At 44.6% G+C, this 144,179-nt stretch overlaps 1 protein-coding gene across 1 annotated transcript; it reads left to right on the forward strand.

Moving 5' to 3' along the window:
• The first annotated feature begins 15,883 nt into the window (after positions 1–15,883).
• On the forward strand, positions 15,884–110,924 carry LOC146782725 (extracellular calcium-sensing receptor-like). Its single transcript, XM_085637209.1, has 6 exons — positions 15,884–16,200; positions 23,070–23,361; positions 38,048–38,878; positions 54,679–54,903; positions 109,815–109,938; positions 110,032–110,924. The coding sequence occupies exons 1-6, from the start codon at positions 15,884–15,886 to the stop codon at positions 110,922–110,924; spliced, it is 2,682 nt and encodes an 893-aa protein (XP_085493335.1).
• Positions 110,925–144,179: the final 33,255 nt, after the last annotated feature.

Below are 144,179 nucleotides of genomic sequence, written 5' to 3' on the forward strand. Positions count from 1 at the left end.
AGTCCCATGTGCTTCAAGATCTTCTGGATTGTCACCACTATACATGCCTTTGAAGTGCTGAACCCAGCGCTCAACAGAAATAGTACAGTCTGTTCTATAGTTGGATGCATCAGAAAAAAAGAGACTGTTGGCTACAGCCCAAAACTTTGAACTGTCAGACAGAACACTTGTTTTTCCAATGTCCACCCAGGCTTGTTCCCTGATATGCTTCTTCCTTTGATGGACTGCAGACTTGTAAGCCTTCCCACAGCTCCTAACCATGGCCTCATCCCTCGGACTTGTTTAAGTGCCGATAATGGCTTTCTATGGGCCGTGGTACAAGTACCATCGAACCACCTCTTGTCCTTCGGGCCTTTAATCCTGCTCTTTGTAGTTAGACTAGAGGCTATATGCTTAGTTAGTTTGTCAAATGCATCTGTAATGGCTCTATCATGTGTGTTGATGTCCATACAAACCAAAATCTCTGAAGAGCATGTGAAATGTTTCCGGTATCACCTTCTCCCACTTCAGCCTACGTGCTTGGTCTTTGGTACCAATGTCCTCACTTGGGAGACTCCGGCCCTCTGCTTCTTGTAGAGCAGACGAGTAGCCCAACTCGAGCGAAAGGGGATTGTGATCACTGTGGCTGCTCCAAGATACTCTCAGTTTCTTCCCAGACTGGGCTAGAGGTGCTGACAGCATTATATAATTGATCGTGCTAGTGCTACCCCTGATCGTGTAGGTGGGAACCGGCATGGTCACATCAGTTAGCTCTAAACAATACAGATTATTAGCTGCAAGGAGCCCCTCTATGTATGTGTCTGATAGTGAATGCTCAAAATCTGTAACCAAAGATGCAGGGCCCCCACAATCTGTTGAAGCGGTACAATTAAGGTGACATTGATGAGTATTAAAGTCACCCCAAATTATTATCTCATAATAAGTGTTTCCCCTCCTAATAATTTTCAAGGAGCCCCTCCAGGGCTACTAAATGCTCTGTATCCAGTCTTCTGGTAAAAGAGTTATAAAAGTTAACAACTCTTAAATGTCAACTCCACTGCTAATAGATGAGGTGATTGACACTCTACCAATCAATCTGATTTTACAGGATAGTTCAAGTGAAACCAATAAGAGAAGACCCCCCTTGCTCTACCATCTCTTGAGGAGATGGTAGAGCAAGGGGGGGTCTTATGTAGATGACATAAGCACAGGCATAGGCACTTGCAATAAAAAGTCCGGGCTACGAACAGCACCTACAATCCCACAATTCTCCACAGTGGTTATGTAATGGATGAGTTTCCCTGTCTCCAGAGAGCGCCTTCGTTCAGTTAAGGCTATCTCCTTTGAAATGACACTGGCTGGCCTAGTTAGGAAGGAGTCAATAGTCACACTATGTTGCCCCCAGTTGTTCCCCCTGTGCCCCCAGCAGCTGTTTTTCTTTTAACCATAGCAAATGGATCACAGGTCCCGTAAAAATAAAGCACCTTAGTGGGGCAAGAGGAACAAAAATATACGCTCCACATGATTAGGATGGATTGCAATAGGCTGTCAGCAAAAACTGAGGAGGACGGTTAATATGCAAATCAAGAAGAAACATTTTTAGAGAGCTGTAAACAGTACCATGACCTGGTAGGGTGCCCAGGAGTCCAGAAAGTGTCCAGAAGTCCATAGTAAAACGCCAAGGGACTTGGCCCAGCCCTGCCAGCCATGGATGGGCACAGATATGCCAGCTCTTGGCCCGGTCTTGGTCCGGGCACGTGTCCAGGTGCATCCTGCGCTGAAGGAGCCCAAAATCAATTTTCAAAGTGCCTCCGGGTGCAAGTGGTGACGGGGCATGTGGTCCTGCCTCCGGCTCTCCTCTCTGTGAGTCTGCCATGCAGCAGGGGCCCACAATCAATTTTCAAAGCACCTCTGGGAGCAAGTGGTGACGGGGCGTGTGGCCCTGCCCCTGGCTCTCCTCTCTGTGAGTCTTCAGTGCAGCGGGAGCCCGTGATCAATTTTCAAAGCACATCCGGGCGCAAGTGGTGATGTGGCGTGTGGTCCTGCCGCTGGCTCTCCTCTCTGAGATTCTCTTGTGCAGTGGGAGCCCGCAATCAACTTTCAGAGCGCCTCCAGGCACAAGTGGTGACGGGGCGTGAGGTAAGGGTGGGCGTAGTTCGCGAAGTAGCACTTCGCTAAGCTAGGGAAAGTGAAGTTCGCACTACGCGAGCTACGCGTAGCACTTCGCGAACTGCGAAGTAACATGTTCGCACTGTGCAAGATGTTGTTTTCAATGATTGCACAGTGCGGACAAGCAACCGGCACTGTGCAATCATTGAAAATGGCATCTTGCACAGTGCGAGCTGTAGTTTTCTGCTGCTCGAGTAGATTTTTACTCGAGCTGCAGCTTTCTCAACGCGAACTGGTAGTTTCTCATCGCGAGCGGTCGCGAGCATACGCGACCCCTCGCAATGAGAAACCTGACCTTCTCGCGTTGGGAATCTCGCCGGGAGGTTTATTTTCCATGCTCGCGATCGCGAACAAGGAAAAAGTCTCGCCAAGATGTCATTTTGCTTGCTCGCGGTCGCCAACTTGACGTTGAGGACCGCGAGCAAGCAAAAAATGACCGCAGCACTACGCAACACTACGCTACGCGTGTTCGCACTGTGCTACGTGCAGTTCGCGTAGCGCGAAGTAGCGCGAACTTCGCAAACTACGCGAGCGTAGCGTAGTGCTTCGCCCAGGCCTAGCGTGAGGTCCTGCCCCTGGCTCTCCTGTCTGCGAGTCACAGTACATAAACAGTAAATAAACATGAAGTCATTTAGGTCCAACAGAATGGGTAAATGACTTTAGCTACATAGAGATGATAAACAACGTGAATATAACTCCCTACTTTTGACTTAGGTCCTCATTACGATGTAGGTCGGAAAGCATTCTGACAGACTTCTTGTCGGAATCGTTTCCAACTGACTCGGATTCCGGTAGTCTGACTGACAGATTACCATGGTTGCGAACACCATTCGGTCAGACTCCCATTGACTTCAATGGGAGCCTGTGTTCCAACCGACAACAGAGGCCCCCATTGAACAAAGGAAGTTGCGGGAAACCTTGCACTCTGTGGCAGGCACCCCATGGTGCCTGCCACACTGCGCATGGTTGCAAAGGGAGACCACATGGGTACCCCCACGGGCTCCAACTGGAGGCCTCTGGCTGAAGGGGGCCTGCTACGGACCTTCTAAGTCAGTTTCCGACAGCCGTTCCTTGTCGGACAAACCGATTCGGAAAGGCTGCCCGAATCCAACATAGTAATACGTCAGTTGGAAACAAGGTCCATAGAAGCTGTACGATTTGGCTCCGACTGACTCGGAGTCTCCGAATGCCAGTCCTAACCTAGTTTGACAGACCGAACATGGGCTCCGACTTGTGTTGGGAAAATCCGTCTGCCGTTCAGAGTCTTTCTGACTGACATCATAATGAGGCCCTAAGGAGCAACCTGGAAATTACCCTCCCTTGAACACCTTAATGCAAGAAGTAAAGAGAACATTGGCGAGCATGAAAAAAAACACACAGCGCCTGGCCCGACCTTTTGCAGGTCATGCTATTCTCTTATATATGACCTGTTACGAGTATTCAGTATTAGAAAAGGGCATCTTTATATTTATTGTTTGTTGACTTGAAGTCAGCCTTTGACCTTGTTATTTGCACAAGATTATGGCAAACTCTAGTCTAGGGGACAGAATTATAACCCTGTATGACAACGTGGCGCAGCACCCAAAGTTGCGGTGCTGCGTTGCATGACAATGAAAGATAAGGACAGTGCCATACCTACAGAGATATGTCACTCTCCTCCCCATTCCCTAATGCCAGTGCCCAATCAGGCTGCTGAGTGCCACGCACACACCTATCCTTCATAGTGAAAAGGTGTCTGCGTGAGTCTAGCATAGGTTTTGTACTGAATGGACAACATTTCAGTACAAAATACTATGCCTAGACAAACTGTACACTGTACAGTGCAGCACCCACACAATGTCAGAAAAGAAAGGGAAACAAAATGTATTTCTCCTTTTAATGTCTGCTTTAAAGTGTTATTGTTTGGTGCAAAACCCTGCCAGCTATTGTTAGTAGATATGGAATTTCTTCAGAACGTTTGGGTGGTAGCACGGTAATGCCCATGTTATGCTCAACTGAGTAACGCAAAGCAGCACTTTTAGGAAACTTCCCAGCTCAAAACAAGTTTTTTGCTGGAAAGAAAATTTTAAAGAAACAATTTGCGCTAGTTTGAGTCACTTTTGTGATGCAAACACAGCACAATTTAAAAAAAAAATCTGGTCCTATGAGAATTGCAGGGGAAAGGGCTCTATTTTAAGAGTGATATTGGCACTCCATAACAGCAAAGCTGCAAGAGTTAGATATAGGCAGTGGCAGCTCTTCCACTAAGGTGGAGGAGCGTCGCCCCATTGCTTTCAAACTGTGTCACTAAAGAAAACATAAAATGATAATAACTCTAAGTTATTACCATTTTATTTTTTCCTTTTATTGCAGTAGCTTTGCGTGTGAGATCAGGCTGGGCTGCTCTGCTGACAGAGCAGGGGAGGGAAGGAGTGGTTTGCACTCCCTAAACTGAGCATTAATGTTTGGCGGGCCCTCTGGTGCCGGCCAAACATTCATGCGCACTTTGCATCTTCTCCATGCAGGCTGCATTACAGCATGCATGGAGAACATGTCCAGCCTCCCATTTCTGGCTGAGTGCCAATCCACGGCGTTCAGACCAATCCCAATGGTACAGTGCAGCACTGTGATTGGCTATTGGGACGCTGGGAGCCGGTGCATCCTAATTCCAGCCCTGGAAGCGGGGAAGAGTACCGAAAGAAGGCAGCGGCGACGGTGGGCGGCAGCAGCAGAAGACAGGTAAGAGTGTATTTTTGTATTTCCTTCCCTTCCCTCACCCTTTACCCCCCACCACCTTCAAATACCAGCCGCCAATGGATATGGGCCTGCAGGAGAATGTAGTGAAACATTCCCAATTGGAATTTGTGCGAGGCAGGGCTGTGTACTAGCTTACCTGCTTTTTAGTTTATGTTTAGGTCTCGCCTAGGCAGCGCATGTGCTGTCTAGTCGAGAGATGCTGTATACAGTATAGCGGTGGAAGCTCTGCCCACTTTTCAGCCATAAATTTGGTTTGCTGCAATGCTAACTTGCGCATTTTGATTGGTTTGTGCCTACTTAGTCCCGCCTCCTGTCTGCCATGGCGTCATGTTTCCCCTTCCGAGGCTATAAGCCCATTTACTTGTAAAAACGTTTTGTTTCCCTGTCTCTCCCTGTTCCCTCCCGCAGTCTTTAACTTATTGTACCACAACCACCCCCCCACCCCCTCCCGTTCGTGCCTTCATCAATGCCGGCACTTCCATTTAAAATGCAATAGGACTCGGGTAAATCCGAGTCATATTGCATTTTCAATGCTTGTTTGCAGTCTGATTGATGGGTGAATTTGCACTCTTTGTGTTGGATGCACGCGATGCTTGGCATCGTACGCATGTGCAACAAAACAGTGGTGTTCCTAATTCATGGCGGTAGGCATTCACTCTCACCCTTCACATACCCTCTAATACCCATGCAGTATCTCAGACATGCACACAAGCCATGATCATAAGGTTGGCAGTGTAATGAGCTTGTACACCCGTCTCGCAGCGGACACTCAACGGGTTTCAACATTTCTAGAATGGGAATTTAGTGTCGTGTTTAACCTTTGCAGTGGATTACAGAGGGCCTGCTCCCACCGGTACTGTCTTTGAGCTGCTACCACCATGCGTGGAACACATACTCCCTGTCTAAGCGCTCACTCGCTCTTTCCCAACACTGTCCTCTCAGAGACATGATCCCCTCGGATCCTCCAAACCCTCACTCCCTATGGAGAGCACTCTTCTCGAAGGGCTCACTCCCCACTCGGAGCACTCTCGGGCGGATAAGAGCACTTGCCACGAGCCTGCATAACGCCGGTCTGTCATTCAGAGCACTCTCCTCAGCAGTTTGACAGGGACATTCGCGGAACAGTCTTCCCCATGCTCACTGACTGCTATATTTGACCTCCCTTATGTTCTCACCTCGAACCCTCACTCATGGTCCAGATTACACACTTTATGGGCAGGGATGCCGTGCATGCGGGGGTGGGTGGCATTAGGTCTAATAGCGGCTTGAAAGGGTGTTGTGGATGTGCTGTGGTTGTGTACAGGCCAGGTGCTCTGATTGGCTGTGGAAATGATATGGGTATCCCAGTGACGTCGTGTCAGTATGGTGGTAAGGGGGTGCTGGCTGGGGCAGTTGAGAGGTGTTGAGGTGAGCCTTTTGTGTGGTAGGGTCAGACTATGACTTCACAGAGTCTGTCGGCACATTGGGGCTTGTCCGCGTGTGCTGGGAGGTGTGTTGGTATTAAGGTAGGTGGTATAGAGTGTGATTTATGGGCTCTAGAGTGTGAATGATCGAGGAGCACAAACGGGATTTTCTGGCCTCCAGAATCAAACTCGCCAGCAATGGCGTCAGGGAGATTTTCAATATAGTTAGATCCTTCACAGACCCCAACGCGTTGACTCAAACTCAGCCCGCCTCACAGTCGCTATGCGATAAACTCTCACAATTTTTTGAGGACAAAATCGAGACTATCTATTCCTCCTTCCCCACCCCCAACACAGAAGGATGGGAAGAGGAACCCACTATTCTCTCGCCACCGCTGTCCACCCTATTCGAATTTGCAGCCATCTCAGAAGCCGATTCCATGGCCGAACTACTTAAATGCAAATCAGGCTCTCCAAATGACCCTTGGCCAGCCAAGCAATATAAAAAACTAGCACCCCTACTTAATCCCTACCTGAACCACATTTGGAATGACTCCCTCAGAACGGGCAGTTTCCCTGCTAAATGGAAACATGCTTCTCTGGTCCCCATCCTTAAGAAGCCCAATCTGGATCCGGACCACCCCAGCAACTATAGGCCTATTTCTCTCCTGCCTGCCCCAGCTAAGATCCTTGAAAAGCTGGTACACTCTCAGTTGGCGAATTACATCGAATCCAATGGGCTTCTCCATGATTCCCAGCACGGCTTCAGGTCGGGCCACAGCACGGAGTCAGCCCTTATTGAAATGGCTGACTCGGTGAGGTGGACGCTTGACCAGGGGTCGAGGGCGGTGTTCGTGCTGCTGGATCTTTCAGCAGCATTCAACACCGTATCTCATAAGATCTTGCTGAGAAGGCTGGAGGACTTAGGTTTGGGCGGCGCTGTGTTGAAATGGTTCTCATCTTATCTTTCGGACCGCACACAGCAGGTTTTCACCCCTCCCTACACTTCCCCCGCCAGACCACTCAAATGGGGAGTCCCACAGGGTTCTTCCCTGAGCCCGCTCCTATTTAATGTTTATTTCTCCCCCTTGGCCAAGCTGATCGCCCAGACTGGGATTAAATCCACCTCCTATGCTGACGACATTCAGCTACTCTTCACCTTCGATACCCCCTCCGTTTCAGCCTTTGATCTGCTGAAATACTGCCTTAGGGACATTTCTAGTTGGATGGATGCCAACTCCCTCCAACTCAATGCAGGAAAAACGGAGATCTTGTTTTTCAACTCACCATCCCCTCTGGATTCTAGTCTGTGGTGGCCAGATGATCTGAGCCAAGTCTCCACCCCCAAAGACTCGGTGAGAAACCTAGGAGTACGTTGGGATAACCACCTCAGTTTCAACACTCAGGTACAAACAGTAGCAGCCTCCTGCTTCGCAAAGATTAGGACTATTAAACGGCTTATTAACTACTTGCCGGCGGACTGCCGTAAGACTGTGATCCAGGCATTGATAACATCCCATCTTGACTATGCCAATGCCCTTTACCTTGGTATCACAGCAGGCCTTTGTCATAAACTTCAGACGGTCCAAAACGCCGCCGCCCGGCTGGTGGAGAGAATCCCTGCTAGACATCATATTTCTCCACACCTTCGTAAACTGCACTGGCTACCCATTGCTAAAAGATGCGTTTTCAAAGCCATGACGCTGGCCTTCCGAGCGTCAAAAGGCAATGGGTCGGCCCATTTGAAAAACACCTTGCGACTTTATGTCAACTCCAGGACATTACGCTCCAATTCCCTATTTTTCCTGGAAACTCCACGATTTAAACGATCTCGTGCAGGTGGAAAAACCTTTGAGGTCTGTGCCACTCAGCGTTGGAACAAGCTCCCGCTAGCCATACGTACCTGCCAAACAGAATCAGCATTCCGTAAATCCCTGAAGACCCATCTCTTCTCTTCTTAAACAGGCTTTATGATCCTATGCTCTCTGTTTCCAGAGTTCTCAGCGCCGGGACGCCCCGTTGGGGCAGCTGTGCGCTTTACAAAATACACAAATAAAACAAATAAATAAATAAAGGTGTGATGCTGTTGGGCACAGCATATGGTGTTTAGGTGTCTAATGTGTGGTATGCAATACGGACGATGGGTGTGATATACCTGTAAATATGGAATGCCTATTTGGCAGATGCTGTGCTACGGGGTTGTGCGCTAAAGCGTTTGCAGAGGGTTATTAAACTGTGATAAGGCTGTGGTACAAAGATGTTGGGTGTGTGAGGGGATAAGGTGTGATATGTACACACAGCGGCTACTGTCTAGGCGCTCGGGGCACCCAACAATGTACTGCAACTCTCTAGGAGCTGCACCACACTGTGCACTGCCCCTCTGTGCACTGCCCCTCTGCTCTACTGTCAGGACTGTCAAACCATATTACAGAAAAGGATTAAAGATAAACACAGTAGTGCTGAGCAGCATCATCCCTAAAATGGCCGCCAAGAGTCACACGCTGAGGCAACAGGTTAGCGCTCTAGCGCTCAAGAGAAATCACAATGATCCAGGTGCAGCGCCTGTGCTGGGGCGCACTTCACCTGATTTTGTTCATGTGGAAGGTCGGTGAGTGAGAAGCGTTGCGAAGTTAGTCAGGGAAAAAGAACTTTGTCGCGCTACAAAATTTTGCCGTTGGAAGGAGTACCAGTTCGAGGGAGAATTGAGAGAAACCAGTAAGACTGTTCCGAGTTTTTGTAATTGTGGGCATGCGCATGAGGGAGGAGACAAGTACAATTTTATGCGCTTGTGGAAAATATTAGAGAGCATGCGCCATTAGTATACGCCGCTCTCGGAGGAGATTCAGAGTCAGCACAAGTCCTGTGGGAAGAAAAGAAGGGGGCGAGTTAGTTTAAATTACGCAGCTCTTCGAAATGAGTCAGCACAAGTCAGAATAATTACGGTTGTGAAAGTGGTGACGAAAGGAAGCCTACTCGTTAATGCAACTATACAGCAAGAAATGATTTTATTTAGAAGGAGCATTTATTTTTTCCTTTCAATGTTCATAGTTAGAAGGATACAAAGAATAGCAAGATAAGGTGAAGCAAGGTTATTTATAAATAAGAAAATAATTACCAAATTCCAGACCCCCAGTATAACTTCAAGCTGTAGCAGAGAATAGGTGAGGATACTATAAAAGAAAAAGAAATATAATTAGGGTAAAGTGAAAATATAGGAAAAAAGTTAATAATTAAAAATAATTGTAGTTACAGCACATTAAGCTAGAACAGCAAGAACATCCAATAGAAGAGAGACAAAGGTCACACCAAGACGGGGTAGGTGAGCAAAAGAGTAGACACATAGTGGTTAGTACTAGAGTTTATAGAAAAGTTAATGTATGTTATTTCCTTACAGTAAAGATACATTCCCGTGCTAGTTAGAAGAAGGCGAGAAGAAGAAACGTCTGAAGCTGAAGGAAGAATCAGACACGGTGCGACTGTCTCTTCTCTGTCCCATCCCATTTCCCCCCTTGGTTTTTGTAAGCATACATGCTAATAATTGCATTATACAGAGAAACCAGAGAGAAGCATAGGGAACTTGCCACATTCTGTTCCTGTGCTGTGAAGAGCATTGGGTATCTAACAGAGTGAAGATGCTCACGTTAAATTAGCACCTGAGCAGAATGGCGGATGGTTTGGATTTAAAGAAACTTGGAGAAATCTTAGAAGGAATACAAAGGGAATTAATCACAGTCAGGGAAGAGAATAGGGAGCTTAAAAAAGAAACAACCTTAAAAGTGAGTAGTTTAACATCCAGTCCTAATTTTAAATATGCGGCCACTTCTGAAGGGAATCTTAGTGATGCATCTGTTTCTCAACCTAAGATTACAACACAAGTGATTCATTCACTCTCCCCTGTTATTCCACTGGCACCACCTGAGCGTTTTAATGGAGATCCTCAGAAGGCTCAAGTGTTTTTGACACAATGTACCGTGCATTTTATGTGTCGCCCGGCTGTATTCCCCGATGCGCAATCTCGTGTGGCATTTATTCTATCATATTTAAGTGGAGACGCAGCAACTTGGTCTATGCCTTTGGTGACCAGAAATGATCCTATTTTGTATGATTTGGATGAATTCAAAAATGAATTTCTGCAAATATTTGATAGGCGGAGGGTCTCACAAGCAACTGCCCAATTGTGAGGATCTTGCATCCTTTTTCTCAACTAAGACTGAAAACTTAAAGACAGTCCTACTTAATGATCTATTATCACATACTGACCCACAAAGGAGTGGTGCACCGACCACACCTAGCATTTCGTTAACATCCCCTCCAAAGCTCGCACTAAAGAACAATGCCTCCTGGACCGACTTCAGCTTCTACAATGAAGAAATTATTTTAAAAATGATCACAGCACTGAACCCTTCCAATCACTTCACAGACCCTCTCCCAGCAACCCATTTAAAAACCTTCATTCCACTGCTATTACCCCTATGGACCAGGATTATAAACACTTCTCTTTCACAAGGAATCATCCCAGACATCCTCAAAGTTGGTTAGATATCCCCCATCCTAAAAAAACCATCGGCGGACCCATCTGACCTGAATAACTATTGCCCAATTTCCAACATCTCAACCCTCGCCAAACTGCTAGAAAAATGTGTCCACATGCAGCTTAGTAATCACATAGATCACTTCAACCTGCTCGATCAATACCAATCAGGCTTTCGATCAGGGCTCAGCACAGAATCAGCCATGACCCACATAATTGACAACGCGCTACAAATCCTGGATCAAAACAAGGGATGCTTGCTAATCCTGCTTGACTTATCCTCAGCCTTCGACACAGTCAAACATGACAATCTTCTAGACCTCCTAAAACACAGGATGGGACTATCTGGTACTGTGTTAAATTGGTTCACGTCCTTCCTCCAAAACAGAACTCAAAGATTCAAGATTAACCAATCGCTATCCAACCCCTCCCCGGTCACTCTGGGAGTACCCCAGGGTTCATCCCTCTCCCCGACACTTTTCAATATGTTTATGGAACCTGACACACAACTCTACATTAAGATCCACTCACTTGATGACATCAAGTCCCTTAATTCAACACTCCATAAAACACAGATCTGGCTGGCAGAAAATCATCTAAAACTAAACAGTCTAAAAACTGAATTTCTCCTAATCACCCCTCCCAACCAAACAACCACCATCCTTGAATGGATGAAGCACATTACAGCACTCGGTGGTCAACCGATCATCATTGACTCAGCTTAATCACTGGGAATAACCTTGGACAATAAGTTAAATATGCAGAAGCACATCAGCACTGCAACCAAAGGAGCTAATTTCCAGATTAACACCTTGAGAAAACTGAAACCCTTCATACCGACCAGCGACTTTAAACAGGCCGTTCAATCTCTAGTAATTCCCAAAGTGGATTACGGAAGTATTGCTCTCTGCGGCCTACCCAGATCAACGACCGCTCCTTTAAGAGCTACAATCAATACAGCCGCTAGGCTTATCACAGGCTCCAAAAGAAACACCCACGTCTCCCCTGACCTTCGTGCCCTCAACTGGCTTCCTTTTGAGGCCAGAATTCATCTGAAAATCGCTTGTATGACACATAAGGTCTTACACCACAAGACACCGATATACCTAGCGGAGGAACTGGTACTATCGGGTGGTAACAGATCCACTAGGAGCTCCAGCAATCTTCTACTTAAGCCACAACGGTTCTCCAAGATGAAAACATACTACCGCTCCTTCTCAGGAATGGCTCCCAGGATTTGGAAAGCCTTGCCCCAAGAAAGGAGACTTAATCCATCCTCAGCTTTTTTCAAAAAAGAAGTGAAATCTATTCTTCTAGCCAAATTTACTTGACTCTTTGATATTCCCTTGTAAATACATGCTATTCGTGTTTGCTCATCTTTCCTGTATTCACTTACTTCACGATATTTATATGTTTTTATGTTGATAGCTCTGTACTGTAAAGCGCTCTGATACCTGCAAGGGTCTTGTTCGCGCTATACAAAACTGCTAAAATAAAATAAATAAAATAAACTGATAATGAGTTACTGGAAATCAAACACGGCAGTCGTGATCTAATTTCCTATTTGGCCCAATTTACTAAATTGGTAATGGAAACGGAATGGCCGGAGAACAAACGAGCTGCAGTCTTCTATCGAGGCTTAAAAGACGAATTAAAAGATGCCTTGGCACAAGTGCCCAATAGACCCACGGAGATCTCTGCATTAATTGACCTAGTTTTAGAAATTGATTTTCGTCAAAGTGAAACAAGAGGAGACAGAAAAAGAGATTATCGTCCCAGTGTGCCAAGGTTTGATCGAGCCAGGACAGAGGGCAGTAAAGTGTTAGATTCAGCTTGTGGGGGAGAACCCATGCAAATTGGAGCAGTTCGGGGGCCCTCACAGAAGAAGAAAAAGAGAGACGAAGAGTAAACAAGCAATGCCTCTATTGTGGAGGTAGTGGACATTTTGTTCGGAATTGTCCAAAGAAACCCAAGCAAACATCGTCGGAAAACGCCTCGCACCACCAGTAAATGGAGTTGGACTGGTGGTTGCAGACTCTAAGACAGCTCCAGATACTCACACCTTGACGAATACCTTGCAATCTGCTTCTCCACATTTGGTTTTGATGATGACCTTACGGTTTAGAGAAAAGACATTGAAATTGGTAACTGTTATGATCGATTCCGGAGCTACGGGCAATTTTTGTGATCTAAAGTTTGCTGATCAGATCGGGCTGTGGGCTATCAAGAAAGAAAAAAGTGAAGCTGTTCGAGCGGCTGATGGGACCAATCTCTCATCAGGACCCATAGTGAGTCATACTGAGCCGGTGGAATTGGAATCAGATGATGGACACCTTGAAACATTGCAATTCAACTTAATTGATGCTCCACAATTACAATTGATGTTAGGATTACCATGGCTCACAGAACCCAATCCTACCATCGATTGGGCAGCTCGATCAATAACACTCGACTCAAAGTATTGTAAGGAGAATTGTCGAGGAGGATGTAAGAAGGTCCAAGTAAAAACACCAGCGTATCATTTAAGTGAAAAGGAGACTACCATTTGTGTGATAGATACTACAAAATTTCCAGAGCAGTATCTTGAATTCTAAGACGTCTTTAATGAGGCGGAGGCTGAATGGCTTCCTCCTCATAGCGAATATGATTGTAAAATAGATTTGGAACCAGGATCCAATCTTCCATGCAGTAGAAGTTATGCCCTGACCGAGCGGGAAGATGAACATTTGATGGAATACATACAAAAGTATCTAGAAAATGGATTAATTAGACTCAATCCCCTGTATCTTCACCACTCTTTTTTATTCCGAAGAAGAGTGGAGAATTGAGGGCTTGCATAGATTATAGGGCAATCAACTGAATAACCATTAAAAATCGATATCCTTTGCCCTTAATATCAGTGCTGTTAGACCAGGTGAAAGAAGCAACGGTCTACACCAAATTGGATTTGAGAGGGGCATATCATCTTGTCCGAATTCGAGAATGAGTTGAATGGAAAACAGCCTTTAGGACCAAGCATGGGCTTTTCGAATATCAAGTAATGCCATATGGGTTATGTAATGCCCCAGCCGCCTTTCAACATTTTATCAACGATGTGTTGAAGGAATTCATAGATCGAAACGCAATAGTATATATTGATGACATCTTAATTTATTCCGACTCAGTAGAAGAACATGAAAAACATGTTAAGAAGGTGTTGCAGAAATTGCGAGAAAACAATCTGTTTGTTAAATTAGAGAAATGTGCGTTTCATGTCACTACCGTGGAATTCTTGGGGTTTGTGCTTTCACCCAATGGAATAACCATGGATGAGAATAAAATCAAGGCAGTGGTTGATTGGGAGTCTCCTCGGTCTGTGAAAGAAATTCAAAGCTTCATAGGGCTTGCTAACTTCTATAGGAGATGTATTCAAAATTTCTCTAAGAAGTTGATTCCCTTAACTAGATTACTTAAGAAAGGAGTTCGATTTGAATGGTCAAAGGAAGCTGAAGAGGCATTCACTCAGCTAAAAAAGGATTTCACTACTGCGCCCATATTACTTCATCCAGATCCATCGGAACCTTTTTTGTGTGGAAACAGACGCTTCCAATCTAGCATTGGGAGGTGTGTTGTCTCAAAGACATAAGACTACAGGGCAACTGCACCCAGTGCCATTTAGTTCTAGGAAGTTAACAGCGGCAGAGGCCAACTATACAATAACTGAAAAGGGGTTATTAGCCATCAAGGATGCATTTAAAGAATGGAGACAATATTTGATGTGTGCAAGACATGTGGTCACCGTCTATACAGATCATAGAAATGTAAAATTCTTGAAGTCAGCCAGAACATTAACCCCTAGACAATTACGTTGGTCTTTGTACTTCGCAGACTATGACTTCGTAATAACTTATCGACCAGGTTCACAAAATGGTAAGGCGGATGCCTTGTCCAGATTGGGTACAGATGGAATTTTGGAAGAGGTCAAGAGTCAGATGATCATACCGACAGAAAAGGTGATAGGAGCAGTTTTGCAAGATGTGCATCAATACGTAACCACATGTGAGATCTGCGCAAAGGGAAAAGCCAGAGAGACTAGCTCCTAAAGGGTTACTGAAACCTTTACCTACCCCACCCTACCCTTGGCATTCTGTCACGTTAGATCTAATAGTCGATTTACCTTCGAGCCAAGGATATGATACCATCTTGGTATGTGTAGATGCTTTTACTAAGATGGCCCATTTTGTACCTTTAAAAGGGGTTCTAACAGCTAAAACTCTGGCATGTATTTTTAGTCAAAGTATAGTTCGAGCACATGGAATTCCCAAGATCCTAATATCAGATAGGGGTTCCCAATTCTTGTCACATTTTTGGAAGGCCTTTACTAAAAAATTGAATATAGAGACTAGGTACACAACAAGTTATTATCCCGAGTCTGATGGTTAAACAGAGCGAACTAATCAAGAATTAGAACAGTACCTTAGATTGTGTCTGTTAGATCAAGAGGGAGATTGGTCTGATTACCTGTGGGCGGCGGAGTTTGCGCATAATAATGCGAAACACGCTTCCACTGGTTATTCCCCCTTTTATTTAAACACCGGAAGGCATCCTCACCAGTCATTAAGTTTTTAAGAGGTGGGTGTACCTGCAGTTACAGACCTTGTAGAACACATGGCACGAGTACACAGATTAGCCACAGAAAATTTAAACAAGGCGAAGGATAGTTACAAACATTTTGCAGATAAGAAACGAAGAAAAGAGCCAGAGTTACATGTAGGGGATAAGGTTTGGTTGAACACAAAAAATCTTAGATTAAAAGGAATTAGTAAGTCACAGCCGAGTTTATTAGGGCCCTACCTAATTGAGAAAAAATTAAGTCCCCTAGATTTTCAGTTGAAGTTACCAAAGGCGTTACGAGTTCATCCAGTTTTTCATGTCTCCTTGTTAAAGAAGGTGTCAAAAAATTTACGAATAAGCAAGCCCCCAAAATCAATACAAACTGAGAAGGGAGAAGAGTTTGAGATACAGCAGATTTTGGATGCAAGGGTACAGAAAGGACGATTGAACTATTTATTGGTTTGGAAGGGATATGGACCTGAGGAAAGATCGTGGGAATTGTCTTCAGAAGTTCATGCTCCGAGAGTTTCATAGAAGGTTTCCGAACAAACCCAAGCAGAGAGAGAGTACTTTGAGTGAGGGTACTGTCAAGACTATCAAACTATATTACAGAAAAGGATTAAAGATAAACACAGTAGTGCTGAGCAGCATCATCCCTAAAATGGCCGCCAAGAGTCACGCGCTGAGGCAACAGGTTAGCGCTCTAGCGCTCAAGAGAAATCACAATGATCCAGGTGCAGCGCCTGTGCTGTGGCGCACTTCACCTGATTTTGTTCATGCGGAAGGTCGGTGAGTGAGAAGCGTCGCGAAGTTAGTCAGGGAAAAAGAACTTCGTCGTGCTACAAAATTTTGCCGTTGGAAGGAGTACCAGTTCGTGGGAGAATTGAGAGAAACCAGTAAGACTGTTCTGAGTTTTTGTAATTGTGGGCATGCGCATGAGGGAGGAGACAAGTAAAATTTTATGCGCTTGAGGAAAATATTAGAGAGCATGCGCCATTAGTATACGCCGCTCTCGGAGGAGATTCAGAGTCAGCACAAGTCCCGTGCGAAGAAAAGGAGGGCGAGTTAGTTTAAATTACGCAGCTCTTCGAAATGAGTCAGCACAAGTCAGAATAAGTTACGGTTGCGAAAGTGGTGACGAAAGGAAGCCTACTCGTTAATGCAACTATACAGCAAGAAATTATTTTATTTAGAAGGAGCATTTATTTTTTCCTTTCAATGTACATAGTTAGAAGGATACAAAGAATAGCAAGATAAGGTGAAGCAAGGTTATTTATAAATAAGAAAATAATTACCAAACTCCAGACCCCCAGTATAACTTCAAGCTGTAGCAGAGAATAGGTGAGGATACTATAAAAGAAAAAGAAATATAATTAGGGTAAAGTGAAAATATAGGAAAAAAGTTAATAATTAAAAATAATTGTAGTTACAGCACATTAAGCTAGAACAGCAAGAACATCCAATAGAAGAGAGACAAAGGTCACACCAAGACGGGGTAGGTGAGCAAAAGAGTAGACACATAGTGGTTAGTACTAGAGTTTATAGAAAAGTTAATGTATGTTATTTCCTTACAGTAAAGATACATTCCCGTGCTAGTTAGAAGAAGGCGAGAAGAAGAAACGTCTGAAGCTGAAGGAAGAATCAGACACGGTGCGACTGTCTCTTCTCTGTCCCATCCCATTTCCCCCATTTGTAAGCATACATGCTAATAATTGCATGATACAGAGAAACCCGAGAGAGGCATAGGGAACTTGCCACATTCTGTTCCTGTGCTGTGAAGAGCATTGGGTATCTAACAGAGTGAAGATGATCACATTAAATTAGCACCTGAGCAGAATGGCGGATGGTTTGGATTTAAAGAAACTTGGAGAAATCTTAGAAGGAATACAAAGGGAATTAATCACAGTCAGGGAAGAGAAAAGGGAGCTTAAAAAAGAAACAACCTTAAAAGTGAGTAGTTTAACATCCAGTCCTAATTTTAAATATGCGGCCACTTCTGAAGGGAATCTTAGTGATGCATCTGTTTCTCAACCTAAGATTACAACACAAGTGATTCATTCACTCTCCCCTGTTATTCCTCTGGCACCACCTGAGCGTTTTAATGGAGATCTTCAGAAGGCTCAAGTGTTTTTGACACAATGTACCGTGCATTTTATGTGTCGCCCGGCTGTATTCCCCGATGCGCAATCTCGTGTGGAATTTATTCTATCATATTTAAGTGGAGACGCAGCAACTTGGTCTATGCCTTTGGTGACCAGAAATGATCCTATTTTGTATGATTTGGATGAATTCAAAAATGAATTTCTGCAAATATTTGATAGACGGAGGGTCTCACAAGCAACTGCCCAATTGTGAGGATCTTGCATCCTTTTTCTCAACTAAGACTGAAAACTTAAAGACAGTCCTACTTAATGATCTATTATCACATACTGACCCACAAAGGAGTGGTGCACCGACCACACCTAGCATTTCGTTAACATCCCCTCCAAAGCTCGCACTCAAGAACAATGCCTCCTGGACCGACTTCAGCTTCTACAATGAAGAAATTATTTTAAAAATGATCACAGCACTGAACCCTTCCAATCACTTCACAGACCCTCTCCCAACAACCCATTTAAAAACCTTCATTCCACTGCTATTACCCCTATGGACCAGGATTATAAACACTTCTCTTTCACAAGGAATCATCCCAGACATCCTCAAAGTTGGTTAGATATCCCCCATCCTAAAAAAACCATCGCCTGTCCGTGCGCGCACATGATTTGTCTCCCTTCGCGCACCAAACCGACAACAATAGGCTCGCCAAGGCAATGTAGCGCATGCGCTGCGTTCGCAAGGCGAGATCTAAAAATTAGAAACAGAAAGCAGTAGCTGCAGCACTCTATGAGGCTGAGCTCTGGGGTTGTGGAAATTTGGGAAACAACCTTTACTCCGAAGTTTTTACTTCGTATAGCATTTACCACACATTTTTTACATTGTTAAGACTGTTGCCACGCAAGTCTTTACAATGCAAAACTTTACCACACATTTGAGCAGTAGGTTTCTCTATGTGACACGCTTTATATATTTTTTAGGCTAATTAAAAAGGGGGTTTTGGGGGGGTCTTTTAAAACAGTACCAAACCTGTAAACGACAAATGTTATATGTTAAACAATTTAAGTATAATTTTTTATCAGTAGGTGAAAGTGTTAGACTGTGACAGGATTTTTCAGTAATAGCATGGTTAAAGTATGCGTGGTGATAGATTCCGGGGGGAAGGTGTTTCATATATGAATTATTGCAAATGCGTGGTAGTAGTATGCGTTGTTAAATCTTTGATGTAAAAATGTGCGTGGTGAATGAAGGCGTGGTAAGATCATGCAACTGGTAATTTACATACACTACAAATTGCTGAAAATAATTTCTTATGGTCCATGTTATGAATGGGGCCAGATACTTCACTGCTGGCAAACTCTATGGAACTTGGCATCACACCTACTTCAGAACTGGCTGAAATAAAGGCGGCTTTATATTGGATTAGGCTATTTAGAAACCCAAAAGCAACAATATACTTGCACTCAATCAATAAGTATTTATTTGGCCAAGCAGTCCATAAAAGACACAGAGAAAAAACAACATTGCGCAACAGACTAAATCAGCATGATTAAGAAAAAAAGACCACAGTTCAGATATCAAAATATCGGTGGTGCAGCAAGATAGTTTGTCAATAGATATTGGCAAACAGAGATAAATACATGGCGTACTCATGTAAATGATTAAGGTGTGCAAGTTAAAAACACTAAAAACCACAATGAAAACATTGAGCAGATAAAAAAGAATAACACAAATCAGCCGTACCAAACATGATAAAATTATTCATCATAACCTTGAGTAATAAATCAGCCCTCCATTTTTTCTCCTGGCTCTGATAGCAGCTTTTAAAAAAGAGCACATTCTAAAACAGATGATTGAGGTTTTTAGCAATTGCAAGTGCTGCAATGCTCCATTGCACCTGCAATAACCTAGATTTTTTAACTGGATGCTTGAGAAAGTGCCTGCAAGCGTGTTTGTAATAGGCACACAAACATACAATGTAACAAGGATTGTTCAGAGAGATTATCACATGAGCAGAGTATTACAGAACTCCCCAAATTAAAAAAAGAGCCAGTAAAGCACACAAGATGACATACTGTGTTATATCTGAAAAGAAAAAGCAGAGATCACTCCCAATGAGTTAGTTCAAATCTAAGATTAAAAAAAAATTGGCTCAGTAGAGCCTTGTTGCAAGTTAAGGAGAGCTGCTAAGGCAACACAGGGATTACTGAGTCTCCAAACCAGCCCATGGCTGTCGCAAGAGTAGTTAACTGGTAAAATTACTGGTGTAGGGTGGGACCTATTTAGGGGAGGGAATCCCACAATGGAAAGTGCATTATAATCACCCAATACCGTTTCAACAACCCTGCATAAAGGGCAAAAGCTTAGAGACAGAAATATATAATTAATAATAGAGGATTGACCATGGCCTCTATAAGTGGGCTGTTGGAATCCACTCTCAAGTAATGCTTCGACTATGTTGACTTGGGTTGCTACTTGAGCATCACTGATGGAAGACCCAACACTTAAAATATGTTCACCCAGTTTAGCATTACAATCTCCACACAGCATAGACAATGGTTGCATTGTCCAGATTCAGTATTGATAGGTTTAACATCCACACATAGATCTGAACAGATCCAGACTGTAAGACCACTCACCACTCTTCTCCGAGAGGAAGCAATCGCTTGTTTCGTATAACAGGCAAGACCATCTATTTTACCTGGAGAGGTGGGCCACGTCTCCTGCATGGCTACAATATCATATTTAGTAATGGATGAACACCGAACAGGGTTATTAGCCTTTTCTCTTACCCCACAACATTCAAATTCATGTAAGTAAATTATCCTGGGTTCCAGTTAAGGAAACAGAAGCCACTATAAGTACTGGGTCTAAGAAAACATTTCAATTGTCTACACTAGTAAGTTACTCAATTGAAGAAAGGAAGTCAACTCTTTTGGACGCTGATATAGGGAAAAGGGTAGCAGGTCTGCTGCAATACCCTGGTGGGTCATTTCCAAAAGGCCTGGGATTTGAGCAAGGGCAAGGAGTACTAATGAAGTGGTAAGGCAACCTTGAGTCTGGTTGTTGCAGAGATTACGGGTTCCATTATCATGGTGCTCTGGATTATTTACTAAGGGCCAGATGTAGTTGTCCAAATAGCGAACGATAACGCTGAAATTAGCAGAATTTCAGCGTTTGCGATCGCTATTTGGCTGCAAGCAATGTAGGTGAGTTTAAACCTACTAGCAAAATAAGGAATCGCAAAATTGCGATTCCTTATTTTGCTCTTGCATTTAAGGAATCAGAAATTGCGATTCCTTAAATGCAATGTAAGTAGCACAAAAGAAAGTGCACTTTAGCCATAAGGAATCGCTAATTACCACCAACTTCAAGTTGGTGATAATTAGCAATTTCCTTTAAAAAAACACTTTTCTGCTTTTTTTAAAGTGCCATGTGGCACACATTCATGCCCTTAGGGCATTTATGTGCACCACATGTGCACACATGCACATTTCAGGGGTGCAACAGGGTGTCCTTTTGACACCCTGGCACCCTTGAAATAGCGCCCGCTATTTGCCAATCTTTAATAGTGATTGGCAAATAGTGAATATCTTCCCATTCATTCCTATGGGCCTCCTAGCCCATAGGAATGAATGGGTAGGTATTCCTTATTAGCTAATCTCAATTTGCGATTCGTTATTAAGGAATATTAAGGCACCGCTAATATTTTAGTGATTCCTACCTACATTCAGTTTTGCGAGTCCTTAATAGCGAATCGGTAAAATTCGCTATTAAGGAATCGCAAATTTGATTTTACCTACATGTAGCCCAAAGTGGCTTGCCGGTTTCGAAAAGAAGCCCATGGTACCAGGGTAATATTGCTCCTAGGGGCTAACTGCAGACTGGATCCAAACAATACTTTACATGCTAATAAAACTAATCGAAAATTTACGATAACACAGTCTCCAGTGGTTTCTGGTGTGCGTGACCCAATCCAAGCGCATCTTCTAACCAGTAGGATATCATTAGTTTGAACATAAGGGAAACATTTATGTCTCACCAACCAATTCAGGGATTTATTAAACAGTTTCTCCACGGATTCACTCTGACCCCTCGATAGGGGTGGGGCATCGGTAAGTATGGCCATGTAAGGACAAGCAGCTGGAGGAAGATTAATCACTACACGGTCGGGGACTGAGGCGAGAGTACAAGCAGAAGATACAGTTTCAAGAGGTACCGACGGACACACTTCCTTACTGATAGCAGATGCAAAATCAGAGTGTGAATTAGAATGGAAGAGGTCCACAACAGTGTGTCTGTGCAAATGTAGTGGCCATTTCAATGGAAAATGTGCTGTCTGCAATTAACAAGACTACCACACAACTCTTTAGTTACATTCAAAAAGTGATCCGACTCATGTCCATTAAAGTAATAGGTGGGTTGTGAAAGCTTGTTATTCTAATAACTGGGTGTGGTTCTAAAAAATGTAGGAGTCACTGATCTATGATATTAATTGAGTGCACATTGCTTTTTTTAATCTGTATCATTTTTCAAATTGTATTTTTTGTAATAGATAAAATGTTATGATTATGATGCACCTTCATGGTTTATTTTGCTAAACTGAATATAGATTTTGATTGATTGATATTTGTGAGTCAATGTTTCTGTAGATTACAGTGAAACACTTAATATTCTGGGAGTACCCATTAGGAACTGGTCTCTTCAGTTAATGGGTGACCATCGCTGTAAAGGCAATGTACACAATGACTACAAATTATTATCTTGTGTGTTGACTGCTTGGAATTATAACCCATGTACCAAATTGTTAAATCACATAATACAGTATTATAACTCTTATAACGGAAAGCCGATAACAAGGGAGAGAAAAATGAATGCCCAATATAGCCTGAGGTGAAAGCTGTATAATGCCTTTATAACTTCGTTTCACTGGGTATAGAGTGGTCTGAATTAAACAGGGAGAAACATAAAGGCAAACAGTTGAATGTGGGAGGAGAAGGTCCACACTAATAATTATTGGACCTGAGCCACTCCATTGTCTTCAGTGAAGGTCACAACATTCCAATATATTATATATTGCTCCGATTCATCATGAGATTAAAGGTTTGTGTTTGACCTGTGCCATGTACAGTCTCATGGTGGTAAGGACGACACTACAGAAAATTGTTTCTTGTGAACCAGTGTTCATGGGGTGATGAAGTATGAACATTTTAAAAACAATGTGATGCAAGTTATAAAGATTCTGGTTGAGATTTTTGATGGATGCACGTGACTTAATTCACCATTTGTTGAAAAAATATATAGTTCCTGTTTAGTAGGAAATCACATAATAGGATTTACCACTTTCATAGTTGTTCTGTTTACTGTCTCTTTACACCAATGTTTGCTTACTCTTCTATAATGAATGTCTTGGGCAATGAAATGTGTTTGAAAAAAGGTTTGGAAACAGAAGAAAGTTATAACTACAATAGAGACTACACCATTAATTTGAAATATGCAGTTGTACAAATGTAAAATCAAGCTCTTTCATGTTAAAATAACCTGTTTTAAAATGCAATCTATAGATTTGTCTTCCAGAATTATCAGTGGCTCCAGGCCATGATGTTTGCTATTGAGGAGATAAACAGGAACCCCAACCTCCTGCCCAACATCACCGTAGGGTATCAGATCTACGACTCTTGTGCAGATCCCCGGCATGCCCTTCAGGGCACCCTATGGATGTTGACAGGCCGGGAGAGGCACATTGTGAACTATTGTTGCAATAGTGCTGTGCCCCTGGCAGGAATAGTTGGGGATGGAGGCTCCAAGGGGTCCATCCCCATCGCACGGGTGCTGGGTCTCTACAGATACCCCCAGGTAAGTTCTTCCTCACTAACCTCCTAACATGAGCATTTGCTTGTGTTTGTTCTTCTTGTGTGTCATTAAGTGACTAAATCATGATCTTTATACTGCAGCAGAAATGCAGCAGAATGTGCTATAAAAACGTATTGTTATTATTATTTATATATATATATAAATATATATATATATATATATATATATATATATCCATAAAAGTCAGTTGCTCCTTCCGGATATGCTGGGACCCAAGAAAGGTGGCGTACACGCCGGCGGAGCGCGCCGGTGAAGACAATATCCAAATCCAGAAAAGAAATATATCGTAAGCTCTCTGTAAAAACAGGCAACCAGCCAAGTATCGAGGTCCAAGTGTTTATTACACTATATATATATATATATACATATATATGTGTATATATGTATATATATATATTATCTACTGGCGGTCGCCAATAGATAGTTATAGTTAGGACCGTGTTTCCATAGGAAATCTGAAAATTCTATTTTGAATAACTTTGGCGCCGGTTGACGAATCTTCACGAAATTTTCAAAAATAATGGGACGCTCCACTCAGCTCCTACCCTGAAAGTCTCAGGGGGATTCGTCAATCGGGGGCCGAGAAAAAAGGGGGTCCCAAAACGCGTTTTCCCCATGCATTTTCCCATAGGGACCTTTAGTCGAAGGTACAGCCCGAACGGCTGAACAGAATTACTTGAAATTTGGCAAAGAAGTAGTCCTCAGGTCAGGGATGTGCCTTTTGCATATATGGAGTCAATCTGTTCAGTAGTTCCTGAGAAAATTGCAGTTAAAAGTACATATATATCTATAGCCGCGCACGGTGCGCGCACCCTAACGTGCGCGAGCGTAATTCTGATTGGTGGTTAAATGTCAGTCAACATTCGAATCGGTCGAAATCAGGAAGTGTCGGCCGCCATTTTGTTTGTTTTGAGTGCGAGAGTGAAAAAGGAAGGTGGCGAACGTGAAAAGGGGGCAGGGTAGAGAGTTCCTGACCGCCTAGCCTTTGTCAGGGGGTCCCTGAAGGACCCCGAAGGCAGAAAAAAACATTTAATTTATTTATTTTTTTAAATCACGGAGTGCGCGCACCATGTTTAATACGTAGTTTATTGTAAAAAAAATATATAAAAAATATAATTATACATACATAACTTAGCATTTAAAAAAACGTACAAATTCACTGAAAAAACCATAGGTTTCATACACGTTATAGTTAGGAATTAGCATTTAAAAAACCTTGCAAATTCACTTAATAAAACATAGGTTTCACACATGTTATAGTTAGCTGGACATTTCACTCGTAAAAAACCATTGAAATTCCCCCGTTATAGTTAGTTCAGATAACTATAACTCGCGCGATCGCCACTCTATCACAAGGATGATGTCATCAGTGATGTCATGAGTGATGCCACTGACCATGTCATGAGTGATGTAATATGTGACGTCATGAGCAGTGGATTGCGGGTGCGCGAGTTATAGTTATCTGAACTAACTATAACGGGGGAATTTCAATGGTTTTTTACGAGTGAAATGCCCAGCTAACTATAACATGTGTGAAACCTATGGTTTTTTAAGTGAATATATATATATATATATATATATATATATATATATATATATATATATATATATATATATATATATATATATATATATATATATATATATGTATATATAAAAACAATATCCTTTCAGGCATGGAGTAACACATACAATACGTAAAAGGGAAGCAAAGAACTTTGGGTACTTCTCAAATTTAGGTGGAAAGCAGCTCACCAGCGACACTCTAGATTTGCTCACCTCAAATGTCCGCTTTTCTATCAAAGTCTTTAAGCATAGGATTAGCACAGTGCCATCCACGCCGAGATAGAAAAGGACAAAGTATTTTGCCATTTCTACAGAAAAGCCTTTAACCATAGGACTAGCACAGTGCTGTCCATGCCGAGCTGTAAAATGACAAAAGCCCTTTACAACTCCAGGCACAATATTACAGCCTTGAATTGGTAAAATACCAATCAAGCAAACCTGAAATGAGTAAAAGCAACCCCTGACAAAGTGTTTCGCTCTAATTAGAGCTCTTCAGAGAGGTATAGCTTTGTCCAGACACAAGGAAGCACCCAGTATAAGTCAAAACAATACCCTTTCAGGCATAGAGTGACGCATAACTTATGCAAAAAAGAAGCGGAGAACTCTGGGTAGTTCACAAGTTTAGGTGGAAAGCAGCTCCTGTTAGAGCACTCTCAACACCAGCGGCACTCTAGATTTGCTCACCTCAAATGTCTGCTTTTTTATCAAAGTCTCTTAGCATAGGATTAGCACAGTAGGTAGGTATAGTTAGGATCTTGTTTCTATTGAAAAAGCATTTTTTCTTTTGCCAGCATCTTTGGCGTCGTTTGACGAAACTTTGCGAAATTTTCAAAACTAATGGCCCGCTGAGGTCAGCTCCTGTCTTGAAAGTTTTGGGGTGATTCGTCAAGCGGGGCCGAGAAAAAAGGGGGGTCCCAAAACGCATTTTCCCAATGTTCATTTCCATAGGAAAAATTGGAACAGGCTACAGGCCAAACAGCTGAATGGAATTACACCAGATTTGGCAAAAAGGTAGCACTTGGGTCAGAAAGCGCCTTTTTTTTAAATGGTGTAAATCCGTTCAGTAGTTCCTGAGAAATTAAAAAAAAGAAAAATATCGATATCGGAGCACCGAGGAGGGTTCGCGAACCCTATTGAGCACGATCTTAATTCTGATTGGCTGCCAACACTCCAAACCAGGAAGTATTGGCAGTCACCTTGTGACTCGGTATAACTGAGTCACAAGAAAACAGTAAAACATATATAACAAACAAGAAAAAGAAGCAGGGTATAAACACCCTGACCCCCTAGGCCTGCTCAGGGGTCCCACAAGGACCCCTAGGGGTCCCACAAGGACCCCTAGGGCCCAAAAAAGTATTATTTTAAAATAATTTTGGTGGAATTTGTGTTGGGGTTGCGAATCCGGCCGAAATTATTAAAGAAAATGAAGCCCTGGCTCCCACGCCTCATTTAATAAGGCCCCTGGGTTGGCTAGGTCCCGGGGGCATTGTTAAAAAATAATAGCAGGGGACCGTGAGGGCCCCTGCAGCCCTGGGGACATCTGCCTCCCCAGGGCTTTTTGCTAAATGAATGCGTGGGAGGGTTCCAACCCCCCCCACACTGCCCCGGGGACCGCCACCACACCGGGGCATTGTTAATTGGATGCGGGGGGTATGCTAAATAGAAGTGTGGAGGGCAAGTACCCCCCACACGCCCCGGGAAACACCACCTCCCCGGGGCACATGCTTATTTAAATTTGGGGGTCCGTATCGGACCCCCAGCCCTGGGGACCACCACCTCCCCGGGGCTATTTTGAAAAAGGGAGGGGGGCCGCGCTGCCCCCTCCTGGAGCCCTAGATGGCCCTGGGGACCTCCACCCCCCAGGGCTGGCTCCTTCAGGGTCCCGGGGTGCCCACCCCCTGGGACACTGCTGTTTGCAATGACAAGGCGGGAGCCGTTCGGCTCCCGCCCTCTCATTGCAAACACTGCTTTGCTTCATTGAAGCGAGAGCAGGGAAACCTGCTCTCACTACAATGAAGCAAACCAGGGTTGCTTTTCCACAAGGGGAGCTGCATGTCAGCAGCTACCCTTGTGGAAAGGCAATGCTGGCTCCCACAGCAGGCGGGGAGCCTGTGGAACCATGGGGTCATTGGGGCTCCCCCCTTGGTCTCCAATGGAAAGGACTGGCCCAGGGGGATGGGGTCCCTGGGGCCAGAAGTGGCCCAGGATGGGGGCCACGTGGCCCCCCTCCCTCAATTAAAAAAACAAAATTTAAAAAAAAGAAGGAGGCAGAGCCCCAGAAGATGAGGTCCCCGGGGCTAATAGAGGCCTCAGGAGGGAGGGCACACAGACCCTCCTTAAAAATAGTTTAAAAGAAATATATGGCCATGCCATGGGGGAAAGGGTCCCCGGGGCTGAAATTGGCCTCTGGAGGGGGTGCCACGCAGCCCCCTTCCCGTTTTTTTGGGTTTTTGCTAAATAGGGGCCAGGCCCTGGGGGATGGGGTCCCCAGGGCCACAAAAAAGGGAAAAGAAGGGGGGCTTCTGAAAAACAACACAAAAAAAACTGGCCTTGCACAGGAGGACCGCCCCCTCCCTGCAGCACTCTTCAAGCTTCTGGCACACTGCTGCTCAGAGGATGAAGTCAACTTGTGTCCTGAGGTCCTCAGGACACAAGAGGACCTCATTGCCCCACCAGCAGTGTACCAGAAGCTTCTTTTGCCGAGTGGTGTAAAAAGGGGTGTGGCCTGAGACACACTGAAGTTTAATTATCATACTAGGTGTACTACTAATGAGTCATGCTACTTTTAAAATATAATATGTGAGTGGCTGTGTGTTGGTACCTGCATGGCTTTATGGGTGTATGAGGGGGTGTAGAGGTACCAAGAGCAGCTTCTATATAGATTACCTAACAACATCAGCGATACTCTGAATTTACTCACCTTAAATGTCTGCTTTTCTATCAAAGTTTTAAAGCATAGGATTTGCACATTGCATGCCACATGAGCTGTAAAATGAAAAAAGCATTTTACCACTCCAAGCACAGTATTACAGCTTTGGATTAGTAAAATACCATTAAAGCCAACCTGGAATGAATAAAAGCAGCCCCTGACAGATGTTTTGCTATCATTATAGCCCTTCAGAGAGGTTTAGCTTTGTCCAGACACAAGGAATTGCCAAGTATAAGTCAAAACTATACCTTTCAGGCATATAGCGACACATATTTTATGCAAAAAAGAAACAGATAACTCTATATAGTTCCCAAGTTTTGGTGGAGATCAGCTCCTGTTTAGAGCACCCTACAATACCAGCAACACTCTGAATTTTCTCACATAAAATATCTGCTTTTCTATCAAAGTTTTTAAGCATAGGATCCTATCAAAAACCCAATTTAACCTGTGCTCAACTTTCTGATAGCTGGGCACAGAAGCAATCAGGCTTAGCTTAGAGGCAATATGTAAAGTATTTATGCAGCATTACAAACAATAATAAAGTGAAAACACAACACAAGAAAAATCCCACACTAATTTATAAAACAGTATTGTAAAATGTTGTAAATTATTTGAGACCAAAATGATAGAAAACTCCAATCAGTAGAGCAGGAGGTAGGCAATGTTAATGATTTAAGTGAAAACAGTGCTTGGAAGTACAAAGCACCATTACAAAGGCACAAGTTCAGGCCAACCACGACCGAGTTAGGCCAGCTGAACAAAGCATTCTTATGTTGCACGATCCCGTGCTGAGGATGTGCCACCCAGCAGCAGTTCCGAGGAGCTGCAGGTGATGATGCGAAGTCCTGCCTCAGAGATACATCATGCAGAGGCCATTCTGCAGGTGTTGTAGATGGGGCTTGCACTACGAGGTCCTGCGTCGTCATCGATGATGCCGCCGATGAAGGCTTACAATGTGAAGTCCTAGGTCACAGATGCCTTGCACATTGGCAGTTCTGAGAAGCTATGGGCTGCAATGGAAGGCCCCACATCAGGGATTCATTGTGCACTGGCAGTTCTGAAGCAGGGCTGCAAAGATATGCATCACGCTGCATTTGTTCTGGACAAGAGACCACATCTGGGCTTAGAGAGCACCTTCAGGCAGAGTCCAGCTGCTGGGTTCAAAATGGATGGAGACTTTTCTGTCCCTGAGGTTCTAATCAGGAGGCCAGTCAACTAGCCCTTGGGGTCACTTTCGTGGTCCTGGGTCTGAATTGGAGGTCCAGTACTTATCACTCAGGCAGCAGGGCAGCACAGCAGCAGGGAAGCAGGGCAGCAGTCCCTCTTGCAGAGCAGTACATCAGTCCTACTGAGTCTTCCGCAGGTTCAGAGGTGTACTGAAGAGTTGGGTTTGAGGGTCCAATAAGTATACCTGATGCTACCTTTGAAACAGGAGAACGTTTTGAAGGTCTCCAACCCCAGAGGTGTTTGAATGTTCGTGCCCTGTACCCAGATTTGCTGAGGTCACAAATTACTAGTGCCAACCCCTTTTATGAATGTTCTGAGGCAGAGGCTTTGTGATGTGCAAGTGTGGTATGTGACAGCTCCTACCCCTCATTAAATCAAATATTCCCCATGATGCCAACCCCTTTGTCTCGCTGTCTGGGAGAAATGCATAAATATCAACTGCCAGCTATACCTAGTCACTTGGCCCTGAATACAGATTGAAGACACCAAATGGTTAGGACAAGAAAATGCCTACTTGCAAAAGTAGCATTTTCAGAATTGTGATTTAAAATCCAAATGTACCATTAAAGAAGGTTATAAATTATAATTCTTTAGTCACCAAACCAGACAACCCTATCTGCTCCCAATGTTATCCTATGGCCGCACAGTAGTGAAAAAAAATTGAATTTAGCAGCTTTTCACTATCAGGACTTGAAAATTTTTAAAGTACATGTCCAACTTTTTAAATACACGGCACCCTGCCCTTCGGGGTGTTAAGGGCCTAATCTTGGGTTGACTTATATATATTAAAAAGGAAGGTTTGGGCCTAGAAGGTATTTTGCCAGGTCGAAATGGCTGTTTGGAACTGCACTTATAGGCTGCACTAGCAGGCCTGTGACATGTTTCAAAGGCTACTTAAGTGGGTGGCACAATAAGTGCAGCAGGCCTGTTAGTAGCATTTAATTTACTGTCCCTGGGCTCAGTGAATTCCCCTTTACTAGGAATTAACAAGTACATTAAATATGCCAGTTGGGTGTAACCCTGCAGAAAGGGCCAAGTCCAACAGGGCTCCTTAAAGGGTTGGAGAGCCCAATGAACCACTGCGGCCTATGTTACACCCCTTTGAGTCTGAGAAGCTGAAAAGACTGCCGTGGATGCCATCGCTACGGTAAGATTATTACCATGCGCTTCTGGCCTCAGCAAGGAAGTGGGATCGGTCTCTCTCTCTCTCTCTCTCTCTCTCTCAATGGTGTCAAGCAGCACACAGCAGTGTAGTTTCCTATGCTCATTGCTTACTCGGAGGCCACCGGAGAGGAGGAAGAAGAATGAGTTTGTGGGTGTAATGGGGAGGAAAACGTTTTTATAAGCTGGAGAAACAAGAATCAATATACTGTTGCTGTAGGAGAGACGTGAGAAAGAAGGATTTAGAGAGAGAGGAAGTGAGGGTGATAGGAAATGAGAAATGGGAGAAATTGAAAGATATTGAAAGGGAAGGAAGGTCAAAGGAATGCAAGGGGTACATAAATGGAGGGTGAGAGGGATACATATTGAAAGAAGGTTAGCTGTTGAGTGAGAGGGTCAGTGGCAGAGGAGAAAACATGAGTTGGAGGGAGGGTTAGAAGCCCTCTGTGAAATATTTAATGAATGCTATTTGTCACTGTTTGTAAAACCTGTGGCATTTTTGCTAATCTTTTTTTCAAATTGTATCTAAAATGTTCTATAAGGCGCCCCATTTCTTTTTTTTTAAATACATTGCGATGACCATCACATAAATGTCTGAGTAAAATTGTGTATGCTTGCAATTCTTGCTCACTTACTGCATTTTGGTTTATCAATAAAAGCCCTGCAAGCTTTGAAAGACACCAATCATTACTGGTACATTGACACCTTTTTTCTGTCATAAACTCCTTTAAGTTCAAAAGAGATTTTTATTGAGGAATAAAGGTGTCAGTACATAAGAAAAAACCTAAAAACATAACAACAATATGAGAGGCAGAAAAGACGTGTCTGTGAAAAGAAGCATGAAATTAAGAGAGAACAAATAATTGAGGCTTTACAATAGAAATTAATGCTAATAATAATATGCAGTACAGTGGATTATAAATAAATGCAAAGGAACAAAAAGGTCAATCAAGGAGGTTTAGAAACCTCTTGCTGAAAAGGAGGCAAATGAGATGAACGCTTAGCACAAATATCAAGGTATAAAGTCACAGGAAGCCAAAGATCATGTCGTTTTTTAGCCATGCTAAGGGGATAAACAAAGACAGTATCTAGCCTGTGGTTATGACAAACATTATACCACCATGCTCTGAAAGAAATGTTAGAAAAGTTTTTCCAATTAACAGTAATTTGTTGGAATGCAACAGCTAGCAGCAAGTCAACAATTTGCACATTGAAATCAAGATCTGCCCAACAGGGAGAGAGACTCCCTAAAAAAATATTTACAAAGGAAAAGGGAAAAGCAGTATGAAAAATTGTATTAATCTGAGCCCAAACTTGCTCCCAAAAGTTGTGCACAACAGTGCAAGAAAAAAGCATATGAAAGAGAGTAGCCTTGGGTGCCAAGCAAGACCAACATAGGTCAGGGGTTGAAGGAAACCTCTTGTTTAACATCTGGGGTGAAAAAAGAAGCCTGTTGAAGATAAAAAAAAGGGTTTGTGTAAGGGAGGCAGCCCTGGATGATTTACGAATCTTAATCCGCAGTTTGTCCCATAAAGAAGTGGACCAGGAGATGCCAAGATCAGACTCCCACTGTACCTCTACCATGGATTTCGATCTGGGTGAGAAAGTCTTATGAAATGACTGGTAGATTGAGGAGGCTGTGGGGCGAGTACGCAGTAAGGAATGGAGGTGTAGAGTAGGATTGGAGGGATCGGATTGGGTGGGGGAGCTGGAAAGCTGGGCATAGGTGGACATAACTGTATCTTTAAGCATGAGGTATTTATGAGCAAAAGATTGAGGGAGATTAAAAGTTTGACGGAGAGCATAAAAGGGTAAGAAAACAGAATCAGAAAAGAGATTAGATACCCACATCAAACCTTTTTGTCTCCAAGATTTCCAATAAAAGGGTTTGCGATTAATAAGGATGCTATTATTATACCAAATGGTGGTGTTAAGAAACTCGGCTACAGAGGAAGGTGGTTTCGGGGAATTGGAAAGGAGAAGTTTGGTAGTGAATTTGTGAATGGGAGTAGAAGTAAGCTGGGGTTTACGGGAGAATAAGAGGCGCTCAGCGAAAGTGAAGGGGGATAAAGAGAGACCCTCGATAACAAGCCATAGGGGGGACGATTCAGCAGGATCTTGCAACCAGAGGGAGGCTTGTCGCAGAAGAAATGCTTTATGGTACGTGGGAAAATCCGGGAAATTAACCCCACCCTCTGATTTGGGAGATCGTAGCCTGAGCAGGGACATACGCGCTTTTTTGCCAGACCAGAGGAAAGAAGAGAGAATAGTGTTGATTTTCCTAAAAAATTTAGTTGGAATAGGGATTGGAATATTAGAGATAGTGTAAAGTACGATTGGGGATAACATCATTTTAATCGTGTCAAGGCGGCCCCACCAGGAGAGGTAGAGCGGATGCCATCTAGAAGTAAGGTCAGATAATTTCTGGGAACACTTGTTAAGGCATAGCGAAACAGTTTCGGAAAGGGAGGATGTGATGTGTAGGCCAAGATATTTAATATGCAAGGGGCTCCAAGTGAAATTGGACGAAGCAAAATCATGTTTAAAGGTAAATTTGGTAAGGGGTAAAATTTCACATTTATCATTATTCAACTTATAACCAGAAATTTGGGAATATTCACGGACTTCAGTTAAAAATGCAGGAATGGAAATGGCGGGATTGGGCATAAAGAGTAGGATGTCGTCAGCATAAGCAGCAAATTTGATATTAGTTTGAGAGATTTGGAAACCATGTAAATTAGGATTCTGGCGGAGTTTAAGGCTAGATTAAAAAGGAAGGGAGAAAGGGGGCATCCCTGACAAACTCCTCTACCCAAGTTGAAGAAGGGAGAGACCAGACCATTGGCGCAGACCGCTGCTCTGGGACTGGAATATAAGAATGAAATGAAGGAAATAAAATTAGGGCCAAACCCAAACCATCTGAGGGCAGAAAAAAGGAAAGTCCACTCCACTCTATCAAACGCTTTCTCTGCGTCCAAAGCAATTGCCGCTAAAGAATCATGAAATCGTGAGGATTTGGACAGGACATTGAACAAGAGTCTAGTATTGTCTGTGATGAAACGGCCTTTAACAAATCCAGATTGTTCCGGACCCAACAATTCTGGAAGAAAGGGGTCTAGTCTTATGGCAAGGGATTTGGCATATATCTTGTAATCGATGTTAACTAAGGAGATTGGTCTATAGTTCTTGCAGTGTTGAGTGTCTTTCCCTTCCTTGGGTATAATACATACATGTGCGTCTGAAAAAGAGCCAGAGGAGGTGCCATTAAGAATAAAAGAATCAATAAGGGAGTGTAGTCTGGGTAATAGTAAATGAGAATATTGCAAATAAAATTCAACTGTAAATCCATCTGGTCCTGGAGCTTTGTCCTTCTTAAGTGAATGAAGTGCATTGTGTAATTCGGTACTAGAAATAGGCGTTTCAAGAATGGATAGGTCAACAGGGAAATTAGGGGGAGCTTGAATGTTGGAGAAAAAGATAGCAAGGGATTGGGCAGAAGGGTAAGTTTCAGATGAGTAAAGTGTGGAGTAAAAACGGGAAAATTGCTCTAAAATATCAACATCTGTGTGTCTTAAAACAGAGTTAACATCATAAACAGATTCAATGTTCAATTTGTGTTGCCTGACTTTTAAGTAATTGGCTAAGACCTTTCCCGCTTTATTCTTACCCCCATAAAACTTTGAGCTAGATTTCAGCAAATACAACGAAGCATCTTCAGTAGACTGTTTGTTAAATTGCATCTTAGCTTCAATAAGAGTAGTCAAACTTTCCTGTGAATGGGAGGTATAAAAAGAGTGCTCCAATTTTTTAATCGTGAGGAGAAGATCACTTGTACGTTTACGAGCGGCTTTATGTTTCCTAGCCACATGATCAATGATGAAACCCCTAGCTGCAGCCTTATAAGTGTCCCAAATGGTATGCTTGGTTACATTGGGCGTATCATTGATAAGAAAAAATTCTGTAGTAAAGTCGGCAAAGGAGGTGGTGAATTTGGGATCTAGAAGAAGGGTATTATTAAAGCGCCACCTTTTTGGCCCGGTAGACTTGGGTAATACATCAATGTTAATGAGTACAGGGGCGTGATCCGAGAACAAGATGGGGCCGATATCAGCGTGAGTGAGGGACTGAGAGATATGATGGGAAATAAAAATGTAATCAATGCGGGACTGTGATTGATGGGATGGGGAGTAAAAGGTAAACTCCTTGGTAGTGGGATTGCATAAACGCCAAGCATCAATGAGTTTGTGCTGGGATATTGCTTGCACAAATAATTTATGAGACTTATTAGGGATATAGGATGCTTTGGAATGTCTATCTACAAAGGGATCGAGGGGTAAATTGCAATCTCCAGCCATAATAAAATTATCATCAACATAAGTCGAAATGCGGGAAGCCATTATGCGCCAAAAGACGGGGTCACCACCTGTAGGTGCATATATGTTGAAAAGGGAAATGGGAATACCCTTCAAGGAAAGTTTGACATACAACCATCTACCCTCAGGATCTGATTCGGAAGTCAAGAGCGAGTAAGAAAGAGATTTGCGAACTAAGACAGCCACACCATTTCTTTTACCATCCCCAGGAGCAGAGAAAACATCACCTACCCAACCCCTCTTGAGCTTAGCGGCTTCAATATCTGACAAATGAGTTTCTTGCAAAAAGGCAATATCTACATTCAACTTAGCTAAATGAGAAATAATTTTTTGCCTCTTAACAGGAGAATGAAGACCTTTAACGTTCCAAGATACAATACGTACTGACATTAAAAATAATTAAAGAAATAATGCAAAAGAAATTTAAAACAATGAGAAAGAGCCTCGTGAGAAACGGGAGCAGAGGAACGAGACAGAAAAAAAAGATAATAGAGGAGAAATGGAATGGACAAAAAACTGGAAAATAAGAGAAAACTAAGAGATGTCAGATAAATAAAGGAGAGCCAGAGTATTGTTGAAGTCAGTAAAGTGAGTAAGTAAGGACTATAAATGTTGATGAATAGGGTCCAGTGAGAGAGAAAGGAAAGCATGCACAGAAAAAGCGATAGACAAGCAAAATACGAGAAAAGGCGATCATGAGAAGAGGAACGCAAGTATAAGTCAAAGGAGAAGTGAGGTGATAGGGGAATAAAATGCATAAGGAGAAAGATACATGACCACAGGAGCCAATAAGCAATGAGAAGAAAGAATGAGAGAAAAAAAGAAGAAGAAAAAGGTCGCAAAAAAGGTACAGACACCAACAAATCTGAAGGCAAACGAGGAATAAACATAGTCAAAAGAAACAAAACCAGAACCAACTCGTCAGAAGGAGAATGGAGAATACTTACAAGGGGTAGCTTAGGGAGGATACAATCAGGAACAAAGACAAGCAAGGACGTACGTGAAGACGGGGGAAGGGAGGTAGGGCCAACTGGAGAAGGCAGGCACTCGGGGTCAGTGAGACGTCCAACCGGAGGAACAGGCGGAACGCAGAACATTGATCTGTGAAGGAGGAAGGGTAACAAGGATAGACAACAACAGGTGACAAGGTCATGGGACAGGTAATGAGTGGAACGTAATAAGAAACCACAACATAAATAACAAACATTTCAATGAAGAGTGAAACCCAACAAGAGAAACATGCAAATTATAAAATCCATTAAATGAGAAAAACCAGCGAACATAAGAACCAGGGCATCATAATACATCTTCGGAAATAAGTCACGTTGGGAGAGAAGAGGAAGGTCCAGAAAGCTCCATGTCAGCTTGGCCGCAGGAATTCAGGAAACTTCGAAGGCGCGCAGGCTCCTCATAGGTCGTAGTCTTATTATTGTAGGTGACTTTGAATAAGCAAGGATGGAAGAGACCGTATCTGGCACCAATGGAGCGGAGGTCCGGTCTCATGTCCAAAAAGGCCTTACGACGATTCGCAGTGGCTCTGGCATAATCCTGCGCAAAGAACAGAGTGGAGCCCGACCATGTAAGACGAGGAGAAGCTCTGGCAGCTGAGAGGACTTTCAGCAGATCTGTGTATTCCAAAAAATACATTATTACCCCTCTGGGCTTTGCTGATGAGGCTGAAGAGGAGTTAGCTCGACCAAGTCTGTGGGCGCGTTGGATGTTTAGAGATGTGTCCTCGGGTAAGTGTAAAATCTTGGGAAGAAAAGACTTGAAAAAATTGACAGGATCATTCCCCTCGCAGCCCTCCACCAGGCCGTAAAGGCGAAGATTGTTGCGTCTGTTACGATTTTCCAAGTCCTCCACCTGCTTCTGGAGATACGAAATCTGCGTATGCATGTGGGTGACCTTGGCCGCAGAATCCTGAAGAGACGAGACATCACGCTCTACCAATGACACTCTTTCGTCCATTGAGGCCCAGTTGTCAGTAAGGACTTGCAACTTTGCGTTGGTTTCTTCCATAAACAGGCGCAAGGCCCTTATCTCTTCAAGGATTAATTCCATCGAAATGACCGAGGAGGACTTGGGAGGCGAAGGCGGATCTTTTTTTAGTCTCTTCGGCGTCGTCTTCGCTGAAGATTGAGAGGAGGATTCCATGTTCGACGACACTTCACTGAAAGGGAGAGACTGAGAGGCTTCTAAATGGGCCAGTTCCGTAAAAAGCTTGGAATTTTTAATGTAATTGCGCTTGCAGACTTTGCCAGAACAGTCAGCCATCGACACGTCTGTAAAATGCAGGAATACCGAGAGCACACGTGCAAACTGGAAGCAAAACAAGTAATACTAGCCAGGAGATACGGATTGGGGACCTAAAATGGCTGCCTGATATGAGGAGAATAGAGGAAGTCCATTAGGGTCACAGAAAAAGTCATTATAATAAATGAAAAGTCACCTGTATGAGCTGGTGCATAACAATTATGCCGCTGGGGGTGTTGGGAGTGTTACACTGTCACCATATCAGCTGGGGGCCATTGCGCGATGAAACGCGCTGCTGAGGAGAGTTCGAGCGCGATGAAAACAAAATGGCGGCCGCGGCCGAATCCGTGCCGCGACCGGGATCTAAATGGGCAGCCAGACTCCTGCGAAGCCGCCTCGATGACAGAGAAGCACTCAGGGCATGCCTGGCAGCATCCCACGACGGAGTCCTCCTTTTAAAACTCCTGGAAGGAGCGCAAACCGCCTGCCCACTCCGATACGGACGGAGCTCCTACCTCGGCGCCGCCATCCTCTTCGGGCGCCTAGCCACGCCCCCCCCCTGTCATAAACTCCTAATCAGTTTTGTGACCTCAAAGAAGTTTTATTAATCTAATCCTAAATTTGGTACAGAAAAGGCAAATCTTACAAAAGGTGACCTTGCAAAAGGTAATCCTACACAAATGTAGGCCCGTTACTTTTTTTACCGGTTTTCATATGGATTTCAAGACGTCGACAAAGCATTTGGTAACTCAGAGAGGAGAGTGAGATCTCTTTGCCTGTTTTCCCCTCATAGCACTGTTTCATAAAATGGGGATGCTCTACATTTCACTTTTATTTAATATAGTTTTTATTATGGTTTGTAAGGACACATTACACCTACTTGTATATGGTTAAAATGTTATTAGTGTGCGCTTGTGCATTGTAGTGAAAAATGGTAGGGATAAAGTGTCGTACTGGAAGTTGTGGACACTGTGCTGGTCTAGAGAGTTTATTAGTGTATTCCTATGACCAGTTTCCAATATAATATTAAGAAATACAGAACATTGCTTAGAATTTGGTATTGTCATTAGGGTTCGCCACCTATTGAATGATGTTTCCATGTTATGCTTTAATGTGAATCAGTCTACCAGTGTGCCCACAATCTTTTATGCTTTTGCAGATCAGTTATTTTTCAACAACTCCACTTCTGAGTGATCGGAACCAGTTCCCTTCTTTCTTCCGGACCATCCCCAGTGATATTGTTCAGTTTCATGGTCTGGCCCAATTGGTAATTCATTTTAATTGGACTTGGGTTGGTGTCCTTGCAGCAGATGATGATTATGGTCAAACTGGAGTTCAAATATTGAAGGAAGAGCTTCACAATGCTGGGGTTTGCATATCTTTTTCTGAGAACATCATCCTCAGTGAAGCAGACAGGAATGCATATCATATTGTCAAAGTGATTAAAAATTCAACAGCCAATGCCATTGTCATCTTTGCTCTTGGTTCTCATCTGGTTCCCATTCTGAATGAGATCCTGAGACAAAATATAACAGGAAGGATCTTCATCGCCAGTGAAGCTTGGTCGACTTCACCACTACTGTCTGTGGAGAAGTATCTGAACATCCTCTCAGGCACAATTGGTTTTGCAATTCACAGCAGAGAGATGCCAGGCTTTAAAGAATACCTTAGTAGAGTTCATCCTTTAAATTTCCCCAATGACCTTCTGATTCAGGAATTCTGGCAAGCAGCTTTTGGCTGCAAGTGGCACGTTTCAGAAATACCAGTGGGCTCCTGGAACATCACCACAAATGTATGCACTGGAGCTGAGAAGTTGGACACAGTTGATGGGTTCTACAATGATGTCACCAGCCCCAGAGTCACCTACAATGTCTACAGGGCAGTGTACGCTATTTCAATGGCTTTACATGTTCTGAATTCCTGCAGTCTGGGAGAAGGCCCCTTCAATCGAGGAACTTGTGCTAATATCTTGGATTTCCATTGCTGGCAAGTAAGAGTTGATTTTTGCATAGAAGCTCAGTTTGGCATCCCTGGAAGGCATAGGTTTGAAGTGGCCAGCAGGGTCCGGCAGATAGTCAAATGCACATAGGGCATGATTTAGAAAGAACATTTCTTGACTTGCCACTGACTTATACCTATGAATGAGAGTATAGTATGCTAGAGTATATTGCCTCATATTTATGAAGGGATACATACATGCCGCACTCATATCGGAACACTAAAATTACAGTTGAGAAGTCAGGATACACCTGTTGCAGAAAGTGTGAGGAGCACCAACTCACTCCAAATTTCATGGAGGAATTTAGACATAAAGGACATAATATTTGAATTGAGAACAGAAAGGATTTCTAAGTGTATTTTTTAAAAAGATTGTGTACTTTTTCTAATACTAAACTAAAGCATTTTATGCCTACTCATGAAATAAGCAAACTGAAGAGATTGAAAACAGTCTTAAGTGTCCTTTCTTGGGGAATTCTGTACACTTAGGACTAATCCTTAGGATAGTAGTAAGTTATGCATGTTTGGGAAGGGACTGTTCACAAATACCTCAGTAGACAAAACTTAAGGAGACATAGGCGGAACTTAAGCGAGTTGTAAGGTAAATTAGTTATTGTACATTAAGCCTTTTTTTCCTAAAAGAGGCTTATTAGGTAGCTCAGCAGCACAGGCACAGCAAAGTAATCGCCCCTGTACATTTCATTTAACAATGCATTATGATTTGTATGAACCATATCATAGAACCAAACCTATAAATCTCTTAATAAAGTAGATGTGTGAAAGAGTGGGCCCTTCCTGCACAAAAACAATCCTGAATGCAACGCTGGCACCTTTGCACCATGGTGCACGGGTGCCCACATTGGTGCTAGGCAGATCATTGTGTGCCAGTGCAGAGAGAAAAGTCAGGAGTGCATCGTATGGCTTAAACAAAGTGCATTCCTTCCCTCTCCCAGTAACGCAGTGCAGAGCAGCAAGGTGACTTGCTACGTTGCATTGTGCCTCAATTTCATAAATATGCCCCTAAGTGCAGGTGTTTGCCAGTGCTTGACACTGGCACTTAATTCATAAGACAGGGACTTAGTTCTGACAGTTCTCCCCGTGGTGGCACTGTCTGCATCCTGTTGAGCAGAGCACTTCAATTGAATATTTAAATACACTTTTAAAAATGATTGTTGTGCTTCCAGCAATTCTTATTGGTTTGGGTGGGTTGGAATTGTCCATATTGTCACATTTGTAGGATTTTGATAAATAGTAAGGGGCACATTCAAAATAGGGGGAGCAATAAATTCGTTAAAGGTCCGATCATAGGCCTAACCTATGATATGCACTGACTACCTGAAAATCACAACTGTAAATGACATACATCTATTTATTATTCATCTACACATATGTAAATCAGCATTTTAATTTCTAAAGTGTGCTCACTGAATATTTACAATCTGAAGCTCACCCTACTTCAATCTAGACTCAAATCATGTGTACATAGTGGTTCATTTTATTGATTAAATTATGAGCCAAAAAAGAATCTATTTACAATCAAGATCACAATGTTTTGAGTACAAGCCCAGATCCTGTCCACAACAATTCATTTTAATTTCTATGATGAGGCGAGGCCAAGCGAATTTTAACAAAAGCCAATTCTGAGCCTACACATGTTTTGTGGCACCCTACCGCTTCTTCAGGGCTCTTGCGGATACATTCATCAAATCTTTTTCTGCAATATATATTACAAAAAAAACTATAGATCTTCACTAATGTGGCAGCCATTATACCCCTCAAACAAAATTCTTTGGTCAATAATCCAAAATGCATAAAAACAACACTACACAAATGACTCAGTTTACTGTTTCAAACAGTCTCCACTTACGTAACAAACAATATAACACTCAATATTAATTCTTCAACAAGTAATCCCAAATTCACAAACGTCACCATAATTGCACAATCCCCACAAAAAGATGTAATATCACCCACTGTATACTGTGTAACCTTATAAATCCGTTTTACATAATTCCAACAATGCTGCTAAACTAAGCAGCCTTGCCGGTCTTCCAGTTCTTATCTCCTAGCTCATCTTGACTTCATCATATAAAGCTTCAAACTGAAAAATAATAACTAAATTAAAGTGGTTTTGACTAGTATATTTCTACCTTATACTCAGTGAGGAGCCTTCATATCAGCATCTTTAAGCGATCCTAGTTCCAGTTTGTAATGCAAGCTGCAGTGGCCTCCTGGGCAACACCTTGGACCCTAGCAGTTCATTATTTAATTTATTTAATCTGCTAATAAATTAAGTAACTGATATTCAGTGAGGCAAAAGCAGGGTATATCAGTCAAAGCTTACAAAAGCAAAGCAAATAAATATATTGACTTCCAGTGAGCCTCAAATCATGGTTCCATATTGTGCCAATTGCGATAAAATAGTATTTGGGAGCAGTGGACTCTTGTTTTAAATATGACTTAAAGAAAGTCAGCACTAGATTCATAAATGTTTTTGTGCACCCACATAGGATTTAGCGTGTGCCTTATTAAAAAAAAAAAACCTTCGCCACAAAAATAATCAGGAAAAGCAAGGAGTGTCAAAGTATGCAGTTTTACGTCATGGACATCAGTTCATCAAATTGTCTGGGGTAGCGGAAGTTACATCACACACCCTTTCAGCTTATTGATATCAAAGGAAGTGACATCATATAACTTTTGATCCTGAATCTTCCCAGGAAGTGATGCAACGGTTCATTGAATAATATTGAAACCCCAAATATCGTGACACAAAATTATTGTGTCAAAAATATTGAGTACAAAATATAGTTTTCCTACACATATGATGGGAAGTACAAAAATATTTTTCTCAAAAATATCATTTACACTCATATCGAAAAATATATAAAGTAATATTGTTTTTAAGATATATTTAGGTATAATAGTAAACATTAAATATATTAACATGTAACAGTAAAATAATGTAAATTAAATATATTTAACTATAATATATAAATATAAATATATACTTATTTAAACAAACACACACATATACATATATGTATGTTTGTCTGTTCATTTACACATATATGATGTAGCACTATTGAAATATTAATTATCATATTTTACTAATATTTCTATTTAATATTATAGCAATAATATGTGTGTGTGTATATATATATATGATTTAAACATATATATATATATTCACTTAAAAAAACCATAGGTTTCAGGTATGTTATAGTTAGGAATTAGCATTTAAAAAGCCTTTGAAATTCACTGAAAAAACCATAGGTTTCAGGCACGTTATAGTTAGGAATTAGCATTTAAAAAACCTTAGAAATTCACTGCAAAAAACATAGGTTTCAGAGGCGTTATAGTTAGCTGGACATTTCCCTCGTACAAAACCATTGAAATTCCCCCGTTATAGTTAGTTCAGCTAACTATAACTCGTGCTCCTGCAATGCACTGCTGATGACATCACATATTATATCACTCATGACATGGTCAGTGACATCACTGATGACATCACTGATGACATCTCAAATGACATCACTGATGCTAATTCCTAACTATAACATACCTGAAACCTATGGTTATTTAAGTGAATTTCAAAGGTTTTTTAAATGCTAATTCCTGTCTATAACTTATCTCTAACCTATGATTTTTAATGATTTTCATAGGATTTCTAAATCTTTATTTTTCAGTGTATCAATTCCTTTATTTATGTTTTTTATATTGTTTTCACCATTTTTTAAAGTTTTTTTTTACTTATTTCTTAAAAAAAGTAAAACATTTTTTACTAATAATTAAAAAAAAAATATTTGTACATTTTTTTAACTCTATTTTTTATAAGTTTTTAAAATATTTTTTAAGCTATATTTTTAATACTTTTTTATTATTTTTTTTCCAATAATTTTTGGATTCGCGCACCCAATGCGCACCTTTCTCGATCCCTGTGTGGAACATAGTTGACATTTTAGGATTGTAGTGTAGGATCCGCGTACAGTGTGCGTTGGGTACGTATTTTCGTGCGTGATTGCTATGCGACAGGTACGCGACTCCAAGCGCATACGTGACACGTAGGAAGTACGTTACGTGACGCTCGCGCGCTTCCGTGAAACGTCATGTGCGTGGTTGACGTGGTGGGTGCTCGAATCCATCGTGTGCATACCAGGGGGGAGCGCTGAGAGCCGCGCTGGATGCGCGACTCCTAATTTTACCGTAAAAAAAATAGCCCCTATCACTAATTTTTATTATCCCCGGGGACCCCATCCCTCGGGCTAATAAAAAACGTTGGGGAGCCGGCATTGCTTTTCCACATGGGGAGCTTCTGACATGCCGTGTAGAAAAGCATTATGGTTTGGATTTTGAAAGAGAGAGCAGGTTTCACTGCTCTCTCTTTCAAAATCCAAACGAAGTTTGCTATGGGATGGCGGGAGACTCCCGCCCTCTCAAAGAAAACAACAGTGTCCTGCGGGTGGGCACCCCAGGACACTGCAGGAGCCGGCCCTGGGGGGGTGGCAGTCCCCAGGGCCCTCGAGGGCTCGGGGAGGGGGGCCACATAGCCCCCTCCCTCAAAAAATAAAGCCCCGGCGGTGGTGGTCCCTGGGGCTTGGGGGGGCCATTCAGCCCCCCACCCTATTCATTTTATAGCCTTGGGGGTAGCGGTCCCTGGGGCTGGGGGGCCCCCCTTGGCCCCCCAATAAATGGTACAGTGTTTGCCCCTGGGATTTGGCCCCCCCGGGGGCTCATTATTAAGGAAGCGCGGAAGTCCGCGCTTCGTTTTTTTGTTTTACGGCCGGATCCGCGCACCCTGCGCGCATTTTGCCGTTTAAAAATAAAATAAAAATAAAGGGGTCCTGGGAGTCTTTCTGGGACCCCCTAAGCAAGTCTAGAGGGTCAGAGTATTTCTACCCTCCCCCCTTTATATGTTTTGCACACTTATTTCCCTTACTTCTTCAGCCTCACTTCTACCGAGGCACAAAATGGCTGCCAACAGTTCCTGGTTTCGAATGTTGACAACCACTTTACAGCCAATTAACATTCAGGGCGTGATCGGGAGGGTGCGCGCACGGTGCGCAGAGGGAGCGCTCAGGGTGCGCATAGGGTGCGCAGATACTCCGAGGCCATAGATATATATGTACTTTTAATTGCAATTTTCTCAGAAACTACTCAACAGATTAACACCATTTAAGCAAAAGGCACGAGTCTGAACTGAGGAGTACCTTTTTGCCAAATTTGGTGTAATTCCATTCAGCAGTTCGGGCTGTAGCTGCGGCTAAAGGTCCTATGAGAAAATGCATGGGGAAAACGCGTTTTGGGACCCTCGTTTTTTCTTGAACCCCCGCTTGACGAATCACCTCGAGACTTTCAGGATAGGAGCAGACCGGAGCAGGCCAAAAGTTTGAAAAATTTCGCGAAGATTCGTCAACCGGCTCCAGACTTATTGGGAATAGAATGTTGCGGATTTCCAATGGAAAATAGGTCCTAACTATAACTACCTACTGGCGACCGCTAGTAGGTAATATATATATATGTGTGTGTGTGTGTGTATGTGTGTATATATATATATGCATGTGTACACACATAATAAATTAAGAACCATAACAAATTAACTGGATAACAACATTTAAAGAACATACCAATTTAAAAACAAATGACAAAGGAAACTTTTTACTAAAAAAATATTATTACGAACAATACTAATTAGAAAACAATTATTGAAAATGCACAGAAACATGATAATAATATAATTTAGACATATAAACAAATCTATACATTTCTAGGAATAAAACATATACTATTCCCACTCCAGTCTGTGCAACAATAGGGAAAGAGTTGGACTCAGGAGGTGTAAAATTTACTATTCCCACTCCAGTCTGTGCAACAGTAGGGAAAGCTTTGGACTCAGGAGGTGTAAAATGTTCTATTCCCACTCCAGTCGGCAACAGTAGGGAAAATACTTCACTTCAAACACATTTCTTATTTTAATACAAGTATTAATGTCATAAAATTATAAAACTTTTAACAGAAAATTAAATATGTACATTAAAAATAATTAAACAATTAAAATATTTGTAAGTTTTTAAAGAATAATATACCACTATAGTCACACATTTAACATATACCTAATTAAAAAATATTATAATACCACAATTTACATAATTAATTAAGAAATAATTAAGGAGAGGTGTGGTGCAGTGGCCAGGGCAGCTGACGTTAGAACTCAGGGCTCAAGGTTCGATCCCGGCTCCGGCGGCAGATCAGCTCAGCACCTTGTGACTCTGGGCAATAGCTCACTTAATTTCCACGACAACTCCCAGCACCTTGAGACCCGTACGGGTGAGTAGTTTGTGCTTTACAGATACCGGATTTATGATTATTTTTTTTATTTTAATTAATAATAAATATATAGGTGCCGATTCCGATCCAGTAAAATAAATTTGCGTACGACTCGTATCCGTATATTTTCACGTACGAATCGTACAAGTACCGTACAAACTGCGAAGTACGATTCGTACATGAAAAATACATACGAATTGCGTCGGGAAAAGGGTACGAGAGGGAGCCGGAAATGTTTGCGTCCGAGTAGCGTCAGGAAAAGTGTACGATAGGGAGCCGGACAGTTTTACGTGCAAATCGTAAAACAGAAGTCCGAGCGCGCAAGTACGATCCGTACCGCCCGTCCGAATAAACAACCTCATGTAAAAGGCCCCGTACGGAGCGAACGCAGTAGCACACATGTACACGGGTAAACTTGTGGGCGGATACGAGTCGTACAGCTCCCCTCCCCCTGCATATGTCAGCACCGTACCCCCGTATGTCAGCACCGTACCCCCTGTCCGCACTGTACCCCAGCCCCGTACCTGTACGCACCGTACCCCAGGCACGTACCCCAGCCCCGTACCTGTATGCACCGTACCCCAGGCCCGTACCCCAGCCCCGTACCTGTACGCACCGCACCCCGTGGCCATACCCCAGCCCCGTACCTGTACGCACCGCACCCCAGGCACGTAACCCAGCCCTGCACCTGTACGCACCGTACCCCAGGCCCATTCCCCAGCCCCGCATCTGCATGCTCCGCACCCCAGGATCGTACCCACGCTCTGAGGGCATGGGTACGGGCTGTACCATGCGTACCCCTATGTCACCACTCCAATGGTGGTACGGACTGTACCCACGCTCTGGGGGGGTGAGTATGGTCCGTGCCACACGTACCCCTACGTCACCACTCCAATGGTGGTACAGACCGTACCCACGCTCTGGGGGGCGTGTGTACGGTCCTTGCCACGCGTACCCCTACGTCACCACTCCAATGGTGGTACAGACCTTACCCACGCTCTGGGGGCGTGGGTATGGTCCGTACCACCATTGTCGTGGTGAGGTAGGGGTATGCGTGGTACGGCCTGTACCCATGCCCTCAGAGCGTGGGTACGGTCCGTACCACGCGTACCCCTACGTCACCACTCCAATGGTGGTACGGACCGTACCCACGCTCTGGGGGGCGTGGGTACGGTCCGTGCCATGCGTACCCCTACGTCACCACTCCAATGGTGGTACGGACCGTACCCATGCTCTGGGGGGCGTGGGTACGGTCCATGCCACGCATAACCCTATGTCACCACTCCAATGGTGCTACAGACCGTACCCACGCTCTGGGGGGCGTGGGTACGGTCCGTACCACCATTGTAGTGGTGACGTGTATGCGTCCACATCCACTTCCGTTGTGGCAGTACGTGGGATTGGTGGACATGCCCCCCGAAGTGACCAGACCATGGAGGTAATTTATGTGCATGATATATGTGTTTTACATTGGGTGGGGGTTATGTTTCCCGCCCCTCGCCCCCCCCTTTGCCCCTGGGTGTTGTTCTGACCTTCTGCGGCGTCTGCGTCGGTTTCTGTGCACCAGGTCGTAGGCTAGGAGGGCCGGGATGACACGTAGGATGGGGTCCATGGCTGTCCGTCGCGTACCGGTGCTCCTTCTTCGCGTCGTCCTCAATTTCCCGGGAGTTTTTGGCTGCCGTAAAAAATTAGCGGTGCAGAGTGACGTGGGCACGGATCATACTTGCTTGTCCGTAAAACGCTGCCTGACTCCGTTCGGACGTCACGTACGCGATGTCCCGGATCGGAATTGTGGGTATTTTTTAGCCGGTCGGTGTTTTGTATGACTCGTACAGAAATGGTATTTCTGTACGAATCGTACTTGCGGGTTTGTAAGGTGCTTTTCCCGGGTACGAGTCGGACGGAGAATACGCTCCATACGACCATTCGTATCCGGGTTTTACAGGATCGGAATCGGCACCATAATGTGCAATTAATAAATTAATATTTCATTAACTTCCCATTATATACCTTACAAACCCAACAGCCAGCACCTAAAATCTAAATAAAAAGATTATATTATATTTACAATTTACATAACAAATTATCAATTAATTAATAAAGTATCAATGGTATCCATAGTTATTAATTAAGACCCACTATACCCCTATGCCCCACCCTATGCCCCTACAAACCCAACAACCCGCATCTAAAATGTAAATAAAGAAATATAATAATTAAAAAATGTACATATTTAATTAGCAATTAATTAATTAACATGTTATCAATAATGAATCATTAATAATTAACCAATTATTTTTTAATTGACACCCCAACCTATATCCCTACTAACCCAAAAATGCGCACTTGAAATTTAACCTAAAAAATATTATTTGCCAAATGTACATACTTAATAATAAAATTAATATTTAACACTATCTAATAAAGAATATAGGTCTTTGTCCCGCAGTCTTTTTTCCCGCATGGAATCACAACGCGGTCGTTACAACGACCGCGTTGTGATTCCGCATACCATTACTCCGCAAGTCGGAACAACAACTTGCGGAGGGGGGGCACTGGATGTTGCAATAGTATAATTTACTATTCCAACTCCAGTCTGTGCGGACACTAGGGAAGGTTTTGTATTTTACATCCAACACCTCCCCCCCCGCAAATCGTTGTTCCGACTTGTGGAGTAATGGTATGCGGAATCACAACGCGGTCGTTGTAATGACCGCGTTGTGATTCCATGCAGGAGAAAAGTTTAGTCATAAACGTTGTTTACCTCTAATAAAATGTATGATTTAATGATACTTGATTAACTTCCCACCCTGTCCACCTACAAACCTCACAACCCACTACGACACTGTAAAAGTTCTATTTTACAACTAAATTAAAATTATATATAACTTACAATAACAAACTGTATTTAAACACATTATCAATAATTACACAAAATATATAAAAAATATACATTTAAAATATTATTTAAACACATAAATACTTTTAAAAATCAATATTATTGTCAACTATATTTTTCCACATTATATTTTTGTCACAATATTAAAAACTCAATATTTCTGAAACTCAATATTTTAAATTCGATATTTTGCCCAAATACCGATGTGCCTTTATGGGGCTCATTACGCTGTTGAGTGGAAAGCCTATGCCCGATACCGACTCGTTATCGGGACCAACAGACTTGCGGTCAGCGGTTCCGATTGCCGGATTATGATGCAACCGAACACTGTTTGGTCGGAGTCCCATTGTTCCCTATGGGAGCTTGTGTTCCATCCGACAACATGCCGTAACACAGACTCCTATGGGGAAATGGGGTGTTTGCGGAAAACTATGCACCCTGTCACAGGCACCCCATGGTGCCTGCCAAACAGTGCATGGTTTTACGGGCGGTCCCTTAGGTACCCTCTCAGCCATCAACCATAGACCGTGGGGGCAAGGGGGCCCTGCGAGGGGCCCCCAAAGTCACTCTCCAACTGCCTTTCGGTGTCGGACAGGCCTACACGGAAAGGCTGTTGGAAATCAACATTGGAATCCCGAGGGCGAAAACGCTGTCCATAGGGGTGTAAGATGCAGTTCTGACCAGCACAAATACTCTGAGAGTTGCTCAGAACTGATTAGGAATGCCCGCGTGGTTTACATTCTGACAGTGAACACCGTAATCGGGCGGTCGGAATGGAAACCGACCGAGTCGGTCAGAAGGGTTTCAATGCGGTCGAGGAGATTTAGACTGTCGGGAGGAGGCTTTCTGCCCGACATCTTAATCGGCCTCATTGAAGTGATTAATATAAAAATACAATACAATATCTCTTTTGGAACCACATATATTAGAGTGCTGCCATAACCACTGAAAGTGATGGGGTGTATGTAAAACAATGCTTGCCCTAATTTATGCTGAACAAAGCAAATTAACCAGAGCTCTTTTGAATGGGTTCAGGGTAAGGGATTCTCTGCAGGAGAAAATTCTGAAAACAATTGGTCAAATAGTGCATTTTAAAGCAAACATTTCATATACATCTTCTAAAAAGCCAAGGTCTATGAAAAGGCACTCCTTTATGGTGCACCAAGCCAATGATGAAACCTGGTGTACCACAGGAGTTGACTTCTTTTTTCACAATTTACTATAGGTACTCCCATATACCAAAAATAACCTCCACTCTACCAGAGCCATCATAAACCATAGGGTCCTTCTTATGCCAATAATTATATATAATAAGCCAGTCCTGGAATTTTCCTCTTAATGCTATCCATGTACCATGGGTGACCCTTATGTAAACATCTACGTCTAGGATGATATGGCCAGCATTTTGTCATGTTTGTCCCCCTCCTATTTGACACAAATGTAATCTTTTATGCCAAGAATCACATTCAGCGTGCTAGCACAAGCATTTTGATATGGGTGCCCCATACCAAGAATTACAGCAAGTATGCCTGTGGCAGCCTTTTGCCATGGATTTAATCAATCAATCAATCAATCAATCAATCAATCATTTGTAAAGCGCACTACATACCCGCGTGGGTATCAAGGTGCTGGGGGGGCCGCTAGTGATCGAATAGCCAGGGCTTGAGCATCCTCCTGAAGGTCAGCAAGGCTTGGGTCTGTCGTAGGCTCAGTGGGAGGGTGTTTCATGTCTTGGCGGCGAGGTGGGAGAAGTATCTGCCCCCGGTGTTTTTTCTTCGGATGCGCGGGACGGTGGCGAGTGAGAGGTCGGCGGAACGTAGCTGGTGGTTGGGGATGTAGAAGGAGAGCCGTCTGTTGAGGTAGGCGGGGCAGGTCTTGTGGAGTGCCTTGTGTGTGTGGATGAGGAGCTTGAAGGATATCCTCTTGCTGATGGGGAGCCAATGCAGGTCCCTCAGGTGGGGGGTAATGTGGCCGTGGCGAGGTACGTCGAGGATAAGTTGTGCCGAGGCGTTTTGGATGCGTTGTGGTCGCTTGATGAGCTTGGTCGGGGCTCCCGCGTAGAGGGCATTTTCGTAGTCGAGTCTGCTGCTGACGAGGGCCTGGGTGACTGTCTTTCTTGTATTTGTCGGGATCCATCTGTAGATCTTGTGAAGCATGCGGAGGGTGTTGAAGCAGGAGTAAGAGATGGCGTTGACCTGCTTGGTCATTGGGAGCGTTGAGTTGAGGATGATTCCCAGGTTGCGTGCGTGGTCGGTGGGTGTCGGGGCTGCTTCCAGTGCCGTTGGCCACCAGGAGTCGTCCCAGGCTGAGGGGTTGGAGCCGAGGATGAGGACCTCCATCTTGTCCGAGTTCAGCTTCAGACGGCTGGTCTTCATCCAGTCGGCGACGGCCTTCATTTCTTCGTGGAGGTCGGCTTTGGCGGTGATGAGGTCCTTGGTGAGGGAGAGGATCAGTTGAGTGTCATCGGCGTAGGAGATTATGTTGAGGTTATGCTGTCGGGCGAAGTGTGCAGGTGGGGCCATGTAAATGTTAAACAGTGTCGGGCCGAGGGAGGATCCCTGGGGTACGCCGCAGATGATCTCAGAGGCTTTGGAACGGAATGGGGGGAGGCGGATGCTCTGGGTTCTGCCAGAGAGGAAGAAGGTGGTCCATTCCAGTGCCTTGTCTCGGATCCCTGCGGCGTGGAGGCATTCGCGTAGTGTGCGGTGGCAGACGGTGTCGAAGGCGACGGAGAGGTCTAGGAGGATTAGTGCTGCAGTCTCTCCATTATCCAGCATGGTACTGATGTCATCGGTGGCGGCGATGAGAGCGGTCTCGGTGCTGTGGTTGCTGCAGAACCCTGACTGAGAAGGGTCCAGGATACCATATATCAAGTATTTTCTGAAGTATGCCAAGTACCTATCTGTTAATAATTGTTGCTGGTATGCTAAATGAGTATATTTGCAAGCGCAATATGCAGACACATAAGCATACCACATTTGCATTCATGCTAATCTATATTCAATAACACATACTTATTTTTGCTTACTCACTTCCACTCAACCATTCTCACTCACTTGGACTCATTTATTCTCACTCTCTTGCACACACTCACACATTGTCACTAATTCCTATCCTGATTAACTCACAGATACTCACTCACACTAACTTGCCCTCACTCTTATCCTCACTACATCATTCTCTATCACCCTGACTCACAAAACCTTGCTCACCAACATTTAATCTCATTTGTTGCCACTCCTATCACTGACTGCCACTTTCACTCACACACACACATGCTCACATACACAAACGCTTACACATAAACATACCCTCTCTCACACAAACACACTCTCATCTGCAAGCATGGACACAACATTGATTTTGAAAAAGTAATTTACAATTATTCACCGTAATCATAATAAAACAATGAGCTGAAAACAAGAAGGGGGAAGCCGCAATTGATTTCTTGTGTCTCTCATGAAGGGGAGTGATCAGAGCAGGGATCAAACTAATGCATTGAAAGTATATTTACCCCCTACACAATAATTCTTTTTCTTTATATTGCCTGAGACAACATTATTAATCTGTGCTTATTTAGCCAATGTCAGCTACTTATTGTTTCATGAACTTTTGCCCACTCATACTCATATTTTATTAGAATCAATGATTCAGCACCTTACACAATTGAAAAAAGACATGTATATAAATGCAAACGATCATATATAATAATGAATTATCACGTTTTAGCATGAGGTAATGTTGCATTGAATTCATGTTGTGCATTTTTTTCTATGTGATGTTTATGTAAATTTGTCATTATTGTGCAGGGTTTGTTTGTCACACACTAGACAATGCATAAGGGGTGGTCTATAAAGTAAAGGTGCCCAGCAAAATGACACAAGTATTTTCTGTTAGATAATTCCGGTCAGGTCAAAAATACTTTATTTGGCCATTAAAATCCATAAAAGCATTTAAGAAAATTACAATAACTTAAAAAGATTCTACAAGTACACGTACAAATCTAAAACGCACTGGTGAATATAGGTAGGACTAGTTATACAGACAAATAGAATTAAAAACTCATTATTAAGAAACAACACAGAGTGCCATGATAGAAGTAAAATTCAACAGGTAAAGTGCAAAAGTAATGAGACCTTAGCTTGGTAAATCGGCTGGATAATTACTGTGACAGGCACGGAATGGGACATATGATCTCCAGAACACATTGGGCAGATACAGCCTAGCTACTGTCATCATGTAACGCAACTGGTGCTATGTAGAGCGCTATGATACCCGATACCTTTGGGTTAAGTTCGCGCTATATAAAATACCTTAATATTTAAACAACCTCTTCCTAAGTCTCAAGGCCCCTGCCAAAAATCTTGCAAACCCAAAACAGACCACGGGAGAGGAAAGCATTTGTAAGTATAGTAATGCCGGCATTACTTGAACACGTTGGGTAGTTCTGAGCAGCAGGAGTATGAACATTTTGCTCGGTGAGTCATAAAAATCACAGAAAAAGATAAAATGTAGAGTATTGTGTTCAGAGAAGTTGTCACAGGGACATGGCTTTAAAGCACCAGGTTTTGTGTAGCCTTTACGAAAGGCTAATAACCAGGGTACCAGATTAAATCCGAATCTGGTTAGTACAAAGCGAAGGTGCATGTTCGTGACCAGTGACAAATAAGACTCAGACTCAATGTGACATACCTTTTCACAGTAGTCTTGCATGACTCCTTACCCTCCCTGAGTGCCTGCTGGTTGGCCAAAAAGTGTTGTTTGATATCACTAATAGCTGCTGGACCTAAAGGCCTGGGATTGGAGTACAGGTTGGGGCAGCCTAGCCATTTCATTTTCTCCATAATATACGTTAACCAGGGGATACATAGGGCCCCCTCGTGTGCAGTACAGTCTGCTACGACAAGTTGGTTTAGGGTAGTGGTGGGACTGGATCATATTCTCAACCAACACAGAAGGGGCCAAACGGCAGTAAGATCATAAATATACCCCAATCCAAGCTCCTCATCCAGGATGAAAGCCGGAGTGGGGGGGGGGGGGGGTTGAGAAGTTTACGCATGAATTTGTTTTCTGCCTCCTAAATGTTCCTCACATCTTTGTATCCCTTTGTATGTTAGATAATTCATTATCATATATGATCGTTTGAGATTTATATACATGCCTTTTTTCAATTGTGAAAGGGAATGGATCATTAATTAATATATGTGTGTTAGTAGGACTGGGCAAATGTTCATGAAACAATAAGAAGCCGACACTCACTATATGCCCTTGACTTCTTGGCACTGATTTTGCCACCTCTGAGGCCAAAGGTCTCAAAGGCAGTTCCATGGGTCACAGTGAGCAAAGCAGGGGTCACAGCTGCGACCCCTGGTGACCCCTAAATGATGTCCTAGTTTTAGCATTAGCCCTTTGGAAATGTTTTCCCGATGTTTATAAGAAACAAACACACATGCTGCATGCATCCGGCACACACAAACACTTTGCAGCATGCCTGCATCAGTGTAAGCTTTCCATTGGAAATGGGGCAGGTACTGAAAGCATTGCTTCACTGCTCACCTATCTCAGGCATGCAGAGCACAGGCAGCAACACTTCAAACTCCCCTCACATTTGTAATAGTACAGTCTTGGCACTGGACAGTAACTGCGCTCGGATCATTGCTCATACAGAAGAGATGCAACAACGCACCAGTGCAAAGTCCTCTCAGGTGGATATGAAACAGAGCCACACGCACAGTCTGCTTCCCTCACACAGAGCAGTTACTGCACAGATATCTGAAACGAACACTTTCCCTCACAGGAAACACGAGGCAGCACCTACAGCAACATTGTAAGTGCCGGAAAGCTGTTGAAATGGTCTTGTGTCTATGATTGCCCTGATCGTTGTCACACCTGCCTGCAGTGGGTGATTAGCAGTAGATGTGATTGCATCTTTTACATGCTTATAACTGTATTTTGACATAGATTCAGCAATGGCATTGGCATTCTCCCATAAAACACTTGACATTGCTCGGATTGTTTTTTATTGACTCTGTAAGTGTTTAGACTTCTGGTATTTATCTGTACAAAACAGTCTAAATAGCCTGAAATCCACAGTGAAGCTGTGTAAGCTTCTCTGCCACACAGAGGGCATGGTACCGGCGTTACAGGCTTCTGCAACACACATGCATGAGAACACAGGTACACACATGCTGTTTCCCATACCTGCGTAGACAGCACAGACACACACACACACACACACACACACACAAAAGGGGTCATGCAAAGGCACTAGTAGAACAAACTTCACTCTGACAGGAGAAGGATATACTCCTAAAAGACTGATTGTTGTAAGCACCTGGATAGTGGTGGAATGTGGAGCTCTCATGTTGTCCTCCTTCAAGGTGGACATCATCCAATGATGTTCTGCATGGATGATGATTAATTAAGTTTATGGAAAGATGTAATAATCAACTATTTTCAGTATACAGCATCTCGATTTGCTTTGCCATTGCTTCTTGCTTGCTATATTTTGGGAAACATAGTTCACTATTAACTTTGATGATCAATTTACATTATTTTCTCCAATACAGCTTCTGCCTTATGTACAGAACGTGCACTTATGGGATGACTTTGAAGACAAAGCTTTTTTTGACACTTCTGGCAATCCGCTGGCACAATATGACATAGTAAACTGGCAGCTGCAGGCAGAGGGCACAAATATGTACACAACTGTGGGCAGCTATGATCTCAGTTCCCCTGGAGGGAAGAGACTTCTTATCAACTCCACTGCTGTCCGTTGGGCAGGATCTGCAGAGGTAAGAGATGCCAGACATGGGCAGGTGATCTTGACACTACATCATCCATTTTTCTGGGGGGTTTAACGACATATAATGTCAGAACAGACTTTTATGTATAAGAATTCATAAAAAGGTGCAATGAGTTTTACCAAACCTTGTTCTCCCAATCAACCCAATTCCTCCATATTTTACATCTTTTCCGTGATAAACTAGCCATAGCTAAATTATGAATACGCCTAACCGAAGCCACCCAATCCAAAATTACTGTTGATTGTGGTATAATCCATTTAAGGCAAAGTTCACGCCTAGCTAGGAGGATCAGCACAAACACAAGAGAAGCCTGTGACTTAGATAAATTATAATGAATACCCTCCTCCAACAGGACCCCAAATACGACCAGATTTAAGCTTACCTTAATCTCTCATCCCAATTCTTCCGAAACAGTCTTACCTATGTCTTGCCAGAAGCCCTGGATAGAAGGACACTCCAAAACATGTGGAGATCATCCGCATCACCAGACTCGCATTTCGGACAAACCTTTCAATGAGCACCTCCCAGTTTGGCCATTTTCTTTGGAGACCAATATGCTCTATGGAGTGTGAACAGATGGTTCCTCTTAAGATAGGCAGCTTAAACCACATTCCAAAGAGTGCGCATTGATACTTGCCAAAGACATGTTACGTTGGTCGAAGGCAGGTCTCTTCTCCAGGACTCCTCCATAGGTACCAAAGGGGGTTCCCTCTTAATCAGGAGCCAGTACCTTTGGAAACCTCCTTTTGTTGCAATAGACAGCCACGAAGGGAGAGTTCATGGTCTACACTATCTTCTTCTTCTTTGTCCAAATGCGAGGCCCAACTAGATAGTTGATAGAACTTAAATCTTGCAAGTCTTTGATTTGTAGCATTGTACAACACGTCCCACGGAAGGAGTTTATTTCCATGAAGCAGTTGGCCCCAACACATAATACCTTCCTCCTGTAATACAGTGGGTAGGCTGTCTTTTAAGCAGACTGGCGTACCTGGGGAGTTCCAAATGGGGCCCCTGCACTATAATAAGAGATCTTCAGGATCTTCCTGATTTATACCAAACTTCACAGGCCGAACTTAAAACCTTTTGTTTACTTTTTTTAAAGTATTTAGGGTGTCCAAACTTAAATAAAACTCCATCGCCCCCTTGTGGGGTATTTTTAGACATGGCTAGCAACATTGGAGGAAACAAGAAGTGTTGAAGAGGAGAGGTCTTACATTCTTTAGTTGAAAGGCAAGACAGTAAAAGCGGCGATCCGGGCTGACAATACCTCCCTCTAGCTTTGAACATCTCAGCTTCCGCCATGCAATCCTCACCCCCTTATTAGCCCAGAGAAAACTATTTATTAGCCCTTGTATTTTTTTTTTAAGCAGATTGATCAAAAGACAAAGGGACCGTGTTAAAGATAAAAGAAAACTTTGGCAAAATTCACATCTTAACTAAGTTAGAACGACCCAAAATAGATAGTGCAAGACTATTCCAAGAATTTAATAACATAATAATTTCTTTCTGTTTAAGATCTAAATTTACCCGGGTCATCTTATTAATGTCATGAGTGATTTGGATGCCAAGGTATCTTTTTTTATGTTTTCTCAAAACACCGAAAGTAACATGTATGTTTACACTAAGTATGGGTAATAGGATGAGCATGGGCTGTATGTGTTGCACTGGACTCCCAGGACACTTTGCTTTTTGCATCTCCTGTATGTGAATGGTACATAAGATGGAGGTTGGAGAGAACCTTCCAGATAGCAATGTGAAGTGCAGGGCTCCTCTGAAGCATTTATGAGGACCTTTGAAATTAACGAGACTCAAGATGTGAATTATAGGGGACCTGGGCCCCCTATGAGGTATGGCAATATTCTTTGATCTTTCCTGTTTCATTCTTCCCCAGAGGGCTTACCTACAAAGATCTCCGAGATATTTGTGTGAGGAAGCATCTTCCTCTTTTGTGTTTTTGTTTTGGAACTCTCTAAAGTGGGAGCTCCAACCCCCCTTGTTGCTAATCCAGAGGATTAATATCATGGTGTGATCACTTTGGAGGAATACGCAAAAGTCAAAAACTGCCTACTAACAGTCGAAGAGCTGTGGTTGTGGTATCCACAATCTCTGCAATCACAGTATGAGTAGGGGGCGGAAACCTGGTAACAAGGTGGCATGACTTTTCATTTACCACTTCCAAGTGTTCCACAGGATTGGAGGCTGAGAAAGACATCTGTGTTGCATGGCTAGTGTCTCTGACTACTAACTTCACATTGACATGTTCAGCAACAGGCACCTGGCAGATTTTCATCTGCCAATGACAGTGCTTCCTAGGCTTTTTAGAACCATGACCCAATTTTGAGAACCGCAAACATTTGCGACCTAACTAGCATTAATGGAAAGGAGGTCGGCAATTTTTTTAATGTAACTAAACCATCATGAAGTACAGCATTGTCATTTACAGACAGTACATTTTCCATTGAAATGGCCTCCAGATTTGCACAGACATACAGTTTTTCTGATAAAACTATATTGCACACAATCGATAATCTGTGGAAATCGGATTTCAGGGAATATTTATTATTTGTGCATCATCAAATAAAGTGTCTTGATTTGTTTTGATTCCATTAAAATCTGTTCCATTAAGCTTCAATATTTTTTTTAAAAAAGTGCTTTACTTTTGCTTTCCTGGCTACTGAATGTGTACAGTTCATTGACAGATATTTACATTTGTTGTGTGTTACAAAAAATTACATTCTACAGCTTTTGCTCTCATTTTCCCTGTATCCCAGAAAGATTGACACATCTGTCTCTGACTGCAAAGTCAGATGAGTTTGAAACTTCCAATTCCCATCTTAAATAAATAAGCAGCAATTTGTCAGACTACATAGCCTGACATGTCAACTCTGTCTTTGAAGCACAGCAAATATTATACAATAAATACAAAGTTTAAAGTTGTTTGTACTTGTGCTTGTACTTTTGTGACCCGCAAAATATAAGCTCATCACCTACTACTGGCTAGCATTTCACAGGTCGAGAAACACTGATCCAAGAAGAGCTGCCTTAAAATCATACATTGAAGGAAAATGTCCACTGATTGTTGAGAAGATGTGCTGGAGGGACCTTGGTACAAAGGCTAGGCTGCCTTGAAGATAACAGTATTAGGTGCTAACTGCACAGTAAGCGCTAGATATTGGCCACCTGTAGTCCAGGGAACAATGTGCAATGTCAGGCTTTGTGAGCGTGGTCCACCCGCATTGTGCCCCAGAGTGAGGCGCTTACATGTGAGTACTGGGATTCCCTCACTGCTTCCCAATCAGACGGTAGCTGCAGAAGTACAAAAGTGACCACAAAAGAGACACTCTAAGAAGAAGCACTTTGTACTCTCAACAGATTGAACTGCCAAATGTTACTGCACAATTTGTGTCACTGCATCATCAGCACAAACCACCTTTCTTGAATGCTCTTTGTGATGAGTTAAAACAAACCTGCATAGATGGGTTTTTCATCTAAAGGTGATAAAAACTTTACTTTTTTTGCCACAAAGATCTCTTTTATCTCTGTTTTAGATACAACAAATATATATATACATTCATTATATTGCGTTATGAGTTTTCCTGAACCTTTCAAGTACCCTTAATTTAATGTTGTTCACAGCTAGAGCAAAGTATTTGCATTGAAATAAAGCCATTGTTCTTCTTTACAGTGAATCTTCTATTAACATCAACATTAACTATAGCATTATTTGAAATTCTTGAAAGGTCTGTGTTTCAAAATCAACATTATCATCCTGGGTTTCAACCATTTTCATGGATGGAACTAGCGATACCTTTGTGCCTGAGTAGAGAAAGTTACTTTAGCTGATGAAAAAGATATTTGGACTAACCTACATTTCTCAAAGTCAAACAAAAGAATTATATGAGAATGTTGGGCTGTCTGATAGAATATCGATGCTAAAAACATCATGTGGACAGAATATTGTATCAAAAACTTTTGAGAACCAAAATATCAAGAAGGCAAGTTGAAATAAGTAAGTATAAATTTACTATGCTTGACTCCACATCTACATACAAATATTGTCAAGGTACATATATACGGAGTTAAGTATTGTAAAACTTTGCTTACCCATAAAAACTTATCTTGACAATATTTCTGTCCTCAATATTCTTTAACCCCTTCGCTGCTAGGCCTCCCCCGTGCTAATCCATTTTTGGGCTATTTGGCATAGTTTGCCCTTAGGCTCCTGTAACTTTGTTTCCACATAAGGTATCCACGACAAATTTGCGTCCTTTTCTTCCAACATCTGGAGGATTCTAAATGTACCCAGGGTTTGTGTAGTTCCATGGAGGGGACCAAGACATTGGCCAAAATATGGACACATTTTATTTTTTTTCTCACAAAACTAGGTGCTGCAGAAGAAACCTTCTGGTTTTTCCCTGCAAAGGTTTCAACAAAGGGTTGAAACAATTTGTGGTGCTAAAATCGCCATCTTTCCAGCTTTCAGGAACAGACATACGTTTATCAAACAACCAACATTTTCTTCACAGTTTTGACATTTTTCCTATTATTTGTGCTTTTAACCTCCTTCCAGTTAGGGGTCGATTCCGATCTGGGTCGGACAGCTCTCCGAGAGCTGTTCGTAGCCTTACCTTGCGACCGACACATTCCGGGAGCTGGTGCGTCCGGGCAATGAAGTATGATGTGCATAACTGACACAATTCCGACCGACACGTAGGCTGCAATTCCAGCAGCATTTCCCATACGAACCGTACCTCCGATCGCCGATTCGAGTCGCCCGGAAGCAGTTCCCACAGCATTTTCCGACCGGACAAGTAAGATGCTCAAATCATACGCACCGGACGGGTCACCACGTACAGCACGTCACAGCATCCGGGAAAGTAGCATATCAGGTACGATTCGCACCAGAACACAATCCACGACTACGAGACCGACCAGCTAGCAATGGGTACGAGACTGAGCAACAAGCAGCATGTACGAGACGAACACATCATGAATCCCATCGCGCAGGCCATACCAGTACTGTACATCTATGACCGGATCAGGAGCAGACGGGGACGGCGCAGACGGTAAGTCAGACACCCACCACACAAACAAACCACATGTACCTGCCAAATGTCACACACACCCAGGGAATCCATATCCTGTCCACTAGCAACAGGCCACCATAGGGGTTGCATGGCTATCACTAATGCCACCACCACTCATAGGGGACTTCTTGCCTATCACAACTACCACCTCCACTAATAGGGGGTATGTTGCCTATCACTACTGCTACCTCCACTAATAGGGGGTATGTTGCCTATCACTACTGCCACCCCCACTCATAGGGGGTATGTTGCCTATCACTACTGCCACCTCCACTCATAGGGGGTATGTTGCCTATCACTACTGCCACCCCCACTCATAGGGGGTTTGTTGCCTATCCCTATTGCCACCCCCACTCATAGGGGACTTGTGGCCTATCATTACTGCCACCCCCACTCATAGGGGGTAAGTTGCCTATCACTACTGCCACCTCCACTCATAGGGGGTATGTTGCCTATCACTACTGCCACCCCCACTCATAGGGGACTTGTGGCCTATCACTACTGCCACCCCGTCTCATAGGGGGTAGGTTGCCTATCACTACTGCCACCCCCACTCATAGGGGACTTGTGGCCTATCACTACTGCCACCCCACTCATAGGGGGTAGGTTGCCTATCACTACTGCCACCCCCACTCATAGGGGGTATGTTGTCTATCACTACTACCACCCCCACTCATAGGGGACTTGTGGCCTATCACTACTGCCACCCTCACTCATAGGGGGTATGTTGCCTATCACTACTGCCACCTCCACTCATAGGGGGTATGTTTCCTATCACTACTGCCACCCCCACTCATAGGGGGTATGTTGTCTATCACTACTGCCACCTCCACTCATAGAGGGTATGTTGCCTATCACTACTGCCACCCCCACTCATAGGGGGTATGTTGCCTTTCACTATTGCCACCCCCCTCATAGGGGGTAGTTTGCCTATCACTACTGCCACCCCCACTCATAGGGGACTTGTGGCCTATCACTAGGCCTGGGCAAAAATTTCGTTCCGTTCGCGGAAATTGCGATAATTTGACATTTTTGCGTTCCGCGGAGAGCGCGAAAATGTCAAAAATTCCGGTTTCCGCAGCTTGGCGATAATTTGTTTCTTGCTCGCGCTGTAAAATGATACATTCTCGCGAGCGCGCGATCGCCTTACCTGAATCCCTGCGTTCGCCGACAAGTTTTCTTGATCCGGTCGCGTTCTCCATGAGATGTTGTATTGTTTTTAGCCATTTGCGCTGTCTCGCGACAGTTCGCGCCCGCAGTGACGTCATGCGTCGCGCGATCACGTCTTTCTTCTCGCGATCATGCACCGCGAGAACAACTCAAAACAAGATGGCCGCGCCCGCAAGCAGCCACATGGGTAAGTTGGCGACCCGCAACCATGCAGAAAATCGCGCGAACATGCCGGAAAAAAACTTCCGCATCTTCGCGATATTTCTGCTTGTTTGCGATAATTTTAAACATTCTCGCGATAATTTGCGAAGGTTAATTCCGCAAATTCCGCCCACCCCTACCTATCACTACTGCCACCTCCACTCATGGGGGGTATGTTGCCTATCACTACTGCCACCTCCACTCAGAGGGGGTATGTTGCCCATCACTACTGCCACCTCCACTCATAGGGGGTATGTTGCCTATCACTACTGCCACCTCTACTCATAGGGGGTCTGTTGCCCATCACTACTGCCACCCCCACTCATAGGGGACCTGTTGCACATCACTACTACCACCTCCACTCATAGGGTGCTGTGTGACTATCAATATCAACACCCACACCCATAGGATGGGTGATGCGCCACACATCCATCATACACCAACATTAGGCATGTCACAAAATACATCCCCCCTAACATCATGACAACAGTGTGTAGTCAGTGGCAAATGCCCACAACAGTGAATATGACTTCGAACATACAATGTAACTCCCATCAAATGTGTGACCAAAAACTGAGTGTGGCCTACACAAGTCAAGCATACCAATAGCACTGTGTCAATGTGCACTAACCCCCCCCCCCCCCTCACTGTGTAGAACAAAAGTTAAGTGTGGGGTTCCAAACTGCAGCAAATGTTGAGCATTGTGGTAATGGGGTCTAAACCCCCCATCATCACAGTGACCAAAAGGTAAGTGTCATCATGGTAAAAGCTGCACATGCCAAACAGCATGTATGATCCTGGTCCCAACACATGAAACACTTTTGTGGCAATGTAGTGGTTGTGTCCCATACCCACAACAATGTGATGTGGCTAACAGTGCTGTGAAAATCTAACATAATCTCGGCAATGTGCAGACAAGCACCACCCATGGGGGTTGACATTGCATACAGTGTACAATGACACAAAAGCAGAAGTGACCATCATAATGCATACACACATCTCGAAAATAGACACACAAATCAATACATCCTGTGTAGACTGTAGATGTCAGGTCACAAACTCCCATTCCATGGCAGCAATGGGACCTAAGAACCAGGATGAATGTGCAGAATGATGAGATATGACTCACAGGGACAGCAGGGAAAATCAACCAAACAACATCCAGCCAAAGGCACACAGCAGCAATACCAATGCACTGGTGCAGATGCACAAACAGGCATCCTCACACTGCACATATGACACAACATGTGTGTGTGTGTCTCAGTATCCCCAGGCAACTACACAACACATGAGGGGGGCTGAACCACAATGACACAGATGTGGACACAGTGCCATACAAAAGTAAGCCATCAATTGGGCACCCCTTAGTGGGCAATCAGGCATTGTGAGATGAGAGGGATCCCAACAGACACATGTGACACAAGCTGGAATGAACAGCAACTAAAACAGCAAGAGACTGACACACAACAGCACTACCCCCAGGGACCAGACATTGGGGTGACACAAGCATGCATGATACGTCCACTGTGATGACAAAGGTAGATGTCGTACAAACTGTGAAACTCAGACATGTGTCCTGTGCCACAAACGTACATCACACCTACACAAACACAAATCACTCAGCATGGCCCGTCATCTAGGGACAAACGTGAGGTAGGGTCTGAGCCTTGCAAACATTCACTTCTGTCCACCCACAACACCACACCCCCCGAACTGCACCAGTGTGCATCAGTAAAGCCCACATGGACATGTGACATTGCACATGCACCCATGACAAACACAGTAATGTTGGGAGGATCTAAGGTGCACAGACTCATCACACAAGGACAGTCTACAACCCTGGTGAATGACAGACATACTGCACAGTATGCAGTACATGGCCATGACATCAAAGCTCCCGTAACCTTCAGAATCCCTGCCACAGTCCCAGGACAATGCAGAAGCCAAGGAGAACCAAAAGGCACACATGCTGACACCTGCCAACATTGCACACACACACATACACATGTCTCAATCACCGAAAGGTACCACCTAGGGACAACTACATGATATTGTGAACAAACAAGCGCCATGGGGACCCCTGATTGTGTCCCATCTGCGTCTGACCACATCATCACCACTCAGAAATCACAAATCCCAATGATGACACACCAATGAACAGTAGTGTGTCATGCACCCACATATCTGGTAGCCCAGGACAAAGATGTGGGATGAACTCAGCAAGCATCAACAACAGGAACATATCAAGGGAACACAGCCTGTGTAGAAAAAGGGATGTGACACACACACAAATGCTCACACAACACACACCATGGGCCCAGGCAATGTCACGGAACAACGCACTTACTTGAGGGGACTCAACTCCTGTGGAAGCTCAGCTGTGCCAAACATAGCCCCAGCAGGTCTCAGTCATGTCAGCAGTACACTTGGTCAGTCAGCCATCAGTTACCACCCATTGAAGGCTCTAGCCACATCAGCCTGGGTACAGGAGTGTCCCTTAAGTCATCTGCACATACTCAATACATATGTCTAGTAAGTTGCACAGAGGACCCAGTTGCTCCTACACCAATGATGCCCACACCTGCATGTCCAGTGGAGATGTGCCCACAGTCAGGGAAATAGACAAATTGGACAATGGGAAGCACAACATATGTGCATGGGTTAAAGCCACAGATGTGACCATGCAAATGAAATGTTCACAGAAATGTGGACAAATTGTTAATCATGACACACCCAGTTTGCTGCAAAGGATGACATGGATACCGACCAGAATAGGATACATATCTCATGGACCACATGGAGTACATCACATCAACGCCTCAGTATTCAACATTGAAAATGTAGCATTATAACAGCAAGGTGATGGTAAACATCATCAACATAATGTACAGCTAAATCAAATTCACAAGGATAACTACAAATGTTTTATTCAGAAAATTTGAAATTCAAATGCAAAGTCCATGCAAAACAAAGGCCAATGGCCAGTCCATATCCAAAGTCAAAATAGGGTGTGAGTGACAACTGTCACACGTTGCTTGCCTGCACTGCTAAGGACAGGGGACATCCACTCAGAGGGGCATACATGGGGGCAGGCCAGGCACCGCAGGGACAGGATCAGGGCTCAGCAGAAGGAGACAGTGAAGGGGTGGTGGGTGCAGGAGAGTCACAGGCAACTGCAGTGAAGGTGTGTGGCATAGTGGGTGCAGTCACAACTGTGGGGCACAAGTCAGATGGTGTGGGTGCCGGCACAACTGCAGTGGGCAGGTCAGATGGAGTGGACTGGGTCCCCACTGCAGTGCCCAAGTCAGACAGGGTGGTCGTGGACTCCACTGCAGTGCCCAACTCCATGGGAACGGAATGGGGTTAAGGTGAGGTCGGCAGGACGGGGGGGGCACGGTCCCCACACCAGTGGCACAAACAGGCTGACCGGGGGGTGGGGGTGGAAGAGCAAGAGTTAGGGGGGAGGGTCTGAGCATTTTGGGGATGGTGTATCTGTGGGTGGGGGAACCTGGGGCAGGGTGTGGCGGGGGAACCTGTGGTGTGGTGGCCTGGGGGATGGAGGACGGAGACTGTGTCATGGAGCTGCGGGCGGGGGTGGGGTCCTGCTCTTCCGGGTCCGGGGGGACTTGCAGGACACACACAGATCACATGTCAGATCTCAGGCATTGTGTAAACAATTGACCCACCCACGAAACACACAACAGAGTCCTGGTAACAGATGCTGTCCGGAACCTTAAGCATAGCTGACTGCAGGGACACAGTGCCCTAGTGAAACAAGCCACAGACTGTAGGGGCCACACCTGTGGTTCAGATGAGGAGGGTGCATTACACAATTGAGAGACATGAGTCCTGAACTACAAGACCGATGTAATATGGAAGTGTGACCAGGCCAAAAGACTGCAAATAGCATGTCAGACATAGTTCACAGATTAGGCATGGACTTACCCCCTCCCTGCTGCTGTCTGGCCTTCAGCTGCCCATCCAGGTCCGGGAAGACCACCGCCAGAATCCTGAGCATGTGGGGGGTCAGGGTCCGGTGTCTGCCCCTCCTGCGAGGAGGCGACAGCTTCAGCTGAACCCTTGCGATCCTCCGGGTCCAGCCCCGAAGGTCCTGCCACCTCTTCTGGCAGTTGCGGATCCGGCGCTTGTCGACCTCCACTGATCTAACTGATCTAACTGCCCAGGCGATGGTCAGCCAGATCTCGTGCTTCTGGTGGGCATCAACCTGTGAGGATGACAAAGTGAAAAGACCATTACCACACATGCCACATGTTTGTGCTGCGCACAGTTGGATATAAATGTAGTCATCACAAAGGTAAATGAGGTGCACAGGTAGTGCACCCATGGAAATGGACAATTGCCCTGCATGTCTGACATGTTAACATTGCCTGGGAAGTTAAAGCTTGCACAAATGCACTTTTGCTGCAGAACACCTGTTCATCATATGTACCTACACACTTTGGGGGTTGAAAGTACTCAGTGAGTACGCTTGCCACTGGTGTACACACTGCTAGTACTGCTAGTTAGACAACATGCACAATTAGGAAGGCAGTGAACTGCACACTCATCTGCTCCGCTGGTTTCCCATACAGCTTGCATTACTGTGGAAGGATCCCGTCCATCAGGACCTGGTTCTCCTCCTCAGTGAAGGCTGGGGCTCTCTCCAGAGTACGTGCCATAGCAGTAGCCAGAGGATGCAGAGACAGCAGCAGTGGTAGCAGAGATGTGGTCCAGTAGCATGTAGTGCTGACAAGTGAGATCCCTGGGAGCCAGGCAGCCTTATATCTGTGCTGCAGAGGCAGAATCTGTGCCATGTGTCCTAAGTGATAGGTCCAACATGGTTGCATCCTATGAATCTGGCCAATCCATGGAATTGTACAACTCGTACACGTCTTCCGTATCGTTCAAATTTTCACCTTCATGACACCCTAGAAATTGCGGTACAAAAGGGGGTGGTGATGGACGGAGCATCAGAACCAATCAAACACTCACACCCAGTCAACAGATCCGGGTTTGATCCATCACCGTTCTTTAGCCCACTCTGCCACCCCAGTTCAGACATGGCCATATGCAAATCAGTCTGACCCTGTGCCTCATGGGAACAGTCCAGCCCGAACTGCCAAGCCATGCCTTCCCTGGACCGGAAACAAGCTTCCTAGGACCGGTTTCTGGCATTTCAGCCGTCTTCAGCCAGGCTTGCTTGAATCCAGTGGCAAAGTGAGCAAGGGACTCACGTCTGAGCATACCCTGCCAACTTATGGCGAACAAAGCGGTACAAAAGGGGGTGGTGATGGACGGAGCATCAGAACCAATCAAACACTCACACCCAGTCAACAGATCCGGGTTTGATCCATCACCGTTCTTTAGCCCACTCTGCCACCCCAGTTCAGACATGGTCATATGCAAATCAGTCTGACCCTGTGCCTCATGGGAACAGTCCAGCCCGAACTGCCAAGCCATGCCTTCCCTGGACCGGAAACAAGCTTCCTAGGACCGGTTTCTGGCATTTCAGCCGTCTTCAGCCAGGCTTGCTTGAATCCAGTGGCAAAGTGAGCAAGGGACTCACGTCTGAGCATACCCTGCCAACTTATGGCGAACAAAGCGGTACAAAAGGGGGTGGTGATGGACGGAGCATCAGAACCAATCAAACACTCACACCCAGTCAACAGATCCGGGTTTGATCCATCACCGTTCTTTAGCCCACTCTGCCACCCCAGTTCAGACATGGCCATATGCAAATCAGTCTGACCCTGTGCCTCATGGGAACAGTCCAGCCCGAACTGCCAAGCCATGCCTTCCCTGGACCGGAAACAAGCTTCCTAGGACCGGTTTCTGGCATTTCAGCCGTCTTCAGCCAGGCTTGCTTGAATCCAGTGGCAAAGTGAGCAAGGGACTCACGTCTGAGCATACCCTGCCAACTTATGGCGAACAAAGCGGTACAAAAGGGGGTGGTGATGGACGGAGCATCAGAACCAATCAAACACTCACACCCAGTCAACAGATCCGGGTTTGATCCATCACCGTTCTTTAGCCCACTCTGCCACCCCAGTTCAGACATGGCCATATGCAAATCAGTCTGACCCTGTGCCTCATGGGAACAGTCCAGCCCGAACTGCCAAGAAATTGCAACAATTTTGTAGGCAGCCAACTGAATTTCCAGTGCATGACTTGTAAAAGTTTTGAATCCGTGTCCGTCTCCATGACAGTCCATAGCCAATGAGCGCGCATGGCTCGGTCGACTAACAGTACAACGCGTAGTTTGAAAATCCACATTCACCCATCTCCATACGATTCAATGGGCTATGCGTGCACACGGCTCGGTCCATTTCTGCACGACGCATATGCATAATAGTCACCCGCACCGGTTCACATTGCAGTCAATGGCCAAGGCGTGCGCACGGCTCGGTCCATGCCTGCACGACACGTATGCATAATAGTCACCCGCACCGGTTCACATTGCAGTCAATGGCCAAGGCGTGCACACGGCTCGGTCCATGCCTGCACGACGCGTATGCATAATAGTCACCCGCATCGGTTCACATTGCAGTCAATGGCCAAGGTGTGTGCACGGCTCGGTCCATGCCTGCACGAGGCGTATGCATAATAGTCACCCGCATCGTTTCACATTGCAGTCAATGGCTAAGATGTGCGCACGGCTCGGTTCATGCCTGCACGACGCGTATGCATAATAGTCACCCGCATCGGTTCACATTGCAGTCAATGGCCAAGGCGTGCGCATGGCTCGGTCCATGCCTGCACGACGCGTACGCATAATAGTCACCCGCATCGGTTCACATTGCAGTCAATGGCCAAGGTGTGCGCACGGCTCGATCCATGCCTGCACAACGCGTATGCATTATAGTCAAACACATCGGTTCACATTGCAGTCAATGGCTCGGTCCAGAACTGTGCAATTCTTCTCTGTAGAAGTCACCCGCGTTGGTTGACATTGGTGTGACGGATTCCACACACAATTACTTGCCTGGGACTCAGCTGCACACCTACCACACAACAGCATGTTCCACACTGTATCCCATGGCATGTAAGGCTGCATTACCTGTGTGTGTAGGGGGGCAACATTTGGTTTGTTGTGTGGCACTTTGGTGCAGCCTCTCCCAGGCTGTGCACGTGTTCATGGGGACAGAATCCTTTGTGTCTTGTGCACATTACCACTGTGATGTGCAACTGTACCGTTATGGGCATGAGTCATGGACACAGTTGCAGGTTGGATAAGTTTAGGACATGTCACATACACCCTGAGTCCTGGGTGGGATGGTATGTACGTCACAGTGAGACCCATGCCACAATTCTGATGTACACCCACAGTCTGTGTGCATGTTGTGTCTCAGATGTGTCTGATCCCATGTGCCCAATGGGAGACAGTCTCCACATCCATGTGGTTTGTGCATCAACATTGGTGTTATGTGTGTGTCTCAGAGACGTCCATGTATGGCCTGCAGAGACAACAGGGACCACTACCTATGGGACTCATGGTTGTTTTGTGGCATGTACTTGATACGCCATGTCATGCCAGTGTCCATATGGCAATACAGGGACCCTGGGTATCTGCCTGTCAAAGAGCTGTGATGCCTGGGAGACATCAGTCCTCACTTGTCACTGTGGTGTGTGTTTGGAACGTGACAGCAGTACATATGTACTGTGACACAGCCTATTGATTGGCCATTGCACTACATGTAACTTATGTAGACATGTGGACTTGAGATGTGAGATGATGGGCATGTAGGTGAGATATGTGTCCATGCCCAACAGCACACACCTCAGTACATTGTGTATTGTCATGATGTATCATGTGATATTTTGCTTGGTCATAGCCACATGGGTGGATGAATCGACAATCTTCCTTTGTTCATCTCTGTACTGCAGGGCACCAGCTGTCCATAGACCGTTCCCAGACCTTGAAACCATGCAGGAACGCGACTGCATCCAACGGTACCGCTTCACTAGGCCACTGATTGACGAGTTGGCGGAGCAGTTGGTGCCACATCTGCTACCTGGCTGGACATACTCTACAGCACTGACCCCAGAGGTGAAGGTGATGACAGCCCTGCACTTCTGTGCTACCGGTACCTTCCAATACACTGTGGCTACTGCTGGTGGTATGTTGCATTTCCTTGACCTGTAGCTCAAGTTTCCTAGCCCAGGTCCACTCACTGACATAAAAAGGCTGCTTTTTATACACTGGGAAGGATGCCGAACGTTATCGGATCTATTGATGGTACACATGTAGCCCTGGTATCACCACGGGCACATGAGCAGACATACCGCAACAGGAAACATTTCCACTCCATCAATGCTCTAGTGGTATGTCTAGCGGACATGTGTATCACACATGTGTGTGCACGTTTCCCAGGTTCTGCGCACGATGCCTACATCATGAGGAGTAGTCGCATTGCAACGATGATGTCACAGATGCCAAACCAGCGTGCTGACTATTTACCATTGTGTGTGTTTGGCAATGTTGTATTCCACCCTCTTTCAAAACTCAGCTAATTGTTCAATTGTTTGTATGTAGGTGACTCCGGATACCCCAACATGCCGTGGTTGCTGACACCCCTCAGGAACCCTGTGACACCAGCCGAGATGCGCTACAATGAGGCACATGGTCGGACCAGGAGGGTGATTAAACGGACATTTGGTCTCCTGAAAAGCTGCTTCCGCTGCCTGTACAAGACCGGAGGGGCCCTCCCATATGACCCTGCAAAGGTGTGCAAAATTATCCTTGTATGCTGCATGGTACACAACATGGCAGTGTGGAAGAAGTTGCCTCTCATTCAGGATGACGATGACCTACATCCGCCACCTGTGGAGGATCCAGGCCTGGGCCACGATGCCAGTGATGATGATGATGAGGGTGATGTCCGCACACAGCTCATCAACAACTTCTTCACCTGAATGTGAGCTTACAGGGTTGTTATGCCAATGTATTGAGTTAGCCTGAAATGTGTTGGTGCTGCTCTGTTGCTGTTTGAGTGTGTATGTGTGCTACTTGACTGGATGCATGCAGTCATTTCAGGTAGTCTGTACTCCACAATAGTGTCGACATGCTAACTTGTTTCTGTGTAGGTTTCTTGTGACATGTTTTGTGCATGTGTATTGCATTTCTATCCTGTTCTGCTGTGCTTTTGACTGTGTCCTATGTCTGTCCTTCCCAGGGTACCTTGCCTGTTGTTTGGTCAACTCTGACCCCCAACACCCAGAATCCAATCCCAGGGTGGAAGTTGTCGATTCCCATCAAGTGATGTACCATGCACCCCTGGACTTCAATTCTTCGACACTTGGTGACCGTGTGTCCACTGTTCCATAGAATTACCTTGCAACTGTTGTGGAATAAACAAGTTGCTGATGTGTAATGAACCTGTGCTACACTTTGTTATGTGCATTGTCTGTCTTCCCACATCTGACTGACATTTGCTTACCTCACCTGTGGGCTTGTTACCACTGACTGTGGATAGGTGTGGTGTCTGTGCATTCCATTCTATTTCTGGTCAACATCATTGTATGCGATGAGTTACATGGCCATGGTGAGTACGTGTTGTGGTGCCCTAGTGGTGTGTCTCCCTCACATGTGTCACATCACCATGATCACATAACAGTGATCACATTGCTGTAGTAGTTGGCATGCACTGTGTTCTTTAGCAGATCATCATCTCCATGACACATACCAAGTTGGAATCACAACAGAGGCAAGTATAGTGTAATGGTGGGTTTATTTACAAATATGTGTGAGGATAGTGCACAGGATGGTGGGTGCTGTACATTGGGTTTTGAATCCAAAGTTCACAGAAGAGTTGAAAGTGTTGGTAGCTGAAATGTCCAGAGTAAAGCCCACAGTCATCTGCTACATTAGACCAACATAAACCCTCCATGTCATGTTGGCGAGGTGGGTTATATACAACAAGGTGAACGGTTTGCACACAAAGACCATTTTCCAGAACCGGTTTTGTGTCCCTGGGGATGTGCATGGCCATCTGCGTCTCACTTGTCCTTCTTCGGACGACCCCTCTTCTTCTTGGGGTGGGATCCTCAGGTGCAGGCGTCTGTGGTGCAGAGGACTCTCCACCAGAGTCATCCTCCCTCCCTGTGGCATTAGCAGATCTAGCGGCAACAGATGCTGTGGGCACACAGGGAGGTGTGGACATGTTGGTGCTTATCTGGTGGAGGCATGTCAGTATGTCCCTATGCACCGCAGTAAGTGCACCCCACTTGGACTCCATGTGAGCATGATGGGCAGCCTGCTCCTGTTGAATGTCCTTGAGGATCCCCACTACATGGCCGAATCCTCCGGTGCTATCCTGGTACACATCTATGATGCGTGCCAGTTGGGGGTCATCATGCAGTCCAGACCCCTCTGCAAGCCGTGACCTCTGCCTACCACCCATCCCACCACCCCTAGCCACTTGGGCAGGACCTGCGGTGGCATGCACAGGTGACCCTGGGCCCCATAGTGTGTTGTTACTGGTGGTGTTGTCTGTAGCTTCCTGGGTGGCCTGTGGCCCTGTGCTGTCGGAATTCTGTGTCCTTGGTCTGTCTGTGTTGGCGGGGGTGCTCTGTCTGTTGCCAGATGAAGGAGGCGTGGGTTCAGGGGGTGCAGATGTTTGTACTGCTGGTGCTGCATGATGACTCACTCGGAGGGGCCAGGTTGTTCTTCGTCATCCGAAGAGGACAGAGACTGATCCACACCAGAGAGCTGAGGGTCCACTGGAGTCTGGGACAGGGACTCCTCTTCATTTGCTGCTGTGTCCCCAGCACCACCTGGGTTTGGAAGAGACACACAATGTAAGTTATGTTTCTACAGGCATCAATGGTTCACATACACGATATTTGCAACAGTACGTCAGGATGGGTGCCTGTACACTGCATTGTCCAAAGTTGTCACGGACAGAGATTGATATTGTTGTAGCACATTGTCCAGCCAACATGAAGCATTTCAATGTGCATGGCGAAGTGTGTGCATGACCAGCTCATGTATAGATTTGACTGTACATTGCCATTACTACTCATGGGCCATCATGTGGCTGACACAGGTGTGTCATCCCTGTCCACATTTGACCTTTAACGAGGACATACGTGCAATTCCACTTAGGATATATAGCAAGATTGGGGCATGTGTGGTAGCAGTTTTTGCTAGTCTTTGTGCGTCACATTGGTGTGTTGGTACGACATGGTCACAGTCCAGTATGCCTGTGATCTCTTTAGAGAGAGTGTTTTTTTTCCCTGTGTTCTGGTGCTGAGTTTTGTACGTGCATATGTGATTTGACTTGTCAATGTTCTCCATGGTGATATGGATTGAGCAAGGCAGCTCTCTGGCTTTTCCATGCTCATGACAGTGATAGCCAGTGTTGTGTGTGTTGCGGTTTTGCTGCTGTGAGTAGCATGTCTCCTCCAATGCAGTCCAGGTTAGACCTTGTGTCTACAGTGTCTATGAAAGTGAGTGATGTGTTGTGGGAAGGATGCATATGTTTCAGAACGATGTAGGAGTGGAATGCAGCTGACAACTGCACCTAGTGTGAATGAGACAGTGCTACGGGGTCAGCTATATTGGTGTGTCCATTACATTCACTGTCAGATGTCCCCTGTCAATGATTTATATGTGAGTTCCTGTGTGTTTTGTGCATTGTGCTATATATGGATCTCCACAATTGTCATCTGCAATACACACCTCCACAGCCAGGCCAGGGGGAACCACTGGACTCTGCATCCCCAGACAGTGAGCTTGAACATACGGTTGCAATGGCTGTGTGTGCGAACGTGTTTTGGTTGGCCAGTGCATATGTGTGATTTACAGCCACATCTTTTATCAGGCCTATGTGTCAGCCATCTTGCACGGGCATTTACTTTGTGAGTGACTGGTACCATGTATGCAATGTGTTTTAGCAGAGAAGGTGTGTGTATGGCCAGCATTGGTGTTTTTTTTTCAAGTCAGGACCTCCTTCTCCCCCAGGCCAGTTATCACATCATGAAGCGTGCAGTGGCTGCAGGTTAACTTTCAGTATGTCAGTCAGTTCAGTCCTGTTGTTTGTTGCTGCCCAGTTCCCAGCATGGCCTTGTGCTCCCCACAACAGAGCCCAGTGACAGACATCTTGTCAGTCCATTTCCACTCCCTGTGAGGTGAGCATGTTTCAGTGTGAGCTTGCTGGGCCATGTAGGTGGGTGGGGATTGTCTGTGACTGCAAATACCATCATGCTCTTGGCTACACCCCTCCTTCCCAGCATGCCCATACTTCCTTCCTTTTTACTCTGCTTCCCTGTGAGGGAGTGTGAAAACAATGGCATGGTGGCTGACTCTGCAGTCCTGTTGTTTGTTGGTGCCCAGTTCCCAGCAGGGCCTTGTGCTTCCCACAACAGAGCCCAGTGTCAGACATGTTGTCAATCCATTTCCACTACCTGTGAGGTGAGCATGGTTCAGTGTGAGCTTGCTGGGCCATGTGGGTGGGTGGGGATTGTCTATGACTGCAACTCCCATCATGCTCTAGGCTACACCCCCCTTCCCAGCATGCCCATACTTCCTTTCTTTTGACTCTGCTTCACTGTGAGGGAGTGTGACAGCAATGGCAAGATGGTTGACTGTGCAGTCCTGGTGTTTGTTTGCCCACAAGTCCAAAGAGAGCCCCTGTGCTTCACACAGCAGAACTCAGCGTGGTGTATCTTTGGGTGATATTTCACTGCAGTGTGAGTCAAAGCATTATCCCAGGTGAGTTGTGTGGAGTTTGTGTTGAGGGGTGTGTGTGTTTAAAAATGCTGGTAAGTATGGTCAGAGCTTTCAGTCCTCCTTCCCACCCGGCCAGACATCCCACCATGAAACATGCTTACGTTGCAGGGCGTGCAAGTTGGCTTTCAGGATGTCAGGCAGTGGTGTCCTTGTTCTTATTTGAGCACAACCCCTACCAGAGCCTTGTGCTCCCCACAGCAGGAACCAGTGTCAGCCATCTTGTCAGTTATTTTCCACTCCCTGTGATTTGAGCATGGTTCAGAGAGGTCTTGATGGGCCAATTGGGAGGGGAGCATTATCTGTGACTACAAACCCCATCATGCCTTTGGATACACTCACTTCACCAGCATACCCACTGTTCCTTCCTGTCAGTCAGCTTCACTGTGAGGTAGTGTGTTTGTGGTGGCAAAATGTCTGATTTGTGCCACTGCCTTGCTCTATTTGGTGGTAGGTTTGTACATGTCATGACACAGTTACCAGTCACTATGAGATGGCAGGTGTTGTGTTTGTCTGACTACCATACACATCTTGGGATGATTATCTATTGTTTACTGTGGCTTTGCTAACGGTGCATGGTTTCACTGTCCCCTTGACAGTGATGTGTGTGTATTGCAACACAATATTGAGTATATTGGTTGTGTACTCACCAGGCTCTGGTATGTCTGATAGACCATGGACACTCTCTGGTGGTAGGATGTCCCGCACCTTCTCCTCCTAGGACCTGAAGTATACCGGTTTGGCAGGAGGGCCACCACCAGTGCGCTGACTCAAGGCGTGATCCTTCTCGATGAGCTTCTTGACCCTCCTGCATACATCATACCACCTGTTCTGGATGTCATCCTTTGTGCGCAACATTGGTGCTTATGCGTTGACCTTGTCCACAATCATCGCCCACATCTTTGTTTTCTGTGCCATGGGTGTCCTTTGGACCAATGTGCCAAACAAATGTGGCTCTACTCTGATGATTTCATCTACCAGGACTTCTAACTCACTATCTGTGAACTTTGGATTCTTCTTTGGGGGCATGGTGATGGGTGGTGGTGAGTGATATGTGTTTGAGGGTGCAAGTGAAGGTGGGTGTGTGTCAGTTTTGCTAGGTGTATGTGTGAGTGCTTTTGGAGAGGTGCTAATGGTGTGAAGGTTGTGTGATGAATGAGTTGTGAGTGTGTCTGTGGTTGCTGTCTGATGGTGTTCTCTGCTGGCTGTTCTCTTGAATTTGCAAAGGATCATGATAGTGATTTGTGGCCTTTATATAAGTGGAGTTGTGGGTGTGTCTTTGTTCCAAGTTTTTTTTTTTTTTATAATTATCAACTTTGTCATTGCTTGTTTGTTCCTTTTTTAAAAAATGTTTCCTTTGGGTTTTTTAGGCATGAAGGAGACGTTATTCTGACCAAGACGGATGCTGATGTTGGCTCGTGCGGGCTTCTCCGGGTCTTTCACTCTGACTTTCTTCTGTGTTTCATACGTGTCGGTCGTGGAGATCTCTATTGCTTCAGGTCCCTGTTTTCTGTGCGTGTCGGTCATGCGGCTTGGGCTCTGTGTGAGTCGGTCTGGTTTTACACGCATTGCATCGTACTGCACCGGTCGGACATCGCGGGTATGTGTCGGTCGGGTTCATTCCTGGTGCATTTCAGTCGGTGCGAATTGCGTCCCATTTCCGGGCAAATCACTGGTTTCCCTATGGCTCAGTCATACGGCTTGTATTCCGTATGTGTCGGTTGAAATTCACACACGTTGCATCATACTGCACGATTCTTACAGCGCCGGTCCGTGTCGGTGGGTCTCCGTTCCTGGTCCGTGTCGGTCGGTACGTTTTACGGCCGGAATCGGAATCGGCCCCTTAGTGGTTAAAATGGGTGAAATGGATGTGAATGCAATAGTCTATCCCGGAAAACTATATATTATATAATTATGAATTCAGCAAAGGGTCATTTGTGTAGATCCTTTGAAAGAGTTGAAAATAAAAAAAATTTAAATTGAGTTGGAAAAAAAACAGCCATTTGTGTCAACGCTTTTACCTGTAAGTTCTTCTGATTTGGCAGGTTTCTTAAAGCAATATACCACTATGTCTGCAGGACACGTCTGGTTGTGGAGATAAATATGACTTGTAGGTTCATCAAGAACCCGAGGAACCCAGAGCCAATAACTGAGCTGGGTCTTGCAATGGGTTTTCATTGTGTGCTGGGTATATGGTAATTCATTTGTTAAAATATAAAGAGTGAAATATAGATATCAAAGACATCTATATATTTCTGAAATGGGAACAAAATATAGAGTTTAGGAGCAATGGTTATTTGCAAATCTCTGAAATTGTTAGAGGACATTTTTCAAAATGACTTATTTTTTACACATTGTCTTACATTTGGAAGGCAGAAATGCAAATACAGCCAACTGGCAATAACACATGTTCTACTATTCTGTGTTCCCCTATGTCTCCAAATATTAATGGTACCTCACTTGTGTGGGTAGGTCTAGTTCCTGCGACAGGAAAAGTACCAAAACGCACCGTGGACACATCACATTTTTCCAGTGAAAACGGACCCTTTTTTGGCAATTTGCCTAGCTGTGGAGTTTGGACCCTAGCTCAACCAGCACCTAGAGAAATCTAGCAAACCTATACATTTTTTAAAAGTAGACACACAAGGAAATCCACAGAGGGGTGACTTGTGTGGCTCGCACTAGGTTCTGTAACCCAGAATCCCTTGCAAACCTCAAACTTTGCCAAACAAAACACATATTCCTCACATTTCTGTGATGGAAAGTTCTGGAATCTGCAGGGAGCCACAAACATCCACACACCCAGCATTTCCCCAAGTCTCCCAATAAAAATGGTACCTCACTTGTGTGGGTAGGCCTAGTACTCGCGTCTGGAAATGGCCCAAAGTGCAACGTGGACCTATCACGTTTTTCCAGTGAAAACTGACCCTTTTTTTTACAATGTGCCTAGCTGTGAATTTTGGATCCTAGCTCTGCTGGCACCAAAGGAAACCTAGCAAACCTGTACATTTTTAAAAACTGGACATCCAGGGGAATCCAGGATGTGGTGACTTGTGTGCTTTATGCCAGGGTATGTTACCCAGAATCCCTTACAAACCTCAAACTTTGTAAAAAAAAACAACATTTTCCTCACCTTCCACCCACCCAGCATTTCCCCAAGTCTCCCAATAAAAACGGCAACTCACCTATTAGATTAGGCCTAGTACCTGCGACAGGAAACAGCCCAAAATGCAATGTGGACACAAAACATTTTTCCAGTGAAATCTGACCCTTTTATCGCAATGTGTCTAGCAGTGGATCTCGGACCTTAGCTCTGCCAGCACCTAGGAAAACCTACACACCTATATATTTTTTAAAACAAGACATCCAGGGGAATCCAGGATGTGGTGACTTGTGTGGTTCGCACTAGGTTCTTATAATTCAGAATACCTTGCAAACCTCAAACTTTGCCAAAAAACCACATATTCCTCATATTTCTGTGATGGAAAGCTCTGGAACCTGCGGGGAGCAAAAACTTTCACCCACCCAGCATTTCCCCACGTCTCCCAATAAAAATGGTACCTCACTTGTGTGGGTAGGCCTAGTGCTTGTAACAGGAAACAACCCAAAACTCCACATGGGCACATCACACTTTTCCACAGAAAACTGGCCCTTTATTTGCAATGGACCTAGCAGTGGATTTGGGACCCTAGCTCAGCCGACATCTAGGAAAACCTAGCAAACCAGTACATTTTTTAGAAGTAGACACCCAGGGGAATCCAGGATGGGGTGACTTGTGTGCCTCTCACCAGGTTCTGTTACCCAGAATCCCTTGCAAACCTCAAACTTTGTCCAAACAAACACATTTTCCTCACATTTCTGTGATGGAAAGTTCTGGAATCTGCAGGGAGCCACAAACTTCCACCCACCTAGCATTCACCCAAGTATCCTGATAAAAATGTTACCTCGCCTATGTGGGTAGGACTAGTACCCGCGAAAGTAAACTGCCCAAAACACAATATGGACACATCAAATTTTTCAGTAAAAACTGACTTTTGCGCTATGTGCCTAGCTGTGGATTTCGAACCTTAGCTCTGCCAGCACCTAAGGAAACCTAGCAAAACTATATATTTTTGAAAACTAGACATCCAGGGAAATCCAGGATAGGGTGAATAGTGTGGCTCTTACCAGGTTCTGTTACTCAGAATCCCTTGGAAACCTCAAGCTTTGTAAAAAAATAACACATTTTCCTCATATTTCTGTGATGGAAAGTTCGAGAATCTGTTGGAACTACAAACTTCCACCCACCCAGCATTCCCTACAGTCACTCAATAAAAAATTGTACTGCACTTGTGTGGGTAGGCCTAGTACCTGCGGCAGGAAACGGCCTAAGACGCAACCTGGACATATCACATTTTTCCAGTGAAAAGTGAACCATTTTTCGAAATGTGACTAGCTGTGTATTTTGGACACTAGCTCTGCCTGCACTTAAGGAAAACTAGCAAATCTATACATTTTTTAAAGCTAGACATCCAGGAGAATCCAGGATGGGGTGACTTGTTTGGCTCTCACCAGGCTCTGTTACTCATAATTCCTTATAAACCTCAACCACTAAACACATTTTACTCACATTTCTGTGATGGAAAGTTCTGGAATCTGTAGGCAGCCACAAACTTCCACCAGCCCAGCATTTCCACAAGTCTTCCAATGAAAATGGGACCTCACTTGTGTGGGTGGGACAAGTACCCGTGACAGTAAAGGGCCCAAAACATATGGTGGAGACATCAAAATTATCTACCAAAAAACAACCTGGTTTTGTAGTGGAGTCACCTGCATTTTTGGTCCACGGCTCAGCAGCCATCTAGGGAAACCTACCTAACCTAACCTAGACATTTCTGAAAACTAGAGAGCCATGGGAGTCCAGCGAGGTAAGGCTTGCATGGATCCTCAAAGGTTTTCCTACCCAGAATACCCTGAAAACCTCAAATTTAGCTGTAAAATCTACATTTTCACATATTTCTGTGTGGGAAAGTTGTGGGTTCACCAGGCTGACTCAAATTTCCTACCGTCCAGCATTTCTCCAGGTCTCCCGATACAAATAGTACCTCACTTGTGTGGGTGGATCAAGTATGCACGGCAGCAAAGGGCCCGAAAAATATTTTAGAGGCATCAAAATTACCTATCACAAAACAACCTTTTTTTGCAAGCGGGTCACATGCGTTTTTGGTCCTGGGCTCGGTGGCCAACCAGGGAACCCTATCTAACCCAGAAAATTCTGAAAACTAAGCAGCCAAAGGAGTCTAGGGAGGTATGGCTTGTGTGTATCCCCCAACGTTTTTCTACCAAGAATCCCCTGCAAACCACAGATTTAGCAGAAAAAATCTAATTTTTCTCACATTTCTGTGTGGGAAAGTTTTGGTATCATCGGGCTAATGTTTTGGGCCTGTTCCTGCTGCGGGTACTTGTCCCACCCAAATAAGTGAGGTACCATTTTCATCTGGATACTTGGGGAAATGTATGGTAGGAAGTTTGTGGTTTCTTTCTGAAGCTGGAAAATTATGGCACTTTAGTCACAATTTGAGATTTGCAGGACACTGTATATAAAATAACTTGTTGGGATCCACAAAAAAGACATCACTGTGTACTCCCCTGGGTGATTAGTTTATGAAGATATCTAGAGTTGTTCGATTTTTCCTAGAGGGAATGTACACCTATGCAGAGAAATATAGAAAAGACACTTATTACTGCAGAGCCATCTATCCCTCAAGCACACACACATACCAGTTAGATTTGGCACGAGGGTGAGTAATGTTTCAGTATATAAAATTTCATAAACAAGAGATTTCACAAAAATGAAATGCACTGTTAATAATTGAAAGGAAAAAAAACTGATCCAGTGACTTACAGCTTGTAAGCTGTAAAGCCGAGTCAAGGCCCCTACCGCTTTACAGGCCATTCACACACCTTTTGTATGTGATACACACAAGAACATTCTTACCGCCAGCCGTGAAACCAATACATTACAACATTTACAAAAAGGGACAATGTCCACCCTGCCACAAAAACTCAGAAAATACAAATATTACTGCACAGCCATCTATTCCTCAAGCACACACACATACTAGGTGGATTTGGCACAAGGGTGAGTGATGGTTCTGTATATACAATGTTATTAACAAGAGATTTCACAAAAATGAATGCACTGTTAATAATTGAAATGACAAAAAACTGAACGATTGACTCACAGCTTGTGAGCTGTAAAGCAGCGTCAAGGCCCCAATCGCTTTACAGTCCATTCATATACCATTCATAAGTGTGACACACACAAAACCATAAACACCAACAACCGCAGGCCCAGCACATACCAACACTCACATAAAGACACAGCACTATTCAAGGGCCAGTCACTTTTACATGCCCACATTTCTGACACAACAACCACACCGGCTGATGGATTGTGTGGACTGGCATTTGACTACCAGTATGTGTAGTGACCAGCAGCAAGTCACTACTCACACACTGCCAGCTAAGCACCAGTCCACAATCACTGACAGCCTTGCACCAGTTCACACTTACTGCCAGCCAAGCACCATTCCACACACACCACCAGCCAAGTGCAAATCCACACATACCACCAGTCAAGAACCAGTCCATGCACACCTCCAGCCAAGCGCCAGTCCACACACACTACCAGCCAAGTGCCAGTCCACGCACACCAGCCAAGTGCCAGTCAATGGCCACCACCAGCCAAGCACCATTCTACACACACCGTCAGCCAAGCACCAGTCCACACATACCGCCATCACATTTCGGTTTTTTTATACAAAAAAGAAAACACAACTAATTGTAAGTAGATACAAAACTGCAAACACAAAACCGGAAACTAAATACACTGCACTAATGCCTTGAAACTGAACAAAAAATATAAAACAATACAACCCAGGCAGTTCACTTTAATACTCATGGATGCTCCTTAAACATCTTTAGCATGTGGTACATTCTAAAACAATCAGGCACAAACAGCGCAGGTTTAGAACGAAGGACTCTCGAGCAGTACATATGAGTCTCCTTCCACGTGCCTCTTCATCACCAGACTCTACATCTCCTACTTTGAAGGTCTTTTGTGAGCATGGGAGGAATGTGATCAGGAAAGTGACGATCTTTCAATCCAGCCACATCTTCCTCCACTCCAACTCTAGGAACACTTGACTGTTGAACTACAACAAGGCCGCGCATCGCAGATTCCTGAAACTTAACAAAAGTCATCGTTGACTCAGGAGAACAATCCTCAAATACAACAAAAACCTTAAAGGTTGCCGAGTTGAAAAGATGGATAGCCAACTTCTTATAACAAATATAAGCCTCATGAAGAGCAGCGTAAGGTTCCAACCTCTGATTCACTCTATCAACACCACCCATGTGCCTATTGTAGTCTAAAATGCTCACAAGTTTGCGCACTTCAGCAACCTGACCCCAAACAGTAACAGGTGAAGTACTTTCATTATGGATGGTTGTCAGCATGTAGACATCTCTCCTGCCTGCAAACTTCACAGCTAAAAGCTCCTCACTACGCAATGCACTGCACTGTCCCCGCTCAAGCTTTTGACAAACAAGATGTGTGGTAGCAGTTTTTGCTAGTCTTTGTGCGTCACATTGGTGTGTTGGTACGACATGGTCACAGTCCAGTATGCCTGTGATCTCTTGGGAGAAAGTGTTTTTTTCCCTGTGTTCTGGTGCTGAGTTTTGTACGTGCATATGTGATTTGACTTGTCAATGTTCTCCATGGTGATATGGATTGAGCAAGGCAGCTCTCTGGCTTTTCCATGCTCATGACAGTGATAGCCAGTGTTGTGTGTGTTGCGGTTTTGCTGCTGTGAGTAGCATGTCTCCTCCAATGCAGTCCAGGTTAGACCTTGTGTCTACAGTGTCTATGACAGTGAGTGATGTGTTGTGGGAAGGATGCATATGTTTCAGAACGATGTAGGAGTGGAATGCAGCTGACAACTGCACCTAGTGTGAATGAGACAGTGCTACGGGGTCAGCTATATTGGTGTGTCCATTACATTCACTGTCAGATGTCCCCTGTCAATGATTTATATGTGAGTTCCTGTGTGTTTTGTGCATTGTGCTATATATGGATCTCCACAATTGTCATCTGCAATACACACCTCCACAGCCAGGCCAGGGGCCACCACTGGACACTGCATCCCCAGACAGTGAGTTTGAACATACGGTTGCAATGGCTGTGTGTGCGAACGTGTTTGGGTTGGCCAGTGCATATGTGTGATTTACAGCCACATCTTTTATCAGGCCTATGTGTCAGCCATCTTGCACGGGCATTTACTTTGTGAGTGACTGGTACCATGTATGCAATGTGTTTTAGCAGAGAAGGTGTGTGTATGGCCAGCATCGGTGTTTTTTTTTCAAGTCAGGACCTCCTTCTCCTCCAGGCCAGTTATCACATCATGAAGCGTGCAGTGGCTGCAGGTTAACTTTCAGGATGTCAGTCAGTTCAGTCCTGTTGTTTGTTGCTGCTCAGTTCCCAGCATGGCCTTGTGCTCCCCACAACAGAGCCCAGTGACAGACATCTTGTCAGTCCATTTCCACTCCCTGTGAGGTGAGCATGTTTCAGTGTGAGCTTGCTGGGCCATGTAGGTGGGTGGGGATTGTCTGTGACTGCAAATACCATCATGCTCTTGGCTACACCCCTCCTTCCCAGCATGCCCATACTTCCTTCCTTTTTACTCTGCTTCCCTGTGAGGGAGTGTGAAAACAATGGCAAGATGGCTGACTCTGCGGTCCTGTTGTTTGTTGGTGCCCAGTTCCCAGCAGGGCCTTGTGCTTCCCACAACAGAGCCCAGTGTCAGACATGTTGTCAATCAATTTCCACTACCTGTGAGGTGAGCATGGTTCAGTGTGAGCTTGCTGGGCCATGTAGGTGGGTGGGGATTGTCTATGACTGCAACTCCCATCATGCTCTTGGCTACACCCCCCTTCCCAGCATGCCCATACTTCCTTTCTTTTGACTCTGCTTCACTGTGAGGGAGTGTGACAGCAATGGCAAGATGGTTGACTGTGCAGTCCTGGTGTTTGTTTGCCTACAAGTCCAAAGAGAGCCCCTGTGCTTCACACAGCAGAACTCAGCGTGGTGTATCTTTGGGTGATATTTCACTGCAGTGTGAGTCAAAGCATTATCCCAGGTGAGTTGTGTGGAGTTTGTGTTGAGGGGTGTGTGTGTTTAAAAATGCTGGTAAGTATGGTCAGAGCTTTCAGTCCTCCTTCCCACCCGGCCAGACATCCCACCATGAAACATGCTTACGTTGCAGGGCGTGCACGTTGGCTTTCAGGATGTCAGGCAGTGGTGTCCTTGTTCTTATTTGAGCACAACCCCTACCAGAGCCTTGTGCTCCCCACAGCAGGAACCAGTGTCAGCCATCTTGTCAGTTATTTTCCACTCCCTGTGATTTGAGCATGGTTCAGAGAGGTCTTGATGGGCCAATTGGGAGGGGAGCATTATCTGTGACTACAAACCCCATCATGCCTTTGGATACACTCACTTCACCAGCATACCCACTGTTCCTTCCTGTCAGTCAGCTTCACTGTGAGGTAGTGTGTTTGTGGTGGCAAAATGTCTGACAGTGTTTATTTAGATTTGTGCCACTGCCTTGCTCTATTTGTTGGTAGGTTTGTACATGTCATGACACAGTTACAAGTCACTATGAGATGGCAGGTGTTGTGTTTGTCTGACTACCATACACATCTTGGGATGATTATCTATTGTTTACTGTGGCTTTGCTAACGGTGCATGGTTTCACTGTCCCCTTGACAGTGATGTGTGTGTATTGCAACACAATATTGAGTATATTGGTTGTGTACTCACCAGGCTCTGGTATGTCTGATAGACCATGGACACTCTCTGGTGGTAGGATGTCCCGCACCTTCTCCTCCTAGGACCTGAAGTATACCGGTTTGGCAGGAGGGCCACCACCAGTGCGCTGACTCAAGGCGTGATCCTTCTCGATGAGCTTCTTGACCCTCCTGCATACATCATACCACCTGTTCTGGATGTCATCCTTTGTGCGCAACATTGGTGCTTATGCGTTGACCTTGTCCACAATCATCGCCCACATCTTTGTTTTCTGTGCCATGGGTGTCCTTTGGACCAATGTGCCAAACAAATGTGGCTCTACTCTGATGATTTCATCTACCAGGACTTCTAACTCACTATCTGTGAACTTTGGATTCTTCTTTGGGGGCATGGTGATGGGTGGTGGTGGTGGTGAGTGATATGTGTTTGAGGGTGCAAGTGAAGGTGGGTGTGTGTCAGTTTTGCTAGGTGTATGTGTGAGTGCTTTTGGAGAGGTGCTAATGGTGTGAAGGTTGTGTGATGAATGAGTTGTGAGTGTGTCTGTGGTTGCTGTCTGATGGTGTTCTCTGCTGGCTGTTCTCTTGAATTTGCAAAGGATCATGATAGTGATTTGTGGCCTTTATATAAGTGGAGTTGTGGGTGTGTCTTTGTTCCAGGTTTTTTTTTTTTATAATTATCAACTTTGTCATTGCTTGTTTGTTCCTTTTTTTAAAAAAATTTCCTTTGGGTTTTTTAGGCATGAAGGAGACGTTATTCTGACCGAGACGGATGCTGATGTTGGCTCGTGCGGGCTTCTCCGGGTCTTTCACTCTGACTTTCTTCTGTGTTTCATACGTGTCGGTCGTGGAGATCTCTATTGCTTCAGGTCCCTGTTTTCTGTGCGTGTCGGTCATGCGGCTTGGGCTCCATGTGAGTCGGTCTGGTTTTACACGCATTGCATCGTACTGCACCGGTCGGACATCGAGGGTATGTGTCGGTCGGGTTCATTCCTGGTGCATTTCAGTCGGTGCGAATCGCGTCCCATTTCCGGGCAAATCACTGGTTTCCCTACGGCTCAGTCATACGGCTTGTATTCCGTATGTGTCGGTTGAAATTCACACGCGTTGCATCATATTGCACGATTCGTACAGCGCCGGTCCGTGTCGGTGGGTCTCCGTTCCTGGTCCGTGTCGGTCGGTACGTTTTACGGCCGGAATCGGAATCGGCCCCTTAGTGGTTAAAATGGGTGAAATGGATGTGAATGCAATAGTCTATCCCGGAAAACTATATATTATATAATTATGAATTCAGCAAAGGGTCATTTGTGTAGATTCTTTGAAAGAGTTGAAAATAAAAAAAATTTAAATTGAGTTGGAAAAAAAACAGCCATTTGTGCCAACACTTTTACCTGTAAGTTCTTCTGATTTGGCAGGTTTCTTAAAGCAATATACCGCTATGTCTGCAGGACACGTCTGGTTGTGGAGATAAATATGACTTGTAGGTTCATCAAGAACCCGAGGAACCCAGAGCCAATAACTGAGCTGGGTCTTGCAAAGGGGTTTTCATTGTGTGCTGGGTATATGGTAATTCATTTGTTAAAATATAAAGAGTGAAATATAGATATCAAAGACATCTATATATTTCTGAAATGGGAACAAAATATAGAGTTTAGGAGAAATGGTTATTTGCAAATCTCTGAAATTGTTAGAGGACATTTTTCAAAATGACTTATTTTTTACACATTGTCTTACATTTGGAAGGCAGAAATGCAAATACAGCCAACTGGCAATAACACATGTTCTACTATTCTGTGTTCCCCTATGTCTCCAAATATTAATGGTACCTCACTTGTGTGGGTAGGTCTAGTTCCTGCGACAGGAAAAGTACCAAAACGCACCGTGGACACATCACATTTTTCCAGTGAAAACTGACCCTTTTTTGGCAATTTGCCTAGCTGTGGAGTTTGGACCCTAGCTCAACCAGCACCTAGAGAAACCTAGCAAACCTATACATTTTTTAAAACTAGACACACAAGGAAATCCACAGAGGGGTGACTTGTGTGGCTCGCACTAGGTTCTGTAACCCAGAATCCCTTGCAAACCTCAAACTTTGCCAAACAAAACACATATTCCTCACATTTCTGTGATGGAAAGTTCTGGAATCTGCAGGGAGCCACAAACATCCACACACCCAGCATTTCCCCAAGTCTCCCAATAAAAATGGTACCTCACTTGTGTGGGTAGGCCTAGTACTCGCGTCTGGAAATGGCCCAAAGTGCAACGTGGACCTATCACGTTTTTCCAGTGAAAACTGACCCTTTTTTTTACAATGTGCCTAGCTGTGAATTTTGGATCCTAGCTCTGCTGGCACCAAAGGAAACCTAGCAAACCTGTACATTTTTAAAAACTGGACATCCAGGGGAATCCAGGATGTGGTGACTTGTGTGCTTTTTGCCATGGTATGTTACCCAGAATCCCTTACAAACCTCAAACTTTGTAAAAAAAAACAACATTTTCCTCACCTTCCACCCACCCAGCATTTCCCCAAGTCTCTCAATAAAAACGGCACCTCACCTATGTGATTAGGCCTAGTACCTGCAACAGGAAACAGCCCAAAATGCAATGTGGACACAAAACATTTTTCCAGTGAAATCTGACCCTTTTATCGCAATGTGTCTAGCAGTGGATCTCGGCCCTTAGCTCTGCCAGCACCTAGGAAAACCTACACACCTATATATTTTTTAAAACAAGACATCCAGGGGAATCCAGGATGTGGTGACTTGTGTGGTTCGCACTAGGTTCTTATAATTCAGAATACCTTGCAAACCTCAAACTTTGCCAAAAAAACACATATTCCTCATATTTCTGTGATGGAAAGTTCTGGAACCTGCGGGGAGCAAAAACTTTCACCCACCCAGCATTTCCCCAAGTCTCCCAATAAAAATGGTACCTCACTTGTGTGGGTAGGCCTAGTGCTTGTAACAGGAAACAACCCAAAACTCCACATGGGCACATCACACTTTTCCACAGAAAACTGGCCCTTTATTTGCAATGGACCTAGCAGTGGATTTGGGACCCTAGCTCAGCCGACATCTAGGAAAACCTAGCAAACCAGTACATTTTTTAGAAGTAGACACCCAGGGGAATCCAGGATGGGGTGACTTGTGTGCCTCTCACCAGGTTCTGTTACCCAGAATCCCTTGCAAACCTCAAACTTTGTCCAAACAAACACATTTTCCTCACAATTCACCCAAGTATCCTGATAAAAATGTTACCTCGCCTATGTGGGCAGGACTAGTACCCGCGAAAGTAAACTGCCCAAAACACAATATGGACACATCACATTTTTCAGTAAAAACTGACTTTTGCGCTATGTGCCTAGCTGTGGATTTCGAACCTTAGCTCTGCCAGCACCTAAGGAAACCTAGCAAAACTATATATTTTTGAAAACTAGACATCCAGGGAAATCCAGGATAGGGTGAATAGTGTGGCTCTTACCAGGTTCTGTTACTCAGAATCCCTTGGAAACCTCAAGCTTTGTAAAAAAATAACACATTTTCCTCATATTTCTGTGATGGAAAGTTCGAGAATCTGTTGGAACTACAAACTTCCACCCACCCAGCATTCCCTACAGTCACTCAATAAAAAATTGTACTGCACTTGTGTGGGTAGGCCTAGTACCTGCGGCAGGAAACGGCCTAAGACGCAACCTGGACATATCACATTTTTCCAGTGAAAAGTGAACCATTTTTCGAAATGTGACTAGCTGTGTATTTTGGACACTAGCTTTGCCTGCACTTAAGGAAAACTAGCAAACCTATACATTTTTTAAAGCTAGACATCCAGGAGAATCCAGGATGGGGTGACTTGTTTGGCTCTCACCAGGCTCTGTTACTCATAATTCCTTATAAACCTCAACCACTAAACACATTTTACTCACATTTCTGTGATGGAAAGTTCTGGAATCTGTAGGCAGCCACAAACTTACACCAGCCCAGCATTTCCACAAGTCTTCCAATGAAAATGGGACCTCACTTGTGTGGGTGGGACAAGTACCCGTGACAGTAAAGGGCCCAAAACATATGGTGGAGACATCAAAATTATCTACCAAAAAACAACCTGGTTTTGTAGTGGAGTCACCTGCATTTTTGGTCCACGGCTCAGCAGCCATCTAGGGAAACCTACCTAACCTAACCTAGACATTTCTGAAAACTAGAGAGCCATGGGAGTCCAGCGAGGTAAGGCTTGCATGGATCCTCAAAGGTTTTCCTACCCAGAATACCCTGAAAACCTCAAATTTAGCTGTAAAATCTACATTTTCACATATTTCTGTGTGGGAAAGTTGTGGGTTCACCAGGCTGACTGAAATTTCCTACCGTCCAGCATTTCTCCAGGTCTCCCGATACAAATAGTACCTCACTTGTGTGGGTGGATCAAGTATGCACGGCAGCAAAGGGCCCGAAAAATATTTTAGAGGCATCAAAATTACCTATCACAAAACAACCTTTTTTGCAAGCGGGTCACATGCGTTTTTGGTCCTGGGCTCGGTGGCCAACCAGGGAACCCTATCTAACCCAGAAAATTCTGAAAACTAAGCAGCCAAAGGAGTCTAGGGAGGTATGGCTTGTGTGTATCCCCCAACGTTTTTCTACCAAGAATCCCCTGCAAACCACAGATTTAGCAGAAAAAATCTAATTTTTCTCACATTTCTGTGTGGGAAAGTTTTGGTATCATCGGGCTAATGTTTTGGGCCTGTTCCTGCTGCGGGTACTTGTCCCACCCAAATAAGTGAGGTACCATTTTCATCTGGATACTTGGGGAAATGTATGGTAGGAAGTTTGTGGTTTCTTTCTGAAGCTGGAAAATTATGGCACTTTAGTCACAATTTGAGATTTGCAGGATACTGTATATAAAATAACTTGTTGGGATCCACAAAAAAGACATCACTGTGTACTCCCCTGGGTGATTAGTTTATGAAGATATCTAGAGTTGTTCGATTTTTCCTAGAGGGAATGTACACCTATGCAGAGAAATATAGAAAAGACACTTATTACTGCAGAGCCATCTATCCCTCAAGCACACACACATACCAGTTAGATTTGGCACGAGGGTGAGTAATGTTTCAGTATATAAAATTTCATAAACAAGAGATTTCACAAAAATGAAATGCACTGTTAATAATTGAAAGGAAAAAAAACTGATCCAGTGACTTACAGCTTGTAAGCTGTAAAGCCAAGTCAAGGCCCCTACCGCTTTACAGGCCATTCACACACCTTTTGTATGTGATACACACAAGACCATTCTTACCGCCAGCCGTGAAACCAATACATTACAACATTCACAAAAAGGGACAATGTCCACCCTGCCACAAAAACTGTCTATCCCTCAAGCACACACACATACCAGTTAGATTTGGCACAAGGGTGAGTGATGGTTCTGTATATACAATGTTATTAACAAGAGATTACTCAAAAATGAATGCACTGTTAATAATTGCAATGACAAAAAACTGAACGATTGACTCACAGCTTGTGAGCTGTAAAGCAGCGTCAAGGCCCCAATCGCTTTACAGTCCATTCATATACCATTCATAAGTGTGACACACACAAAACCATAAACACCAACAACCGCAGGCCCAGCACATAACAACACTCACATAAAGACACAGCACTATTCAAGGGCCAGTCACTTTTACATGCCCACATTTCTGACACAATAACCACACCGGCTGATGGATTGTGTGGACTGGCATTTGACTACCAGTATGTGTAGTGACCAGCAGCAAGTCACTACTCACACACTGCCAGCTAAGCGCCAGTCCACAATCACTGACAGCCTTGCACCAGTTCACACTTACTGCCAGCCAAGCACCATTCCACACAAACCACCAGCCAAGTGCAAATCCACACATACCACCAGTCAAGAACCAGTCCATGCACACCTCCAGCCAGGCGCCAGTCCACACACACTACCAGCCAAGTGCCAGTCCACGCACACCAGCCAAGTGCCAGTCAATGGCCACCACCAGCCAAGCACCATTCTACACACACCGTCAGCCAAGCACCAGTCCACACATACCGCCATCACATTTCGGTTTTTTTATACAAAAAAGAAAACACAAACTAATTTGTAAGTAGATACAAAACTGCAAACACAAAACCGGAAACTAAATACACTGCACTAATGCCTTGAAACTGAACAATAAATATAAAACAATACAACCCAGGCAGTTCACTTTAATACTCATGGATGCTCCTTAAACTTCTTTAGCATATGGTACATTCTAAAACAATCAGGCACAAACAGCGCAGGTTTAGAAGGACTCTCGAGTAGTACATATGAGTCTCCTTCCACGTGCCTCTTCATCACCAGACTCTACATCTCCTACTTTGAAGGTCTTTTGTGGGCATGGGAGGAATGTGATCAGGAAAGTGACGATCTTTCAATCCAGCCACATCTTCCTCCACTCCAACTCTAGGAACACTTGCCTGTTGAACTACAACAAGGCCGCGCATCACAGATTCCTGAAACTTAACAAAAGTCATCGTTGACTCAGGAGAACAATCCTCAAATACAACAAAAACCTTAAAGGTTGCCGAGTGGAAAAGATGGATAGCCAACTTCTTATAACAAATATAAGCCTCATGAAGAGCAGCGTAAGGTTCCAACCTCTGATTCACTCTATCAACACCACCCATGTGCCTATTGTAGTCTAAAATGCTCACAAGTTTGCGCACTTCAGCAACCTGACCCCAAACAGTAACAGGTGAAGTACTTTCATTATGGATGGTAATCAGCATGTAGACATCTCTCCTGCCTGCAAACTTCACAGCTAAAAGTTCCTCACTACGCAATGCACTGCACTGTCCCCGCTCAAGCTTTTGACAAACAAGATCTTTTGGGAATTCTTTACGTTAGAGCAGATTGTGTTGCAAGCAACAGTGTTCACTTTGGCCAATTCCCAGAACAACTGCACACCTGTGTAGAAGTTATCTACATATAATTGGTGACCTTTTTTAAAAAGTAATCTACCAAGTTCCCGCACAATTTTATCTCTCACTCCGAAAGTGGACAGACAACCAGGAGGGTCAATCCTGGAATCCCTACTAGTGTACACCCTGAATTTTGAGACATATCCAGTCCTACTGTCACACAGCACATACATCTTAATTCCACAGCGTGCCCTCTTGCTAGGAATGTACAGCCTAAAAGCCAAGTGGCCCTTAAACAAGACCAAAGAATCATCCACTGATTTTTCTTTACCTGGAGCACATATCTCAGAAAATCAATCTACAAAGTGATCAATGACAGGCGAATCTTAAAAAGACGGCCACAATCATGACACTATCATGTTATGTTATGTTAGCTGGTGTTTTATTAAGCGCTCTGCTACTCTAACAGAGTGTCCCGGCGCCATCAGACCCATAACAACAGAGCCCCGGCGAAATAGAGGAGACTTATTGGCCGAACAGCCACGTTTTGAGCTCCTTTCTGAACGACAGTAAGCTCTTACTCTTTCTTAAGGACAGTGGGAGGGCATTCCAGGCCCGGGGCGCAATATATTTAAAAGACCGCCCACCGATCCGGGCACGCCTAATTGCCGGGACCGTGGTCAGAGACAATGACGCCGAACGCAAGGCTCTGGAAGGCAGATGAAAACCAATTCTCTTCCTCAGATAGAGCGCACCAGTGCCATGGAGTGCCTTAAACGCCATGGTGAGAGCCTTAAACTCAATACGTTTCTGAATTGGCAGCCAGTGAAGAGACTCCAGCAGTCCCGCATCATGGGATCTATGGCCGAGGCCAAAGATTGCCCGTGCGGCTGAGTTCTGCACTACCTGCAAGCGTGAAAGAAGGTACTTCGGGAAACCCAGGTAGAGGATGTTAGCGTAGTCCAGCCTTGATCCTATCATAGCTTGCACAGTGGTTTTCCTCTGGGCAATGGATAGGAAAGGGAGGAATTTCCTTAGCATTTTCAGTATCCCAAAACACTGACCAACCAGGTTCAGAATCTGTGGTTTAAGAGTAAGACAATTGCCCATCCTAACACCAAGATTCCTAGCCACCGAGGCCACAGCGGAAGGAGGAAACATATCCGCCGGCCACCAGGACTTCCAACAGGGATTCGGAGGACAACCAAAGAAAAGAACCTCAGATTTGTCCGAGTTGCATTTCAACTGGTTAAGTTGAAACCAGGCAAAAAACGCACCCAGACAGCTTTTAATGCGATCCCCGTTAAAGTCCATATTCTTTCCGCATGTGAAGAGAAGCTGAGTGTCATCCGCGTATGAGACAATCTGGGCGCCAAATGACTCAGCAAGCGCCGCGAGAGGGGACATATATATGTTGAAAAGAGTGGGGCTTAATATCGACCCTTGGGGTACTCCCACCTCTAGAGGCGGCACTGCCGCCGAGTACGGAGGAGCCCAGACTGTCTGTTGCCGGTTGGAGAGGAAGGACTTAAACCATCTGAACACCGTTCCCCCAACGCCAATCTCCAAGAGTCTAGCCAATAGGCGGTCGTGTGGAACGGTGTCAAACGCCGCCGAGAGATCAAGCAACACTAGCAGTGCCTTCCCTCCGGTGTCCTGGACCTCCTTAATGGCCTCCGCCAACTCCAGCAGTGCCGTTTCCGTGCTCATATTCGCACGGAAACCGGATTGGGTATAATGCAGGACACCGTGTGACTCAACAAAGTCTGAGAGAACGGACTGTACATGCTTTTCCACCACCTTAGCCAGGACCGGGAGCAAAGAGATAGGCCGGTAATTAGCATGGATGGCGGGGTCCAGAGAGGGTTTCTTCAAAAGAGGAAGAACCAGCGCCTGTTTCCAGGCAGGCGGCACTATCCCTGTCTCCAATGAACGATTTAAAATAGGATTAACAATAGGGTTGATGACATATGCCACTTTGGCCAAAAGCTTAGCGGGACAGGGGTCCAGCGGAGAGCCAGATCTCATTTTAGAAAGAAATTCCAGTGAGACTTGGGGCTCAATAGGAGGAAAGCTCGACAAACTGGGCCGTCCCGAGTCAGACACAAAGGAATAGGGTTCTGGATTAGACACTCCCCCTATCACAACAGATGGAAAAGTTGCCTGGATGCTTTTGATCTTGTTAGCAAAGAAGCTTGCCAGTTGCGTAACCCAAGGTTCCGAAAAAGAGCGCTTCGGAGTGATGGAGGCTGGCGATGTGAATTCATTCACAATCAGGAAGATTTCTTGGCTGGTGTTAGTGGCCTCCTCAAGATTTCCTTGTGATAGGCCTTAGTGCAGCACCTATAGGCCTCCCTCAATGGTCCCAGATAGTTTGATCGCCATGCTCTTTCGGCCTTCTTACAGAGCCGTCGACTGGTATTGAGCACTGGCGTGAACCATGGGGCAGACGCTCGCGTAGAGTTCTTAGGAGACCGCCCAGGCGGTGCCAATTCCCCCAAACACTGCGTGAGCCACGTTTGAAAGCAGACTAAGTCCTCCTCTATGTCACCCGTCGACGAACAGGGGTGAGTTAACAGATATTGTTCAATCATATCCGGTGTTACTCGATGGAGGGCACGGGACAACCAGGGCTGACACCCATTGTCTCTAATAGTCAGGGTGGTTTTATACTGGATATTAAAGGTCACCAGTAGGTGGTCAGACCACAACACAGGAAGGGGGGGAACCACTGTAATAGGCATAGTGGAGAAAATTTGGTCCAGTATATGCCCCTTGTTGTGAGTAGGAGACACTACATAGGGTGACAAGCCCAGTGGAGTAGTGATGTCTAAGACTTTGATGGTATCCGCAGCATCCGCTACATCAAAATGAATGTTAAAATCGCCCAGAAGAACGAAGTGTTTAAACTGTACACTCATTGCCGAAATCACTGAGTCCAGCCCCTCGTGAAACGATCCAATAGGACCTGGTGGTCTGTATACCAGCAGACCCGCGTAAGATGGGGCGGGTGAAAGTGTCAGACAAAATCCCAATGCTTCTGCCCCAGGAATGTCTTCCGTAGGTACGATAGAGCACTCATAACGTCTATCTATCACCAGAGCCACTCCTCCTCCTTTACCTGTGCACCGGTCTTTCCTCAACATAAAGTAGTTAGAGGGCAAGGCATTAGCTGCATCTAGACTTGAGGCTTCGCCAAGCCAGGTTTCCGTCAGGAAAAGGCAGGCGGGATTAGATTCTGATAGGTAGTTAAACAGATCCTGAGCATGTTTGCTCACAGACCGACTGTTAAGAAGGGCGCAGCTGAAAAAGCGTTCAGATGGTCCCCGCCCCATCGTTGGGATGACATGGTGCCCTTACTCCGGGGGGCCCCTCTCAGCCCACACTTCCTTCAATGACCACCCACAGCCAGTGCAGTGGAAATTTCCCTTAAAACAGTGGTCATGGACAATGCAGCCTCTATTAATAGGCTGTCTTAAGCCCAGGAGATGTGCAGCAGAGTAGACTCGGGTTCCTCCCAGGGGCTGCGTCCAAAGGTCGCCCACCCGTCCGCACCCGTCTGCCTCCGGGACGCTGACGGGCGCAGACGGGCTTTCCTTAGACGCTCCTTTGGCGCGGGTTAGGCGCCTCCGCTGCTCGCGTCCGCGGAGCCATCCCCGTCTAAATTTATACTTCCCGCCCATGAGGCAGCAAGCCTAGTCCGCAGACTAGCAAGCCTCCCTCACCCAAGATGGCCGCCGTACTTGTGCGCAGCCTCCCCGTCTGTCCCTCAGCTCCTAATCGGCTGAGAGGGGGACGCCCAGAAGAGCACGGCAAAAGGGTGGCAGGGGAAGAGCGGCGCGGCCACAAGGGTTGCAAGTAGGTGCGCAACTGCCCCCAAATAGGTAAGAAACCGAGTCCCCCACACGATGAGATAAAAGAGTACAGAGAGAGATCTCCCGGTTTTTTGCCTCAGGAGAGAAGAGCATGGCATGGCAATGCTAAACAACTACCGACAAAATACAGCATCCGAAGCAGAAGCAAATATCGATGGCTACCTTATCAAGCCCATCAAAAAAGTTAAACCCAAGAACTTTTTCAACTCTTCCAGATTTGTGGGAGTTTACAGGGTAGCTCTAGAGGGGGGCCGAAGTCTGTCCCTCAAATAATGTTCGGCAGACAAATTAGTCTGCTCAACAATCTCCACCAATAATACATTGTCCGTAAACAACTGAAAAAAATGAATAGGCAAAAAGTTTTCAGTATCCACTCTACACCCTGGGACATTAGCAGAGTCAGGCAATGCCGGCTGTATCATTCCTGGGGCAGCGCAGAGGTCAGCTCTTTCAATGGGAAGCCATGCAGCCCCAGGCTGCAGTCCGGATACATCTTGCTGCACTACCAGCACATCAATGACCTCCTCTAAAACAGGCACTTCATCTGCACTAAGAGTGGCTTCATCATCTGATGATTCCTCTCGGACAGAAAATTCACTGCCAGAATCTTTCATTCCCTCCTCTGCCTCAGATGCAGGGTCAGTCTCATAATCATATTCAGAGGAAGACTCAAAAAGCATACCAACAACCTGCTGAGCAGTCAACCTGTGTCTAGCCATAATCCTTACTAAAAAAGGAGACTTCACAAGCAAGTCAACAACAACCAACACTGTGCAAAAAAAGTAATAGCAGTGTGCCTTTATCACAAAGATCTATATACTCAAAAACTATACAACTAATACACATCGAGCACAAATGCAAAAAGATTTTCACACTCACTGCTATTATTACACCATTTACAAAAACACATTCATGCAGGGAAATTAAACTCATATAGAATAAATAGTACACAAAGTGTTTTCTTACCAAAGACATGCAACTACACAAACTGTAGAGCCACCAGTGACCAAACCACAACCTGGAACATCAGTCAAAGTAGCAAAAGCCTTGAACTAGAATAAAAAGGAGAACTAAAACATTAAAATCGCAATTCACAAGAAATAAAATAATTAACATTATAACACACCATATCACTACCCAAATGTCAATTTTGCCACCAAGGGGGCCAGAAAAACAGCCAAAAGTAAAATATAAAAGATGCCCCATCCCATTGGGGAAACCATCACTCAAGGAGCCACCACCAAACATAAATATATACATTTCCCTTGTGCTAGTAGGTTTTCTACCCCCCCCCCCGGGGTGCAGATAGGCCTTCAGATAGGGCCGACAAGTATAACAAAAAATTGAGGGTTGATCCTTGCCCATGGAATCAAAATCGGCAGAAAACGTCAGATTCAAATTACCCCCATATGCAAAAGACCTTGCCCAAGGTGCTGCTTCTATTTACAAAATATCCGATCCACGCAACAGGGCAGGCAAAAAATGGCCACAAGTATTGAAAAAATATTTGTGGGGCAATCTGTGCCCGAGGGTTCGCCCCATGTACTTTTAATCAATATTACTGGGTCTAGTGGGGTTTTCTGCCCGGCCTGGGTGCAGAAAGGCCAAGATTTGTCCCCAGGTGGGTCAGAAAATGGCCAACAAAAAATCAACCCCTTTTGAAGCGACCTTTGACGAAGGGGTCCCTTCCATTTGCAAAAAAATAAATCCCTGGTGCCTAGCAGGGTTTTCTGCCCCCTGGGGGCAAAAAGGCCACAGAAATGGGCTGATCTATTTCCAGAGGGGGCAGAAACCGGCAAACAGAAAAGGCCCTCCTTTGGAAGCGACCCCTGCCCAAGAGGTCGCTTCCATTTGCAAAAACTGAATCCCTGGTGCCTAGTCGGGTTTTTGGCCCTCCCTAGGAGCAGAAAGGTTAAACGAGCAGGCCCATCTGTCCGGGGGGGGGGGGGGGCAGAAACCAGCAGAGAGATAATTGCCCCCTTTGGAAGAGACCCTTGCCCAATAGGTCGTTTTCATTTGTAAAAAAATGAATCCCTCTGCCTAGTGGGGCTTTCTGACCCGCCCGCGCTGCCCGGGGGCAGAAAGGCCCAACAATTGAGCCAATCTGTCCCCAGGGGGGCAGAAGCCAAGAGAGAGATAATTGCACCTTTTGGAAGCAATCCTTGCCCAAGGGGTCACTTCCATTTCAGAAAAAGTAATCCTTGGTACCTAAACGGGGCATTCCTGCTGCACAATTGTGACCCCATACGTGATGGTACAGCATGAATGCCCTGCAAAGAGACATCAGGGGGAGGAAGAACTCTTTCCTCTCCCCAGATGCCTCTGTGCACAAAGGAAACCCCCAAGCAGGAAATACCTACCTCTCTCTCCCAACGTCTGGAAGAAAATGACTTCCAGCGCGTCTGGGGGCTCCTGATGACATATGTGCACACTGTGCGCACTGATATCATAGGATTGCTGAGGGAAGATCAGGGTGGCAGCGAAAACTCTTCCACTGCCATTCCTGTTTGGGAGGGGTCGATGGGCTGCCCATGGGGGGGATTGCCAGCATCTACCGCATGGGTGGGTGCCATGACGGAACGGTTCTGTCATGAGCACACAGTCACTGTGGCTCATGACGGAACCGTTCCGGCATGAGCACCGAAGGGGTTTAAGAATATTTTGCCCAGACAATATTTTGGACTCAATATTTTGTCCAGACACTAGACCTGGGCAGACCTCACAAAATTCTACTATGAGGAATTCCACAGAGTTACAGAAAAACTCTGCAAGATTCCGTGATCGGGTGGAAATAGGCACACCACTCGGTTTGCATTGTGATTTAGCACCAGCAGCTCATTCCATGCTGAACCATCAGCACAATAGTACCATGCAACATGCCAGAGGCAGCAGCTCCACAAGGTGAATTTACTGCTGCAGATTTTCTACTCGAGAGGCAGGTTTCTTACCTGCAAACTTTCACAATGTCCTGCATTAGAGAAATCTCTCCAGGTGCCCTCTTAGCAACCAAAATTCTCACTCACCAACTCACTGTTTTGGAGCTGTGTGACAAAAAGCTCACCCACATGGCGATTGGTGGTATTTCTCAGGAACTCTGCATTATAAGAGTAACACAGAGTAGCCATAATCCTGCCAATTCTGCAGGTGGAGCAGTATATATCACCCTCCCCTACCAAACACCAGAATGTTTAAACTTTTATGTCAATGAGACCACTTTTTGCTGCAATTACTATTGACTGTGTTGCACAAATAGATCCAGGGATGCCTTTGTGACAGAGCAGAGAAAGTAATGGTAGCAAAGAAAAGGACTGTCTAATAAGATGGGTAACATTATTACATTACTTGATCTAAGCTTACCTCTCTTTAATTCAACCACCAAATGCTCGCAAAACTTCCTCGCAAGAACAAGCCACACCAATCCAATTTGGTAATTTGTAGTTTATTACAGGGCAAACAAGACGCGTTTCCGAGCTATCCAGCTCTTGGTCACATTATATATATCTATCTGTATACCATGTTTCTGAACACATTGTCATCTTGAATTAAAAAACTAGGTACCTCGAGTCAGTTAGTCAGTCAGCATGAAATATAGGAACAACCATTTACATAGAAACAACACTATCCAACAACAAATTGAGACCACGACTGAACACCAAATATGACTCTTTACCACTTGACCCTCGGGGTAGCACTTTTGAGCAGCCCAAGGCTCACTCATTGTAGTGGTGTGAACATAAAGACTATGTTCGAAACCATTTTTCTTCTCCTAATGGTGTGATTCACAATTTCACGCTGGTAGGAAATGCAAAATGAAAATTTGAATGTACGAAAGACTGTTTTGGTGTCACAGAATGTGATTTCTATCCAATAGAAATTGCACTCTGGAAGTTGCTAAATAGGAAATAACAAATAGGGATTTCCAAATAGCGATTCACTAATAGTATTTACAAAGGATTTCCTAATTGCAAATAGCTGCAAAATGACCACTTAGGAAATGCAATTACCATCAATTCGGATCAGGTGGCAACCTGGTGCAAACTATAAAAAGGCACCCAAGATTCACCAGGCTCTTTCATAATGGTGGCCCTTTATCTTTTGGCAAGGAGGATGAGGATTTTGTCTGACAGGCAGAGAAGGAGGAGGAGACAGGAGAGGCTATTTAGGGTGAGTGTCACCCTGTTTGAAGAGACAGAGCAGGAGATTTATGAAAAGTACAGACTCAGTAGTGAGGTAATTCTGGAATAAACAGCCGAGTTACATTCTCAACTACAGACCCCAACACACAGAAGGAATGCAATCCCACCACATGTGCAGGAATTGTGCTGCCTACACCTCCTAGCATCTGGTAGCAACCGGGGGGAGTTATACCAGTGGCAAGTGAAGTGTCAAAAAGTGTTTTTCTAGGTTCTTTCACAAGTACCTGGACATAGTGGTTAACAAGGTTAACCAATTAATTTATTTCCCAAATACCCCCCAACATCTGCAACAGACCAAGCAAATGTTTTACTGGGTAACACAGTTCGACAATGTCCTGGGCTGTGTTTATGGGACACATATTGCCATATGTCCCCCCATAGCAAATTAATTCATATATATTAACAGGAAAAGCTAACACTCACTCAATATGCAGGTAATATGTGATGCCATTGATATTATAACAGACATCGTGGTCAGATTTCAAGTCAGCACCCATGACTCCTTCATGTTTTGCCACAGTGATATCTAAAACCCATTCACAGGGTGAATTTGGCAAGGGTTTCCTACCCGGGAAGAGAATAGTTTACTCTATGAATACAATGGGCAAACCTGTTTGTGTAATGTGACCCAATGGTATTCTACCTCATGCCCTTACGGTGACATTGCATGTGCCTTGTGTCCCTGGATCCTCACACCATACTGGACTCCTAGGACAAGAAGTGTGAGGCAGTATAACTGGGCACACAAGACAACACGCTCCATCATCGAGAGGACCTTTGGAATACTAAAATCCAGATTTCGCTGCCTCCACAATACTGGCGGAGCAATGCTGGTACAGACCTGAGACGTGGTGTAAGATCACTGCTTCATATACCATACACAACATAGCCATGAGGAGAATTCTGACTCAGATGATGACTTATCATCAGTACAGGTGTAGCAGGAAGGGGCACATGCAGCAGAGGGTCGTGCAAGATGCACAGAGATGATCAACAACTATTTTTGAGGTAAGAGTGAATGCAGAATCTAAGAAATGGACATGACACAGGATGGTAATGCATGGTGCATGTCTGAAAGTTTACATTTTATTCAGGTTATCACAATAATGTATCTCTCCTAAAGCAACTGTATCCAATGAGGATGTATCATTGTGTCAACTAGGCAACAATATTAAATCTGAATTGGATACAGTTGACATGTTTAGCAGACTTTATTTGTTTGCTTTGCAGGTGCTGCACAGAGATGATGGACTTCTCCAGGTCTCCAAATACAGGAGAACTGTCTGCCATGTCGTCTGACACATACCCATTGTGGACTGTAGGTAGCTGGCCCCTATGATGTCTGTGTGTCCCACACTACAGATGTGTTGGTGTCCCTGCTTTGGGTTTGTCCCTCATCACTATCCACAAAGCCTAGTAGCAGTGAAATGGATGTGCTCTAAGCAGTTGGAGTTGGACTGATGGGAAAGGGACTGCTGATGTGCTGGCCTCAATTTCAATGTATGTGTCAGTAGCTTCTTCAGCAGCAGTTTATTCTGACACATCCTAGGTGTGATCTGTGCAAATGCATGTATATCGTTAGTGTAAACTTGCTGGTGATATACAGCTCTGTATAGTGTAGTCTTCAGCCCATAGTACTGCATTCTCCTATGATGCATTGCCAAGGTAGTGCAAGCATCTCAATGGAGTCAGATTTGCTGTGATGTTTTATTTGAGTAATTACAAACATTACGTTCTGTTAAGTAAATAAAGTGGAGTGGAGTTGACTTACCCTGTCTGATGCCTGCAGCATTAGAGGTGTCAATGTCGGACACTCACACCACACTTTCTAGTTCTATTGTCACCTTGATGAGTGTCTCCATGGGAGTGGAAGGGTGTGTTTTCAGTGTCCACCACCTGTGTCACTACCCTTAGCCATCCTGCTGGGCACCTTCTCTTTTGTGCGAGATCTCATTCCGTAGCACCGTTTGTGGATCTCTGGGAATTCCAACTTCCTTTTCCTGCTCCCAGATTCATTGTCCTCTTCTTCCTTAGGTATGATGTAGTGCAGTCAGATGTATTCCTTTGACAGTAGTAAGACAAGTGCACTCCTCCCTTTCAGCACCTTTCTAGGCTTCTGGGTTGAGGCCACACCCTGTATTTCTAAACTTCATGGTCTGACATCATACAGAATGTGACTTTAACTAATTTGCGATTTCCTGATAGGAAGTGGTATTTTGCTATTTCCAAAAGTGCAATTTCCTAATTTCCATTGCAAATTCATAGGAATTGCTAGTAATGGAATCTGCGGTTCCATACATCTCATTTTGAAGTTCCTTAATAGCCATTTCTAGGGATTCAATATTTGGAAATTGCAAATCCTGAGTTTTGTACGTCTGGCCCTTAACACTCAATAATAAGGGATAACAATCAATAAATCACTGTCCAGTCAGTTTAAATGTTTAATGTTTGAGTTTGAAAAAGAAAATTTATTTAATACTTACTAAGCCTGGGCGGAGTTCGCGGAGTTCCGCGCAGCGCAACTTCCAGAAGTGACCAAAAAGCTCTGCAGTGCTACGAGGGGTTCCGCAAGAGGTAGAGTAAACTTGGTAATGACTGTTTGCATTGATTTTCATCACCGGGTGTTTGCCCTGTGCTAGGAAATCAACGCAAACAGAATGTTTCTCAACACTGGCGGTGGCAACCACCCGCCACCACCCGCATTGAGAAATATGACTGCCTGCGTTGAGAAATCTCACCGGGAGGGGATTTTTCTCACTCGCGATCAGCAACTCTGTATTACGGTGTGCAAGGGAGCAAAAATCTCACCAGGAGGTGGATTTTTCCTTGCTTGCACTCGACAACTTGATATTGGGGAGCGTGAGCGAGGAAAAAACTCCGCTCTTTTAATCCCAAGCGTAAAGTGCAGAAAACTCTTCAAACTCCATGAGCGAAGCAGAGTTCACTGCCTAGGCTTAATACTACCATGCAATGCAATTTATTTGCACCATTAATAGAGGGCATAGAAATGATAATTCTGTGTTGCAGTAGTCTAAAGGGCAGCAGAAATGACTCCCAGTTAAACAATGTTAAATGATAATTCTCATTAGTTCATGGCCCTCCAAGGAGAAAGTAATTTGATGGTGAGGCAAGCATGTGAATCAGTTGAGAGACATCATTTAAAATGCAGTCTAAACCACACAGTGTCTTTACAATGCATTCAGAACAACGACTTTGTCTTAACCACACGTTACTTTACCATGCAAGTCTTTACTATGATTTGCCTTAGGAAATGTGTTGTTTAACTGGTGTTGGATTTAACATCCAACACCTTCTCTACTGTTACATAGACTGGAGTTGGAAAAGTAAATTATACAATTATACAATTCGAAGTCCAGTGGTTTCCCTAAGGCAAGTCTGCAACGACTTGCGTACTACAGGAATGTGTGGTAACAATGCAGTCATTGTTCAAACTGCGTTGTAAAGGCACATGTGGCAAAGGCATGTGTGCTTCTGTCATGCAACTGGCTAAGTTCAGTATTATTACCCCAAGAATGTATACTCTAAAGTCCCCCCTATTTTTTGATTGCCCCCACCCCCGGTTTGGGTGTACAGAGTAACTTTTGCCCTATGTTACCATTGATATAGGCTAAGTTGGATGCATCGGCGTACACTCTGATGGTGAGAGTAAGACAGTTCCAGCAGCAGGAAGTCTATATGTTGATCATAATGCTTGCAGTCAGGTGACTTCAGCTTGTTGAGTTCTTCCTTGGCAACATACAACAGCCCCCCACCCAAACAACTTGGATCCAACCCTTGAGGCAAAGAATAATCAGTGATTTTCAAAGTCTTTGTTATCAAACAGATCTCACATTCCATTACAACAAAGCACAGCCCTGGCGTAACCAACCCCTACAATTATACATTCAAAGAACACTACTGACAACCCATCAACCACCTGAAGTTTCTTCAGTAATTCCCTTTAAAATAGGGTGTTTTCCAAGAGGGAGAACTAATTGCATGTGTTCTCGGGTCACCTGATCCTTACCTCATAGCCATGATCAGGAGAGTCCTCACTAGTTTGCTGTGGCCGTCATTGAGTGTCCCTCACAATTCATCAACTTATAAGCCCTTCTCACTACTTCCTGCAAAGACACCTCCATATACCCTCTTCAGCAGTCAGTTAGTACTGCATCAGTTTCTTCTGTCAGGTAGTCACACATCCCCAGGTTGTTGTTGCAAATCTTCCAATGATAGTAGTTACACTCGACCTGTAGCTCAGAGAGTTTTGTGGTAACTACTAGAGTGTAAATCTCAGATTCAAACAAATACATTTTGGTACACTGGCTGAAAGCTTCTAACCCATCTTCTTCTTCATTCGGTTGTAGACAGCTGTTGTGTACTCCAACTATAACTTCTCTGTCCAGGTTGGGGCAGTTTTACCATTTCACTTAATCGTCTCAGAGTGGTTCTGTAAAGGTGTTTGTTACAAGTTGTGAGCATGATGATATGGAGGAGCTGGGAGTCTTGTATCAGAGGAAACCTGCAACAAAAGCACCAATGAAAGTCTATGCCATTCTAGGGCCAGGAAGGGGCAGGTGAAAACTCCAAAGCTCTAAATAGACCCTCCGTCTCCTTTCCATAATTCTCCCAGTCTGACTCACTTCAAGGGATCTCAGGGATGTACTGAGGAAAAGTCCTGCAATTCCCATCTGCCTGTCAAGGCTCTCCCTTCAACTCTCCATCATAGGCACCACTAAAATGTAGCTCAGACAAAATGGAACCCAGTGTGGCTTCTGCTACATTTGTTATACCTGCTTAACATGCATCCTTTACACAAATAATGTACCCACAAGCAACCTAAATGTCCCACCTGGATAAGTGAAAAACCGTTTGCAGGGCAATGGCAGATAAATGTAAAGACATGGGAGAGGATAATTGGTCACTGCGAGTCCTCTACAGCCCTGTGAGCTAACAGTAGTCATTTTTATCCAAAGGAGGATGCACATGATGTTTCCCTCCAGCCACACAGCATGTCTCTGGGTCTCTATCCATGTCTTAAAGTGCCATTTGTGCCTACTAGTCATCGTCATATTCATAGAGGCAGGGGTAAAAAAGCTTCACCTTTCTATGCTAAGTTGGAGGCAGTGGGGAATCGTCTGTAGAACAATGCAGAACATATTTCTCCATCCGAACACCAAGTTTGTATGGCCTTCTGGAAAGCAAGGTACTTTTCTAGAGAGACATTTGGACTCCTAGGTACAGTATATTCATGTGTTCAGGCAGAAGAGAAGCAGCACAGATTATTCTTCTGTGTGGGAAAGCCCAGGTAGGAGAAAGTCTGTTTTAAGATTATGTGCATATTTGTTGAATATCTCACTACCACATCTTTTTGTGGTTATATGGTAGGATGACTCCTAGGGTTTTTGTTGTGATTATCTAAAGGCATCATACTTGTGAGTTTTCAGGTCAAACCAAGAGTTATTCTACTAATGGGCAGTTTACAAAACTAGGTATTTCAGTTATGTCTAGGTTAACATTGAGGTGATTGGTGGCCATCTAGTTTTTCACTGTGATCAAGCATGATGCAAATCTGGGTGTCTATGATGTTCTTAAATCTGAGGATGATCTATGTGTCATCAACGTAGTTGTGACAAGGCAGACCAAAGGTTTAAATTAGTGTTGGCAGAGAGCTGAATGAAACCTGGGGAATTTTGATATCCAAGTGTCAGAGTTTGGAGGCAAATGGTGTTAGTAAGATGGTGGTTGCTTTGATTGTATAGCAGGATGAAATCTAATACAAGTCTTTTACTTGGATGATACCATTCTCTAGTATGGTCAGTAGTGTTGGGTTGTGAACCATGTGGAAAGTGAAAGAGAGGTATAAAGGGTCAGGGTGGCCATGTCATTAGCAACTGCCTGTGTTCTCAAGTCCTTGAATGATCAGACTAAGATAGATTCTGAACCTCGGAAAGAATACAAGTTGATATCTGCATTGGAAAGGATGGTGTTTTTTCTTGCTGACTTTTCCATTAAGCTAGCAAAGTATCACTGATTGCTTATTGTAAATAGTTGTCAGCTTCATTGGCATTCAGATTGTGTTTCTTTAGGCACAAGATAATAGATGAGCATATATACACTGCTTTTACATGGTAACCATAGTAAGCAAGTTGTTGCTAACTATGCATTTGGGTTCTGTTACAGGTATGACAGATATGATTTCCTTGAAGATAACCAGATGGAATGGGTCAGCTGGTGATCCTTGTTTTTCTGCTGTTTGACACTAGTTCTTTAAATGATTGATTAAATAATAGGGAAAAGAAGGTTAGGATGCATCTTTCAGTTGTTTGAGTAAATTATTATAGTTATGGTGCATATTGTTTCTTGAGTTGAGTAATGTTTAAAGCATTTTTCTCTCTAAAGTGAGTAGCCAGAGCTTCATTGAGCATTTGGTAAGATGCCGGTTATTGGGAGAAAGCTTTAGGGTCTTTCAATGCAGAAATGATTCAGAGGACCTGTGGTGACAGATGCAAAAGTAAGACGAGCAAACCCTATTAAAGCATAACATTCCCTAAACAAGATCTCACCTAATATACAAGCACAACACTTATGTGAATAATGCTTAAATACTACAACCTACCAAATAACAATTAATTTCTAATGTAGCTACATTTATATCTACTAACTATTAAACATATATTAAAATATATTAAGTGAAAGCTAGTAATGGAGCTGATGTGTGTGTTTATGTGTGTATGAGTCTGTGTGCTAAAATATTAAAATACCAATGCTCTCATACCCTCCTAAGTTCCAAAACAAGGTAAAAGTGAATACTTGTGGTGGTCTATGCAGCTTAATGCAACCTACACTGAAGAAAGGAAGTTCCACTCTGTCCCAGGAATACATTTATCTGGTAAGAGGTTTTAATCTATTGGATATAATAACTGATATGTAATAAACAACTGGTAAAGCAGTGGGCAAGCACCTACAGTGTGACTGTTAGTGACAGAACCCAGATTCAGGTATTCAATTACATATTCAGGTGTAGCAGAAGAGCATATGAGCCACTGTGAGAAAGAGTCTGCTGCCTGCCCAAAGAATTCCCTTAGTTTAGATTTGAAGCATCACTGATGTCACAGAACCCTGTCTGAAGAAAAACATAATAAATTAATTCCTTTATGATTCAACGTATTTAACCAATCTCAATTTTCACTACTTACAAGTGCTGATTGTGAGAAATTGGGTTGTTGGTTGACAGGGGTGTTACCCCTGGTCAAGCAGTAACCACAATACTTGTCAGGGCGAGGAGCAAGATAACCTTAAATTAACCTGTGCTCAACCCTCTGGTAGAATAGTGAGGCTTAACTTAGAGGCAATGTGTAAAGTATTTAGGCAGCACATAAACAGTAATACTGTAAAAATACAATAAAAGAAAAATCCCAAACCAATTTAGAAATATAGAGAGAATTATAATAAATGATTTGACTTCAAAACTACAAAAATCCAAACCGTAGAACTGGAGTTATCAATATTCAAATATTATAGTGAAAATAGTGCCAAAAAGCACAAAGAGCCAACTAGGGATATCTGGTCACACTGGACCTGGTCAAAGTCACAAGTTCAGGCCAACCGTTATAGAGCGCAGGTCCACTACAGTCATCAGGATAGCCCCGCTAAAGTTTCTCAAATCTGTGCAAAGAGTTCCGTACACGGTAGCGTGACCAGGAAGGAGCAGGGAGAGCATCATGGGAGGCTGCCAGAGTAGCGAGAAGAGCAGGCCAGGCTTCGCGGATAGGCATTGTTGGAGCTTCACGGGAGGTCAATGCCACGTGAAGGGTCTGGTAGACTGAGCTTTGTGTTGAATTGTGGTGTGAGCGGCATGGTCTCGGTGCAAATGGGTCTTTTCACATGCGCCGGAGAGCCCAAGAGCTTGAATACAGCTCTATGAGGCACACTAAAGGTGGTCCAAGACCTAAGGACCACCACTTGGGAGCCAGGAACTCAATTCAGCTAGGTCCAGGTATTGGTTCAGGATGTTGGAGAGCCTTTTATGTCACTGAAGCCCAGACAAGGATGCCAGAAGACTAGCCCTTGGGGTCACTCTGTAGCCCTGGGTTCAATATGAAGTTGCAAGTCCAGTTATTCATGCACAGGCAAGAGGGCAGCAGGGCAGAAAGGAAGAAATTCAGCAAGGCAACAGCAGATCAGCAGTCCTTTCAGCAGCACAGCAGTCCTACTTCCAGGCAGAGTATCCACAGGTCCAAAGGTGTACTGAAGGGTGATGTCTGAGGTCCCTTTTTATATCCTGGTACCCAGGTTCTGGAAGGTGGGAGAAGCTTCTAGACAGTGGCTTTTCTGTTCATGAGATTTCCCACCTCCCTTGTCCTGGCTCAATTCTGGCTGCAGTAAGAATGTTGGGTTGTTAGGCCCTTTGTGTGAAGGCAGAGCATTGGCTATTCAGTTGTAAGTGAGGCTGTGCTCAGCTTCGCCCCCCGCAATCTGTCAGTTGATTACACATCTATGCACACCTAATCAATCTATTATATGACTGTCTGGGAGGAATTCACAAAGTCTAATTGTCAGCTACACCCAGTCATGTGGCCTAAGTCAGGCTAGATATAAACAAGAAACAATAGCTCCTGTGAATTAATATCTACTGACACCTTTTCACTAAACATTTGTATATGTGAAAAACTGTTTTTTATAAAGATGGTGTCATATAAACACACTTGTCTACTTAGATTGACCTCTCTTGTGTGTTTTTGGTGAATCTCTTTCAGACATCACGCATAACCCTTGTTATTGCCATTTTGTGTTTTTTGGATTATCATAAATCAGTAGATATTAATTCACAAGAGCCATTGTTTCTTGTTTATATACTTAATTCACCCTAGGCTCCGTTGTGAGTAGGGTCCCCTTGTACTTTCTTTAAGACAGGCTCGAGGCACAAAAGGGGTAAGTGCAGGAAAATGCCAACTCGCTCAAAGTGGCATTTTCAAAATTGTAATGAAGAATCTGACTTTACCATTAAAGAGGGTTTATCATTACACTTTCATAGACACCAAACAAGATATAGCCACCAGCTACAATTTGTTAATTACAGCTTATTAAATGCCATAAGGAGTCTTCAATGGTATATCCTATGGGAGAGGTAGGCTACACAGATTTGAAAAAATAATTATGGAGTTTTATCATTACCAGAGCAAGTATAACTTAATAAGACATGTCCCACCTTTCAATCAAACAGTACCCTGCCCTGTGGGCTCCCTAAGGCTTTCTTTAGGGGTGACGTATATGTAAAAAAGAAGAGTTTGGGGATTGGCAAGGGGGTTTAAATGCCAAGTCAACATGGCAGTTTAAAACTGCATTCAGACCTGGGACATGTTTTATAGCACTACTTAAGTGGGTGGCACAATAAGTGCCCGGAGGCCCACTAGTAGGATTCAATTTACAGGCCCTAGGTAAATGGTATACAACTCTAAAAGGAGTGTAAAGTAAATGAAACATGCCAATTGAGTATAAGGCAATTTAACAGTGGTTTAGGGCGAGAGCACAGACACTTTAAGGCTGGTTATTAGTGGTAAAATGCACAGATTCCTAAGGACAACAAAAAACAATCAGTAAAAAGTAAAGGGAAAAAAAGGCAAACTGTTTGGGGATTGCCCTGCAGAGAGGGCCAGGAACAACACTGCTGATTTGTATTGGTCTAGGTTATAACTTGTATTTGTGTTCAGTCGTTAATGGATTTGTGTATGCATCATTCTGAGAGACAATTCTTTGATGAGTAGGCATAGAGATAGTAGTTAAAAAGTCTGGTTCAAAATATGCACTTTTCCAGCCAAATGAAATGAAGAATTGATCTCAACTTTTTTCAGTTTCTGATCAAATTATTTCGCTGGAAGATGGGTCCACAGTGGTAACTGGTAAACATAGAAGGTATTCTATAGTACTTGTCTGAAATTAGTGCAAGATCTAAAGAGAATGTTATGAGTTTAAATCAAGGGAGTAGCAGGAGCAAAGGAGTTGAGGTAATCAATTGCAATATCAAAAGAATCATCAGACACAATATTAGGGTCATTCATACCTGGCTGTTTATAGGATTGCCGCCCCATGAGGGATTGGTTAGAGAATGCTGAATGACCAGTTTTAAAAAAAGGCTGTGTTGTTGTTATGATATTGACTACCAGAGGAAGGGTTTACCAAGCATTTATTGTTATTTTCAGTTTTAGTTGTTTACTCATTCCACTATCACTGATTTTTTCTTGTTGAAAATTACTGAAGGAAAAGACTAATTATTTTACTGAGTCATGACTACACCAACATAAACATATTTGGCTCGAACCTTCCTTGTACATCCTCAGAATGACAGTGATAATCACTAGGGGAACCCCTGGCTGGCTCAGTAGACATGGAAAGCTCTACAAACCAAGACCCCACCAGCAGAATACAAATATAGCTATTCTACCTATGATTTAAGAAACTGAATGAAAATATTATGAGATATACCTGGATTATAGTTGTACAGCAATGAGAAACCTCTACTTTATGGAGAAAGTGTGGATATTGAAGGATAATCCAATAGTGGCAATTTCACCAGGATAGGGATTGTCTAGTAAAGGAGTTTCCACTGATGGTTTCTCCTCCAAATTTAGCACTTCCTCCAGAAACTGGAGATTATTTCATTACCAACCAACTCTAAATCTGACCATATTTATTGAGATGTTACAAATTCTGAAAGCAGAATGGTTGTATACCTCTATGTATTATGCACTCAGGTGCAGAGCACCAAAAGTTTATTGGTCTACCATTGTTCTAAATGTGTAGTGCGATACAAATTTGTGCCTGAGTTAATCTGCTGAACCCTACAATTTTGCTGACTAATAGAAGAAACTACTTTATCTTTCCAGGTCCCCATATCCACTTGCAGTCCCAGTTGTTCCCCTGGATTTAGGAAAACTGCTATAGAAGGACAACCAGACTGCTGTTTTTTATGTGTCCCATGTGCAGAGGGAGAGATAACTAATGAAACTGGTAAGCAGACTATCTGCACGAAATCTGAACAATAGCAAAGAGAAGACACAAGACCAATTAAACACATGTATTTGTTTCTTATTGCAGACTCAGTAGAGTGTACCAAGTGCCCGTGGGACCAGTGGCCAAATTTGAAACATGACAAATGCAGCATGAAGCCAATTAGCTTCCTCTCATACGAAGAGCCATTAGGCTTTACCATGACAACTGTTGCTATTATTTTTTCATTGATCTCTGTTGCAATCCTAGGACTACTTCTACATTCACAGAACACTCCTATTGTCAAAGCCAACAACCGTATCCTCAGCTACCTCCTGCTGCTTTCTCTCATGCTATGCTTTCTCTGTTCATTGGCTTTCGTTGGTTATCCTACACCAGAGAAGTGCCTCCTTCGACAAGTTGCCTTTGGTATTACTTTTGCTCTATGTGTCTCTTGCATTTTGGCCAAAACCATCATGGTGGTCATTGCCTTCAATGCAACCAAACCAAACAGTAACTTAAGGAAGTGGGTTGGGCCCAATGCTTCTTACACGGCCATCAGTGTTGGCACAATCATGCAGGTTATTTTGTGTTTATTTTGGCTGATTTTCTCACCACCTTTTTCAGAATATAATGCCCACACACAACCTGAAATAATCATAGTTGAATGTAATGAGGGGTCTCCAACCGCTTTCTGGTGCATGCTGGGATATCTTGGACTTCTTGCTACCATATGTTTCATAATGGCCTTTCTGTCCAGAAAACTACCCAACAGCTTTAATGAGGCTAAATATATTACCTTCAGCATGCTCTCCTTCCTCAGTGTTTGGCTTGCATTTGTTCCAGCCTATCTTAGCACCCGAGGAAAGTATATGGTGGCAATGGAGATATTTGCAATCTTGTCATCCAGTTCATCTCTAGTTGCCTGCATATTTTTCCCAAAGTGTTACATCATTCTTCTGAGGCCTGAGAAGAACACTAAAGAGTTCCTTATGGGCAGATACTGATGCAAAAGAAACACAAGTAAATGAGTATGTTTCTCAAACAGTAAAGGATACCATGACTGTAACGTTTTTTAAATGACCTACATTTCCTTTTTTAATTTTTGATATTATGATGGAACTAAATATTATGCAGAGAATAAAAAAGGAAAAAAGTAAGGGAGCACTTCAATTAATCCAAACCATAGTGCAGAACTTGACTGAACTGTTCTTTGCCATCATCTAAAAGGATCAAACATTTACAAATCTGTGTTGGCCATGCTTTAATAATGTCAGTTCATCCTGTATTGCTAAACAAAATACATGTCAATGGGAAGACCAGCAACCTCAAGCATTACTGCCTTCTTTGACCTTATTGGTGATTCATAATGAACCTATGGGAGAAACATTTGGGCGTGTGCAATTGTAACAAATAGTTCCTCTATGCTGATGATTGTAGCAAAGTAACAGAATAGAAGAATAGTAATGAACTAGAATCATGCATTCTTTCATATATTAATACATTCTCTATTGTGCATTGGTAGTCATTATTTGTTTAGGTTTATGTTCTTCTTTTGTTTACTATAATGCTTTCCATTTTCTCCACATCACAAAGATATAGGTAACAATTTTGGTATGGTCTAAGACAAAATTCACTGGCCGCTGTATTATTATTTCGAAAGAAGTCCATTGCCTCCATGGTAGAGTATATATCAGTCTTTTCTTAGCAATATGGATTTTTTAACAGGATCCAACATTAGATTTGTAGGTCTTGGATTACTGGAATAGCGGCATACCTCGGCTAAAATAGTTATATGATGTCAGTTAAAACTATATAAAGGTGACACTCACTAACCCTACTTTGTACGTTTGTGCAATGTTGGCACAACACTTGCTGCGCCAAGCCTCAAAGTTCACAAAGCAAAACCAAAGGGGATGATGGACGGAGTGTTGAACATTGCAATCACTCACCCCCAGTCAACGGATCTGGGTTTAATCCATCATCATTCTTTAGTCCACTTCGCCACCTCAGTTCAGACATGGCCATATGCAAATCAGTCTGACCCTGTGCCTCATGGCAACTGTCCAGCCCGAACTGCCAAGCCATGTCCTCCCTGGACCGGAAACAAGCATCCTGGGACCGAGTTCTGGCTAATCAGCCGTCATCAGCCAGGCTAGCTTGAATCCAGTGGCAAAGTGAACAAGGGACCCACGTCTGTGCATACCCGCCAACTTAGGGCGAACAAAGCAAAATCAAGTTATCCTGGCTGAAGAGGGGTGAAACCCTGAAACCGGTCCTAGGATGCTTGTTTCCAGTCCAGGGAGGTCCTGGCTTGGCAGTTCAGGCTGGACTGTTCCCATGAGGCACAGGGTCAAGACTGATTTGCATATGGCTGGGTTCAAGCTGGAACAGCATGGTGAGCAAAAAAACAATGGATTGAGGCCCACATCTCTGTACTGGGGTGAATGTATGAATTGTTCTGCATTCTCTCCATCAACTGTTGTTTTTGCATTTGTCACCCCGAGTGGGAAGGGTATGCCCAGACGTGGGTCCCATTCTCTCCATGCCACTGGAATCAAGCTATCCTGGCTGAAGAGGGATGAAATCCTTAAACCGGTCCTAGGATGCTTGTTTCCAGTCCAGGGAGGACCTGGCTTGGCAGTTCGGGCTGGACCGTTCCCATGAGGCACAGGGTCAAGACTGATTTGCATATGGCTGGGTTCAAACTGAAACGACATGGTGAGCAAAAAAATGATGGATTTAGGTCCAGATCTCTGTACTGGGGTAAATGTATAACATTGTTCTGCATTCTGTCCATCAACTGTTGTTTTTGCATTTGTCACTCGGAGTGGGAAGGGTATGCCCAGACGTGGATCCCGTGCTCTCCATGCCACTGGAATCAAGCTATCCTGGCTGAAGAGGGGTGAGACCCTGAAACCGGTCCTAGGATGCTTTTTTCCAGTCCAGGGAGGACCTGGCTTGGCAGTTGGGGCTGGACTGTTCCCATGAGGCACAGGGTCAAGACTGATTTGCATATGGCTGGGTTCAAACTGGAACGGCATGGTGAGCAAAAAAAACAATGGATTGAGGCCCACATCTCTGTACTGGGGTGAATGTATGACATTGTTCTGCATTCTGTCCATCAACTGTTGTTTTTGCATTTGTCACCCCGAGTGGGAAGGGTATGCCCGGACGTGGCTCCCGTGCTCTCCATGCCACTGGAATCAAGCTATCCTGGCTGAAGAGGGGTGAAACCCCGAAACCGGTCCTAGGATGCTTGTTTCCAGTCCAGGGAGGACCTGGATTGGCAGTTCGGGCTGGACTGCTCCCATGAGGCACAGGGTCAAGACTGATTTGCATATGGCTGGGTTCAAACTGGAATGGCATGGTGAGCAAGAAAACGATGGATTTAGGCCCAGATTTCTGTACTGGGGTGAATGTATGACAGTGTTCTGGATTCTGTCCATAAACTGTTGTTTTTGCATTTCAAAGTTCACAAAGGCACCAACAGGAAAATCCAGAAACAAGATTCTTAGAACCTGCCTAACCTTCTGTAAGTTCCATCCCTTGCCCTTCTCTTAACATTTTACATCAAAGAAGAGGCTGTTGAAAGTCTGTTTCAATACTGCTTGTATTTTGGTTGAATAGCATTCATGATTAGTGATCTAATGACATTGACAATCGTCTTGACATGAAATTATCTTGCATTGTTAAATCAAGCTGTAAAATACACTAAAGAAGTGTCCCCTGGTTTGAAGACATATGCTATTGTGTCTGGTTCAGGCCAGATCCTATTTATAATCAAAAGTTTAAAATTCTCTAGGTTCTGGTCAATCTCATTATAGGTTGATCACACATCTACTGTAGGTGGTCGGGTCATAAATTTGAGTTATTTAATCACATGCCACAGTAGGAGTGGGCAATGTGTCTGTGGACACAGTACTGCAATCCTTGAAGCTGTATAAGCTATGTTTTCAGGTATCTTGAAACAAATCCTAATGGTTTAGACAGATCAAATGCCAGAGTTGCATTGGTTGGTCAGAGGTAAGTGCATGATTTCAAGTTGGTTGACCTCATTTTTTTTTGTGCAATGCCAGTTTAATGGCAGCAGTGGCTTTTCAGCACTCTATGCATGAGTTAGGTCAGACAATGAGGAAACAGTGAGTACTCATGGTGAATCCAGTCCATATGCTCGGTGGAAAGATGGGTTTTTAGATATTTGTGGAGTTTCTGGAAGTCAGAATCAAGGTGAAGGGGTAAAGGTAGGTGGATCCTATGTACTGCGACTTAGGAGCACCGTTTTCTTCCCGAACACAATTTATATATTAATTGGCGCACTGCTAGTCAACTTTGTGAAGATGGCCATAGGCATCTTCTCTGGTGATATGGTAACTGGCAATTTAAATGTAGTTTCAGGAACTGGTGTGCAGTGTCTTTTAGGCCATGCACAGTGTTTTAAATTCCACGCTCTGCTCAAATGGAAGCTAGTGGATCAATATCAGTTCAAACATGATATGATAAGTTCCTTTGAAGTTCTTGAATGCTGTACTTTATTGTACCCACAAAATAAAGCTGGTATATTGATATTTGGTTCAGTCTGCACTTCGGCCTTAGGCCTTCATGATTTGAATCCTGCAAAATATATCTAGCCTACATGTTCATCTTTTTTTTCCATTGTACTATGAAATATCGAGGCTAGGAATGTTACGATAAACTGATACTGTGGACATAATATTGAGGTACAAAATATTAAGGGAAGGGTATTCTTAACTCCACGTCTGTGCCCCTGTGCGCTTTAATTTGGACCCTGGGCAAGTGGACACTTATCCTAAGGAATCTTGTGCCTGGACCTAATCGTTGTATTCGCCACCACTGTTCGCCGGACCCGCTTCCCGGGTCCCGCTTCACGGACAAATCAGCGGAGTACCTGTAGATTCCTCAGCAGCTGGGGAGGTTTGTGGCAGTACATCAGGGCTGCGAGCGTTACCGCAGGGACTCCATCTCCCAGGAGTCCCTGCCTGGCCAATAGCTGACACCTGGCCCGCTCTCCCTGCAAGCCACGCCCCCAGCGTACTGGCTGCATTTAAAAACATCCTCTTTCCCTGGGGCTGGTGGGACTCTGTGCGCTTTAATTTGGACCCTGGGCAAGTGGACACTTATCCTAAGGAATCTTGTGCCTGGACCTAATCGTTGTATTCGCCACCACTGTTCGCCGGACCCGCTTCACGGGTCCCGCTTCACGGACAAATCAGCGGAGTACCTGTAGTTTCCTCGGCAGCTGGGGAGGTTTGTGGCAGTACAGCAGGGCTGCGAGCGTTACCGCAGGGACTCCATCTCCCAGGAGTCCCTGCCTGGCCAATAGCTGACACCTGGCCCGCTCTCCCTGCAAGCCACGCCCCCAGCGTATACGTACTTAATCTCGCTCACGTCCGCTAACACGGGTCGCGCGCGGGTCGAAGCCCGGAGCGAAGCCCGGGCAAAGGGCGGGCAGTCTGTGGCAGTCCGGGGCTGTCCTGGGCCGGGTCGGGCCACCTCCCTGACAATAACACTTCTATTGTCAGACATATAGAGGTTTATTAATATTAATATTATTATTATCTGGCTATCACTATAGCCTGTGTTAATGTCCACCCGTTCAGGGAAGAGCCTCAGGAGAGGAGGAGAGGGTGGAGCCAGTTGTATTGTAGGCACTATGGATCAGTTTATTACACGGTTAGCTGCTGTCATAGAGAAGGAGATTGTAATGACAGAGCGGCGTCTCTCCCAAGAACTTCCTCTATCGAAACGGTCCTCATTGGGTTCCCTGGCGTTTGTTACCTCGCCTGTATGCAGTTCAGATCCCCTCTCAATTACACCCCCTCCACTGGAGCATTTACGGGTTGCATCTTTGAGGGCCAGTATAGATAGGTTGGAGAGCTTGGCAGCCATATCTATTCCCCCTCCTGTTGATAGCAGTAGTTCTGACCCATGCTCCAGTGAACTCCCTGTCCGCGCTATCACTCCTACTATCCAAGTTAATGTCCCTCAGCCACCTGTGATACCACTGACGGTATCCAAGAATGTAACTTACACCAAAAGGAAAAGGATTGCTAGCCCACGAAAAGGCAGCTTGCCAAAACTTCTTAAGAGACCAAGGAAGTATAGTGCTAGGGGAATAGGAACTAAAGCGGGTGAGGGGTTGGGCATGAAAAACCCCGGGATGGATAAGGGGGATGACCACTCAGGCCTCATGATTGAGGAAGCATGTGTAGATCCAACATCAGACTGTCATTTAGCTCCACCTAATGACTTTGTAACAATTACACAATTTGAAGATCATTATTGTCTCCGATTGTAGAGAGAGTAAAAGGGTTGGGAGAGAGGTTGGATAGATTCGAACAAGCAACCTTGGATAATTTCTTCTCTCTAAAAACCCTTATCAAACTGCACTCTAAAATCAGGGAGGATGGACAGGGAGGGGATAGTGGCACCCGGATGTTTCCTGCATCCACACAGGCCACACCAACCGCCTCTAACACAGCAAACTCTGTAAATATGTTGGCTTTGACTAATGTACCTGCTGTACAGGTTGCGGATACCTCAGGTAGTGCTAGTCAATTAAGCCTTTTGAAGTCCCGGTAAAGAAGCCTATCCGGGCTGAGCTGCCGGGTAGGAAGGGACCTCCTAAATATAAGGGAACCTCAAATGGGATTGCCAAAGGCAATGGTCCCGATCAAGCCCACTCGCCCAGAACTTGTATTAACCTCCTCAGAGAAACCCAGCCAGAAGAATCTTCCCCCAAAGCGGCTCCAACTTTTCCACTGATGAATTTGCCCCCCGAGTGCCACCCGTATGTCGCCATACTTACTAACGTACCCACCTTGAAGGATGATCATTATGAATCCCACCAGGCTTTAAAAAATAAAACCATGCACTGGTTAAAGACCAATAGACCTCTTCCTAGGGGTCTAGATGGGTTGATCCTAGGAGTGAGAAGGGTAGGGTGGGTAGGTTATGGTCGTAAACACCTAGAAGGAGACTGTGTGGTGGTAAACTTCAAAGACAATAGGGTTGCTCAAACTATTTGCAATCAAAAGTATGTTGCTGGGGGGGCAAGCATTGGTGTAGTAGATTTAACTTATTTTTACCCTAGGACTGCAGCAAACTATAATGGTCTACATTTTGGTGGGGGTTGGAGCAATAACCCTATTTATCCCGAGAATCCTGTCATCCCTCAATTATTCCAACCGGTAGTCTGGTCCGGGTCTTATGGGGGGCTGTCGGGATATTGAACCGACACTTGCCATAGGGTGGCCTTCAGGGTCCTTAGCCCAGGTGATGTTCCTGTGCCAAAAGAGTTGGGTGAAAGCAATGCCATTCTTCCCTCTCAGTTAGACGAAGCCACTAACCAACCTCAGGATATTAACCCGCTCGCTGGTAGACTAAGTGGGGGCAGTAGATTAGGTTTTATAGATTTGACGGAGGGGGCACTAAACACCGAGCCCCGTAGGGAGCCGGTTGTGGTGGATCCAGACTTTAAGATTTTTAGCTGGAACATTGTGGGTATCTCGAGGAAGCTGGGATTACCAGACTGGGACGCCCTTGTGGAGGGTTACTCCATTTGCATTTTTCAAGAGACATGGTGCAGGGAGCCCTGCCATAAGGTAGGATATTCGACATATTTTGTTCCCGCTGTCCCCCCTGTTTTAGGGAAGGGACGCCCTTCGGGTGGTCTCCTCATATGGGTTGATGTCGCTCTCGATTGTCAGGCGGTTCAGCACTCCACCAACTCTCCCGATCTCCTTAATATTACTATAAAGGGTGCACGGGGTGGCCTCCTCCTGGATATCTTTAACATCTACGCCAGAGGGACGAAGGGTGGCATACAATCGTCCACAATATCCCTATTAGAAGGTCCGCTCAGGCAGCGCCCCAATAAATCTCGCATCTTGGTGGCAGGAGACCTGAATTGTACGTTCGAGCCTTTGGGCTTGGACGATACATTGGGAAGTGGTGAGGAGGACTCCAGGAGGGGGATTCCTGCCCTAGCGCTGCCCCCTATCAAGAGGTGGACCCAAGTGGCGGTACAGATTAATTCCCTCAACATGGAATTTGACCTTAGGGCTGTTAATGGGAGGTCAAAGTCTGACTTAGTGGGATCTCATACTTATAATAGGCCGAATCATACGTCTAGAATAGATTATATTCTTCTTGACGTAAGTCTATGGAGCATCCTGAAGGATATGGTGATCATACCGACAACTGAGAGTGATCATAATCTCCTCTCACTCGCCCTCTATCCCCAGTGGTTAACTGATAAGGGGGGATTATCATCTTATATAGCTCCAAACCCCCATGAAGTTTTCCCATCCAATTGTGGTAGACGACTGAAGTGGGCTAAGCTTATCATGTCCGAAGAGAAAGTGGCAGGTATAGGGGCACTCCTGGCTGCAGCACAGTGCAAATTGGAGTCGCTGACCCAATCGCCAGAGGAGGTCACGCTGACCCTCTGCGACTTAACAAGGGCACTGAGCAACCTGTTTATTCTCCCTAGCATGGCTACGCGTGCTAATAACAGGAAGTTGCTCCCCAAAACGCAGGGTTGGTTTACAAAAAAATGCAGAGTTAAGAAAAAAGCGCTGGTAGGGGCTGTTAAATCTAAATCCCAGGTTGCAATTAGGATCGCAAGAAAAGATTACTCCCAGACCTTAAAGGTAGCAAAAAGAGAGGGGGAGGAGAAGTTCTGGGCGGACCTCTTGGCAGCAAGCTTGGACAGGAATGCTAGGGGATTTTGGAGTTTGGTAAGAACCAGGGATAGGCCTGTTGGCACATTGCTGACATGTAATATCCCAGCTCAGAATTGGTTTAGCCACTTCTTGTCCCTTTATACTCCTGCTGAGGAGGTCCTTAATGACTCCTTTGCTCTGTTGGTCGAGGCAAGGGACACTGAAGCCGATGCCTTTACTGACAGAGAAGTGGAGGTCGTAATTAAGTCCCTGGTCCCCCTAAAAGCTGCTGGGCCTGACGGGATACCCGGTGACTTGTTACGTGCCAATCCCAAGCAATGGGGGAAGTTGGTTTCCACTCTACTGAATGCTATAATGGGGGGAGCATCTGTACCTGCATCCTGGAAAGGGGCGGAGGTTGTCCCGATATTCAAGAAGGGATGTCGGGACAACTCCGCTAACTATAGGCCCATAAGCCTTATTGATTCAACCCAAAAGGTGGCAGGGAAGGTGATTCTGGGGAGGATCCTCCAATGGGTGGATGAAAATAAGATCTTGTCAGATTTCCAGGCTGGTTTTCGCTCTGGAACCGGGACCATTGAGCAAGCCTTCAGACTGGCGCTCCTGTATTGGAAGGTGGTGGTGCTAGGCAAGGGCAGTCTCTATTTGGCCTTTATCGACCTCAAGACTGCCTTTGACCTGGTACCTAGGGAGGAATTGTGGAGGGTCTTGCAGGGGTTGGGGGTGCCTTCTTATATCCTATCACTCCTGATAAAACTACACACAGGCAATTTTGTGCAGGTGAGGTGGGGTAAGAATGGGGAGAAAACTGACAGAATTCCAGTAAGCAGGGGTGTCCGCCAGGGATGTGTGTTAGCTCCCACTCTATTCTCTCTCTATGAGAATGGTGTGGTTGAGTATCTGCTACAAGAACCTGCTGATGCACCCTCCCTGGCGGGCACTCGGATCCCCACACTGCTCTTTGCAGATGATACCCTCCTCATTGCAAAGACCCCCCAGGGCCTCCAAAAACTTCTTAACCGCTTCCAGGAGTTCTGTTCCCTTAGGGGATTGGTGATCAATGTTGACAAGACCAAATATATGATCTTGAATCCTCCTAGGAAACTGGGGCGCTTCCCGGTCTTGAACTCTGCTCACTTGGAGAGGGTTTCAAAGTTTGACTACCTGGGAATCCGCCTTAGCGACTCTATGAGTTGGATTCCGCACATTCACAAGATGCTCCTTAATCATAAAAGGGTGGGTGGTGTGTTGCTTAGGGAACATCGTTCTTCCACAAAACAATTAATTACCCCAGCTGTGGAGATCTATAAAGCTAGAGGGGTTAGTGCTGCCTTGTATGGGGCGGAGTTGTGGGGCACAAGCAATCTCGATGTACTTGCAAAATCGGAGAGCAACTTCTTGAGAGAATTGATGGCTCTCCCTTTGAGCACACCCACAGTTCCAGTGTTGCTGGATCTAGGCTGCAGATCATTTGCGGACCAAGCTCGTCTTCGTCCCCTGCTCCTGTGGGCCCGCTTGTGGAGGGTGCCCGAATTAGCCTCCTGTGTGGAGGGACTGTCCGAGGTGATGTCAATGGGGGGCTGGTATAGGATAAAATGGTTGAGGGACGTTAAACATCTTCTGGGGGAGTTGGGCTTAAGTGAAGCTTGGGTTACTCGATCTGCCCCTCCTAAAGCCACTTTAAAGAAATTGTATTGGGATTGGGTTTCGTCCAAACTCATTGTCGATCCACGCCTATGTAAATCAACTGTAGCCTTTTTGAGGATTAAAGACGTGGTAGCTTACGAACCCTATCTCGACATGATTTCTATTCCATTTGATAGGGCTTTATATTTTAAATTTAGAGTAGGGATTCTACCTGTAGGTGACCTGGTATCCCGGTGGAAATTGTCCCCCCAGCCCTCCCCCTTTTGTGCCCTCTGCTCCACGCGGGTCGAGACGGTGGCACATATTCTTTTTGAATGCCCTGACTATTGCTCTCCCAGGAGGCGCTGGCTCAAACCACTTTGTAGACAGTTGGGAACTCGCCATCACACAGTGGCTCTATGCATTCTATTGTCCGACACATCCACTTTGGTGGTTTGTGGTGTGTCTAAATTTTTAAAGTGGACTTGGTTGATTCGTGCAAAAAGGCTTTCCATATCAATTTATTTCTGATTTTTAACTGTATTAATTGTATTTACTAAGTTATTGTCTTTTATCTTCTTTTTTTTCTGGGAAAGTGTTTTACCTGTTGTTTTCTTTAACTGTTGAATTGCTTTTAAGATATTTTATGTATCGAAATAAAGCCTATCAATCAATCAATCAATCAATCAATATATATATATATGTATCAAAAGAGAGTTGCCCCACTGAAACCATCTCACACGAGGGGGTAAGCACACTGATGCCCCAGGCGGCTGCACACACCGCAGGTCACTCGCGCTTCTTTAGATCAGCCTCTTCGGCGGCGGTTTTGTTTTGTATTGCGGCTTGTCCAGCCGCGAAGCCGTCCCGCTGCCGAAGAGGCAGGATCCTAAGGCCCGCAAACGCGAACCTGATGTGGAACGAGGGGGACCGGAGCCTCAGGTACATATTGGCATGTACCACAGCAAGCCTGCTCAGCGCTTTCACCTATTTAGGAGTAATCATTGAACTTTGACTCATTTGGGAATTTTTAACTATATTGGAATATGCAAACAACCACTGGGGTATATACGGGACAACAAGCATGGCTACAAACAAATGGACTACATTATCCAGAAAGCCACGGAGACGCCAATGGGGGCGGGGCTTGTTCAATTAATAAATTGGCATTCTGACACGACAAGAGTTCTAAGTCGCTTGAAACGCGTATGGCTTATGGGCTGACATTAAGAGGCGTGACTGGTCTGCGGTGTGTGCAGCCGCCTGGGGCATCTGCACCCCCTCGTGTGAGATGGCTTCAGTGGGGGCAACTCTCTTTTGACATATATTTATATATATATATATATATATATATATATATATATATATATATATATATATATATATATTCAGTGAAAAAACCATAGGTTTCACACACGTTATAGTTAGCTGGACATTTTACTCGTAAAAAACCATTGAAATTCCCCCGTTATAGTTAGTGCAGGCAACTATAACTCACGCGACCGCAATCCTCTGCTGATGCTAATACTGTATTTAGACACTTATTTGCCCATGTCTTCTTCCATTAAATTTTAGCTATACATATATTACAAATATTTTTTTTTCATAAAGACACATATGTCATCAGCAGAGGATTGCGGTCGTGTGAGTTATAGTTGCCTGCACTAACTATAACGGGGGAATTTCAATGGTTTTTTACGAGTAAAATGTCCAGCTAATTATAACGTGTGTGAAACCTATGGTTTTTTCACTGAATTTGCAAGGTTTTGTAAATGCTAATTCCTAACTATAACGTGTGTGAAACCTATGGTTTTTTCAGTGAATTTGTACGGTTTTTTAAATGCTAAGTTACTTTATGCCGTTCGTGGCGTGCGCCCACTTAACGCAGTTCGTTCCGTGCGCGCACGGTGCGCTTCGCGCACCGTGCGCGCACAGTGAGCACGCGGTGCGCTTCGTGCACCGCGCACCCACTTTACGCAGTTATTGCCGTGCACGCACGGTGGGCACGCGGTGTGCTCACGTTACGCTGGATGGGCCATGTACGCACGATGCGCTTCGTGCACCGTCCGCACACGGAGGACATATTAGGCGCTTCGTAGTGAAAGGTAATCTATTAATTGCTCATCTTGTTGGATATGCCATGCACAAAAAAGGTGCCCTGCGGGTACCTTTTGCACACGGGGGGGGACAATGTGGATATTTTTTTTTTTATTAATTTTTACCGTACGCGTAATGTAATCGTAATCGGCGTTTTTTCGAGAAAAAAAAAAATTTGAATTTTTTGCCTTGGGGGTTCTTGTGGGACACCTTAATCAAGGCTAGGTGGTTAGGAGCTGTCTAACATGTCCCTTTACATGTTTTCAACCTTTGTTTTTCCTCCCCCCCTCAGAGTCCGAGAGAGAAAATGGCGGCCGCCACTTCCTGGTTTCGACTGATTCGAATGTGTACTAAGATCTAACAGCCAATCAGAATCGCGCTCGCGCACGGCACCGTACGCGTACGGTAATATTACCGTAAGTGCGGGGTAAGCGCACCGTAAGCTGCCACAGATATATATATATTGATTTAAATGCTATTTTCTCAGGAACTACTGAACAGATTTACACCAGACCTACAAAAGGCACTTCCTTGACCTGTAGACTACCTCTCTGCCAAATTTCAAGTAACTCTGTTCAGCCGTTCGGGCTGTAGCTGTGTCTAAAGCTCCTATGGAAAAATGCATGGGAAAAAACGCGTTTTGGGACCCCCCTTTTTTCTCAGCCCCCACTTGACGAATCCTCCCGAGACTTTCAGGGTAGGAGCGGAGCGTAGCGCCCCATTAGTTTTGAAAATTTCGCGAGGATTCGTCGACCGGCGCCAAAGTTATTCCAAATAGAATGTTGCGGTTTTCCTATGGAAACAGGGTCCTAACTATAACTACCTACTGGCGACCGCCAGTAGGTAATATATATATATATATATATATATATCCACGCTTCCCTCTCCACCTTAACGTGCTCTGCACTCTTGCTGACGGGTGCACATAGAATGGAGGTGGATCCATTCAAAACATCAGCGCTCCTGCGTCCCGTTTCCGAGACTCACTGCACTCACGGGGTTCCTTCAACTTCAAATCAGCGAGGACGCGTTTCGGCGTTCTGCCTTCTTCTGCTCGCATTAGGGAAATGATGCAGTCTGTGAGTGTTGGTGCTTTAAATTGCTAGATGGCTTCTCATTGGGTGCAGTAGGTGAAAGGAGGGAAGGGATTGGCTGTTCGTTAGCCAATATCTTTTATACTTCCTGCTGTTACCGCAACATCCATACTGCGGGAGTATTTGTTCCCCGCTGATTTGAAGTTGAAGGAACCCCGTGAGTGCAGTGAGTCTCGAAAACGGGACGCAGGAGCGCTGATATATATATATATATATTTCCACGAATTCCCTTAAGAAGGATTGACGACGCCGTGTCTTGTGCTGCAAATTAATTTTATTTGTCAGCTGCTGGACGCGTTTCGCCTGACCTGCAGGCTTGGTGAGCAAGCCTGCAGGTCAGGCGAAACGCGTCCAGCAGCTGACAAATAAAATTAATTTGCAGCACAAGACACGGCGTCGTCAATCCTTCTTAAGGGAATTCGTGGAAATTCATTACGGACCTTGCGGGGTTGGTCTGACAAGACGACGCGCCCTTTGATCTGGAGACGCGGCAGGATTAACCAAGCGGTTTTCTACAAGTTTATATATATATATATATATATATATATATATATATATATATATATATATATATATATATATATATATACATATATATATATATATATATATATATATATTAATTACCTACTGGCGGTCGCCAGTAGGTAGTTATAGTTAGGACCCTGTTTCCATAGGAAATCCGCAACATTCTATTTGGAATAACTTTGGCACCGGTCGACGAATCCTCGCGAAATTTTCAAAATAGGTGGGGCGCTACGCTCCGCTCCTACCCTGAAAGTCTCGGGGGGATTCGTCAAGCAGGGGCCGAGAAAAAAGGGGGGTCCCAAAACGCGTTTTCCCCATGCATTTTTCCATAGGACCTTTAGACACAGCTACAGCCCGAACGGCTGAACAGAATTACTTGAAAATTGGCAGCGAGGTAGCCATAAGGTCAAGGAAGTGCCTTTTGCAGGTCTGGTGTAAATCTGTTCAGTATTTCCTGAGAAAATAGCATTTAAAAGCATATATATATGTGGGCGGAGCCTAACCACACATCTCATCCTGAGATCTGATTGGCTGTCAGCACTTCATCCAAGAAGTGTTGGCAGCCATCTTGGGACCAATATACATGATAGCACCTCATTAAAAAGCATTGCAGTTAATAGAAGGTTTTAAGACTTTAGTTACATTATAAATCATTTGTTGATGGTACCATACTCATTTTAGGAATTGTGGTATGTTCTAAGGTGATTTCACCATGTGAAAAAGCCTTCTGCTGGGATATCATGATTGAGAGAAAAATATTTTCTCATGCTTTTACCACAGAGGTTTGGAAGGTGATCTATAGGCTAAACTGAGAGCTTATTTTCTGTAAATTCACATTATCTTTCTCAGTCATGTGAGAATGAAGTCTGACATTCTCAGTAAAACATGCACATCCAACAAGGGCAGAGACTGTCAGTTGATTCCTTTGTGTTCTACTGCAGCTTCCCAGAGTGTTCCAAAGAACTACTAGAGCGCTAACAGTCCTACTTATGATAAACGTATGGCACACCTGAAGCCATCTTGCTTGGATTAAAGTGGTAACTCTTAAAACATTTAATTTAAAAAGGAACAAAATGAGGGGGTTCATTTTTCCATAAAAAGTATGATTAGTGCTGCAGAAATAAAAATTAGGGCACATTTTGAGTGACTTCTCAAATCCTCTTCTATTTCATTAAAAAATTTTGACATGCAGACTGAAACATGCACTTTCAATACCAGCAGCAGTTTTCCCTGGTGAGCAGTAGCTTTACTACAGTGATCTAATGAGCAAAAAGAGTGCTAACATTCTGAATTTATGGCAAATGTGTGACACATCTGAATGCCTTCTTGATGGAATCAAAGTAAAAAACTGAAAGTATTTCCTACTGAGGAGACTGCAGTAAATGAGGAAATTAGGAAACTTCATAACAAATAAGTCTCCCAAGATGGCCACCAGAGACAAAAGAGCCCAAATGTAGCCCAAATATCACCCAGATGTAGCCCAAGTATAGCCCAATGACAGAATGTCCCAGAATGTTCTTAAAAACAACTAGAGCGCTTACTGTCTTCATTATGACAAAAGTATGGCACACCTGAAGCCATCTTGATTGGAATAAACTGGTATCACTTAAAACATTTAATTTAAAAAGGAACACAATGAGGAGGTTCATTTTGCCATAGAAATTATGATTAATGCTGAAGAAAGAAAATGAGGGCACATTATGAGTGACTTCTCAAATCCTCTTCTATTTCATTAAAAAATTCTGACATGCAGACTGAAACATGCACTTTTAATACCAGGAGCAGACTTCCATGGTGCAGTAGTTTTACTACAGTGATCTAATGAGCAACTAGAGTGCTAACATTCAGAATTTATGGCAAATGTGTGACATATCTGAATACCTTCATGATGGAATCAAAGTAAAAAACTGAAAGCATTTCCTACTGAGGAGACTGCAGTACATGAGGAAATTAGGAAACTTCATAACAAATAAATCTCCCAAGATGGCCACCGGAGACAAAAGAGCCCAAATGTAGCCCAAAATCACCCAGATGTAGCCCAAATATAGCCCAATGACAGAAGTGTGCAAAACACTTATTATTTTGTGTTTTTGCAGTGTTATATAGTGCAGACTTGTCAGGTATTGGAGTGCTTTACATGAGCATTGGTTACATCACACAAGAACAAATTCATTTTGGTTGTAGACATGGGGAGACTAAGTGATTTGACCAGAATCACAGAATGTCGAGCTGAAGCAGAAACTGCAACCTGGTTCCCCAGTTGCAAAGTCTGCAGTTCCGGAAGTAACACCACATCCTCTCCCCTAAGTGCAACATTTAATCAAGTGGTCAACTGGATAAAAAAACATAAAGATAACAAATAATTTAAAAGTGCTTTGTCGCTATTTGAAAACTCAGAAAATATGTCCTTATTTTAGTCTTTTAGAGCACTAACCATAATTTTGATGCCAATAAGACCCTCTCATATATGTAATTTCTAAAGGAAATGCTCTAGGTATTACAGTTTTGATTACATCAAGATGATGTCAGGCGTTCCACACTTTTGTAATAAATATAGAATGTTAGCAATCTAGTTGTTCATTAGGATACTGTTGAGAGGCAGAGGCCAGGGGCACGGACTCTGAAAATTGAAGGCAGGTAGGAGGGTGCAAAGGCAACAATTTAACCACACTGAGCAGGCAGGAAGGGCCGTGGAAGCACAACAGACTATGGAGGGCAGTGGAAAGGGGGGCAGGGGCAACAAACCAACAATACAGGACTTGCAAGAGAGGCTGTTGGAGGGAAGATCTATTAGGGTCAAGGAAGCTAGGGGCGGTCCCCAGATCCCCGGGAGCCACCACAGAACTGAGCAGGAGAGTGAGTCAGGGACAAAAGGGGCACCTTAATTTGAGCCGGGGTGCCTAGGAACGCTTGCTCCAAAAATGAAGAAAACAGACATATGAGACATGGAATTGGAGGCAGAATACAATGGCAGTTTAATGAGAAGATGCAACTTCAAAGAAACCGCAGAATAGAGACATAAAGTACAAAATACAGAATCCAGATAATCATACAGCTGTCATAATATTCTCTGTATCTCAATTAATGTACTGACAGAGAGAGAGAGAAAACACATCTATAAATGCATCATGAGAAACAAGTTACACCAAGGAAAATGTTACCTAGGAACACTCACGTTTACTTTTAGAGCAAGCATTCCTGCAATTACAATACAAAATCTTTTAAATGCAAAAGTAAAGAGAACAATGGTTAAACATAACATGACATTTCATATAGGTAAAATAGAATAAGATACTTCAAGCAAAGTAGAGCAGGACATTTTAAGCAAAGGAAGACAAGAGCTCCCAGCTCTTGGAGAAAACCTGCACTGCCTGTTAACCTACATACAGACGGCGAGGTAGTCCGTCGATATCTGTGGGTGCTCCCTTTTTATATCATTTTGTGGGCTCCTTTGCACGCTACATCTACCTACGTATGCTACCCAAAAGCTTTGTCTGCAGATTTTACCAGACATTTCGTCATTTACCCACTTAATGCTGACAATGGACTGGGTGAAAAGGTCAGTCTCTCAGGCCAATCGCTTATCGTAAGTTCCATAGAGCAAGCAGAAAATAATGGGTATTGTACGGGAATTCAATATATTCATGTATAAAATCTCCTCAGTTCTCCTAACTTGACGCTCTGCGGTTGCCACTTCCTTAAAAGCGGGAAACCTGCCCAGGAAGCAAGTACCAGTCCAGGATGCAGCCTACTGTATGTCGACAGCTTCAGGGGGATGTTGAACTTTGATACCGAGCACGGAGCACTCGGGTAGGGTGGGGGCTACTAGTTTGGATCAGAAGGCCTCGCAGACCTGCCTTCAGACTGCTATACACTAAAATTGCAGAGCTATGGTCAATTCAACAAAGAGGCCTACATATTGAACAGAAGGGCCTACACAGGGGTTTTATGCTGGCTGAGTGGTAAGGATGTCTCAGGATAATTATATAGCAACACAGGACCCGCTGGTCAATTTAATACGGCCTACAAATGCAGCTGGCAGGGCAAGGACAAGGGTCTCATACTTCAGGTGTGGACAGAACGGGCCAGGGGCCCCCTGTGATACAAAATCTACCCTCCTTCAAGGCTGTGGCAATGTAATAGACCATTGTGGGCAGAAGGAAGAGGCAATGGTAGTACAACCATACATGCCAACAGACCCGATTCAGCCAGGAAACGTCCAATGTTTTTAAGCTCAAATGGGCTTTATTTGATCTGTCTCCTGTCTACAATATCCTCTTTTTCAATGTAACTCAAAGGGGAAAATCAATACCCCAGTTTTTTTTCAAAATCTCCCTCTTACCAAGTTCAAAATGTTCGCAAGTATGGTACATTGGATCATGGAAGGAAATGGGATAGGGACATGGACTTGGATAACAGAGGACAGGAGGGACATGGAGAGGTGCACCAAACTGACCCTGCAGGGCAGGCATCAGGGTTTGCAGCAGCACAATACACCACACAGGGCATGCAGGACGGGAGTGCAGCACAACAATCCATAGAAAGCAAGAGGGAGGGGACAGGACCATGCACATGGACAACAGAGAACAGAGGGGCAAGAGGCAATGGTAGCTAGCTGACCATAATGGACAGACAGGAGAGAAAGCTGCAGCATAACAGACCATAAAGGGCAGGAGGGACGGATCAGGGGCATTACAATGGAACAGACAAGCCAGGAGGGAGGGAGTAGGGCTGGGGGCAAGGGGGCAGGGCAGGAGCAGCAAGATAGCCATGGAGGTCAGGCAGGATGGGCACTAGAAGCAAGACACACCATGAAGAGCAACAGTGAGACTGTGATGGCATACACACAGACCATGGAGGGAAGGTGGGAGGGGGTCAGGGGCAGCTAACTGACCACACAGGGAAGGTGAGAGGGGCCATGGCAGCACAGAAGACGATGCATGGCAAGTGGGAGGGCTAGTGGCAGCACAATGGCTATGATGGGCAAGAAGGAGGGTGGAGGGGCATGCACAAAGGACGATGGAGGATAGAAGGGAGGGTCAGGACCTGTGCACAGACAAGAAAGTTCAGGGGAAGGGACCTCACAACAGACCACACGGGGCAGGCAGGAGGAGCAGTTGCAGCACAACAGACCAGGGAGGGCAGAAGGGTGTGGCAGTACAATGGACCATGTAGGACAGGAGGAAGAGGATAGGGGCATGGCATGTGGACAGGCAGGGTGGAGGTGGCAGGGACAGGTTACAGTCTTCTGACAATGCTAGGCAGGTGGGAGGGGAGTGGCAGCTCAACAGAACACTCAGAGTAGATAGGAGTGGCAGGTCCATGGGACATGGTGGGCAAAAAGGATGGAGCAGGGGCATGCACAAAGACATCGGAGGGCAGGGGGAAGGAGAATAGGGGCAGCAAGCTAAGCACAGAGTTTAAGCAGGAGGTCAATGATGGGGCATAGAATTGGGCAATGGAGGGCAGGAGGAGTGGACTGGTACATCATACTAAATTGAGGGCAGTGGCAGCACATCCGACCATGCATGGCAGGAGGGAGGAGGCTAGTCCATGGATTCACACAACAGAGGATAGGGAGGAAGGGGATGGGGCAGCAAGCTAACTGTTCAGAGAAGGCGGGTATTAGGAACTTTATTGTTTTTAAAACATTGTGTCTGTGCGAACTACTTAAAATATGAACAAGTATGCAGCATAATCTCACTTTTTTTCAGGAAGAAGAGGACGTTTGTGACTGTGACTCCGGGCTCACTTGGCAGAAACACCCCCTGACCCTCCACCCCCTATCGCAAAATGTAATGCCCGTGAAAAGGGTAGGTGAACACAGTGTTATATAGAACATAGTCCTGAGAGCACGATTGAAAATGAAAACTAGATATAGTGTATGGTATAAACTATGCACCAAAAAGTGTGATATAAGATGAACCGGGCGTGAAATATAATATGCAATACATTGTGCGCAATGACAGATTCATTGGAGAGCGCGAGATAGCACAGGCACTAGCGCGTGCTATGCGATATGCGCCTTGGAGTGTAATATGCACAGGGCAGTGTTATGTAACCTAACTAGTCTCTAAAGTTGTAATATAAAATATGTGCTGGGGAGTGTAACGTTGCATATGCACTGTGACAAAGATATGGATCCCAGATTGTAATATGTATGGCATAGCACTGTGCGTTATAACATAGGCATCGAGAAAGGCACGTTAGATGGGGCAATATAACCCGTGCGAAGACAAGTGTGGCATGACATATTCACAGGGTGGTGTTACAGTGCACATGGGCTAGAGAGTGTCATAGCATATGCACTAGCTAGTGGAATACAACACAGAGGTGTGTGGCACTCGGCAGGCAATGGTGGGTGTAACACAGCATTGGGCTCTGTCAGGAGCACGCTGTGACTCTCAAGTGATGTTCGTCCCCTTTCCAGAGAGTAAAATAAAAAGTATTACACATCCGGCAGTGGATGTGTGTTTTATTAACCGTGAGGGGGGTTTCTTGCATAGTTTTGGTCGAATTTTTGTCGAATCCCCTTTGAATGGCTTGGTGTGCATGTGTATTAAATGTGCCCGTCAATAGCTACCCATGTTTGTATAAATAAACGACAAGGGTGTCTACCAGGATTAGGCACGGTAGGGCATCAGACATGTCAGAGCTTCACTAGTGGTGTAAATACATTCCACGTGGATTCATTGCATGCATAGTCGCCTTTTAATGAATATCACGCAAATCGTCATGGTGATAGGTACGTACGGTTTGTCCAGCATGTCCTAGGTGTGTCTATGAATATATATTTTTTAAAAATAATAAAAAACAGTGGCCGGCCCTGGGGATTGGGGTCAAAAAAATATAATTAGGAGACTGGCCCTGGGGGATGGGGTCATCAGGGCCAATAAATTAGAATAAGAAGGGGAACCAAACAGCCCCCCTTCTTAAAAAACTAAAATAAATAAAAGACTGGCATTGTGCCGGAGGCCATGCCCCCTCCGTGCAGCACTCTGCAAACGCGCCCCCAACAGGCATCTCCAGTATGCGCCAGGGAGCTGCGCTGCAGCCAGGTGTTCTGAGGCCAAGCCCCTTTTTACACCTCTCTGCAACGCAGCTCTGTGGCGCTTACTGGAGGTACCTAGTGGTCTAGTTTGACCCTAGGGACCCTTAGGATTCAAGGGGACTTAATCTCTCAACTTAGAACAGCCACAGGGCGCGTTTACACAGTGGTGAAGGGAGGGGACGGGGCCTGAGGTGACGTGTGCAAATACGCACTATGGCACGTTTTAAATTGGGGATATAATTTCCCTTCAATACTGAGGGCCCCTGGGGGCTAACTAGCCCACCAAGTGCTTCCAGTAAGCGCCACTGAGCTGCATTGCAGAGAGGTGGTCCAGGCCGTGCCACTTTTTACACCTCTTTGCAACGCAGCTCTGTGGCACTTACTGGAGGTACCTAGTTGGCTAGTTGGACCCTAGGGACCCTCAGGATTCAAATGAACTTAATCTCCCAACTAAAAATGGACACAGGGCGTGTTTACACAGTGGTGAATGGAGGGGACAGGGCCTGAGTTAACGTGTGCAAAAACGCCCTGTGGCCTGTTTTAAGAGGTAGTTTTAATCCCCATGCCCTATTATATACTAGGGGCTTACAGAGGAGGTCATGCTAATCACAGGGGGACCCCAACGCATAATGTTCCCTAGTGTATGTAGGTGTTTTCACTGTATTCTAAGTGTCTTTTAACATAGCACTGGCTCTAGGACTGGTTAGTCAGACTCAGTTACCACCAGTATCCGTCTGAAAAAGTTGAGGGTACAGGATGATTTTGCAACAAGGCTTCTTTCTGCTCTTCTTTTTGTTCTTTCTGCACGTTATCCTTCTTCCTGCACTTATCTTCGTATTTGAGGACTTCTGTTGCTTCTTTCTGCACTTCTTTTGTTTCTTTCTGTGCATTTTTTCTTCTTTCTTCACATGTCCTATCTCTGTAGGCATAGTTAGAAATTAGCATTTAAAAAACCTTTGAAATTCACAGAAAAAACCATAGGTTTCAGGCACGTTATAGTTAGGAATTAGCATTTAAAAAACCTCAGAAATTCACTGAAAAAAAAATAGGTTTCAGGGGTGTTATAGTTAGCTGGACTTTTCACTTGTACAAAACCATTGAAATTCCCCCGTTATAGTTAGTTCAGCTAACTATAACTCGCGCGCCCGCAATGCACTGCTGATGACGTCACATATTACATCACTCATGACATGGTCAGTGACATCATTCATGACATCACTGATGACATCTCAAATGACATCACTGATGACATCACTGATGACATCATCCTTGTGATAGAGTGGCAGACCTCCTCTCACCCTAATATAACCTTCAATACACACATTCAAAAATAGAGACTAAAATTTTCAAAACAATGGACATACCAATACCAGTTACAACAACCTCTTCAGTAATTCTAAGATCCACATACACATCCACTCATTCACCAACAGTCCTATACAGTCACTCATACATGTACTCACTCATCATATGTACTCATACACCTATACATCCTGTTACACAATGCCACTCATCCATAGAGTTACTCACACACATAGTCACTCATGCTAATAAAGAATCATACATACATTTACTTGCATATACAGTTATACACACACCACCATACTTACTTCTGCGGAAACTTACACATACTTAGTCTTTTAAACAATCACTTATAGAAACACATACTTATTCATACAGGAACTCTTTCAATCTCTCACTCTCACATATACTCACATATATACACCAATAGTCACATATACTAGTTTAAAACATATGTAGTTACTCATAAAGACACTATTGAGACAGTCATTCACTCACTAACACACCCATACACACACTCATCCACCCATACAGTCCTGCACACATGCTGTGTTCAACCCATACAAACAGTGAGTCACTCATTCATGCACCTATGCACTACGTAATACCCCCCACCGAACCATGCAGACACTCAGACTGATACTCAAAAAACCAACTAATAACCTATATAGACACCCATGTAGCTACTCACCAACCCATGCAGCCACTTATACACAAAGTGAGAGACTGATACAGATATTTACATATTTAAACATTACTCACTAAGCCATGTATTCACTATGATACACTTAATCAGTCAGTTACACAATCAATTTTTTCAAAAACAAATCATCCATTTAGACACTTATATACCCATTTATTCTTCCATCGACCTTGAGATATACATATATAAAACATATTTAATTTTCAGAAAAACACACATTCACTGGATGATGTCATCAGTGATGTCATCAGTGATGTCATTTGAGATGTCATCAGGGATGTCATGAGTGATGTCACTGACCATGTCATGAGTGATGTAATATGTGACGTCATCAGCAGTGCATTGCGGGCGCGCGAGTTATAGTTAGCTGAACTAACTATAACGGGGGAATTTCAATGGTTTTGTACAAGTGAAAAGTCCAGCTAACTATAACACCCCTGAAACCTATGGTTTTTTCAGTGAATTTCTGAGGTTTTTTAAATGCTAATTCCTAACTATAACGTGCCTGAAACCTATGGTTTTTTCTGTGAATATATATATATATATATACACACACACACACATACTGTAAGGTAAATATAGTTAAGTATTGAAAACTATACTTACTTACCTTTCGATATGTAGATCTTCGATATTGTGCCTACTATCTTTGGTGCCATCGAGATTCCTAGCTCAATATTCCAGGAGCACACATTTTTTCCCACATGTTGAGAATTCTAAAGGTGCCTTCGGATTGTCAATTCCCTTTGAGAGAACTGAGAAAATAGCAATATTGTAGCATTTTTTTCCGTTTCAATAGGAAAAATGTCCTGTGTAAGAATGTGTATTTTTTTGTAAGAACGGCGTCAACAAAGCTTTTGCTATGCTAAGGTTTCTTTCTTCGCAGCTTTTAGGAAAAGCAGAGCTCTAAAAAATCATTCTTTCACCACAGTGTTTGTAACTTTCTAAGTGGTGCTCAACATTTGCAATTTTTATGGTTTCTCCTTGCTTGCAACTTAAAACTTAGAAATAAAATATATATATATGAACTAACATGTGGATTGAACTGCTTTACCTCACCACACAGAGTGAAATTCCAAAAGAAGTACTTGTTTTTCAGCTCTAGGACATCAGGGGCCGTATTACAATTAGTGCCCCGGGGGCGCAACTGGTGTTTGCACCCAATTTGCGCGCCCCCGGGCACGTTGGTATTATAGAAGGAGACACAGACACTTGTGCGTCCGCTTGTATAAAACTGATAGCGTTGGCGCACTTACAGCGCCAGCTACGTTTAGAGGGTGTCCCCTCATTTGCATAGGGGCATGCCCTATGCAAATGAGGGAATTCCTTTGACTCTGCGCCAGCGCCATATTACAGAAGTGGGTGCAGAGTCAATGGAGCCCTCAGGAGACGCACTGACAGTGCGCCATTAAAAAGATGGCACACTGTCAGTGAGCCCCATGAGATCAGCCCTCTGCAGGGGGTCAATGGGGTTCCATTGACCCCGCAGACATCCCCTTGCAGGCAGGTGCAGTCAGTGACTGCACCCGCCTGCAAGGGAATCTCTATTCCCCTGTAAAAGTGCAGGCGGGAACCATCTGCACTGTGAAAACACAGAGCAGATCCGTGTTTTCATATGAATGTGCCGCCCTAGGGGCAGAGAGAGTTCGCGGCTGCCCTGGGGGCAGCAAATCAATCATAAAAGGGCACATTGTGATTGTTTGCACCCGACGCACCTTTTGAAAGGTGCACTGGGTGCAAACAATCACTATGCAAATTTGGGCCCCTGAAGTAAAAGTCCTCAGTTGTCACAATTTGGGGCTTAGTAGGAGCGGATTGCTCTAGCACCCTCTGACCCAGATTTCTCACAGCTGTTAATGCCTTCATCTAAAGGTGGCTATCTATGTGGTCCTGGCTAGTGTGGCAGGTTGTCAATTGTCACACTAGCCAGTTTGGCATATAGGCATCTACTCCATAATTGCGGCCCATAGCAACAATTGCATAAAAATGCAGTTCACACTAATAGACCACTTACTCGTAGCAACGTCTTAAATTACAGCTATCCAAAAACACTCACTTCAAATCACCATGGGAAATGATTAATTAGTCTTGAACATGCAAATGATGGACTCTGACCCAAACTTCAATAGTTAGATACTCTTGGGCTGCAAAAGGTGATCAGAAAGCTCATACACGACACAATTTACACTGAAAACAGAAACAGCACCAAGTGCACTCCTCAGAATGTGCAATCTAGTGCTCCAACACAAACTTAGAGAGCTCTCTGGAAAGTAAGAGCACCCATCCATAATGAAACAGCGCCAAGTGCACTGCTCAAAATGTGCAAACTAGTCCTCCAACACAAACTTAAAGAGCTCTCTAGAAAGTAAGAGCACCCATCTATAATGAAACAGCACCAACTGCACTCCTCAGAAACTGCAAACTAGTCCTCCAACACAAACTTAGAGAGCACTCTAGAAAGTAAGAGCACCCATCCATAATGAAACAGCACCAAGTGCACTCCTCAGAAACTGCAAACTAGTCCTCCAACACAAACTTAAAGTGCTCTCTAGAAAGTAAGAGCTCCCATCCATAATGAAACAGCACCAAGTGCACTCCTCAGAAACTGCAAACTAGTCCTCCAACACAAACTTAAAGTGCTCTCTAGAAAGTAAGAGCTCCCATCCATAATGAAACAGCACCAAGTGCACTCCTCAGAAAGTGCAAACTAGTCCTCCAACGCAAACTTAGAGATCTCTCTAGAAAGTAAGAGCACCCATCCGTAATGAAACAGCACCAAGTGCACTCCTCAGGAAGTGCAAACTAGTCCTCCAATGCAAACTTAGAGATCTCTCTAGAAAGTAATAGCACCCATCCATAATGAAAGAGCACCAGGTGCACTCTGCAGAAAGTGCAAACCAGTCCTCCAACACAAACTTAGAGAGCTCTCTAGAAAGTAAGAACTCCCCTCCATAATGAAACAGCACCAAGTGCACTCCTCAGAAAGTGCAAACTAGTCCTCCAATGCAAACTTAGAGAGCTCCCCAGAAAGTAAGATGACCCATCCATCCTGAAACAGCACCAAGTGCACTCCTCGGAAAGTGCAAACTAGTCCTTCAACGCAAACTTAGACTGCTCTTTGGAAAGTAAAAGCACCCATCCATAATGAAACAGCACCAAGTGCGCTCCTCAGAAAGTGCAAACTAGTCCTCCAATGCAAACTTAGAGTGCTCTCTGGAAAGTAAGAGCACCCATCCATAATGAAACAGCACCAAGTGAACTCCTCAGAAAGTGCAAACTAGTCCTCCAACGCAAACTTAGAGAGCTCTCTAAAAAGTAAGAACTCCCATCCATAATGAAAGAGCACCAAATGCACTCCTCAGAAAGTGCAAACTAGTCCTCCAACTCAAACATAGGCAGCTCTCTAGAAAGTAAGAGCACCCATCCATAATGAAACAGCACCAAGTGCACTCCTCAGAGAGTGCAAACTAGTCCTCCAACGCAAACTTAGAGATCTCTCTAGAAAGTAAGAGCACCCATATATAATGAAACAGCACCAAGTGCACTCCTCAGAAAGTGCAAACTAGTCCTCCAACGCAAACTTAGAGAGCTCCCTAGAAAGTAAGAGCACCCATGCATAGTGAAACAGCACCAAGTGCACTCCTCAGAAAGTGCAAACTAGTCCTTCAACGCAAACTTAGACTGCTCCATAGAAAGTAAGAGCACCCATCCATAAAGAAACAGCACAAAGTGCACTCCTCAGAAATTGCAAACTAGTCCTCCAACGCAAACGTAGAGATCTCTCTAGAAAGTAAGAGCACCCATCCGTAATGAAACAGCACCAAGTGCACTCCTCAGAAAGTGCAAAGTAGTCCTCCAACACAAACTTAGAGAGCTCTCTAGACAGTAAGAACTCCCCTCCATAATGAAAGAGCACCAAGTGCACTCCTCAGAAAGTGCAAACTAGTCCTCCAACTCAAACATAGCCAACTCTCTAGAAAGTAAGAGCACCCATCCATAATGAAACAGAACCAAGTGCACTCCTCAGAAAGTGCAAACTAGTCCTCCAACGCAAACTTAGAGATCACTCTAGAAAGTAAGAGCACCCATATATAATGAAACAGCACCCAGTGCACTCCTCAGAAAGTGCAAACTAGTCCTCCAACGCAAACTTAGACAGCTCCCTAGAAAGTAAGAGCACCCATCCATAGTGAAACAGCACCAAGTGCACTCCTCAGAAAGTGCAAACTAGTCCTTCAACGCAAACTTAGACTGCTCTCTGGAAAGTAAAAGTACCCATCCATAATGAAACAGCACCAAGTGCACTCCTCAGAAAGTGCAAACTAGTCCTCCAACGCAAACTTAGATCGCTCTCTGGAAAGTAAGAGCACCCATCCATAATGAAACAGCACCAAGTGAACTCCTCAGAAAGTGCAAACTAGTCCTCCAACGCAAACTTAGAGATCTCTCTAGAAAGTAAGAGCACCCATATATAATGAAACAGCACCAAGTGCACTCCTCAGAATATGCAAACTAGTCCTGCAACACAAACTAAGAGAGCTCTCTAGAAAGTAAGAGCACCCATCCGTAATGAAACAGCACCAAGTGCACTCCTCAGAAACTGCAAACTAGTCCTCCAACGCAAACTTAGAGATCTCTCTAGAAAGTAAGAGCACCCATATACAATGAAAAAGAACCAAGTGCACTCCTCAGAAAGTTCAAACTAGTCCTCCAACGCAAACTTAGAGAGCTCCCTAGAAAGTAAGAGCACCCATCCATAGTGAAACAGCACCAAGGGCACTCCTCAGAAAGTGCAAACTAGTCCTCCAATGCAAACTTAGAGATCTCTCTAGAAAGTAAGAGCACCCATCCATAATGAAACAGCACCAAGTGCATTCCTCCGAAAGTGCAAACTAGTCCTCCAACGCAAACTTAGAGAGCTCCCTGGAAAGTAAGACCACCCATATATAATGAAACAGCACCAAGTGCACTCCTCAGAAAGTGCAAACTATTCCTCCAATGCAAACTTAGAGAGCTCCCTAGAAAGTAAGAGCACCCATATATAATGAAACAGCACCAAGTGCACTCCTCAGAAAGTGCAAACTAGTCCTCCAACGCAAACTTAGAGAGCTCCCTAGAAAATAAGAGCACCCATCCATAAAGAAACAGCACCAAGTGTACTCCTCAGAAATTGCAAACTAGTCCTCCAACGCAAACTTAGAGATCTCTCTAGAAAGTAAGAGCACCCATATATAATGAAAAAGCACCAAGTGCACTCCTCAGAAAGTGCAAACTAGTCCTCCAACGCAAACTTAGAGAGCTTCCTGGAAAGTAGGAGCACCCATCCATAGTGAAACAGCACCAAGGGCACTCCTCAGAAAGTGCAAACTAGTCCTCCAATGCAAACTTAGAGATCTCTCTAGAAAGTAAGAGCACCCTTCCATAATGAAACAGCACCAAGTGCACTCCTCAGAAAGTGCAAACTAGTCCTCCAACGCAAACTTAGAGAGCTCCCTAGAAAGTAAGAGCACCCATATATAATGAAACAGCACCAAGTGCACTCCTCAGAAAGTGCAAACTAGTCCACCAACACAAACTTAGAGTGCTCTCTAGAAAGTAAGAGCTCCCATCCATAATGAAACAGCACCAAGTGCACTCCTCAGAAAGTGCAAAGTAGTCCTCCAACGCAAACTTAGAGATCTCTCTAGAAAGTAAGAGCACCCATCCATAATGAAACAGCACCAAGTGCACTCCTCAGAAAGTGCAAACTAGTCCTCCAATGCAAATTTAGAGAGCTCCCTAGAAAGTAAGAGCACCCATATATAATGAAAAAGCACCAAGTGCACTCCTCAGAAAGTGCAAACTAGTCCTCCAACGCAAACTTAGAGATCTCTCTAGAAAGTAAGAGCACCCATATATAATGAAAAAGCACCAAGTGCACTCCTCAGAAAGTGCAAACTAGTCCTCCAACGCAAACTTAGAGATCTCTCTAGAAAGTAAGAGCACCCATCCATAATGAAACAGCACCAAGTGCACTCCTCAGAAAGTGCAAACTAGTCCTCCAATGCAAATTTAGAGAGCTCCCTAGAAAGTAAGAGCACCCATATATAATGAAAAAGCACCAAGTGCACTCCTCAGAAAGTGCAAACTAGTCCTCCAATGCAAACTTAGAGATCTCTCTAGAAAGTAAGAGCACCCATCCATAATGAAACAGCACCAAGTGCACTCCTCAGAAAGTGCAAACTAGTCCTCCAACGCAAACTTAGAGAGCTCCCTAGAAAGTAAGAGCACCCATATATAATGAAACAGCACCAAGTGCACTCCTCAGAAAGTGCAAACTAGTCCTCCAACACAAACTTAGAGTGCTCTCTAGAAAGTAAGAGCTCCCATCCATAATGAAACAGCACCAAGTGCACTCCTCAGAAAGTGCAAACTAGTCCTCCAACGCAAACTTAGAGATCTCTCTAGAAAGTAAGAGCACCCATATATAATGAAAAAGCACCAAGTGCACTCCTCAGAAAGTGCAAACTAGTCCTCCAACGCAAACTTAGAGATCTCTCTAGAAAGTAAGAGCACCCATCCATAATGAAACAGCACCAAGTGCACTCCTCAGAAAGTGCAAACTAGTCCTCCAATGCAAATTTAGAGAGCTCCCTAGAAAGTAAGAGCACCCATATATAATGAAAAAGCACCAAGTGCACTCCTCAGAAAGTGCAAACTAGTCCTCCAACGCAAACTTAGAGCGCTCACTGGAAGGTAAGAGCACCCATCCATAGTGAAACAGCACCAAGTGCACTCCTCAGAAAGTGCAAACTAGTCCTCCAACACAAACTTAGAGCGCTCTTTGGAAAGTAAGTGTTTTAAAGGACAAGGGTACCCCTTATGCGAACCTGGGGTGATATAATGTGGAAGAGAACAATGGTTCGGGATGGCCTGAGAAGGTCCGGTGAAATGAAAAACCCTTTGGAGGGCGAGATGATTTAGTATAGGTTCAAGGACTCATATTGGAGAGTGATACTTAATATAGAGAAACAGGGGACAGGAGAGGTCAATGTATGACACTTATTTATTGAACAAAGATTGAATTCAAGTGCTCACATATTTAGTGACAAGAAAGCGTGACATGCAGGTGAGGGTGGACTCTTTAAAAAGGAACATCGCATTGGCAACAATAGAGAACCATTTTTTCTTAGTAAAATTAGTACAAAATAGGTTCGAGTTGCATAGGGTCGACGGCGTTTCGAACTCAGTTATTTGAGTTCATCATCAGGACAAAATGTGAGCATATGAACTTGAGCATATGAGCGGTAAAGTGACGGGGTAGTCGTCAGTAAAAACCGTGCTCGTCGCGGTAGTGAACGTCTTGATGTGAATCAATAGCTGAAGTAACACACTAGGTCCAGCCTTCTCAATAAATGGAGGCGCGGTGTCAGTGCCGAAAATTATTCAATCAGGTATCAGGAGGAAGTTGCTGAAAAGAGGAGTGTAATCATGCCTGCTCAGCGAGTTGAGGCGGGTTTTCGATGCCGAGAATCTTAATTTAATCCAAGCGGCACTCGATGCAGTCAATGGGGGTCACGGGGAGTGGAGCGAATCCTGGGTGCGTGCAGCGTGCACACTCCTCAGAAAGTGCAAACTAGTCCTCCAACGCAAACTTAGCCAGCTCCCTAGAAAGTAAGAGCACCCATCCATAATGAAACAGCACCAAGTGCACTCCTCAGAAAGTGCAAACTAGTCCTTCAACGCAAACTTAGACTGCTCTCTGGAAAGTAAAAGCACCCATCCATAATGAAACAGCACCAAGTGCACTCCTCAGAAAGTGCAAACTAGTCCTCCAATGCAAACTTAGAGAGCTCCCTAGAAAGTAAGAGCACCCATCCATAGTGAAACAGCACCAAGTGCACTCCTCAGAAAGTGCAAACTAGTCCTTCAACGCGAACTTAGACTGCTCTCTGGAAAGTAAAAGCACCCATCCATAATGAAACAGCACCAAGTGCACTCCTCAGAAAGTGCAAACTGGTCCTCCAACGCAAATTTAGATCGCTCTCTGGAAAGTAAGAGCACCCATCCATAATGAAACTGCACCAAGTGCACTCCTCAGAAAGTGCAAACTAGTCCTCCAACGCAAACTTAGATCGCTCTCTGGAAAGTAAGAGCACCCCTCCATAATGAAACAGCACCAAGTGCACTCCTCAGAAAGTGCAAACTAGTCCTCCAATGCAAACTTAGATCGCTCTCTGGAAAGTAAGAGCACCCATCCATAATGAAACAGCACCAAGCACACTCCTCAGAAAGTGCAAACTTGTCCTCCAACGCAAACTTAGAGTGCTCCCTAGAAAGTAAGAGCACCCATCCATAATGAAACAGCACCAAGTGCACTCCTCAGACAGTGCAAACTAGTCCTTCAACGCAAACTTAGACTGCTCTCTGGAAAGTAAAAGCACCCATCCATAATGAAACAGCACCAAGTGCACTCCTCAGAAAGTGCAAACTAGTCCTCCAACGCAAACTTAGAGAGCTCCCTAGAAAGTAAGAGCACCCATCCATAGTGTAACAGCACCAAGTGCACTCCTCAGAAAGTGCAAACTAGTCCTCCAACGCAAACTTAGATCGCTCTCTGGAAAGTAAGAGCACCCATCCATAGTGAAACAGCACCAAGTGCACTCCTCAGAAAGTGCAAACTAGTCCTTCAACGCAAACTTAGACTGCTCTCTGGAAAGTAAAAGCACCCATCCATAATGAAACAGCACCAAGTGCACTCCTCAGAAAGTGCAAACTAGTCCTCCAACGCAAACTTAGATGTTAAATGGTAGCGGCAGTTTCAGTCGATAACCTTTCAAGTATTGCCCGGCGGTAATCGCCTCTTATACCATTCGATGTTAAACCAATAAAGAGGCAGGCGCCGGAGACTGGAAGGCAGGAAACAAAGTTTTATTCCGTCGGAGCAGAACACATCAGATCAGACAGCAAGGTATCGTCACGAGGTGCTCTAACTGCATCTCTGAGACCTGGTCTCTTATACACACGTTTATGACTTTATTGCAGGGTTATCATACATGGCACATTCTTGAGATCACTTTGATGTATGAAAGAACATCGTCGGAATCCCCACTTCGAGCTCGTTCCCACACATATCTACAGTGGAAGTCCCCACCCCACCCACAGTAGGAGATGGCTATCACACAGCTGGACATTCCGCCAATTCCCGGGGGTGTGTGCAACCGGTCGGGTCTCAGGGGGTGAGGGCCTTGATCTGCTGTAATCCCTCTGATGTGGGGTGTTTTCCTTACAGTAGGGGCAATAAACTGCATCCGTAGGGCTAGGTGATGGCCTGGGATCGGTTCGGACAATCGGGCGTGGAGGATGGGGGTCATCAGGAAGGATGTATGACCGTATATGGGATGAAAGGAGGTGTTGGTCAGGCACGGGGTGTGATTCCATGGCAGGGTCGCGCAGAAGGAGAGGGTTTATGGCCCGTGTATGAGAGAGCGGGGGTGGCCGGCGCGCGGGGGATGCTTGCAGCGCCAGGGGAACGCGCTGGCGATCGACAATGAGCGGGGAAGAGAGTGGGGTGCCTAAAATGGCGGCCGTGCGTTCGCTGTGCGTGGCGCTGGGGAGAGGCAAGATGGCGCAGATAATGTTCAGTTACAAGCTAAATTTCCACAGTCCTCCCTTTTAACATATCTCGCTAGCTTGCCTGGCCGACATTCACCTTCGTTAACCCTTTAGCTATAATACCGTTAATGTTTTTCATGCATTCCTTAAAGGTACAGAGTTTTTAGGACAGGCAGGAGTAATCTGACACATTTGTACATAGTTACATACAGTTGATAAAGTAGGCGAGGAGGTAGTACATACAAAATTACATCAGCTGTGCCGCATGTCAGGCCCAGGGATAGGAGGAGGAGAGCTTGTTTGAGCACAAACATGATACTGTAAAGCAAAAAAAATGTTTCTGGCAAAACAAGGGATATTTCGCACATTACTTAAGGCCCAGACTTCGTGTGGATCAAAAATAGTCAGTATAGTCGTGTGCATGGCTGGTGTTGTATGAATGTCATTATACAAAGTTAGATTTTCTTAACTTCTCAGTGTACTGTCGGAAGTGACTGACGCAACATCATGAAAACTCGATAGGAAGATAGTTAATATAAAAAGGTGGTTGGGAGAGGAATTCAACTTAACATGAGTTACAGTCATGGGAGGGAGTTCTTCTTTCCAGTGTCCTATTATAAAGAGCCATCACTGGTAAGCTCTTATTGTTGTTCTTCTTTTGTTGGCACTGTTGAGCACCGGCGGTGGAGCTAAGGTCCAGCTCAAATCCAATTTCTCACGTGGCAGGGTGTGACCATTCGCTGTTCTCCGATCACAGTCCTGTTCCCTAACACGGTTCATCATAGGTACTTTGAGACGGGGTACCCGCTTTTTGTTCTTCTGTAGTTAAGTCAAATTCAAAATCCATATAAAAGAGAGAGAGAGAGAAGGGGTGTGGCGTGCTTCGGGATGCAGGGGGAAGAGGGGGTGGAGTGGGGTCGGATCAAAAAGCGGACCAAGGGGGGCAGAATCTTCCAGCACTGGGCCCATCAATCGGGCCCGACGGGTTGGGACTTCAGGCACGCTGGTCAGCGAGCAGGGGGCCTCGAGATAGCCCTTCGTTCCATCGCTTATCATCCTGATAATGGTGCCTTGTCTCACGCCCTTTTTGCTTCGTTGCTTCCCCCTTGGTCGATGTCATAGATGTTCCATGGTCCGTAGCCCGGCTGTGCGTCACGTCCGACCCCTCTCTTCCGGTGGCCGCACGTTATCTTTAAATGAGTACAAGAAAAAAAACCTTAGAGAGTTGGCAGGGAAGGCATTTACACACTTCATCCTCTCTCCCAACCACCGAGTAGTTAGGGAAATGCTTTTGTCGGTCGCTGCATGATTGATGTCTATTAACTCTTATGTCGGTGTGTGTTACTAATCTATTAATCATTGCTGTGGTGCAGCTTTCTGTGGGTGTTCCTGTTCATCGTCTGGCCTGCTAGGTGTCGATTTCTGTGCCCTATAATCGTTGCAGGAAGTCTGACATCTGTTGACTTTCTATTTTATCAAAAATTCGAACCGTCTTTTCTGGTAGAGACTCGTTCATCTTAACACAAGTTCTGTTAATACACATTTTACTCCGAGGACTG

Source organism: Triturus cristatus, chromosome 12 (genome assembly GCF_964204655.1).
Source record: "Triturus cristatus chromosome 12, aTriCri1.1, whole genome shotgun sequence".
Classification (NCBI taxonomy): domain Eukaryota; kingdom Metazoa; phylum Chordata; class Amphibia; order Caudata; family Salamandridae; genus Triturus; species Triturus cristatus.

What these genes read in the sequence shown, in the direction of transcription:
- LOC146782725 (XM_085637209.1), top strand. Translation starts at nt 15,884, where the DNA reads ATGGACCTGAGGAAAGATCGTGGGAATTGTCTTCAGAAGTTCATGCTC. An exon ending in GTTGGGCAGGATCTGCAGAG is followed by an intron (nt 54,904 to 109,814) that starts GTAAGAGATGCC and finishes TTATCTTTCCAG; the next exon opens with GTCCCCATATCCACTTGCAG. An exon ending in AGAGATAACTAATGAAACTG is followed by an intron (nt 109,939 to 110,031) that starts GTAAGCAGACTA and finishes TTGCAGACTCAG; the next exon opens with TAGAGTGTACCAAGTGCCCG.